The following is a 144,179-nucleotide window of genomic DNA, read 5'->3' as shown; positions in this document are numbered from 1 at the left end:
TTTTTTAACTGGAAATTTATACCTCTTATTTCTTTCACCTTTTTTTCCAATTGCCCCACCCGCTTTCGTCTAGTAATCACCAGTTTGTTCTCTATGTATCTGTTTCTGTTTTGTTTTATTTGTTTTGTTGTTTAGATTTCCCATACATGTGAAATCATATCTATTAATCTTTCTCTGTTGACTGATTACTTAGCATAATACCATCTAGGTCCATGTATGTTGTTGCAAATGACCAGATTTCATTATTTGTTACTGCTGACTACACATATATGTATGTATGCATATGTATATATGTATGTATGTATGTATACATGTATATAAACACCTTCTTTATCCATTTATTTATTGATGGACACTTAGATTGCTTCCATGTCTTGGCTGTTGTAAATAATGTTGCAATGAACACAGAGGTACATATATCTTTTTGAATTAGTTTTGGTGTTTTTTTTGGATAGATACACAGAGGTGAAATTTGTGGGTTACATGGTAGTTCTGTTAGTTTTTTAAAGAAACTCCATACTCTTTTACACCAGCTGCATCAATTTGCAGTCCCACAAAGGAATCTCTTTTCTCCATGTCCTCACCAACACTCATTATTTGTTATACTTTTGATGATAGCCAGTCTACCCGGTGTAAGGTGGCACCTCATTGGAGTTCTGATTTGCATTTCTGGGCTCTGATGAATAGTGATGTTGAGCATCTTTTTAAGTGCCTGTTGTAAAGTTTATTCTAGGCCAAAAGTTAGTATGGAAAGGGAGCAACAGTAGTTGCTCAGTATTACAGTAGTAATACATTGTTGAATCTGTAAGAGGAACCACCATATCCAAAACTTAGCTTTTTTAAAGAAAACAAATGGTTTCATTACATTTTGAAAGTAAGGAACTTTGTTAAGAATAAATTGAAGCTACTAAAAAGTTTTTGAAAGGTTGTGATCAAGATGGTTTCATGTAGAGAAAAATATGAGATGATTATGTAGCTCTGGGAAAGAAATGTAAAAGGGTTCATTCACTCATTCATTCATTCTTTCAATAAATGCCTACAGTGATTCGGGAATTGTTCTAATTATTGGTGATGTAGTACAGCCGTCCTCAACCTTTTTGGCACCAGGGGACTCCTGATGTAGCATAATTAGAACAAAGTCTCAATCCTTGGGAGCTTATATTATTCTACCAGTCTTCTAGTAATAGTCTCTGCATGAACATGTGAACAGATAAGTGGGTGTAAGAGACAGGATTTAATCAGGAATAAGTTGAAACTAAGTATAAGCATCTGTGTAGATCACATGTTTAAGCAGAAGGTTTTGGAAGAGAGAGGCTATTTAAAGCTCTTAAGCATAGATACAGAATTTAGAACTATAAAACCAAAAGTTTACTTTCAAAGCAAATAAATGAAAGACTAGAAACTTTCTTCGCAACCACCCACCCAGAAAGGCAAAGTTCAGATAAACCAGAACCAATATCCTGCAAGCTAAGTGAGCCCAGGTTTTTTTTTAATCAGGCAACCTTTAGCCATGAGATTTTCTCTGCTGAAAAGTATGGTCTCAAGTAGTGCACAGAAAATGTATTTGAAACGTACGTGGAATCAGAAAAATGCGTAGCTACCACTACGTGATATGTGTCCACAGGCAGAGGGGCCAGACTTGGGAACCGCTTTTCTGGAGGTGGGCCCCAGCTCTTCCTCAGGAGGAAGCTCAAGTTTGAGGAGGCTGTGATGGTTAAAACGGGAGTCTCAACCAAAACTAATGAGATGACTTTCATGTTTTATGGCCAAGGTGAGTTTGGCTAAGAAACAAAGGATACTATAAAGATAACTTAAGTCATTGAGAGATTTTATGTCATGCTAAGATCATGCAAAATTATATGTCTCCATGAGTGGGAATCATTGAACTATCACAGGGATTTAAGCAAAAAAGTAATTTGTAACCAACTGTGCACATTTGTGCAAGCACGGGAGGTGACTGTTTCAGAGAGTTCCTAGGCTTCTGACTTAATTGTCAAAAAATTATGATATAATATATTTAGCTGTGATTTTGTGTTTAATTGTCTGTTGAACAACATACACAACTGGTTGTTGTTGGAAAGGAAGCTCACAAGACTGAGAGACTGGAAACGTGATGAAGACGATGGTGAGCGCCATAAGCCTGAGGTCCAAAGTGAGACTGAAGGAAGCGAGGAGCCCTGTGGCACATCGACAGGTGAGAAACAAAGGCAAGTGGAAAGAGAAAACATCCCGAACCATAAAGAAGGTGTGAGCACAGAGTGGGAGTAAACAAGAAGCAATATGAAAAACGATTCACATGTTTTATGTATGTTTTTGAGGGGCCTCCCCGCAAAACAAAAAGACCAATATTTGGTGCAGTTGATGGCTGAAGGTTTTTAAAGCATAAATGTCAGCTTAATTAGCAAAACAAACAAACAAACATCAAAACTAAAGGAAAACATACTTTTGCTCAATAAAAGCCTCCAAACAAAGTGAATTTGATTTGATAGAAATGATCTTGTTTGAACAAGAGAAAAAACAAATACAAAAAAAATATCAGCCACGCCTCTTTTCCAACCCCGCTTCGATGAACCAGCGACGCTTTGGATGGCAGCGGAAGAGCAGCGAACCCCAGCTCTCCGAAGACTCCTCCGATCTTCTGCTCTTTCTCACAGGGCAGGGCGCCGGGTCTTGATCCTTTTTGTATTTTGTAGAATAGCTCATTGCTACCCTCTGTCACTGAAAAGATGGCACCTGCTAACTGCACCTTTTAATCAGAAAGTGATGATTTACCGGAATAACCTCACTGCGAGATAAACCACAGGGGCTTCAGAGACCTGCCCCCTCGGTGGGGCTTGGGGGGGTCTCATCATGGGTGCCCCTTGGAGCCGCCCCTCTGGCGAGAGGATGCGTGGTTTCACCCGGTGCTCCCCAGTGGGAGAAAGAAGCTCTGGGTCTTTGCCGCTCCTCTTTCAATTGTGGGGACAGTATTTACCATCCTTGGAAGTAATTGTTCAGACGCACTTATCAAGTGAATCAGAATGTAGCCAGTTGTTGGTTGTAAGTCATGTAAGAGAGGGCTCTGAAGCAGGTCACTGTCGCGTGGGCCATGGGAACCAGCCCATCCAATAACATGAAAGGTTTGCTGGGCATTTGGTCATTGCATCAGTTCCTTGTACAGCAACATGAGAGATTCGTAGTGTGGACCGTTGACACTCTTTTCCTTTCCGGCTTCCTGGCAGAGCCCCGTTCCCCTGTTATTATATATACAATAATTCCACTCATCTTTATCATGGTAATAGGGTCGAGGATAAAACTTTACTTTTCAGAAACTGTAGGTGACATTATAACTGCCTAAACCTAAGTTACCTAATGATGAAATAGGCAGCCATCATTATAGCTCAATGTTTATTCAGTGAAGCATTCTCAGAGCTTTCCTGTTGACCATCGTGTTATTAGAAGTCTATAAGCATGGACTTCATTCGGTAACTGGGTTCACAAGATGGCATATTCCATTTAGACTTTAATTCTTTGCCCGTCCTGACGCTTTATTTCAAAGTACCAGATTCCCCGGTATCAGCACAGCAATGAGGTAGCAGGGACCCTCTTTACAAATTCCCCGATCCTGTTACCACTGAGCGCGCAGGTAAGTCAGGTACCAGACGTGCCACTGCTCGGCTTCGTCACTGAGTCATTGCTTGCATCTGGGTGACCGAGGTTAACGTGGAGGGGTGTTGTCTGACACAGACACCGATATCAACAAAGGGTAGGTACGTACCAACAGTGAGGCCAAGCCTACTTCACAGAATGCACATTGACCAAAAGTACTTAATGTACTAATGCTTCTCTCAAATGTCAGCAAATAGACTTTGGATTACAGGTGTAATAGATAAATCTCGTAATGAATACATGACTATAAATAAAGCATAATAATTGTTTTGGAAATTTTAATCCATCATGTATTTTTACTGGTGTATACCAAGTTTCTATTATGGGCTAGACTCAGTATGAAGAGGTCATGGTTAAGAAAATGGTGCCTCTTCTTAAGTACTTTATAGGTAAGTTAAACCCATGTCCTGTTTTCAAAAAAAACCCCCACATATTTATGTCTGTTATAGAATCTAATTTATTAAGAAGACTCCTTTCATTTTCAAACGTACCACCATGTATGATGAATTATATGATTATCCTGTTTCTAAACTATTGATAAACTCATGCACAGAAACACTGGATGAAATTTAAGTCACTAAAATAGATCATTTTAAAACTTAAGTTAGATCCTCAGTTCCTTTTCTACCTGACCTGCATCAATTGAGGCAACTTCTTTTAAACCACAATGAAAGCTGAATAAATAACCGATTATCAACAGAATCAATCCAACACCACAGAACCCAGCAAATTAATTTCATTCAGGGGTTTTACATAGTGTTTGAAAAAAGCTGTGTAAAGAGGATTATGGCAACATATTATAAATTGACTGTAAATAAACTTGGAGTCTTCTCAAGGGGAAGATGTGATATTTACTCCTACAAATGAATATTTCATGATGTCCTGTTTCCTTGTTTTTAGATAAGACCTGGATATAGAATATTTTCCATTAGCATTTTGTGGATGTAAAATATTTTTTTAATTTAAAATTTACTAAAGGCAGAAACTGTACTTGAACAACAATAAAAAAATAAAATTTACTAAAGAATTGTGCTTTTGAAAACAGCAAAAACTGACTCCTAAGATGCAACTCAGAATGGAAATTGAATTCTGTGATGAAATACACCTGGAGTGGATTTGGAGTAATTAAAGAAAGTTTGCTCAGAACTCCAAATAAATAATTAACTATTTTGCCACTGGCCAAAGACATGGTTCCTTAATTGTGCTTAGGTTGGACTGGATGTACATGTTAGAAAAATAAAAGTTGTTTTTGATAATGCAGTTTTAAAATTCTCAAGTCACCACATGAAGTTCTGAGGCAGACAGAGGTATTAAAAACACACTGTTTCTAATTTAATGAAGCTCTCTCTATATTAACAAATACATAGGAGAAATACAGATAAATAGCACTAGAGTCTATTATGTCTATTTAGAGAACCATCCTCTCTGACCTTACAGTTACCAACATGAGTGATCGCAGCATAAGAAAAAAAAAATTAGTCACAACGCTATGGAATGAAATTTCTAGATATATTAATCAAAATGTATTTGTCATCACATGGATGCCATCATTAAAAAACGTGACCCTTAGAAAGCAGGTCTCGTCACTTTTATATCATAAAGAACTTTGGGACCCACAGCTTGTTTTCATTTGTTTTGAATTTGATTTTAAGACCGTTCAGTTATCCCATGTATTGTTCTGGATAAAATTTACTGTATTGTGCTAATAAGCAATTCTAAAGCTTAATAGTTTATGAGAATAAAATGTATTTCTACCTCCTTCTAAGCATCCCTTGCGGCATGAATACATCTTTGCTCCTAGTTATCTTCCCTCTAGGTCCAGACCTAACGAGGAGAATCTCTCTGGGACTTGCCAGCTGCTTCCCAGAGGGGGAAAAATAAAGAGAAGATTCTCTGTGAATTGGCTTTGAAAGCTTTAGGAGTGACACCTGTCACCTCCGCCCAAATGTCATTTGGCCAAAATCGTTTATATGACCTCTCCTGATTTCACCTTCCAAAGATGTATAATTCGCATTCTGGCTGAATTATCACAAATCACAGTGGCTAATTTTGAGATCACTTGGCGGGGAGGGAAGCAGCATCCTTCTGGAGAGGGAGCCTGAAACTCACAGTGCCAGCAGCGACCATGACAGGGGCAGAGGCGCAGCCGTCCTCAGGAGGAGCGGCCGATGTTAGAACAATAATACAACATAACGCGTGTTTGCTGTCAATCTAGTAGACAGAGCTGCCAGGCTGTCAGCAGAGAGAGGTAACAGGAAGCAATACTTTGGTTCTCCGGGAAAACATTTTTAAACAAGAGCTGTGGCATCAAAAAACTGCCCAATAAAAGCATGAATTTTAGGGGCTAATAAATAATAGACTGTCTCCCAAATATGTAAACATGAACCCAAGTATCATATCTCAAACCCTGCTGCATTAAAGTGTGCCAGAATCAATACACTTTGATTTCTATTATATGGCAATTTTATATATTTCTCTTTTGAAATACCTCTGTATTTTAAGGGGTTTGAGAAGAAGAAGGTAATGAAGAAGGTCTTGAAATGGTGAATAAGTAGCAGAAAAAATAAGAGGAAAAGGAAATCAAAAGAGAAGTCCAAATTTAGAAATACAACTTTTCTCATAATAATTTTATTTCTGAAAAAAGTGATGTAAATTTAGAGAATCTACATTTTATGTAAAATAATAAAATTTCTATAGTATTATAGTAGAAACTTTTAATTTAAAAATGCAAATTACAAATGAGTGCTGGAGAAGATGGGAGAGAAGGGAACCCTAGTGCACTGCTGGTGGGAACGGAGGCTGACATGGCCACTGTGCGAAACAGTATAGAGTGTCCTCAGAAAACTAAAAATGGAGCTGCCTTTTGACCTGGCAATTTCACTGCTGGGATTATACCCTAAGAGCCCTGAAACACCAATTCAAAAGAACCTATGCACCCCAATGTTCATAGCAGCACAATTTACAATAGTCAAATGCTGGAAGCAACCTAAGTGCCCATCAGTAAATGAGTGGATTAAAAAACGATGGTACATTTACACGATGGAATGCTACACAGTAGAAAGAAAGAAGGAGCTCCTACCCTTTGCAACAGCATGGATGGAACTGGAGAGCATTATGCTAAGTGAAATAAGGCAGGCGGTGAGGGACAAATACCATATGATCTCACCTATAAGTGGAACCTAATCAACAAAACAAGCAAGTAAAATGTATTCAGAGAGTCTGAAAAGGAACAAACTGACAGTAACGAGAAGGGAGGTGGGAAGGGATAATGGGCATGGGGAGGGTTGTCAGGAACAGGTATAAAGGACACATGGACAAAGCCAAAAGGGGGTAGGATTAAGGGTGGGAGGTGGGGATGGCAGGGGTTGGGGGAGTGGTGCGGGAAGAATAGGGACAACTATACTTGAACAACAATTAAAAAAGAGAAAAAAATAAAATGTTATAAGCTTTCACATTAAACACAACTGATAAATCAAACAGGGTGGAAGATTCCAATGATAATAAATTTAATTGTGATTATAAAAAAATTAAAAATGAAATTAAAAAAACACAAAAGAGAATCAATTGACACTCTTAAGGTAAAGTTTTATTTTATAGTGATGCATCGTGATTTCCATTTCTAAAGAGAGAGCTAATGAAATTTTCTGAAATATACCACTTTTGTTCTAGAAATGAAGACATTTTTGTATGGGAGAGGGTGTTTTTCTAAAAGTTTTGATTAAATTTCTAATCTTATGGATGCATCATAGTCGAAAGGAGTTTACCTGAGACAATGGGACATCTGGGAAGTACACGTACTTGATAATGTGGCAGATTTGAACGGAAATCCAGACTCAGTATAGTACCTGATGATCACTGACCAGCAGATACACTCTGTGAATCTCAATTTCATGTATGAAATAGAAGTAACAACATTTCAATAAATTATGTATAGATTTTTAATGCTTATTTTAAAACTTCTTTCATCACTTAAGTTTTTCACCATTGTAAACATTTAAAACTATTAGGTAAAATAATTCCACAAGAAACAAAATGCATGGTTTCTTCTATATTATTTTAACTAAAAATTTATTTTTTTTTGCTTTAAATACATGCATACAAATTAAAATTCTATAGATTTGCTAATTAAAATAGTGAAGTAAATTAAGGAAATATGCTTGCAAACACTAGGCATATTTATAAGGTTCTTTTGCTTATCATTTACCATATAATTTGTTTCTAATTTGATATAAATTGAAGCTGAGGTGCCATCTTTCTCATATCATTTACTTGGTTAGTAGTGATAGATGAAGCATTTACTTGTATTGAATAGCATGCTATACATCTATTTTAATAAATTTCAGCTTTCAACTTAATTGATAGTTTTAAACAGAGGGATAGATTTATTCCCACAATGAATAAAACTGCTTAACACTTGCAGCCTGTATAAATTATGTTAACACTTCTATTGGCTTTCCATTTTCAGTCTAATATACTGCTAATTTTAAAAGAAATCAATCAAACAATGTATAATATATCACTACAGGACAGTTTCTATATAAGGAGAATAAAATATTTTTCTATAATACTTTAAAGCTATGTGTTAAATGATTTTGCCAAGGGCCTTCACTGAACCAAGAAGCTTTGGCTTGTCTGATATATATCTCAGCGAGCTCCCTTTATCATTTTTTTTTATTTGGGACTATTTGTCTCTCCTTGGCATTCTACCTTTACAAGTAACATGTCTCTATTGTAAGAATTCATTCTATAGTTTCAGAGAACTTGTCTCCTAATTAGAAACGTATAGTTTCTGATGATTCTAATCCACATGGTTTCTTATAGATAGTGAAATACAATGAAACTGATGATCAAACACTGATTTCTGAGAAATAGATTATATAGGTAGATATAGATATAGATGGTATAGATATAGATGATATAGATATAGATAGATATAGATACAGATATAGATACATAGACATAGATATAGACATAGACATAGATATAAATATAGATATAGATATAGATGATATAGAGATAGATAGATAGAGAGAGAGAGAGAGAGAGATCTCCATTCTGGTACAAGAATGACCTACCAAGCTAAATGCCATTGAACATTCAGACAATGTGAAGGGAGATAATTGAATCCTGCATTTGCCAAGATTGAGATTTTGAGGAGTCTAAGGAGAATAATTTTTGTGGAGCAGGAGAATAAATGCCTGATTGGAATAAATGGAAGAAGAAATAGAAGAGATTTCAAGTGTCAAATACTTTTTAAGGGGAAGAATTACTATAAAAAAAAAAACAGAGAAAATGATAGATAGAAGGAAGGGATGCTGGAATTCGATTTCTTTGAAGTAAAATGAGTGAAATCCACATGCTAAGGGAAATGGCCCAGAAAGGGCAGACATCGACAGTAAAGAGGAAGTGGAATGATTGTAACAGTAATGTTCTGGAACATGCCAAATGGTACAGGATCCACAGCTCAAGATGAGGACTGATCGTTGACAGTGGTGTGAATAATTCTTAGACAGTGAGAGAAGAATAGATATAATGATAACTAATGGATTTAATACACATGTAATGAGTGCCCCAGACTCTGGAAATATAGCAATGTAGTCATCAAATCCCCAGCTCTCTCTCCTTTAAGGAAAGACCAGATTTGCAATGTTTATATATGAAAATATGAGTGGTGGACAGAACTGGTGGATAGGACAAAATGAGTCATAGGATGATATTTTCAATAAATCGGTTTGGCATGTAAGATAAGCAAGAGAGACAAAAGTTGGCACACTGAGATACCTAAGAAAGTACTCAGTTCAAAATAGCAGCTGTGGAGAATGGTCTTCCGTTGGTGTGGGAGCTAAGGCCTTGAAGGTGGAAGCTAAGCAGGGTTTCATCTTGCTCTTGCTGAGACACAGGGTTGTGTCTCAGCTGGACACAAGAGTCTGTCCATCCTATTGGGGCTTCAGGACACACTAGCAAGTAGGTGGAGTTAAGTTCCTTTTCTTCCCCGAAGAATGTTACATAGAAACTCAATGATATTGCTCCCCTCAGTGAGAAGATAAAATACAGAATCTGAGATAGTAACCCTACTTCACCGTCTCAGGGAACTGAACTGGTTCCAAATGATAAGAGAGTCTTAGGATATGATGAAGGCTTCCAGCCCAGGCAGTACAGAGACAAGTCCAGGTGTACAGCAATCAGCATAGGCTGAGACCCATGTACTCAGCTGCTTTTCTCACTACATCTTCTCGCCAGTCCCATGGAGTTCCATTATGACAACCTCCTCACTTTACCATTGAGGAAAGAGGCTGAATGAAGGAAGGCAGCTTGCTAAGGTCATCCAATGTGGACAGGGCACAGCCACATTTGAAAGCGTATTGGCCTCCAGAGCCTGTCTGGTGCACACACATCTTACCACTGTCCAGATCATCGTAGTGATGAGGGGAGCTCACCAGATACATTAAGTCTTTTGATTGAGCTGCTATGGACCTGCAAATTATATTTCACTCTTTCTTTTTTTTTTTCAATTATTTATTTATTTATTTATTTATTTATTTATTTATTTATTTTTAGAGAGGGAAGGGAGGGAGAAAGAGAGAGAGAGAGAAACATCAATGTGAGGTTGCTGGGGGCTGTGGCCTGCAACCCAGGCATGTGCCCTGGCTGGGAATCAAACCTGCGACACTTTGGTTCGCAGCCCATGCTCAATCCACTGAGCTATGCCAGCCAGGGCTCACTCTTTCAATATAAAACTGTATATTTGTCAGGAAGACAGTCATTGACATGACTAATTGTATTAATGACTATGAAAGTGTTTTCTTTGTCTGCATAAAAAATACTGCTATGTTTATATGGGGAGGAGAAAAAGGAAAATTCTAACATAAGAAAAATAGGCCTGCTCAGGGAACAGCAGCTTTATTTTTGTGGCGGTAAAATTCTGGTTAAATTGTGAAATTAATATTAAACCATGTACTTTATTGTTTCTCAGATAACAATGACTATGTGTCTAATCCATCACTGTACTTTACAAATATATATTATGTGTTACATAAGCATATCAGGTATAGGTGTTAAAATAAATGTTATTTAATAGAATTTAGTGTGCCTTTTTGATATGTTTCTTAATGGAACCTAGTGTGCCTTTTTTTCTTTTGAAATGCTTTATTATGTCACTAACACTTGGGGTTTTAAAGCTATTTTAAACATGGATAACACCATTAGTTATTCTATACCAATTCAAGCCATTCGCATGATTTTCAGTTGTTTTGTAAGTACTATATAAAGAAATGAGTGGCCCATTCAAACACTTAAACAGGTAATGTGAAAGAAATATAGACAGTGTGGTATTTATACAACTGCTTCAACTGCTATCCTCACTGAAAGAAAATATTGTTTTGACTTGTAAACTGAGAAAAAAATAACTAGGAGTGTCAGTACTGGAGAGTAAATATAGACTATAGATGTCAAGTTCTCACATTGCTGCTGTTCTGGCTACAATCGTACTTAAAAATGAAACCTGTGGATAAAAGGGAATGAAGATAAAATAAACTATAATGACTATAGCACATTATAGGCTACATGGCCATATGTTTTTTCTGTGGATTGATCATGATTACTGAACTTGTTATCCCTTAAATTATGGATCTAAGGAAGTAACAAAAACCATAGTTCTGAGAAGAAAAGATAATTTGGGACTCATGCATTTATATAGCATGCCAGAAACCTCACTGAATAATTTATATGTCTAAAATTGTTTATCTAAGATTAATTTTCAAAAGGAGCAATGAATTATTGTTTAAAGTATTTTCTGTCCTAGGAGAAAAAAGGGAAATATAAATGTATATATTCCCTTTTCTTTTTTATTGACATTATAGTCTCATAAGCACCATGTGTATGAAGACCATTGCTGTTGAAATCTGTTCAAAATGTAGTAAAAACCCCCCAAATCTCATCACATCTCATTTTAATTATTTCTTCAAAAACATGTTCAGATGTATTTATTATTACATCTTTATGAAAAATAAAGTCACACTATACATCTCAGATCTAGGCCATTTAATGACTTTTACTTTTTATATTTATCATGCAAAAATATTACCTGATGGAAGCTAAGAACTTTTGGTTTTGTGTCTACCCTAATGAAGTTAAAAGTAACTAGCCACCTACTTTGACCTAACGCTCCTTAAAAGACAGGGGTGAGAGTTATAAGGTATTTATTGTATTATATGAAAATAGGCAAAATATCCTTCCAATTGCCAAATACTCATAGCAATGCAATGTGCACTCATCAAGGTTTCTCCTGAACACCACAGAATAATTAAGGTTGGGAGAGAAAGGAATAGGAGAAAGAATAACTTGTCACTTCTAAAATTTTACTGGATGAACTACATGACCTGAAATATTATATTGTAAGACTGAGACGGATAATTATAAATGGAAACAGTTCTATGTAGTCCTAATAAAATTTAAGGGAGAGTGGATATAAAATAATATATATTTGCAGACAGGAGCAATACTCTATATAGCATTCTTCTTACCAAATTAAGGCAATTTATGTCTAGAAATACTGACAGCAATTGGCCCAGAAAAACAAGCCTGAACTGAAAGAATTATCTAACTCAGAACTTTCTGAAAACTACAAAGAAGACCATTTGACAACCATTATATTAACAATTGAAAATGAGAATTACGAATTTTTCAACCAGCATAGTTACACACACCAAAATATAATTTGGGGTATAATGAGAACCCTAATCTTAGTAATGGTAGGTAATTGCCTCTGCTCTTGTCCCACAGCTATCTTCCCCTTTTTAGTTTAATTCAGGAGAATTGTGCTCATCTGATCATTTCTGCATGTAGCATGCTGCTCTTTCATGTTCCCTGCTGCCTGGAGAGACCAGTTAAATCTTTCTGCTAATATTATCAGAACAGTGTTGTGTGTCCACACAAACACACTGCAAATTTACTTTTAACTCTTAGTCTTTAACAACCACATGCTCAGGAGGATTGCTTTGCTTCCATTGGCTTTGAATACATTTTAACGACAAGTTGCTCAATAATAAGGAAGTCTCATCCTTCTATTGAAGTTATCTTAATATTTGATAATGTCTCTAATAGAAATTGTGCTTCTTGAATGGGTTGCTGCAATATTCTGCTTAATTAAAATTCTGTTCGGTTGCAGCAGTGGGTGGGATGTTGCAAATTTGGTTTCCGTTGAATGCAGAAGAATAATGCCTGGTCTGTGCTGCACTGGGATACCTTCCACATTGCACAGAATCATTTTTACTGCAGGGTTTTGTTTTCTTTTGTTTTCAACAAAAGGGTAAACATTCCTCTCACATTGGGGTAGCCTTTAAAGTTTCTTTTTGCATTCTAACTTAATGATATCAGTAACAGTTGGTAACAAAGAATTCTTCCCATGAACACACAAACCAGTAAACACAACAAGAAGGAATCGAAATTTTTCTCCTCAATACATTTTAATAAATCTATCAACCTAAGTTTAAACGGCATGATTAAATTTACATGGAATTTTTGTCTCCCGGCTCGGCCATCTTTTCTGGAGCTTCTTACAAAGAGACGCACAGAGGCACACGGCCATGGCCAAGTGATGCTCTGTGCATGGAGCATAGGGCACGTGACCAAGTACCCAGTGACAGGACAATGTTTGTCCAGTAGACCAGTAGAGCTGGAAATTACTTTATTTCATGATAACATGTTTTCTCAGTCAGCTATCTTTCTTGTATGAGATTCTAGATCTAAAATAAAAGATGCCAGAAAATGATGCACATCTATTGTCACGGATGGACAAACCGGACGTGGATGGCGGTTCAGACCCTGGGGCAAGCCTGGACCGGGGGGCAGAGCTCTGGATGACGGCCACGTTCACGGAGCGGTGCTGAGCCCCGCACTGTGACAGGGGAGGTGGGGAGGTTGTTCACACAGCTTACACTTAGGTAAGTGTACTTCATGGTAAGCAGGCGTATAATGGAATCATTTCCCTTTTGTTTAATCAGTTTTAATGTGTGTTATATCGGGGTTAAAAATCCCTACTTCCACTATTGAAGGTCTATAAATGAAATTAAACGAAGTGTAAAAGTGCCCAGTTTACTCATCCGTCATGGTTACTTTTCTTAATTGAAGTCCAATGACCATTGAGAAATGAATTGCCGGGTTTTAGGAATGAAATTTTTCCACTCGAATTTTTCCATATTAATTAAGTTTCATGAGAAAGGGTACAATGATATTGCCTTGGTCGTCATCTGACTGTCCATGTGTACCTGTGATCTAAATGTGTATGATAATAGATTTGCAAATGTCTCAAATAAAACTGCATAAACTATACCATGTGGAAATCTTAATGACAATTTCACATGAATATAAGTAATGGTAGAATTATTCTATTTAAAATGACTTTGCATATGATTAAAATAACTATTTCAGAGCCATAAAGTTTAGAACTGAATCTGTTTTGCTCACCATCAGAAGGCAATCACAGTTCACTCATACTTTATGAAAGCTCTCTTTGCACATAAGAGAATTTCTTTCATTTTCCCAACAACAGAACCATGATGAAGAAAAAAAAACAACAACTCTAGATGTGAAATCTTAGCACCCTCGCTCCTCTGAAAGGTAAGCCTACTCATTTTTGGCCATTCCATGCCTTGTAAGGCTTTTCAGTCAGCATTACTCTTCATCAGTCTCTGGAAATTTTCCCACGCTGTGTTGGTATTCTTGACTTCATCGTATAGGTCATGACCATTTAACTTTTGTTCTATTTTTTCCTCATGTTACATGATATAATGAACTTTTCCAAAAATTAAAATAGGAAGAGAATGAATGAAAAGACGAAATAACTGGTTTTGAACAAGCAAAGTAAGAGAACAGTTAGGCTCTCACTGAATTGAGAATGATAATGTTTACATCATAGTATTATTATTATAATTTTTAAACAAATGGGATCTCATCAAATTAAAGAGCTTCTGCATGGCTGAAGAAAACAACATTAAAATCAAGAGAGAATCCACTGTATGGGAAAACATATTTGCAGATGATACCTCGGACAAGGGTCTGATCTCCAAAATATATAAAGAACTCACACGACTCCACTCCAGGAAGACAAACAGCTCAATTAAAAAATGGTCAAAGGACTTGAACAGACACTTCTCCAAGGAGGACATAAGAGGGCCCAGAGACATATGAAAAGATGTTCAATATCACTAGTCGTCATAGAGATGCATATTAAAACTACAATGAGACACCACTGCACACCAGCCAGAATGACCATCATTAACAAATCAACAAACAACAAATGTTGGAAAGGATGTGGAGAAAAGGGAACCCTAGTGCACTGTTGGCGGGAATGCAGACTGAGGCAGCCACTGTAGAAAACAATATGGAATTTCTTCAGAAAATGAAAATGGAACTGCCTTTTGACCCAGCAATTCTATTGCTGGGATTACACTCTAAGAATCCTGAAACACCAATTCAAAAGAACCTATTGCACCCCTGGGTTCATAGCAGCACAATTTATAATAGCCAAGTGCTGGAAACAACCTAGGTGCCCATCAGTAAATGAGTGGATCGAAAAACTGTGGTACATTTACACAATCGAATACTACTTAGCAGAAAGGAAGAAAGAATCCCTACCCTTTGCAACAGCATGAATGGAACTGGAGAGCATGATGCTAAGTGAAATAAGCCAGGCGGTAAAAGACAGATACCATATGATCTCACCTATAAGTGGGACCTAATCAACAAAACTGACAAGCAAGCAAAATATAACCAGAGTCATGGAAATAATCAGAGAGGAGGAGGGAGAGGGATAATAGAGGGTAATGGGAGGGGGCCATCAAGGAACATGTATGAAGGACACATGGACAAAATCAAAACAAAGGGGGTGGGTTCAAGGTTGGGAGGGAGAATGGGTGGGGTTGGGGCGACAATGGAGACAAATGTGCTTGAATAACAATAAAAAGAGGTGAATAAAATAATATCATTATTATAATTCTTGATAATCATTTCTTTTTTACATTTAATGATTTTATAATACAGTCACATGATTGAATCATCCTGTGCGTTCTAACATGTCTCCCGTTGCTCCAGCAACCCCACAGTTTTTCCCAGATGCTTGCATTTGTGTGTCTTCTGTTTTTCCAGAGTGTCTTAGTGAAAAATCTTCTACATGTGAGTATGTACTTATCCTCCACTCTTTATAGACAGAACATATATACTCCTTTTCCCCTTTGCTTTCTCATTTAATATATTTTGGAATCTATTTCCATATAAGTGCACAGAGAGCTTTCTCATTGATGACAGCAACACATTATAATATTGTTACATTGTATTTCAACATGCTCTTGCTGAAAGACGTTAAGATTATTTTGCTTAATTATTGTTTTTGCTATTACAAACAATACGGCCATTAATGACCTTGATGAGAAAAATATGTACAAAGGATATTTCTTTTTTTTTTAAAGATTTTATTTATTTATTTTTAGAGAGGGAAGGGAGTGAGAGAGAGAGAGAGAGAGAGAGAGAACATCAATGTGCGGTTGCTGGGGGTTATGGCCTGCAACCCAGGAATGTACCCTGGCTGGGAATCGAACCTGCGACACTTTGGTTCGTAGTCCGCACTCAGTCCACTGAGCTATGCCAGCCAGGCAAAGGATATTTCTTAACTGAGTCAAAAAGGGAATCTATTTGTAATTTTTAATTTTGAAAATGTAATTTTAATGACATGCGTTCATTCTTCTCGCAGATGCAATGGCTGTGTTCCCACAAGCATTGTAAACGGAGGCCTGTTCCCAGCAGCCTCCTTAAGAGAGCACATGGTCACGTCTGTATCAGGTCAAGATGGAGTAGCAGGGGCCAGATACACGATCAGAAGCAAAAGTGCTGTGCTGGCTTTCCTTTGATTAGCGTTAGCACGACCTATGATTTTCAACATTTTCCTTTCAATCTAAGAATATTTATATTTACATCTATATTTGAAGTAAGTTTCTTGGTAGTAGAATACAGTGCATCCCCCCCACAGATCTCCAGTTTCTAACTATCAACAAAAGCTGAGGTGTCTGAAGTAGAGAAGGATTAGTGGTGATAGATTTATTGGTGAGATGCTGTTTATGTCGTAGTATTTGTTCTATTATGTCTCGAAGAATAATGTGTGATATGTCTACTGTCACAGAGTAAATAGAACTGTGATTTATGGTTCACCATTTCTATAACAATTTTAATATGCTCTCTTCTATCCTGCTTTAGCACATTTCAAAGCAAATTAATTCTATTCTCCTTTACATTTCATTCCCTTTTCTATTTATTCTCTTTACAATGTGACCTATGGAGTTGTTGTTACACAGAAGGCGTCGGGCTCTGAGATAGATTCCCGACTCTGAGTGCTCCCTCTCCCTCCCTAATAACTGGTCCCAGCACAGCGCCAGCTTGAAGATGATTGGTAGATGGCCGACTTTCCAATATTGTCCATATTTATACTTGTGGTGTCTTCGGTAAAGCTGTCAGGAGGGTACGAAATTTAATGTGACCCTGTTTATTGCAAAAAACACTTTGTTTTTCACGAGTTTGTCCATTTTTGATTGCTCGGTTCAGATTCATTGTGGTGGTGAGAAAATTTTCCAGCACCATTCATAAAAATTTTGCAACTCTGTAACCTTCTCTTTGTTTACTTTTGTAAATTTAATCAAGCAAAGCTCTTAGTTGGAAGATGAATGTTCTTGTTATAAAAAACACATCTTAGGAATATAGGCTGCTCTTTGAAGAATTTTAGTGTTTGGGCAAGATAATAAAAATATAAAGAAGTTCGGTGTTTGGCCAAGTATTGATAGAATGGCATGTTTCTATCTTTCTTGGGACTGTGTTTTTAAGACATGTATAACCTTGAATCTTTCGATGTGAAAGGTAACTTCCCGTAGAGAAGGACGCTCAGTTAACCTCGCAGCAAACATCGGACTGACCGACAATTCATTCCAGTGGACGGCAGGACTTCAGCTTCCTCTCAAGTGTTACAGATCGACAGGGATTTTTCACCAGTTTTCAAAACTGACAATTTATAATTATTTCACAAGTGTTTTCACTTTCATCACTTATATATATTCCGTATTATATAATATGTGTTTACAAATTAATATAGTATACAATAGATATGTTACCTGTGATTAACTTTTTAACTTAAGAAATGTTATGGTGCTCCTTCTTCATGAGGAAGAAACACAGGACTTAAATTATATTGAGAAGTAGCATCTAGCCATTTGCTTGGAAAATATATGTCTTGGTAGCTTTGATTTTATAAGCTTAATTTTGATATCCACTTTAGTTTCTTTAATTCACTAAAACTTCCAAACCATACACATGACAAATAATGATACTCTTTACTCACTGGCTTACTAGAAAATAAGAGTTTAAAATTGATAACTACAAGAATGGCCAGCCTGTTGCGAAATATCCAGTTTTGAGAAACTACTGGGGGTGAAGAAGCCCATCCATTTGTACAGTCCGTTAGCAACCCCACCCCACTGCCACACAGGCACTCGGAGGAAACCAGTCCTATTCTCTGCAGCCAGAACCCACAGCCCTACGAGCTCATTCCTAAGGATGAGAAGGAAAATCAGCATTGAGCACATTTCCCCACGGAAGCCATTTTTCCCTTTGACTTTACCATTGTGCATTGTGCACAGATGCGTTCATTTCCTCTGAACTTCCTCAATCCAGTGACTACAAAGGTTTGCATGGTATCTCAGTTGTGACATGTTTCAAACAGGTTATTCTAAATATATTTATGTTAGATGATAGTTGATTAGACTATAAAGTCTACAGCAAGCCATGTAAGTTTTCTTTTGCCATATTTTCATTAATATTTGAGAAAAAGAATATCAACAATTTACCTGTACTATTAGCTAACTCCCTAAACTTTAAAGTTTGTGCTAAAAATATTCATTTTATTTTACTTTTCATTGTCAGATAAGTCTCTCAGTAGAAGTATGAAATAAATCAAAAAGCACAGAAAAGAAAAAAACCTTAAGTGAGTTAAATACATCATAGTTAATAAAATTAATCTTCTAATTTAAATTATAATCCTTTACAATATAAAAACCACATGAATTTATTTAGACATTCATTAAAGACATGAAATAACCTAAAAACATATGTAATCTTACATATATTATGAGTCAATCTAATTATGTAGGCATTGTAATTATAACCTTGTTTGATCACACTATTAAAATCTAATTCACTTTTTTCAGTCTCCGAAGTAAAACATGTATGCTATCCTGACAGCGATGAGGAGTGGCTACAGTATTCTCTGTGTGCAGTAACACGGCACAGCGGATGAGGGTGCACCAACAAACTGGTCAGTTGTAAAGTGTGAGCGCTTCTTCCATTGCATTTACTATTCTCATCCACTTACTATGAATGTTACGGTTGTTATTATTTAGTGAACCCTTGCTTAATCTTCCATTAGAATACAATACCAGGGATAATGCAGAATGCACCAGCCAGGAACAGTTCCATCTATAGAGAGACTGGTGTCTTAATCGTTAGAGATGAAGGTCAGGATCCTCGTTCATTTGCTTGGAGAAGGGCTGGGTTGTTCATGCAAATGCATGAAAGAGATGAGGTCCGTGACAGACTGGAAAGCACATTTACCTTTTGAATAAGGTGACTGATGATTAGCTGTATCTCCTCATTTCTGCTAAAAACTTGGGACAACTATGGCCAGAGCTTATGATCTTTTAAGGGATGTCAGAATCTTAATATTTTAACTTTCTAGGCCCTCATTTTATTGTCATGAAATTAATAATAGTAAGCAAGCAAACACTATATGAGGCAAATAAAAAAATCTGAAGTAGTTTACTTTGCCATTTTCCATGATTCCGAACTTCCCAGATGTGCAATTCAAACCTATGCGTGGGTCATCACCAAACATGAGCTCAGCAGAGCTGCAAATAAGCAGTTCCCATGAGCATGTGATCACGCCCACTGGCCGTGGACTTTCTACTTTGGCTTTGAAGAGATTTCTGCTCATTCACAAGCATCAAGAAGTCTATTCAAGGGGGCCTCTAGATACCTTTGTAAATAACTGTAACTTCCTCTTTACTGGCTCCTACGTCCTTGGTCTTATGACATATCTTCTAATTCATTTGTGTTTCTTGTCTTTCTGTACGTTGCACTCCACTCCTTCCTGCCTCCTCCAAATTTTGCACTTATGATGACTAATGTATGTTTGTTTCTCTAGAACACGTTGACCCAGCACACAGTTTCCTGTGTTTGGTTCACTTAGCCTTCCACCACCATATTTAAGGCAGTCTCGTGTCTCTTCCAGTCCCAACTCTGTCCCAGAGTCTCCCGGACTCTGCTCAGCAGAGGACGTAAAAAAGATATAGTTTTCCACTGAAAAATGGTGTCAATGTTACCAGGCTGGAATAAGTACCATAAGAAAGTTGCACACAAACTATTGTAAACATGCAAAAAGTGGGCATCTAAACTATGTGAAAGGTGATCCGTAAAGGAGGGAGAAGACACTCGAGGAAGAAACGAGGTCAGCATCTTCAAGGGAAGAGAACCAACATCAGTCCACATGACGATGAATCATTCATGCAGCCACCCTCACCATTTACAGCAGAAACTGTATTCCATCAAAACTCCCAGTTTCATTATGGAGGACATCCACGCACACACACACATGCACATGAGAGAAAGAGAGAGAGAGATGTTTAACTTGAGCTTGGCCTTCAGCTCTGAAACAATGAAACCTCTAATGAGGTGGGAGTATTCAGAAACAGCTGCCATGTAAAGAGCTGGGCAAGCTCTCATGTTGCATAAGGACCCTCTGCAAGAGGAAGGAACACCCACCGCTTGTGCTGGAGTGGGATTGGAGGGTCGGGTAAAGGGAATCTTAAAACCACAAGGCAAGAAAGAAGGGAATGAAGAAAAACTCTCATAACACATGAGCACAACCGCCCAATATTAGTTGTGAGTATATTTTTTAAAGTAACTGACATGTGTTTATGGATCAATGATCTTTATTGTAACTCTGATATTTTCAGTGATGGAATTTATCTGAGTGACTCGCAAGACAAGAATAAATAAGTGGTATTGTCATTGTTCATTCAGTTCCTCCATGATCTCAGTCAAAGGCCACCAGAACCTTAACCTGAGGTTGAAGAGTTGGGTGTACTTCTCAACTCGGCAAAGCTATTATCACTATGGGGATCTCTGGGTGTCTAATGAGAAGGTATGAGAAGCAACTTTCATTTAACTCGGGTCTCTGTTAGGAGATCTGGGGGAGGGTTCAAAGACACTGGGATTTGTTCTGTATGGAAGGCTATGACAAACCAGAGGCACATCTACGATTTGATGCCTTAAGCGTTCTGTAGGAGAGAGGAAAGATTAGCATGAGTGTGAAAATGTAGTTGCAGAGAAGCTGCAGCCACTCATGTCAGCCAGGATATATATTCGGTGTCTTTGTGATGTGCACAGTGTGCTCATTGCTTTTTTCTGTGTGTAGACAAATTGTCTCACTTCACCACGGTCACAGTGAGTCCTTAATGGATGTTGGTGTTCTCTGAAATTATTCATGTTTAAAAGGAGACCATCCGGCTTAGCTCTGAGTACCAAGCCAGCAAATGATTGTCCATTGTTGCCTTTCTCACTTGAAATAAAATGTGGAAGCTGAAAGAGAAGTGCACGTACCAGCTTGTATTTATTGTAGTCCTTCCCTGTCTTTTCATTTCAGCTCCTGTTGTTTTGCAAATTCTATGCCCCGGTGCACTATCACCGCTATAGTTATGTGCTTCCAATCTTGCTGATTTCAATTAATTGCCAATAACCTTGATTTTTGCTCTCTTCTCTCTGATGTTTGATAAAATAAAAACTTTGCTTTCAAGTTTAATGATTAAACCCAAGCTAGTTAATTTATATGTTGACTTTGGGTGGCAGGTTAGCTATAAAGTGACAATTGTTTTTATTTGAAATTACTGTAATTTGAGAGACACCATAGATCTATCTTGGGGACTTTGATTTGGCTGTATAATGAATATCTTAGCAGATGGTAAGAAATTTTGACTTAATTAGACATATTAAGAATAATTAAATGACTTTGACTTTCAAAATGATATTGCTCTTGTCTTCAGCAACTCTCATAAAGCATAGAAACTAATTGATTAACAGGGAAGGGGGTAGGCCAACTGCACATAATTCAGCAGTCTATAAATGTCCACGTCTGTGCTGTGGATTTCACACATGCACACACACTTTTTTTTTCCAATTGGAGGACACTGTTGAATATACTGAATCATTGAAAATAGCAAAGGAAACAGAGACCCGGCATGGTCTAATGTAGAGCTAATTCTCACTGCTGATTTTGTTTGCTATCTTTCTACACCATTCAGTTCCTAGGAGCACACAATGTCAAGTCATGAATTAGACCTGTACGGTGCACACCGCTGTGATTTACTAACACTGACATCATGAAAGTTACTAATAAGGCATTTTGTTTTTGAACTTCAAATACAATGATGTTCTCCTTTATCTGCTCTAAGTGTCAGTTCTGGCGGTAGATGAGTGTTTGCTACAGAGGGAGCGCAGAAGGAAAGCAAAGTAACACACAACTTCAGAATAAAAAAAAAACTCATGGAGAAGTGTCTGTTCGGTTATTTTCCATTTTTTAAATCAGATTGTTTTCCTAATTTTGAGTTTTAAGCATTCTTTGTATATTTTGGGTAACAGTAACTTATCAGATATGTTGGCCAATATTATTTCCCAGTCTGTGACTTATATTGTCACATTCTTGACAATATTTTTCATGGAGCAGAAGTTTTTAATTTTAATGAAAGGTCTGCTTTTTAAAATAATTTCCAACACTTTCGTGGGGGAGGCAGGGGAACCCCTTGCGCAGTCGCACCAGAGGTCACTCTCTGAGGCGATCCCCCCGTCTCATGAAGCTACAGAGTATGGAAAGAGTGGACAGCAACCTATTCTACAGCAGAAGAAAATTTTTAGTTGCACATGCATGGCTATTTTAATGCATATCCACATATTTCAATGTTTTTATGCTTTAAAAGCATCTACAGAAAACCCAAGATCACATGCTTCTCGACTCCAAATCCAATTGTGTACCTAAGAAAAGCAGTGAGAGACTTAAATAGAGAACACCGAAGGTTGTTTAGGCATACAAAATTAATAAGTCAATCACTAAAATATCGGGGCTGTCTTCTGCACACTGCTCCTCATTGTGAACCAAGGACATAAAGAACAGGTCAGTAGGAGTAATATCAGATGCTCTAATCCATACGAGTTTCATATATTTTCTTTTGAATGACAAAATGACTTAGCATCTATCTCTTTGTACTCTTTCTCTTCAAAACATATTTAGAAACTCCTTTAAGTAAAATGTCTTTGTTAAACGTTTGGAATGCACCTGGCCGGTAGTTGTTCCTAAGCGCGGATTCACAGGGAGTGCGCCTTCCGCCCGCGAGGAGGATTGTCCAAGGACGCTTCTTGAATGGTGGACACTCGAGCGGTTATTAGGTGAAGGCAAAGATTTAAAAAGCAAATCATTCTACTTCCTTTTCTCCCCATATACAAACCTCATTTTCCATATAAAACAGAATGACATTAAAATGACTAATTTACTTGAAAATGATTTTGCTCTTTAATTTTACTTACTGTGATATTGTATCTAATATATTCTAATGGTTTCCTCTATAAATTTACTTTCAACAGTAGGTGAAATGTATCCACCTTAAAATTTTCATTTGTTCTACTTTTCTTTTTGTAGGATAAATTTTATATTCAATGATTTTCTTATTGGCCTATGTCATTGAGTACTATGTATACATATATACATAATTTTAATTGACTATATTCTTAATACTATGATTTAATATTTTATAACTTCAGTGTTTGATATTGAATTTTACATGCTTTAAAAATGCCCAGATTGTATTAAATTACATTTATTCAAATTATCCCATGTTACTGATCAATTGGAAAAATTTCAATGTATTGTTATTACAAACACTATTGCAATAGCATTCTTGTGGCTCTTTTTATTCACATAATTCTTTCCTTAGGATATATTTCTAAAGTGCTATTTCTTATTCATCTTTAACGTATGTGATGGGATACTCATGTCCAAATCATCTTCCAGAAAGGTCACACCCATGTTTACTCTCATATTAATGCAATTTGAAGAAGGCATGTTTATGTTTTTAATTGGGGGATTAATTGCTAAATTCTCTTTCTAGTCTAAAGAAAAGAAAGTAGCTTGCATTATAAATTGAGGAAAATACTGAATAGATGTCATAGCTTATATATAATTTCTATAAAATTATCTTCCTATAAATCAAGATGAGAAGATTAGAAATAAGTCCTAGATTTGGGTGGTGTCTCTCCTTTATTTTTTCTTATGAGAATGATAAAATAATGAAATGATTCATTTCAAAAACTTAGTTTTTATAATGTTCTGTAGTCTAAGTTGTTAGTCAGTGTGCATAAAGTTTCAGTTATACAAGATGAATGCATTCTAGAGATCTGTTTTACAACATGGTACCTAAAGTAAATAATATTGTATTGCACACTTAAAAATTTGTTTAAAATGTATTTTTCATGTTAAACACTGCCACCAAGTTTTAAAAAATCCCAAAGGAGCAGTTGGAAAGTTCTGGATTGGTAGTGATGAATATTACTCTGATTGTGCTGATGGTCTCATGGGTTTATACCTATATCCAAACTAATCAACTAATCAACTAATTAATTTTAATAATGAGTGCAGGGTTGTTTGTTTATATCCTAGGAATTTACTTTTATAAAACCATTTAAAAACTAAAGTCTAGGTATCATTGACAAATATAATTTCCCATACCAGTATGGAATTTCCTCAAAACACTAAGAATGGAACTGGCTTTTGACCTGGTAATTCCACTGCTGGGATTATACCCTAAGAACCCTGAAACACCAATTCAAAAGAACCTATGCACCCCATGTTCATAGCAGCACAATTTATAATAGCCAAGTGCTGGAAGCAACCTGAGTCCTCATCAGTAAATGAGTGGATTAAAAACTGTGGTACATGTACACAATGCAATACTACTTAGAAGAAAGAAAGAAGGAGCTCCTGCCCTTTGTGGCAACCTGGATGGAACGGGAGAGCATTATGGCAAGTGAATGAAGTAAGCCAGGTAGTGAAAGAAAAATACCATATGATCTCACCTACAAAGTGGAATCGACAAAACAAACAAGTGAGCAATAAAAGAACCAGAGACATGGAAAAAACCAACAAATTGACAGTGACCAAAGGGGAGGGAGGAGGGGGATAATGGGGAAAGAAGGGGAAGGGTCAAGTCAAGGAACATGTATAAAGGGGCCATGGACAAGGACAACAGCGGAAAGGATTGAATGTGGAAGGTGGGGGGGGGTAGGTAGGGCAGGGGGAAAATAGGGACAACTGTAATTGAAAAACAATAAAAAATGCTAAAGTCTATGAGTAGGAAACTTCAAAGTTTGTACCTCTATATCTAATCTGATGGACCACAGCTACATAATCCAACTCCCCTTCCTGTTGAAGAACACACACGGGAATACCATTGTACTCTCAGGGAAGCTTGTGTAGAGCTACCACTGACTTCATTGAAATATATATACATACATATATGCACAGGTGTGTCTGTGAGTCTCAACAGACTTTGTGATGTGATCTTTGGCAAACTACTGGATTACTTATGTCAGTTTAGACAGATTCATCAGCATAAAAAGCCATTAATGTGTTTTATCACTACTGGTAACACCAAAATATTTCTTCAAGACTGAGTTCGTTTTTGGGAATTATCACATAGCTGGATCTGGTTCTAACTGATCTATTTGAATTTGGTCTCATACTCAATTTAGTAATTGCATTTCTTCAGTTTAATTTTACACATATATTAGCATTCTAATGAAAAACTAACATATAAAACACAAAATCAATATATCAGAAATATAACAGCCAGCTTTATTTAATAAATGTTATTTTATGTTCAGAACGCTAAGTTAAAAGCAACACACTTCACTATATTATAGAGGTCAGGAGCTGAACTCTGGAAATCTATTCTTGTGACTTAGAGAAAGTGTTCAGTTCAGCTTTTGGTAAATTGGGCTATGTATGCATGTATGGATTTATATATACATATACATTCTTTATATGTACACATGTAATTTATATATGTATATATAAATATATATACATATAATTTATATATAAAATATATAAAAATTCTTTATATATAAAGAATATATAAAGAATATGTATATACATATTTAATAATGCCCTGGATGATGTGGCTCAGCGGACTGAGCAGCAGACTGAGAAACAAAGGGTCACTGGTTCAATGCCCAGTCACACCTGGGTTGCAGGCCAGGTATAATGTGAGAGGCAACCACACATTGATGTTTCTCTCTCTCTCTTTCTCCCTTCATTCCCCTCTCTCTAAAAATAAATAAAAATAAAGTCTTTAAAAGAAGAGATTTAATGAGATAATGTTCATGATTATTTAGCACAATATCTGGTACAAACAAGGATTCAATAAATTCTAGTCATTATTTTCATGGATATTTTCTTCATATTCTTTATCATAAAATAATGTATCATTTATTATAAAATATTATATAAATGTGCTTTATAATTTAACTATTATGTCCATTATCACTGTGGTGAGTAATACTGGAGACATCAATTCATTTTATTTGTTATCATGAATATTAAGTAAAACAAACAAGAGATTGGTTTAAGCATACACATTTGAACCTCTTTTTCTAAGTGTAAAGGAAAACCTTTTGTAAAATGTCACATTTCTATAACAAGTTGAAAACATTTTTTTTCCCAACATTTAACTCCAATAAAGGGAGTTAGAGCGATTCAATATATTTGAGAAAAAGAAAAGAGCCGAGACAATGCGGGCACAGAACGGCGGCTCTGACGTGCAGATTGTCTTACCTGGAACCGTTTTGTTATGAGGCCTAAAACATAGCTGTTCTTTGGGACTGAATAAATATAGCTCTAATTTCAGCTTCTAATTTCAGGTTCCTGTATGTAATTACTCTCTCTGTGAGTGTAGAGTGGAGGGCTTTCTGTTATGTTGGGTATGAGCTTTAATTTAAATCTGAGGATTTAAATTAAATTCTAATTTAAACTGCAGAGCAGCACAGCTATGATCAGATTGTTCTCTTGCAAATGGGGTTTATAATTTACAAATCCCAAGTGAAACAAATCATTTAGCACAACTCAGAGAAACCCCATTTTCGTCTATGCTTTCATTTTTTTTTCTTTTACAAAGTGAAAGAAGAGAAAGGCTTAAATACTATTCTGAGAACCTAATCAAGAAGAACTACAGAGTTACTCTTGAATTATATGCCCAGTGGCAATTTAAATCCACTCCTCTGGAGAAATACTAATAAGTTAAGTTAAAGAAATGCCCAAATGAGACAGTCTGAAGCTTTAGCACCATGTAGCTGATTTTTCATGGTTTACATTGAAGAGAAAGGATCTTTCCTCTATTGATTATATCACATGAATTAGATGCTGTTTCTGTGGCAGCAGGGAAGAACCCTCTATCTCCTACATCCAATTCTCAGGGTATCTAAACTGTCAGATAACAAAAACTATGAGGTCTGTGCAATTGTCTTTTCTTCCTCTGTCTTCTACTCTGCATCTCTTGAGGAGCCACTGGCTCTAAAATTGATGAGAAGATCAATCTAACCAGATGTAAAAAGCCTGGAAGATATTCTTCCTTTATAGAAAAAATAACTGATATCCATCTGAGAGGAAAAACGCAAAAACAAAACTTCACAGGCAGAAAGTGAGCCCAAGAGGACTAAGGAAGAAAGTGATTTGGGAATATTTTATTTTCTTATATCAAAAAATAGAGGATTATGTATTTTTTTCTTAAATTTGGTAGAATTCAGTAAATAATTATAATCTTAATGTTCACATTTGTTTTTGGTATTTTAAGTTATAAATTCAAATGGACAGAGAACAAGTCCAATATTCCATTTTATTTAGTGTCAATTTTGCAAATGGTGTTTTGTGTTAAGAATTTTTCCCAATTCAGATATGTATTTAATTTATCATCCTGTAGTTATGTATAACATGTTCTTATTTCCTTCTTAATGTCTACATTTCTTAAAGTGCATAGTCAGTTTTAATTTGTTCCTTCTGCATCATACACACGGGCTCTTACCCTGTAGTCACTCCAACCACTTACCAACATTTTTCTAATAGCTTGGCACTTGGTTTTCATAGAATAATGTTATCTACCTGAACAAAACATCTCCACTCATGCTCTAAAAATCATGGATATTAGAAGGAAGTACATAAATGTGTATATCATCATCCACTGCATCCTAAAAAAATAGACATAGAATAATTTTAAAACATAAATTGCACATATTAAAGGGAATAAACAGCACAATGCAGTGGATCCTAGAGCCCGGCGTGCAGAAGGAGCAGGACAGAAACATGAAGCACGTGCAGAGAAGACAAGTCCGGGGAACATGGGGATGAGACCGCAGGGATGCAAGCTCCCCAGGGAGGAACAGAGTTACACGTAGACCTGGTAATATTGAGAATACATTTGAGACCTAAAAGGTTTGTTCTTTTTTATGATTTCTTCCCCTGCTCCAATTCTTCAATTTATCATTTGATTCCTAGAACTCGTTAATCAGAGCTTCTTTTAGTGACTAACCTGAACATTGCACAATAAACATTTATTGTAGAAGACGATGGTTTTTAAGCCCTTCAGTGACTCAGAGGATGACTGCTACAGCTCCTAATTACCACCCATTTCCCTTGCCGTCCATTTCTGAGAGTAGCCGAGTTGATGCTCCTTCCTGAAGATCCTCCACGAGTCCCCACTCACCAGAGTAACAACCACTTGTCTTTTATTGATCTACGAAACTCCGCAGTATCTGGGCTTTTATTAACTCGCTGACTTCATCTCTGACTATGTTTTCTCTGACACCCCTGATGTAGTCATCTAGAATCCTCCTGTTCCTCAAGCTGAACCCCAAGGAATAGTCACTGACTGTTCCCATTGTCTGGACCTCTTCCCCTAAATAATCCACTTCTCTGCATTCCTCGACTCTTTGCTTAAATGGCCCATTCTCAGTGAATTCTACCTCAAAAACCTTAACAAAAAATGCAGTTCTGCCACATGCCCTGATGCTCTTGAACTTTCAATTTAATGACCTAATTATGCATTATGTTCATTGTCTGTCTCAATAATAAATAACACCCAGTAGGAATTTGGTGTAACTTTTGCCCATACTTATTTATTAAACCACAAAATCAACCTCACTTTGTTACAGAACAGAATTGGGGGACCAAGGCAATATACTATTACTGAAAGGAACCCCCCAGGTTTGTTATGTCTGCCGCCTTATAGGAAAAACATCTCTCAATGCCAGAGATTCATGAAAAGGAAAGGAAATGTTTATTTAATTCTATACAAACTTAAAGCAGTGACCTAATGTCTTAGTCAAAATCCCAAAGTCCTTTAAAACACTCACAAATACACACGGTCCTTCCTTCCCCCATTTGCCCAGTCTGGGGTACCATATCTCAGGAAAGGAAATAGAAGTCCATGGCTCAGGCAAACCCCGGTTCTTCTCAGTAATCTGTCTCAGCTGGTAGGCCTCCCTCGGTTCCCGGTACCATCAGCTGTGTTGCCGGGATCTCTGCTAAAGCTGGGTGGTGGTTCCCCCTTCTAAAGCTGCTAGGGTCCCCACTCTGGCAAAGCCACATGGTTCTCTCTCCCAGGACTGCGGGGAGGGGGTCGTCACTCTGCCAAAACCAAGTGGCAGTTCTCTGCTAAAGCCACATGGTGATTCTCTCTCATAGGGCTGCAGGAGTCTCCACTCTGCCAAACCCACGTGGTTCTCTCCACAATGGCTGCCACGTCTGGGTTTAAATCCCCACACCAATCCTCCTCTGCAGGCCCATTGCCGACTCCTCCCATAATTGGCTACACTTGCCAGCACTCTCATATCCTTCCAGCTTTACTGGGCTGCCAGCATGGGTCTGGGCAGGTGTGGCCCCATGTCATGGAGCCAATCATCTCCAAGCTCCCACTCAGGCACTGTAACTTGAGGGACCTGCCCCTCAGTTATATCTTGCGGGGGGAGTTACTTCCATTCCCCTGGCTCAGAGCGTGGCCACAGCTATTTAACATATCTATGTAAATAGTTAAAGGCTATAGATATGTTAAATGACCATGCCAGAGGTTAGCTGCAAAGCTGTTGCTATGCAAAACAGCTCTCCATGGCCCTGCTCCATGTGGCCCTTCCCCCAACCCACATCTGTGGGGGAAGGGGGTGAGGACATCCTAATATTTCCTGGACACCTTGAGTTCTGGACCCCATTCCAAATCCCTATTTGGGGTCCCCCTCTTAGCTGTACCGTTACAACTTTATTTGTGGCAACCCAAGTTGCAGGGAATGTAGTAACTTTTCTACAGTCACTCAGCTATGAGTTTCAGAGGCAGAAATCAGATACACACAACTCCTATTATTGCAGATTGCCTCTTGATTGCAAGGTTTGCATGTAATGTAAGCATGACAGGGCGAGGGACTGTGACTTGTTATTTACTGGCTCATCCCCAACACTCACACAGTGGCTGACACAACACGGAGAATGAGTGTTGTTAATTATACTAAAGACAGTTCGGTTAAAAAATTTAGCAATGACTTTTTTTAAATAGTATTTAATAGAAAATATCTAGAGAAAAGTAAAGAAATAATTTTAGAATTCACTAGAAAAATTAAAAAATTCTTTAAAACCATTGAATGATCAGCCTTGAGGGAAAGCTGCATAATCCAGGATACAAATAAGGTCCGAGCATTATTATAATTACTATTTTGAGCAATTTTCCTTGCTCTTTACATTAAAATGATCAATATATAAGGTTTTAATAATTTTCTCATAAACCCTAAATAAAAAATTAGAGCATACTACTAAGAAAGCAGTAGATGAATCACATTATCAATTATTCGACACCTCTCAAAACCATTAGACCATTGTGGAATTTTAATAGTCTTTTGCACAGCCTCTGTCACTGTTTACCTATGTCAAATGTCTACTTTAAATAGTGTAAAATCTATATAGATTTTGAGAACTTTGCCTTGGTTAGTTTTTCTTCTTATCTTTACATATCATTAACCTATAATCAGTATAAACATATGACAAATATATTTATACAATAAAGAATCATATTCAAAATGGAGACTTTATTCTTTTGAACTGCTATCTATTTTAGGGAGAACAAAATTCAAGCTAGATTATACAATACTTTGTACAAGGAATTCTATTTCAATGCATTTCAACTTCACCCACTGAATGGAAATAACTTGTAGTAATATATTCTAAATTATATATTTCAAAATAACATGTTACATATTAACAGCTATGGAAAAGTGGAAATAAAGGTGGATGAGACAGAACAGAACAAAGGAAGTTCCAAACCTATTATACACAAAAGCTTTGTTGTAATCTCGGTATGCACTTAAAAGACATCCAATCACAAGCAGGAAAACACAAAGATTATGCGCTAAAGAAAACTGTAATAGTGAAGAAGGGTGGGAAGAGAAAGATAGAAAAGTTTCTATTAGTTTTCACTGCATAACTAGCAACCACAAGCTTTCAGTGGCATGGAACCTACACATCCATTTCAGAGGTGGGGAGCCATTTGCTGGCCCTGGGTCCTAGGCTGAAGGGGCTGCAGCTGCCAGGGGGAGCTTTTCTCATGGCAACAGCACAAACACAGGAGCCACATGTGCGCACTCCACTGTGCTAACAAATTTTAAACCCCTGCTTTAAAGGATTATTTTTATCATAAGTAAGTGTCTAACTACAGCAATTCATTGTTCTGTAAAATTAGTTTTGCTAAATAATTTTTCTGCTGATTTATTATCTACCATTTAACTACTTTCAGTCTTGGTAAAAACCCAAATTCAATAAACTATGGGATCTGTTTTTATATATTGCTTGATTTCATTTGCAAATATTTTGCTTATAATTTTTTGTATCTTATCTCAGAAGTGAGATTGGCTTACAGATTTTGTTTTTTCTACAATCCTTTGTGGAGCTTGCTGTCAAGGTTATACAATCTTCCTATAATGCTTTAGGAGTAGTGGAGGAGTATTAGTACTTTATCAGTACTAGCCTTCTGAGCTCACAAAAAAGAAGACTGTGATACCGAATGACCGTGTCGAGTTGCCGATTTAAAGATACTTTTGTTTCTAAAAGTTATTTTTTCCAGTCCCACCCATAGGATTTGTATAAAATGTACTAGGATTATACTAAGGAACATTTATGTTATCTGTAAGAATGGCTCTCATTTAGCAGCAGCAAACACAATTATAATGTGGCAAAAGCTGCAAACAAAGGTGGCTGATCACCTGACGACCTCCTCTCTCCCAACCACAGTCCCTGATTCGGACTCTGCCTGCCAGCACTTTCAGCTCTTACTTTCACAGTGGGGTCACTGGATTCCACTAACAGTGCTCTATCATCTGTCTTCTTGTTTCTTGATCTTCTTGTGTTTTATTCATGGAATTTGGGATGTGCACGATATATAATATATATTTTTGCATGATATATGTTATTATGTACTACATATGTAGATGTGAAGTTTCAGTAAGTCACGTACACAAGGGAATCTTAGTAAAACTTGTTCCACAAATGAAGTGGCACTAGTCATAGTTTTTTATGTCAGGCATAGAGAAATGGACTGCAAAGGAGCAGAAGTGCATTTTGGGGTAAATTAAAATGTTCTGTATCTCACTTGGGGTTGTCATTGCATGGGCGTGGACACTTGTCAAAACTCATCTATGCCCTGGCTGGTGTGACTCCAGTGGTTGGCATCATCCTGCAAACTGAAAGGTCTCAGGTTCAATTCCTGGTCAGAGCACTTGCCTGGTTTGCAGGTTGATGTTTCTCTCCCTCTCTTCCTCCCTCCCTCCCCTCTCTCTAGAATCAATAAAAGAAAAAAACACATATCTAACTTGATAGACATTTGCGCTATTTCTACTTTTAGGCTAAAATGAATACTACTACTCTGAACATTCATGTACAATTTTATGCACTCTTCACCAAGATGATTTATTATGTAGGAGAAAATCTGAATTGATAAGACACAGCTGAACCAGAGAATAACAATGAGTCCACTGCCCCTGAAGGGGCGGAATGCCTACCTTAGTAGAAAAGATGAAGAGATCCCCAAACTAATGGCTTTTCTGAGCTGAAAGAGATCATGTCTGCCCATACTTCTCACTCTTTAGCACACGTATCCCAAACCAGAACGATTAGATTATCAAGGCTCTGTCTGGACCTAGAAGACATGAGGACTCTCTATGCTGTTGCTCTGAAAATTATGTTGTCTATCCTCTATTACTCTTCAAAGCAAAACAGACTCGTTGCTGGGAGAAGCTTACTGTTTTTCAAGAGTGCGCGAATCTGACCCCATGTCTACTGCTGTGGGGGAGCAGAGCAGGCATTGTGAAGGCCATTTATGTGACCCATTCAAGTGAAGGAACATGAGTTTTGGGAGACTTGTTGAGAAGTCGGAGTATTCTGCTAGTAGCTGGGAATAAATAGGACAAAAGATGGATACAACACGAAATGAAATAAAGGCAGTGAGGGTGAAGGGGACAAGACACATTCCAGAGAGGTTTAGAACAGAGTCTGTATAGTAAGTCTAGAGGATTAATGTCATTTTAGGGATGAGTGATCAGAAAATGTGATATAACTTCTAAGTTTATGCCTTCAACCACTGAGAAGGAAACACAGAATGAGGCATAAATATTAGGAAAGAAGATGATGAATTCTTTTATATGCTTCTGGAGACAGACCAAGAAGGGATATGAAGAAATTAATAGCAATTAGCTGTTTGGTTTGAAGAGTTTAAACACAAATCAAACCACTTTTTATCTTCCTAATATTAGAGGAGTATATTTAACATTGTTCCAGCTCATATTTTATTTTCCACTATCCCTTCTCTTGACTGGATACAGTGCATGATTGACTGCTTTACCTTGTGTTACTGTCATAGTTAAAACTTTAATATACTGCTGGATACCGTCTTAGGTATCTAGTTCAAATCAGCCCAATTTAATCTGATCTGTTACATACCTACAAATACAGTTCCATGTTTTGAATTTTTAATTTGTAACATAAGTATCGATAGTGAGTTGATTTGGAATTTTCCTTGTGCCTTATTTGCATATTCTTTTCTTACAGCACTGCACTCTTCCTACCTTCAGTTGTGTGTGTGTGTGTGTGTGCACGCGCGTGTGTGTGTACGGGGTGTGTTGATGTATCTCAACCCATGTAGAAGGTTATAAGACTTCCCTGGGATAGTTTTATATCTGATTAATATTCATACCCATTATTCATTAATATTTCTCATGCCAAGAAATGCGTTCTCAGTGGTTTTCAATACGTTTTTGGCTGAATGAATAGATGTGTGAATGAATGCTGAACTTCTCTGTAAGTGAAACATAGAGAAAAAGGAAGACTCTTTTATGTTGCACTCAACAAATATTTGAATGGGAGCTGGTGAAGACAATGGCATTGGGAGAGGTGTGTTCCTGGCCCCATAGACATTCTGTAACAGCTATAAGTCATCCTCAGGGAAATTATCTAACACAATCCCTTAATTATTAATAAACGTAAAACTATTTTCTCTGTTTAAGCAATTACATCCTGCTTCTCAAATGGTAAATACGGAAACCTTTCTAAGATGATAAATGTTCTAGAATATATGTACGTGTACCTGAAAAATGTATTCTCTTGAAAATTTTAAACTTGAAAAATGTTAACATAAGGAAGCCAGTTTCCCATTCTGAACCAGTAATTTTACAACAAATAGGATGTTTTTCAGAAGATAAATTAGCACCACTTATGTGTGTTGTTCATATTGAATTTTTTGAGATTTATAAATATATCCTTAACAATCTAAAAAATCATCAGCTAAACAGAGAGAAAGAGCAGGCTGATTATATTTCATATAATGCTGTCATGCAAAGCCATGATACGCAAAAGATTCCCATATACAAGGGGGGAGAATCGGAATTCTCTTCTGGAGGGTGGGTCCCTTGTAGTACCGTCTTTTCCCTGCTAGGTGGACGTTGTAGGAACCCATCTGTATCAGTAGACCAGCTGGCAGTTTTGTGAGGGGCTGTGTTTGGCTTCAGGGAATTGTTTTGAAGACTCTTTTAACACGTTTGTCCTTTTCAGTTTGGGTGACCTAGGAGTGCACCTGGCCCCGCCACGCCGAGTGTTCAGCAGCATTCGGCTGAAGACAGCATGACCTCGGTGCCCCACCCTCTCTATCCATCCAACCTTTCCCTGGGCTACTTTTTCGCTTGTTTCCCCAGATGAAAAAAATCCCCAAAGGGAAGTGTTTTACCAGTGGGGAAGAGGTGAAACAAAAATGACAGAAGCACTAAAAGGTATCAAAATTGATGAGTTCACAAACTGTTTTGGGCAGTGGAAAAAAAATGTCTCAATGGCATCAAATGGGGAGCACTTTCAAGGCAACTGAAGTTTAAACATGTAAGAATAAATACACAATTTTTTATGAATAAATTCTGTTCTTGACCCCATCCCCAAAAATCATTTAAAGTAATGTGCTGCTATTCAATAGGGCTTTCTCTGATGATACAAATGTCCCATATGTGTGTTGTCCTTTGTAAGTGCAGCTGGCCTCAATCCATTACTGAGCACTTGAAATGTAGCTAGTAACAGAGAAGAACGAAATTTTAATTTACTTCCTTTAAATTAATTTTAATTTTGGTATCCACATGTGGCTAATGGCTATAATACAGGAGAGCAAAGCAAGGATTGATAAATTTTACTTAGTCAGGGTTTTATATGTAAGCTTGCATCTTCTAAAATATAGTACACCTAACTTCTGTGAAAACAAATCATCACTTTTAGGCTTTTATAATAAGGAATTGCCACAAGGATCCACAGGAGCCTAATTTTAGAAAGAACAAACAACTATAGATTTACTGCCATATTAACTAGTGTCTAAGGGTGTTAAAAAACAAACAGAAAGATAGTGAAGATATGAAAAGCTGCATGTTGGAACTACTCAGGGAACAAGAAAACATTAACTTTGATGACCAAATTTGACAACATTTCTATGAATCTTCCAGGAAGAATAGTTTTCATAAAGATAAAGTGGTTCAACTAAATATAGTATATAACATTTACTAATATATTTAATTTTAAAAAGAGATATTCTAAATTTGATTGAGTCTAATTGATAGGAAAATACATAAATCACATTTATTATATTTCTTATTTTTTTAGCTACTTGTATGTTTTCTTTAATTCATTTAAAAGAAGCAAATAAAAACTTAAATAATTTCTCCCCTGGTTAATTAATTTGTAAAGTACTCTAAATGACTCTAAATTGAAATACCCTCATTTGAATTAAAAATGAGTATTTCTATTTAAAATTTGTACAGTATAATACACTTTTCTTCCTGTTAACCATCTGGGTAAACTTATTTAGTATAATTTTCAAGAGACTGTAGAATACACATTTTTCTAGTTCCATGTAGCCAATGCCAATGTTGTTTTAAGATGCTCTCGTACAAGGCCACCGTGTAAATTAAAATACAGTCACACTGATTATAATATCAAGGATGTGGCAAAACCTTGAAAATTAAGACTAAATGGCAAAGCATGAATAATAAGGGAATTTACAGCTAAGTGTACTAAAAATTATTAGGTGACCTAAATATAAACTCTGGAATCTAAAAGTTATCTAAGAGCCTTCTACCAGTCTGTGAAAAAAAAAATAGAATCCAGTGAATTATACAGATCTTACTTTCTAATAAGATGACTCCTGATACCTTCAGAAATAGAACTAGGTTGGTGTGTTATGTCCTCAATGAGAGATGTATAAATGTCTTCCATATGGTCATTTGTTATTTTGACCCTGTACAAAGATACAAAACCTAAGAACATACTAGTCAAAATATTAACTTAAAATTCTGCTTCTGAAGCTAGTCAGATCACAAGAAAAATGTCTGCCAAAGTATACATTATTCTAACTAGTTTAGGACTTGATGCTTATTAATAAAAAACTGCAGCAAAATAACATCATAAGGTAGAAAATAAAAGCAGGCATTGTCCAGAGGCAAAAATTAAATAAAGACGGTGCCTGCATTTGCATATGCACACACATCCTCCACGTAATGATGGGGAGTCTTTCTGAGAATGCATAGTTCCGTGGTTCCGTCATTGTGCGAACATCGTGCAGCGGACTTACAGACCTAGATGGTGTAGCCTGCTAACAGCTAGCTATGTGGTCTAGCCTATCGCTCCCAGGCTAGAAGACCTCACAGCACATTGCTCCACAGAACAGCACGAGATTAAAGCAAGCACGAGAGAAAATGATTGATCTAGAGATGTGGTAAACAGGAGATGTGTGAGTCAGCTGCCACGTAACACAGCATACAGTTTTATGACAATAAAATACCTAAACTAGTAATTTAATTGTTTACTATCAATACATATTATTGTTACACATCTTTGCCATACAATTATTTAATGTTTTGTCTGTTTGAAGACGTTAGATATCCAGGGAAGACCCCAGCATTGGAAAGGCTGGATCACAGGGCAGGGGCCAGCAGGGAAAGGCATTCTCGCCCGCCCTAGGGTACCTGCATTTCCCTGAGACATCTGCCGACTGTGTCTGCTGCATGAGGCTGAGGATATGAGTTTCCCTAGTCACGGGCCAAAATGAAGATGTGGAGGAAAAGCAAAGATCTGAGAAGGTCTGGGAAACAGTACTGGAAATCTTAAAAATGAGGAGCCTCGGAAGAAAAGCACAACAGGGAACTCCATCTGTCACTCATCTGTTTGCCCCCAAGACATGAGCCGCAATCAGAAGCTATACAAGACGAAGAATTAAACAGAAAGCTTTGTAAAAGCAGAACAGAAATTCTGGGACTCTTTTAACCCTCAGGATAGAAGGCATACAGCTGAGGAGGGACCCCAGCAAATGTCCAGCTGACAAGTAAGTTCCTGGAGGCTATTTCTTAATAGCAGAGCTAAACCAGAGGTGGGTGGACTAAACCTTATCATCTTCGGCTCATTCCCTAAAGTGTTAGGTGATGATCCTTTATTCTACCTGCTTAGGGAGATGACAATGTAAACTATTAAAGGAGAAATATAATGCCATTCTAAAGGGAAAAACTAAGAAATAATGCATAGAAACTTCATCATTGCAGAGGCAAAACCGGTCACAGGTCCTACAGATATTCAGAGACAGAGAATATTGCATAAACCTTTACGTCTACAAATGTGAAAACTTGGCTGAGATGGACAGATTGCTTAATCACCACGTTTTTAAAAATTAGGTAAATCTTTACACAGTTGTGTATTTCACAGGACTGGAGTCGGAGAGGAGCAGTCGCTCCACTGGCCAGAAAAGGCTTTCGGTGCTTTCCTTTTCCTTTTCCCTCAGTGTAGGGACCCTTCTACGCCCGCTGCTCAGTCATTTGCATCAACGTGTTCGAGAAAATTCTTTTTGGCTCCAGTGAATTTGTATCGACTATCAGTTGGAAGTTGAATGATTTAACACGTGATCAAGAGTGCATGTGGTCTTTTATTAATTGACTTTTAGGACTTTGTAGTATGCACTTTATTAGTCTTTGGGAAACTTATGGACTACAATGATTTCTGTTTACAAAAACAATAACAAATGTGGATTCTTTACTGTGTTTTGCTTTATTTCAATGTTTAATTTAATAATATATAAACTTTAATTTTTTAAAAAACAATGACTATTACAGTTTTGCTGTTTTAGACAAAAAATCATTTTTATTTTGCTCCACAATAATGTTGATTAAGAAATTTTTCACTGTTCTCTTCCCTTTGGACCTTATTGTTGATAAAATTTGTCTATCAATGTCTTCTAACCCTCCTCTTTTCTCATATATGATTTGAACATTATTTTCTTTTCCCTCAACATATCACTTTTAACTTTTTGTGTCCCAAGTTGTAATAAAGGGTTGATCTCAGACCCTTTTTAAAGCATTACATTCAAAGTACAAAGTAAATACATCAATACTTTAAATAGTGATGATGAATCAATTACTCAAGTTAGTATCTTGAGGACCTTAAGAAAATGACTTATGAGACATTACACATTTCTCTAATACTTTTTATGAGTATCATTTCCTACAAATATAACATCTCCTGTAAAACTATCATAAAGTATTGTAACTGTGATATTTTCAGGCAATTCTGTCTTTTTTCATGTATGTTTTATATACATATTATTTTAAAATATAAATATTTTAAAACCCTTCAACCTGAGTAATATTCTGAAAACTTAATCATTTCTGAAAATATTAGTATATTATGACAAGAAACAACCCTTGAAAATAAATTCTTTGAAATTTCAAAAGAATACCTTTAATTGTTCAATCCATTTAAATAAACTTCCACATATGTAGATCCTATATACATGATTATTAGAATATTGTAATGCTATTCCACTAGGGCAATTAACATAAATTGGAGAGCATAGGGAACAATCATTGTAATCACTGTACTTTTTTTTTTTTTTTGCAATTGCTAAGTTCCTTAACCTTTCTGTGGTTTGGTTTCCTCCTTCATAACCCAAGGACAAGATGCACCCCCAAGCCCACGGGGTAGTGGTGAAGACTAAGAAAGTTGATATAGGCAAACTGCTTAGAACATAGCCAGGTATGTAAGCCATAAATGCTACTCATTTGTTTATTACTTTGAAGATTAATTCTATAAAGCACTGAGAACCTAGAATTTTTAACACTTGTATGCCTTTATGTCATTTAATAAAATGCCCTTCTCTGGAGAAGTATATTGCACAATTCTGGCTTAATTCATTTTTTAATGTTTATTTTTGTATCATTAATGGTTTTATAATTAAAAATTATTCAAGTAGAGAATGTTTCTAGACTATATACTTGAATTTGAAATAAAGAGACTAGTAGGAATATAATTCTCCAACTTGGCTATGCAAAGTTATCATTGAAACATGAGTATTTCTAATCCCCCATAATCTCTGCACTTACACTCTGGGGAAATGCACATAGTAACCAAGGACTGTGGAGACTTTGAGGCAGGAAAACACAGAAAGACACAACACAGTGAAGAAGATTTCTCAAAGACTGTCCCGAAATTTCTTATCCATGGTGAGTGAGGTGCATGCTTTTGTTTGATTTCATATGTGAACTCAGTACACATTCTAAAGTGAAATCCTCCAATATTAAAACTATGATTAAGAAATTAAATCTTCAAGAAACTTTTAGATCAGATAAAATATTATTTTCTGCCAATAGATGCTTCCAATCACAAGATAAAAGAAACAAAAATAATAAAGAGAAGAGTATGAGTAGAATTATTGCCTTACTAAAAATGATAACTACCTACATGTTTTCAGTTGTATAAATACAAAAAAAAAATGGAAAAGGTTAAGATTAATGTAGCGGAATGGAACAAGCAGGATACAGGTGGATTATCAAGATAATTTCAACATATTTCTTTCTAGTGAAATCTTGAGGTGAGGAATAATCTGTATTAAAATCTTAACTGAGATTCAATTAATTAACATTTATAATGCTGAAAGTTGACTGTCTTTTCACAGGTTGCAGAAACATGCCTAACATCACATTTTTCATGGGAATTGCAGATGTGTTAACAAAGAAATGAGGCAGCCTATATAAACAGCGTGTTGTTAAATGTTGAGGACAAAAAAAGTCCCGAAACTGAGAAATGAGCAAACCCTATGTTTTGCCTCATTGTTTGCAGCTTAAAAACATACCGTGGATGGTGGCCTCTTTCACATGAGAATTTATTGCACGGTGCTCTGCTTATGATCTCTGCATGATGCCATTTCCTACCTTCACGCGTGTCGGCCCTATTGGATCATACAGACAGGGGATGAGATCCTGTTATTACAATTTGAGACACAGATGAGGCCTTCTCATTTGCTTCTCCTGGGCATTCATTTTGCCTTCAGAGCGGTAGTGCACACACCTGGCATCTCTCTCCGCCCAGCCCCAGACCACCTAGGTAAAATCCAATACGGACATGAGATTTGTAAGAACTTGCAAATTGAAAATGAAAAGGTTTCATTTTCTTAAAATTGCCCTCTTATATAAGTATCCTGGAAACTGTTTCTTCCCCCTCGCCTTTCTACTTTACTTGCTAAGAAGTTTGAAAGTTCCTAGTATATGGTTGATAGTAATAAAAATTTGAATTTAACAGAATATATTTTTAACAAAATGATATTATATATACAAGGAAGAAGAAAAGGGAGGAAAGAAGGGAAGCATGGGTAAGATTTACAGAATGGCTAAAATGGACAATTGCCAGAGTAACAGTGAAGAAAATATATATTAAAAAATACATGTGTGAGTATCAGAGTGTAACCGAGCAAACCTGGGCTCAGCCAGGTGGTGCCTTGACAAATGACCCAGCTACTAGTGTTGAAGGAAACAGGTTTTTATTAACAGGGTTCCAACCAGGAGGTGGGGGAGGGCTGTCAAGAGCACTCTGCTCAGGGCCTTCCTCTCCCATGAGACCCAATACTTCCCTTGCTCCCCAAATGGCTACAAGCCAAAACCATGCCCAGAAGTCCCCCATTTCCTTATCTGTCCTTTCTTGGAGCTTAAATCTGCCACACAAACAGATGTCCGTCCTCTCTGGAAGGTGCACTGTGGGTCTCAGAGTCTCCGTCTTCTCACAGCACGCTCCCTTTCAGGATCTGGGGTACATTGTTCTCAGCCTCAACACAGTGGTTCAGCCAAACATGTGCCATGTTACACTGGATCATGGTGGGGTGCAGGGAGCCACAGGTCCCCAGAGAGCGGCTTCTCCATTCATTCTTCAGAGAAGCAGAAGTGGCTCCTCTACCACTCTAAACCATATGGCTTCTCTTCGTGGTGGACCTTCCCTCCTATACCCTTCCAGACCCTGTGGCTTCTCCTTCTTCCTCTCTTAGTCTTCTATTATTTTAAATGCTCAGCCTGGAACTTCCGATGTGACTTCATATCCAGCCCCTCTTATGATCTGTCACTTTTGCCAGCTCCCTCCCACCCCTGTATCTTTTACCTCCTTTTGGCGGCCATGTTTAGTCAGGGCAAGAGTCCCCAGCAACTTCCGGGGTGAGCATCAACCCCCCACCTCTCGCACAGGTGCTGTGTGAGCTCCCCCCACAGTTCTGTCAGGAGTCCCTGCAAGTTCTCAGAGTTAGTACACATTTCACCCTAGGCAGCAGACCACTTCCTTCAAGAAAGGTAGGGTTATTAACTTGCCATTATTATGCAAAGTATTGTTAACATTATATCATCCACTACCTCCTTCCCCCAATCAAGGTTTGTGGGGAAAATGCTGTGCTATTTTCAGGGGAACTCCCATGCTGACCCATGTTACCATAGCATTGTAATCCATGAATTATGACTCTGTTTTGCTTGTCTCTTATTCAGAAAGCACTATAAACTAGTTTTCCCTTTTATATATATATTTTTTATTTTGACACATAAAAACAGAAATATTGTGCTGTGCAGTATCCAGAAATAATCAGTAGTAAAGAAAGCAAAATCATGCATTTTGGTTTTCCCTGAGAAGGAAAGGTAGGTGGTTATGACCCACCAACTGAGGCATTTTCAAGTGCGACCGTGTCAATGACAAAATGACATGAAAGAATAAAGTTCCAGACTCAATGGTGAGAGACAGGACAAAAGTTACCTTCATTTTCAAATTAGGAACAAGTTGGACTGAATTGTGATGATAGCTACTGTCCATTGACACAGTAATATGAATGTTGATTTGTTGTAAATTTGCCATATATTATATTTTATGTGTTACATTCTTAATTATAAAACAACTAATTTTATGTTATATTTATGATGTTTGATTTTTGCAGGGGAGATCATTTAATGAACCACATACTAAAAATACTTTATCTGGTTATGCCATGGAAAGGTTTCCTTTAACTTATAGCTGGATACACTGAATTGCCAGTTGGTGGCTAGTGCACTATTTACAATTATATACATAACTTAGGAAGAATAATTTATCTTTATAAACAGGGATATATGTACATTATAGTAAGAAATACCCATGAGCACAGATTCTGCCAATATCCTGCCAATTTTCAAGAAAAAATTCATCTCTTCACCCTCTCTTTCCACTTCATTCATTATATGATTATTTCTCTTACTTTATTCTTTGCACTCTTCTAGGTATTGGAGACACCTCAATAAGACTTGATGCCTGCTATCATAAAGTTTGATTATTATAAAAGGTACATGAACAACTGAAAACAAGGCTAAAATATAAAACTAATGCTACCAAACACCTATAAAAACATAATATAGAGAGATCATAGGTGATGTAATTTTCAAAGTAAAAATAAATAAGTGAATGGTAAGGAAATAAAGTGATTGCATGAAGTTACTGCTTTCAGGTAAGATAAGTTATGAAGGCCAAAAATACGTGGGGATGCTAGGTTGAGAAAGATGTCATTCAGTTTTATTTTATTTTTTCGTAAGGAGCAAATCTGTAAGCATATCAATTCGATAATGTTTACTAATTGATCATCTGAAAAGCAGAGTCCTAGGTATTACAAAGGTAATATGGTGTCACTATTTTAATCAGAAAATTACCCATCTAGAAAATATGGTTCAAGACGAAAATTATTCAAGTAAATTACACTAGAGATGGAGAATAATGTAGAAGAAACTGGGGCAGCTTTATTCAATGTATATCCAATGAGTGAACACTTAGGACACACACACACACACACACACACACACACACACAAGGTCTGTCCAGAAAATATAACGAGAACGGTTTGCATGACATCGATGTAACCTGGCAGCCAAGGAGAGTGGACTGGAATGTGCATAAATGAACAATGATGACTTCACTGTACTAGTCAGTGGTGGTGATAGACACCGGTGAGTGAGCATGTGTACTGTGTGGCTGTCAGTGACTGAGAGAGCACAGCAATGAATCCACATCTCACTTTGTGTTAATCTTGAACGTTCCACTGTGGAAACTACCTGGATGAGTCAGAAGGCTGCAGCTATGGTCAACTGGTGATTGGCACCTTCATCATAATGCACCCACTCATGCATCACATCTCATGCAGAGGTTTTTGGTAAAACATCAATCACCCAGGTGACTCTGCCCTCCTACAGCCCAGATTTGGTGCCCTGTGACCTCTGGCTTTTCCCAAAACTAAAAATCACCTTTGAAAAGGAAGAGATTTCAGACTGTTGATGAGATTCAGGAAAACACAATGGGGCAGCTGATGGCGATTGGGAGAACTGTGTGAGGTCCCAATGTTCCTACTTTGAAGGGGACTGAGGCATCATTATCCTATGTACAATGTTTCTTGTATCTAGTGTCTTCTTCAGTAAATGTCTCTATTTTTCATAGTGCATGGCTGGATAGATACTTCCTGGGCAGACTATTATGTGTATATATATATATATATATATATATATATATATATATACATGTGAATATATATATTTTTTAATTAAATTTATTAGGGAGACATTGGTTGATAAGATTATATAGGTTTCAAGTGTACATATGTTTTTTTAAAGAATCAATCACCATGAATACAATTAACACCATTACATTATGAATTATTTTTGTTCGAAAGGGTGAGATTATATTTGAATATTGGAATTATAATGAAAAATCTACTTTGTTTCACATTGCATATTAAAACACAAGGGAACACATATTGAACAAACAGAATGCATATCTGTCAGTGCAATTAAAATTTAAGCTGGCATCTTAGAGACAACAAAATGAAATCATTTTTAAGAAATCAAATTAACTAACACAGTCTCCATACAAACATTGAAGATGGAGAATTTTCTTAGCTAAGCTGTTTGGAAAGCATTAAACACACTTTTCTAACATGTATACAAATGTTAAAATTTTCCTATTGTTTAGGGTAAGCCACTCTGTCTGCTGTGACCCCAGATTCTGGCTTTATTGGTGTATATTTAAGTGACTTTGATCCATATCCTTTGAACATATTAAATGTTGGCAAACCAAGGACTTTATCAGTCAAGGGCCAGCCAGGAGGCAGAGGCTGTGTTAGTATTCTGTACAGAAGTTATTTAGGATAAATAATTGTTAACGAAGTTTGAATGTGTTAACTAAGTAACAGAATGGGTGAAAGTTCTCCTAGGCCTTATGAATGTAATGACGTTAATTAACTGCTACCACCCAGAGGTGAGGGAACGAGAGAAGAGTTGGCATATTAAAATCTAACATTTAGAGCAGGGCCCTGCGAGACTGCAACCAGGATGTCTGAGGAGAGGATGCTGCCCAGCGGGTGTGCTGTCCCTCAGAGGAGGGGCTCCATGGAGCTGGGTCCCCTCCTCCAAGAAGGGGACAGTCATTCACTGGTTGGCACTGGTGTCTCGAAAAAGCATAGTGAGGCTGTATTTTTAAATGTTAAAAAGAACCCGCAAAAGATCCCGCTGCTGCTCCAAAAAGGAAGCGCATCTGCAAGACTGGGGAGATGCTCCTGTGACTCCGGCAGACAAGAGCTCACAGGTAGGAGGAGCCAGTCTCCTCTGCCCAGCCTGGTCTCCAGTGGAGCCCCGGGGGAGGGCCCGTCTGGAAGGAGCTGGCCAAGGAGAATGTGGAGGGTGGATGGGTGCTGAGAGAGAGAATAACTGAACAATAGCCAGCTTACCCCTCAAGCTTGTGTCAGAGGCTAAAAAAAAGTCAGTGAGGAAGATGTAAATAAATTTAGTTTCAACATAAAGCAGGAAATTGATTTCTTCATTGGAATCAAGTCCAGAGTTAAACTAGTGCAGTAGCAGGTTGACCTGTAAGTATAAATAGCAGTATGACTAAAAGATATAATCATAATATCATGTACCTTAAATATGGAAAAATCTTAGGGGATACTTTTAAAGGTGAACATATTTCAAAACATCATTATGTAACTTGCCCAAAATCGTAACAAAGATTAATGTGAGATAAAATTAAAACTGGGTTTCTTGTTTTAAAAATTGTATTATTGTTCTATTAAGTTGTCCCCATTTTTCCCCCTTTGCCCTCCTCTGCCCACCTCAGCCCTGACTCCCACAGTCAGTGCTCACACTGTGGTCCATGCCCGTGGGTCATTCATACCTGTTCTTTGTCTACCGCCCTCCCCTTGCTCCCACTACTATTCCCACCCCCCACCCCCAGTCACCATCAGTCTGTTCCATGTATCCACGCTTCTGGTTCTATTTTGTTCATTAGTTTGTTCATTAGAGTCCTCTTACAGGTGAGATCATATGGCATGTATCTGTCACCGACTGGCTTATTTCACCTAACGTAATATTCTCTAGCTCTATCCATGCTGTCACAAAAGGTAGGTGCTCCTTCTTTCTGCTGCGTATTATTCCGTTGTGTAATGTCTATACTACCTAAAGCAATCTATAGATTCAGCACAATTCCTACTAAAATACCAATGACAGCCTTGGCGGGTGTAGCTCAGAGGGCTGAGTGCCTGCTGGCCTGCGAACCAAAGAGTTGCTGGTTTGACCAGTTGGGGGCGTGTGAGAGACAACCACACATTGATGTTTCTCTCCCTCTTTCTCCCTCCCAGTCTCTCTAAAAATAAATAAATAAAATCTTAAAAAAGAAATACCAGTGACATATTTCACAAATATATAACAACCTTGTCAAAAATGTATATGGAACCAAAAAAGACCCTGAAGAGCCTCAGCGATCTTGAGAAAGAAGAACAAAATAAGAGGGATCACAATACCTGATATCAAACTATACCACAAGGCCGATGGGATCAAAACAGTCTGGTAGTGACATTAGAACATACATTTAGACCAATGGAACAGAACAGAGAGCCCAGACATAGACCCATATGTCTGCAGGCAATTAGAATTTAATGAAGGGGGTATGAGCATACAATGGAGTAAAAATAGCCTCTTCAATAAACAGTGTTGAGAGAACTGGACTGGTACATGCGGAAAATGAAACTAGATACCAGCTTATGCCACACACCAAACTAAACTCAAAATGGATAAAAGACTTAAATGTTAAGTCATGATACCACAAAAGTCCTAGAGGAAAATATAGGCAGTAAAATTTCAGATATCCCAAGCAACAATATTTTTGCCGATATATCTTCTAAAACTAAGTTTCTTGACTGTGGTTTTCTCTTCGTTACAATGCAAGGCTCCTTCTCTCATTTACAGACAGATAACATTTGTAGCAGAAAATATTTTTTAAAGATTTATTTATTTATTATTAGAGAGGGAAGGGAGGGAGAAAGAGAGAGGGAGAGAGAAACATCAATGTGCGGTTGCTGGGGGCCGTGGCCTGCAACCCAGGCATGTGCCCTGGCTGGGAATCAAACCTGCAATACTTTGGTTCGCAGCCCGTGCTCAATCCACTGAGCTATGCCAGCCAGGGCTGCAGAAAACATTTTAATATCTTTGTTTTTGATATAAGAAAACCTAATGAGGCCGTAAGAAGTGAAACGACTGTAAAATCATGGAGCAGGCCCCTCATGAGTATCCTTCCAGCCTCGACCACTGCCTCTCTGTCTACTTCACACTGTCTCTTCCCACGCTGCTGTCATCTGATTCAATGATGGAAAAATCCAGAGTTTCTCTTGACTATTGTTTTATTAATATCTACTGACTGAATATTTAACATAATATTTAGACATTAAATGTATTAATGTGATTATAAATGCACCATATGCCATCAGAATATATCACTGAGATATATTCTGTAAAACCTAATGAACTTGTCCCCAAGTCTGGATTAAAAGATATTCTTGAAGAAACTGACAAGACAGACACTAATCGACCAACATGTCTGTATCAGTTATCTATTGCTACATCACAAATTACCTCCAAACTAAATGTCTGCAAGCAACCAATATTTACGATCTTAGTTTCCAAGTTTCAAAATCAAACTTGTCTGTCTTAGATCCTCTAATTCGGAGTCTATACGAGGCTGTAATCTAGCTGTTGACAAACACCTCAAGGCCTGACTGTAGGGACGCCATCCCCCAGCTCCTGTAGCTCGTGGGAGGCTGAAATCCTCCATAGCTATTGACTGGATTGAGAAGACCCACTTTCAACTCACTTGCATGACTGTCAGCAAGCCTCAGGCCCTTGCTGTCTGTTGGCCAGATATGTGAGCATCTCCACAGGGATATTCCCAGTAGGCAGCTTGCCTATGCCCCAAGGAGGACGCCATCAAAGAGACAGTGAGAGATGACAAGAAGACAGAGGTCACATTGTTTTTGTAACCTAACCTGGGATGTAACTCCCAACCACTTTTGCTGCGACCCCATTCTTTAAGAGCAAGTCACTAGATAGAGCCAGTTACTAGGTCTAGCCAGACTCAAGGTAGCAGGGGTAGGGGCTGGAGGAGGGTGTCACAAAGGCAGGAGTACCAGGAGGTAGGGATCACTGGGACTCTTCTAGAGACTGCCTACCACAAAGTCTGTCTCCAGTCCCCCAAAGAAAACAAAAGGCCAATGTAGTCATTTTTACCTCTTTCAATCTCTGGTCATTCCCCGGTCCTCCTTATCAAGCCCTAGTTAAACATCCTAATGAAATTTTACAACAGAGCAAATGAAGGAAAGTGTTCTGAAATGTGACAGAACTGTCAAAAGCACATGGGATGGATAACATAATTTGTAAAATTAGAGTGGGTAAAAAAAACATTATGTAACAGTTCCACCAGGTGTCTCATTAAAACAAATATGTTATCTGTCAAACTGGGATTTTTTAAATCTCTGTTTTTCATATGTGGTTTTCTTTCCTTAAGTCCAATAGCTTCAGACTTTCAGTTAAAAAAAATCAAGCTTGCACTGAAGACTTAGACTCTGTAAACCTAACTTCTGAATTCCTGTATCACTATTATTTAAAATTAGAATGATTTCATTGCTCACTCCATGGCAAATTAACCAGTGATTCAAAATTATTGTAACTAGTACAGTGTCAGTGGCATTTATATTTGGACTTTCCAGCCCTGAATGTCTCTTTTTCAGGTGCGACATTCAGAGTCACAGGAGACCCTTGCTCTCCACCATCATTCCTGTACATCGTGAATGTGCCTCCCTGCTCACAGTGGTTGCCCTTGAGATAGGTACAGATACTTGTCCAAATTTAGAGTTATAAGGCCCTAGTGTGGACTTTCCTTGTAATCTGTGGAGATACAAAAAGTCCTCTCCTTTGGCCAGTTTTACTAAGAAGAGGAGTCTGCACTGCAAATTCTGACAACGTCACCCTAAGTCCAGAGACCATCTGAAAATGACACCCATTTAGAGCTTAGAGAAGTGGAGATAATCAGTGAGCTCATACTTGAGCTGCTTCATTTAGCCATGCCTGGTTAAGGCTCAGCTTGGTTAGTGATCTGCTACAGGATGTGAAGCATCTTAGGGGTGCTTGTTTGCCGTCTCCACATGTTTTCTTGCAAGGTGTCTTTCAGGGTGCTGGATCATTTTTTAAATTAAGTTGTTTAGTTTTTTACTGATGGGTTTATGAGTACATTGTATATTCTAGATAAGTCTTTGCATTTTTTTTTTGCACTCCATTTCTTGTCTTCTCATTCCCTTGACGGTGTTTTCCACAGAGGAGAGGACATCAGCTTTAATGGAGCCCAGTTTATCAACTTTTCTTTCATGGATTATGCCTTTGATGTTCTTTAAAAATTGTCATTCAAATACAGTTGTCTCCATTTTGCTCAAAATGGAGCAAACTCCATTTTGCTCACTTCCCCGGGTCCCACCTGTCCCCACCTTTTTTTTAATTAAATATCAACATCTCTATCTAGCAATCATAGTCAATTCTGCATTTAATTTTATATATTACAATTCTGCAATATAAATATTTTACCTGTCGGTTATGATTTTTAAATTTTTATAAGACTTTATGATTCCCACAGAAATATCAGGCTCACTCCAAAATTCACACTACTGGCATTCCACCATGCACACACTACCCACCGCATGCAGTTGCTCACACCGCCACCCTCCTCTGTTTGCATCTTCCCATTTTCTAAAAATGTAAAAATACTAGGTTATAGTGTACTTCAGCACACCTGTTCATTTCTGCTCTCTCCTGTTGTTTTCGGAATGTACATCTGAAGATAAACCAAGCACATAAAGGCAGCATTAACTTTTATGCTGAATCAGACTCATAAACCTTCGTCAATTGGTTTTTCTCTTTAAAATGGTTACTGGCAGCAGAGTCTGTATCAGCTTTCAATACAATTTTCAACTCACTCATTCAACATAGCCAGTTAATGCTATTAGTGGGTAGTTCCCAAGAAGCTCTCTAGTTAAAATCACTTCAGCAACAAGATGAAAACTAGCAGTCGATTAAAAGCAAGTTTTCGCTTTATGAAACAACTGGAATACATTATTGTAAAGTACAATCAGTATGTAAAAATGTGGTCCAACTAGACAAGTCCTTAAGAATTACATTGGCCCTGGCTGGCATAGCTCAGTGGATTGAGCATGGGCTGTGAACCAAAGCTTCGCAGGTTCGATTCCCAGCCAGGGCACATGCCTGGGGTGCAGGCCACAGCCCATTGTGCGGTTGCAGCAACCGCACATTGAGGTTTCTCTCTCTCTTTCTCCCTCCCTTCCCTCTCTAAAAATAAATAAATAAAACCTTAAAAAAAAGAAAATGTGATTCTAAAAAAAATAGAATTACATTGGACACTCTAATCTATCTGGTCGCTCTCATGTGGATTAATGAAATTAAAGTGAAGGTTCCTTTCCAAGACCATCAACATGATGAGAAGGAAAATTGTTATTCCAAAGTTTTATTTTATTCAAAAAGAAAAGAAAGGAAAAAGCTATATAGCTTCTGTGAAATCAGCCAAAGAATCTTTATTTTGATTATGGTTGAGAAAGTATGGGAGTTTAAAATATGTGATTTAATTTTTTTCTCTTTTGGCTGTTAACCTCATTACTTCCATGCTTATATTTTTAAATTTAAGTTGATTTAATCACTTTCTTAACAACTGTGTTATGCTAATTGATAATTAAAATACTCTCTAAGTATTAAAATAATCTAAGTATTACTTTAATCTTCACAAAGTTGCTGTATCAGAAATTTTAATCAAATAGATTGCTAATAACTAAATTATTTAACTATATTAATGTCACTCACTGATAAACCAAACAATGGCCCTAGCTTCTGGTTGATTATACATGTAAAACACATGCATGCACATTTGCATTTGAAGGTGTGTACATGTATGTGTGTGCGTTCATGCATAGTTACTATTAGTCTACTTGTATAATTATGATCTGTCTTTATCCTCATCATTCTTTTTCCTTTTTTAAATGGTTTGTGCATCTTTATTCTTGGTTAGTTACCTTTCTCTGTTTTGATTCCTTGATAATAATTCATATTATAGTGTCATATTAAAACTTCTTGAACAAACTGTAATTATTTTTCTTTTTCTTCACTTACTTTCATTCTATTTATTTTCAATTTAGAAACATTTATGCAATTGTATCTTCCAACTTTCCTACTCTTTTTACCCTCATTATGATACTTTTCATTCTAGGAGATTATTACTGATTTATAATTGTTCCTTTTCATTGATTTGTTTTTTATGATTAATTTATCTGGTCTCTCTGAGGATTTCGATCACACTACTTAAATATTTTCTTTCCAATCCCTCCCCAATATTGTTTTTCACAGGTAAATATATTAATGTGGAGTGTTTTCTTGTCTTACTTTTAGGTGAGGTCTGAAAAAGTAAAGGCACACTCCAAAAGAGAAGAGAGAGTACCAATTAAAAATATCAGGATAAGTAGCCAAAAATGGTTTAGAAAGTTCATCAATATCCAGAATGAAACAGAAATTTTAAAGAAGATTTATTGGAAGCACATTTGGCCATGAATGTTTCTCCCTAAAGATGGAGGTGGGTGGTGAGAAGAGTCCACACCCAGTCCAGAGACCGGGTGGATGCACTCTGGACTGGTACCTGACCGTGGGAAGGCGGCTGCGAAAGGGGTTGTGGGGTCGTCTCTAGGAGTCAGCCCCCGCCTGACTCCATGCCTGAATGAAGCGACAGGTATCTCCTGCATATTTATAATGCGCCTCATGCATGACTACAATTTTGTTAATTTCTCATTTGATCTTCACCATGCACACAGTTTAGTCTTTTCCACACTCAACTATCTAAAACTCAGAGGGAAATAAAAGAACACAGCAACAAAACAACAAACCTGAGAACTAAGAAGCTGACAAATCCTGCAAAGAATTTTCATCGACTGCAACTCAGGACTGTGAAAGCGACATTTGTTGGCTGATTTATTTGTACTCATCCCCCACTTGGGTGGGTGGAAGTGCCTTGCTGGCCACATACCATCAGGGCTATGTCCTTTGTCCTGCATTTTGAAACCTTCAGAGTTTACGGTATTGCCCAAGTGGATGTTCTCTTATTACTGTTTTTATGACATGAAAGATTGTACCTGTCTGAAACAAAGTGGGCGATGACTGAGGGAGGTGTAGGGGGGACTCCGTACTGTAAATCCCACTGTAAACACAGGACTCTGTACTGTAGATCCCTAAGTGTAAACACAGGAAGGGAGAAGATACCACAGTAGAGTGCAGATTGCAGTATTTCTGAATCAGGCACAGAGCTCCAGTGTGACAGAGGGTCAAGAACGGGAGGAGAGAGAGGATCTCTGACCAGGAGAGCAACCCCTGGATGTGGGGCTATGATGCTGCAGACACTTTACCATAGAGTTCACTGTGGTTTGTTGAGTGGCTACCACTAGAACCTATCTTAATGCAATGATATGAAATCATCTAGGACTCTTTCCCTCAATGGTACTACTAAAAGAATAATCGATAAGCAGGCAAAATGTATTGAGAACAGATAACCAAGACTTAAACTTTTGAAATGTTTATATATCAAGAGAAAATTCAAAAAAAAAAAAAAACATGAGTGATGCAGAGAGGACATTGCAGAGAGGTAGGGAGAACCCTGTGACGTGCTGTGAGCCTAAGCACGCAATGTGAAGACTGGGGGATGATGCGTGCGAGCACACACAGGTAGCAGCAGTCTGCTAAAATCATGGAGCATGCACAGTCTCTGCAAACAGTGCTGCAGCGAGGAACGGCCTGCCCAGGCAGCCACCCCACTCCACGTCAGGACCTTCACGACATGTTGACAAGCAGAAAAGCATCCCTACGAGCCCCACTTATTCCCGGCATTATCTGGCCACAGAAAATATCCTGCTCCTGACACTGAAAACCCTTCCTCATTCGAAATGACCCTAAGCTGTTAACTTACCCCTTGTAGCCAATCAAGAGCTGCCAAATGTAGCAGAAGGCCAACTAAAATGTTTCTCTGCTTCCAAAACTCCCACCTAATCGAACACTTGCCAATCACAGACCACATGTTGGATTTTCCTCTTTCTGCCATTTACACTGTGCTCTCCTTCCCAACTGTTTTGAACCCCTGCTGAAATGTAAGTAATGACAGATGGGTTCCCTCGTGGCAAGTTTATGAATAGACAGCCTTTGTATATATAACAGCAGACTTAGTTTTGTCTTTGACACAGTAAAGGGACCCATAAATTTAAAACAGGAATAAATTTAAATATGAAATAAACAAACACACAAATGCCAAGACAACATAGTTGTAATCTTTTAACATTTTATAGCCTGCTATGATTAACAAACTGTCTCCGCCCAGATTATTTAAACTACAGCACAACCCAGAGATATTCATTCATTGTAACAGAGATGGATACTCTCTTTTATATTTTAAGTTCTATTTTTCCAAATTCAGTTAATGTGGGCTAGAACTTGAACTCGGATTATGGGTTACAATGCCTTCCCTTAACTATTCAAAACACTGCTTATATTGTATAAATAAAATTGCAAATTTAGGCTACCACTGTTTAAAACAGAAATCTTTGGAGAAATATGACATGGTTTGGCTTCTTGAAGGAATTCAGCCTTGGCTACAGATAATTAAAAATGTAATATTCACAAATTAGGAAGGAACATAAAAATAGTGTCATTAGAATAGCACAAGTGAAAAAACACTAAGCTTTAATGTTTTACACACTAGCTTCTTTTTTAGTTTTAAATATGGAAAATGATATTAAAATGTACCATATTTGGTCTATAAATTAAGAATCATTAAAAGGTCAATCTTACATTTAAATTTTGAGAGAGCTTGAGAGACAATAGCAAACATATACATGATATTTATATGATTCTTACATAACATTTATGTGATTCTCTTAGGAAGAAAATCTGTCTTTTAGTCTCTGCAGGGCAACCTCTTATGTCGACATGTTTACTCTTCACTGGATAAAACTTTTCCCCAAACTTTGACTCTCTTAGCTTCTGGCCAATAAACTATAAGACTAAGAAATCTAAATACATAAATATTTAATAATTTCAGGAAAAAATTTTGAACTTTTACAAAACCTACATTAATGAGAATGAGGAAATTATTTTTAAAATTTCATCAAAATCTGATGTTTTTATTTCTATTGGTTTAAATAAGAAAAGAAGCAAATTTCCTCTTTATCCTTATTTATGGTAATATCCTTACCTTACATTTTTAGTATTATAAAAAATTGCTGTTCTGTTACTTTCTTATTCCACACTAAAACCTCTCTTTTTTAAGTTGATCATATCTTATTCCAAGTTATTTTATATTTTGCTATTTTGGTTACATATGTATATTATTAGAATGCTACTAAGGATGCAATGCATGAAATTCTAAGGTTTTCTGAATAAATGATACGCAAATGTGACGATCAATTAATCAGCTTAACAAACTACAATAGTATACATCTTTTAAAGCAGTTCCTAATCATAGTTCCATTTTCTCTATCGGGTCTTAATGATGAACCATTTTAATGTAAGCATCACATCTGAAATTTTCTGAAAAGAAAGACAAAATAATTTTGTAAGCAAAAATACCTCCTGTCTTATCAGTAGGGTGGATCATCTCTGGCAAATGGCCCTGTCTGGTGTCATATACAGAAAGCATCTCCTTTTAGAAATGGGGCTGCATTAGCTGCACTTGGCACAATAATTTATAATCATGGTCACTTACGCCTTAAATGTGGCCTATTGACAGTGATGTTATGTCCTAAGAGGTATACCTTTATAGGCTAAATTCTGGCCAGCCTAGCACCCAAGAAGATTGCTTTCTTCTTCGTAGGAACTATAAATCTTTCAGTAATTATTTTCTCCTTCCCCCGGGTCTTTATATTTCTTCTACTTTACTATATTTCATCTGTGTAAACCCACAAATCTGATCACATCATTACAATGCTTAAAATCTTCCTCTGACTTTAGGGTGAAATGCAAAGCTCATTACCACATAAAGGTTATATGTGCCATGGCGGAAAGATTGTGATGTGGGGAGTCAGTGAGAATGAAGAATAAATCTGGATCTGCCCCTTCAAGGAAATCAATTTCTTCATCTTTAAAATAGAGAATTTATAGCTCAGGCATGGAGATTGGGTAAGGGTGTGTGTGCAGCACACAGTCGAGTAGGTACCCCTTTTAGATGGCATGGTGTTCACCAGCATTATTCATGGGCAGTTTCTCCAGCTTCACACCACTACCACCTCTTGCCCATGAAAATATATTGTCTTGTCCTTCAAGCTCTTCTGTCTGCTTTTATGCAGATTTTTGTCCCTTGTGACCCAAGTCTCGATTGTGATACAGTAGGGAGCAAGGGTGTGGAGAAGGGGCGGCAGATGAGTTAGGGGAAACTGGGAATTTGTTGATTGATGGTTTTATCACTGGGCTCTTTTTCACTGCGCTGAATTGGAATAATGGAAGTATCCAAGAAGTGCATTAAGAAAAACTCTAGAGCCTAAATTTATCTTCATAGTAAGGAAATGAGGGAAGAAATATTCTGGATTCCTGAAACTCTTCCAAATTCGTTTTTAATAAAGTAGTCTAGTTTTAACATTCCCTTTATTTCTCTAAAATATTTGACACCGGAAAACACTTAATTTTTTTGTCTTATATATTTATATGTTCAGCCAAGAGAATTTTCCTGATTTCAACAGCTTTTTTTTAATGTACCCTGGCTGGGAATTCAACAGCTTTTTTTCAAGGCCCACTTTAATTTCACAAGTTGAATCCCTTTTGATACCTTTAGCACATCAGTTTTTACCACCAAGCCAAGGAAACAGAATGTATCCCAGTTTTAAGGATGTGTATTTACATTAGACATTTGGGGGTTTCAAACAAGCACGTAAAAAAAACAGGCAAAACTGATCAATGGTTGGAGAATGCTGAAAGGGTTGAGTTCAAAGGAGGGCAGGTGAACTGAGCAGAAAAAAAACATGGGCAAATGGGGTGTGTACAGTTGTCAGACTCTGTCAGACTGTCCACTTGAGATTAGGGGTGCAGTTATACCCCAAATTTAAAATACACTTCATAACAAAAATCGTGTGCATTTTTATGTGGAGAATACCACAAATGTTGATAAAATATCTGAAATAATAAAATAGATATGCAATGAGGACAACACCAGTGCATGAGACACCGTCTTCACTAATGTGTGAAATTGGAGCCCTGAGGCTGCCATTGATGTGGTGAAGTCAGAGGTTACATTTCACGCGTAATTGTAATATTTAAAGTAAATATTCCTAATGCACCCTCTATGGGATGGACCATTTTCATGATATCCTATAACTATATCAGAGATTCTTTTAATTCTCCGCTTGGAACTTCTTACAGCAAATGTTTACTACCTATGCTGAAATGCAGTAACATCTGAAGGTAATTATGTTATAAATAAGCATGTTTGTGTATGTGTGAGAAATGTTTGCTGTCAATAAAGAAATTGACATCTGTCTCTAGTTTGAGACTATTTAATCATATTAACAAAGTATATTAATTATTGAGAGAAAACTACCAACTGAATTGGGGTTGCTGTGAATGCCTTTCACAAAGAATCATCTCAAATGCAGACCCGTGAACTGTGAAGCACCGCGTAGAAAGGGGAAAGAAATGATGTGGTGCATTAGCACGAACCTTCTACACCACACCCTTGAAGCAGTGAAAGCGAGTACAATAATAAGGTAAGCAAAATTATTTTTTAAAAAATGTCATGGACTCAGTCTAATTCATAGAAAAAATGATTGCAATGTTGAATAAGTAGCATGGAGATTAACCGGAGTAGATTTTTTTTAGCAGTGATTTTTTTTAAGATTTATTTATTTATTTTTAGAGGGGGAAGGGAGGGAGATAGAGAGAGAGAGAGAGAGAGAGAGAGAAACATTAATGTGTGGTTGCTGGGGGTCATGGCCTGCAACCCAGGCATGTACCCTGACTGGGAATCGAACCTGCGACACTTTGGTTCACAGCCCGCGCTCAATCCACTGAGGTATGCCAGCCAGGGCTCAGAATATATTTTTTTATTAAATAAAAAATACTCCTCAACAAAATAATAAAGAGGAACTTCATAAAATACATAAGATAAAGGCAAAAGAAAAAAATAAGGACTCTAAAGTAATAGAAGTGCACAAGAGCATCGTTTGCTTGTACTGGTACATTCCGTACTCCTTTCCTGCCCTCTTTCTTATTTGTTGTCACTGAATTAATATTCCTTCTCCTTCAAGGAACAACATAATGTGGAAAAAATGAGACATTTCCTTAACTGTTCATATCTGCAATATATAGTTTAATCAGCATATGTGTATCATAAACATATAATTATGTGAACAAAAATATAATTTAAATCTTATTGAAATATGAAGAACATAAACACAGTGATGTCACACATGATCTTATGTTTTGCTCCTTAATAAATACGTGGTCTTCCTTTGACTTACACTCAGAAATGTACAGAAGCCAGTGCCAGTACGTTTATCACGGATGCTTTCAGACCAACTACTGTGCAGAAGCTTATCCCTTCTTTTCTTCTTGGAGCCTACCAGTGAGTGGACAAGCCCTCGCGGACTCCCCTCCAGCGCCAGCGACAAATTGAACCCCTTCAGCTGTCCTGTCCACCATGGGCACTTGCCTTCGGCACAGCATCTAACCCAGGCAAAGACCCGTCTCTCTCCCTCTGCTCGCTCCGGCCAGCCCTGCTCTTCCAGGGGTCTGCTGTGTGTGGAATCGACATGCTCTCACATGGCCTTAGTGCGTGAGGTGTTGTCAGCTTTGACATCTGCCCTGAAATGAACAGATGTCCCTCTCACTTTCACACCGTGCCCCGGAACCCTGAGGATGCACACAATTGGTTGTTCTAGAATGTGCACTTCTGCTCTTGAGGGAATATAAGAAAATTTCAAATGAAACTAACACCACCCCCCAAAAATATGCAATAATTATAACTGTACAATTATGTGGTGTTAAATGAACAAAATATATAGAAAGACAGTGGGAATTAAGTACAAACAAATGGAAGATTCAACACACTCTGACCTAGGAAAGCAAAGAAAAACTCATAAAAGTTATGCTGAGACACAGGGTATAAAGCAAAACTATCCAGAAGACACGAAGTATGAGACGACTTAGGCAAATTACAGTATAGAATATATAGTCAATACTACTGTAACAACTCTGTATAGTGCTGAGGGGGTACTGCAGACATTGGGGGGACACTCTGTAAGGCATATGATTATCTAGCAACTATGCTGTACACCTGAAACTAATACAAAATTATGTAGTGAAGGTAAACTGTAATTGAAAAAATAAAAAAGAAAGATTTGAACTTACCTACAATATATGTAATTATACCTAGTTTTTCACATAGTCTTTATGTCTTTCTGCTAGGTATCAATATCCAAGGCTCCAATTTCTTCATTTAAAATGTGAAGATGCATTAATTTCTCTCATTTACCTCTGTCAATAAATAATATTGTGTGTCTAGATTACCAGGTTAAGTGAGTATTTTATCTCCTATCTTAAATCACTACTTTCTGTCAACCCTGTGCACCACTATCAAATTTAATCTTCTTAAATTATGCTTTGTATCTCTTTTCTCAAGAATAATTTTCCGCCATTACTTTCCAGCCCCTCCATTAATCAAACTAAATTGCCCTCCCCATCCTGGTCTACCAATTTGAAGTCCATTTATAATTTACACTGCTATTCAAATTTCAGCTTCTCTGTAAGACCATTTCTCTGCATTTTCTCTTTTTTAATTTTTAAAAAAATACTTTCGAATTTTATTGTTGTTCAAGTACAGTTTTCTGCCTTTTCCCCTCACCCCTCCCCCAACCCCAGCCATCCCCACTCCCCTCCCCTGCTCCACCCACCCTTGTTTTTGTCCGTGTGTATTTTCTATTGTGATTTTCCAATATTTGTATTTCCAATGAATATAAGTCATCTACTGTACACAATACCATTTTGGTACATAGTACTCACTCTCTTTCTCTCTCTATCTCTTCCCCCTACCACCGCCTTCCGCACCTTCCTCATATATGTGAATCTCATCTCCCCAACCTCACCTCCCCTGTCTCAATCTCAATTTGTTATATATATATATACAAAATATATATAAACAATATGTAAATATATAAACAAAATATATTATCAAGAAAAAATTACCACTGGAATTAGTGTTGTGTGTATATATATATATAACCCTATATGTTGTGTTTGCATATATAGATGTATGTGTGTATACACTATATATACACACACACACACACGCACATGCACACCATGGCTCAAACTACACTCAGCAACTTAACACTGAAGTGAGATTTCACGTTACAGGACTGTTGTGGTACAAAATCACCATTATATTATCCACTCTTGTTTATCATATTTTGAAGGTATAATCTTAAAACAATTAAGGTAGGAATATTGGAGACACCAGTGTCTTATAGATTCTAAATGTATAGGCTATGTCAATGGTCACTATAGAAGATTAAATAACCCTAATACCATAAGCATAGGGTTAACCACAACACAAACAGAACCACAACAAGAAAAAAAAAATCACAATGTTTTCTGAACTCATACAATCAAGGTGACTTCAGAAGCTCTGTCTCTTTGGCTATTAACTGCTTATTTTCACTTTTATTTTTTTTGGATCTCCCATTTCGTGAAAATCCTTTTTTCAAACATTTGGTAAGAAATCGGTTGTGGTTTCACATTTGAGAGATTACTCTTCCAGAAAGAACGCACCTTTCTTTAAATATTTAGGCCAACCATTCAATCATCTGGGTAATCTAACTTTCAAAAGTGGAAAATTATTTGTCTGTAGTTGAATTTAAAAGATCACTTATTTTTTGCATCGTTAAGAATTTTAATGCATATTTATTATTACAATCTGCAGTCCCTCATGCATTATTTAATTTCATTAGAGATAATAGGTAAATTGATACTCAGGACACTTTCTTTTATTCCACTTCTGTCTCTATGCTGGCATGGAGGAAAGATAATCAGATAAGTATTATGGAATACATTGTCCTTTGCTTTAGACTTAGAGGTCCCTTTGCAGCTTCTTTTCTGTCCTGAAACTCGGTGGCATTACTGACACATTTTTCTCAAGAACGTTTCAAATAACATCTTAATGAGGAAAAGACAATATTATATGTTTTCAGAAAAATCATTAAAATGTGCATATATTTTGAATTTTTCTCTGGGGTTTCATATATTACATATAATTAGCATTTGGAATTCTTTGCTAAAATTCAGCCAATATATAATTTTGTGGTTTTATTGATCAGGTCTTTCTTAAGGGAGAAATATTTTAGCTTTAAAATCATACTACCTTTTGGATAATGGAGCTTAATGCTGAGTCAAAAGACAAATAGCAATGACAAAAACAAAACCAAACAAAACCTCAGGTGTAAAGCTATAGTCTATTCTACCAGTTTTCAAGGAAAGTAAAATTAATCAGGAAACAGAAAATTGTTATACAAGGACAGAAATTTTTTAAATGGACAGTCACTATATCCATAATTCATATTAAGCTTCATTAAGATGATGGAGAAAAAAACACACTATCTTTCAATGTTTAGATATAATTAAGATGATTTAGAAAGTATGTTGCAAAATAATTAAATGATATGATTCTTACAAGAAAATTTTGGAGGGTGTCTGAACAACCAATCAGAAAGTAGGAGAATAGTACTTAACACATTAAAAATATATGTTCATGTGTATACACAAACAAATATAGCTTATGTAATTCCAGTAATATTAATATAATTTTGATTAACTTATGAAGTATATGATGAAGTCTTAAACATAATATAGAATCAACACTGATAAAAGTTATTTAATCATTTGAAAAATGAAGTAGACAGTAGACAATGGTTGACACTGCACATCAGGTAAACTCAACTGGACAGCAGACATATTAGAAGATTCATATTTTCATTTTGCTCTTGAAACACTAATTTCACAGGTGTTTCTAAAATTATGAACACCTATGAAATTGTTAAGAATTTCCATGTATCTTTCAACCAAGCAAACTGGACCACACAAAAATAAATAAGACCACTTTCACATATACATGTATGTATATATACCTATATGTACATATATGTGTGTATTTATGCCTTTTGTTACTAAATTATTCGGAGTAGCATATAAGGGGTGGATTACCAAATGACCTAGTCAATCCACACCCTGAATAGTATGTAGCCTTTACATATCACTGTATATGGTGATAACTGGTCACTATATTTCTAGACAGGTGTATTTCTAGATGGTATTGGAGAGTGTAAAAATACAACATGCAAAGTATTATTTACATATAATCCTTTTTGCCAATAAATGTGTTTGTGTGTTTGTAATTTTAGGAGCATGGAGAAAAATACAGCTGTCCTCATAGAAGGATATTAACATAAATTTCCTAAATGTGTTTGGTATGTTAGAAAATAGAGCAGAGAAAAATAAAAGGATTAATAAAAGTCTGTCATGGAAATAGTATTATTATATGAATGTGTTTATGACTCACTATAAATGTGTGTGCATTTATTCGTATGCCTAAAAAATGTCAAATACAAAATAAAATCGATGAATTGCAAACAAAAAGTCAACATTGTACTTGATTGCAATTCATGAAAAGCATTTCTCTAAATTTGGGAAATAAAGATGCCGTCCACCACCACGATTATTTAGCGTTGCCTGAATAGTCTATTCCAGAGATTTTTAAACTAATTACTAAAATTCTGTGCACATCAGAAAATATCTTCTGCCAATATAACAAAAAATTGGGTATAATTTTGATTCATTCATTCTGGACAGCTATTGTTGTGTTGGATGTTGTCATTTTATACTTTACAGTCTAAGGGAAAAGAGGTCAGTACTCCTTACTAAATAGTCAGATATTGCATGCTTCACAATTTCTTCCAGCACGACAGTATGCCTGCTGCAACACACTGGTTGAAAATCGTTACTCTATTCCATGGTTTTTATTTTTTATTGTTGTCAGTTACAGTTGTCCTGTCCTTTTGTTTCAGTGTCAGCACTACTGAATTTTACATCAGATAATTCTGTGTTGTCGGACAGTCCCATGCATCCGAGGATGTTCAGCAGCACCTCTAGTCTTTTTCTGGTCACATCTCCCAGCTGTGACAACCAAACCGGGGTCCCAACATTGCCAAATGTCCCTGGGGGCAAATTTTTTAGAAATCACTGGTATAAAGTGAAGGGCAGTATAAAGTAAAAAACAGGAGTCAGTGGTGTATAAGAAGAGGGGAAAAAAGTTCCTTTGCAGATTATCAGTGTGATATGTGGAGAAAACTTCATCAACTCATGAAATAGAAAGCTGTTACTATAGTGCAGATACAGAATAGATCATCAAAAACTGTATTTTCATAGTACATTCAAAAACAGGGAGGAAAGTATAATGGAGAAACTATCCCTTCACTAGTAAGCTAAAATAAATAAATAAGTAAACAAACAAACAAACAACTACAAGTGTTGAAAGCTATCAAAGATGATGTGGTTAGGGGCGGCATACACAGATAGAGAAAGCTCCTCGCAGGAAGACCCGGGAATGCTGCCCTGGCCCCACCCCCATTGACTCCGAGCTCCTGGCCTGTCTCATGTGGGAGCAGGCCAGCAGGACCCTGGCCCAACTCCACGGGAGAGTGTGGACACAAGAGGATAAGAATTCACTTCTCTTATTTTTAAGAGTTTACTGAATATAAATAACATATCATAAAACCCACCCTATAGAGTGTATGATTCAGTGGTTTACAATGTATTTGCATCTACACACCCACCCCTCTAATCTAATTTCACCAAACTTAATTACACCAGAAAGAAATCTTGTACCTTGTATCAGACATTCCCAATAATGCATACCCTAGTCCTGCTTCCCTATGGCTAGGCCTAGGCAAACATTAATCTCCTTTCTTTATAGAGTTTCTCATCCTTATTATTTTACATAAATGGTATGTAGTGTGAGGCCAGCTTCTACCAGTTACCATAATGATTTTAGGGTTATCCATGTGGTAGCCGGTGTCAGTGCTCCATTGCTTTCCATTGCCAACCAACCGGCCGCTGTGTGGACACATCATGCAATGCTTATCCATTCGTTTGTTGATAGACACTTGGCTTTTTCCCACTTTTTTGGTGACTGTGTATAATGCTGTTTTGCACACTCATGTAAAAGTTTTTGTGTGAATGCATGTTTTCATTTCTCTTGGGCAGAGACCTAGGTAGGTGCAGAATTGCCAGGTAGTACAGCATCGCTGTGTCACGTTTTGAGGAACCGCCGATCTGTTTCCAAACCGGCCGCATAATTTTACATCCACACCAGTAATGTAAAGCGTTCCGATTTCCCCATGTCCTTGACAGTTCTAGTTATTGTCTGTCTTCGTGTGGAGAAACCAGTTAAATTTGCCCAGATTTCTGATCCACACAACTGTGAGATGAGAAACGTGCATTGTTTTAATCTCCTAAATTTGTGACACATTTTAACACAGTGATTACCAATAATGAAGTATCAATACAACACTGTAAGTAGTTAAGGGGAAGCAAGCTGCCACTCTACCACTTTGCTTAAAAATATCATCAGGTAAGCATCCAATTTCAGGACTCATGAATTTTTCCTTTCAGAACAAACGAGCCCAGAATTCAGCCAAGTTCTTTTCCACCTAAAACAAGCATCATCTTTCCTCCAGTTTTTAATAACATGCTCCTCTCCTATGTCTTAGGCTTCATCAGAATCACCCTTAATGCCCTTATCTCCAGAATGTTCCTCAAAACTCTCCCAGCCTCTACACTGTCTGGTTCCAAAGTCACTTCAATGTGATCACATATATGTTATGGCTGACCTCCACACTCAGTACCAAAATACGTCCAAGTCTGCCCAGACCACCGTGACAAATTCCACAGACAGATCCAGGAGCCAGCATGACTGAGTTCTGACGACATCTCCCTTCCTGCCTTGCAGAGGCTGGCTTCTCACTGTGTCCTCACATGAGAGGGAGAGAGAAAGAGGGGGGGGGAGAGAGAGAGACAGAGAGAGAGACAGAGAGAGAGAGAGAGAGAGAAAGGAAGAGGGAGAGATACAAACGCTTCAGTGTTTCTCATTCTAATGACACTAATCCCATCCTCAGGGCTCCAACCTCCTACCTTCATGCAAACCCTAAACCCTACTATCTCCCAAAGGCTTCCTCTCCAGCTGCACCGCCTGGGAGGGCAGGGCTTGTGGAGGGAGGTACAACTGAGCCCACGGCATGTGCCATGACAATATTTTCCCCTACATGGCTTAACTCTTTATCAGTCTGATTCAGATTTCCCTTTTCTTTCCATCTTATATTTTATTTTTCTTTCTATTCTCTGGATTTTTTTTACCCCTGATTACAAGCTTTTTTTTCTTAAGTTGGTTCCCTAAGGTTTGCACGTTGGGAAAAAGACGCAGAATTTAGACACGTGCCATCCCTAATCAGAAGACCTCAGTTCAAATCAACGAACAGCGTCCTAGATTATTTGGACTTGACAATGCAGAAACATATCCATACTATTAGGCAGTTATAATTGAGTGAGAGAACAGATAACACACACATACGATGATAAGTAAATCAAGGGAGCTTATTCTTAATGCAACAGAAAAGATATGAAGAAACTGCTATGGAGGCATAGAAGCAGGAAAAACTAATTACGACTGAAGAAACAGAAAAAAAATAATGAGCTGAGTCTTAAATATTCTGATAAAAATTCTGCTTCCTTTTTTTTTCAATCTGTACTTATCTTTTTCTCTGCATGAGCTCTTAGTTTTTTTTTTTTAAAGCTTCCTTCTCTGCCCCTTTCCCTCATCATTATTCAGGCACAGTCCTCGCTTGCCCTGACAAGCAGGACCTCGGACGTCTCGGAAAGAGCACTGGAACCTGACACAGGGACCTATAGGAATCTTCCTCGGGACAGGAGGGAGTTCACGCTGGGACAAGCTAGACAAGAGGCCAGAAGAGGAATGAGTCCCCAGCCTGGGCTAGAGGAAGTACACTTCAGTTTTTATGCAAAAATGGAGATGATCGCTCCTCCTGGTGGAATGTGCCCCAGGAGTGTGGCCGGGGCTCAGCAAAGTGTGTTATTCAAAAATCCTCGGGAGTCACACATTAAAATTAAAGAGCAGGAAACACATTAACCAGCCCTCCCTGGAAATCATTTTCGGCATTGCCTTTTTATTTTTCTCATTAGGCGTATTATATAACTGACCTTTTCTCACTTTAAGACTTCAATGAAAAAAAAGAAAATGACAGTGAAATTATGTAAGACAGATAGTTTGAAAACATTTTTAGAATTAGAATGTAATACGGATTTTTTTTTTCTCAGACAATGTATTGTGCTCTAACACACTTCAATGAGCAGGCCAAAACATTACAGGCTATTCGGAGCTCAAAGGAGCTTCATGAGATGGAAGCAGAGTGAAAAGGGGAATGTGTGGCTGTGAAGGGGAGTGGTGACAGCGTAATCGGGCTGTCCTGGAGGCCAGTGCGCGCTTGCTCTAGGAACACCCACAAGAGAGTACGTGAAGGGCAGAAGTTTAGGGGAAAGAATACACCCAGCACACGGTAGGAATCATGAACATGTCAACTTCACATAACACAGAACAATTAAAATTTGACACAATAGTTTCTGTTTTTTTAAAGCTAGATTCATTAAGCTAAAAAATATACCTATCCATAATTAGATGAATTAACATCTAATTGTTAACATCACAAAGCATCTAATTTTATTTAAAAAATATACTAGATACATATAAGATTGAGAATATTAACATCTTTAGAGCCGACCTATCCCATATAAGCAATTTAAAGATGAAATAAATGAAATGCTAGCCACCAAAGAGTACCCTTCTTTCTAGTGTCAGGATTTTCATCCTTTCAAGGAGTTGCTTGGTTCACTGTTACATGATTCATCTCTTGCAATTAGATTGCTGCTAATGAACTCATTCCTGTATCAAGAATCCTTTTTATGCTTATTTGTGAAAAATGGATGCTGCATCTCCTTTTTGTTTCCCTGTAATCAGGGAAATGCTAAATTGATGTCTACTAATAGCAATATAATAAATTACCATGATAAGATTATATACATATTAATTTTAGAGAACCAAAATCAAGGGTATCTTGTGTAGGTCAAAAGTATGAGCAAGTATACATTAAACACTACTAAATTATATTGTAGTAATTATTACATTATGTAAGAATTTTAAGCACATAAAACATGTTTCCCTTTCTCAGGGGCATTTAAACAAAAATTACACTTTAAACATAATTGAAGTCTAATTATGATTCTAAACATTTTAGAAAATGTATGTCATTGCATATTAAATGGATAGTACCCCTAACACTCACATTTTAAGAAACAAAAATATACCATAAAATTTATTGTCGGTTTTAACATTTCAGTGAGCCCATCTGAACTAAAAATAACTTTAATTCTCAGGGAGAAAGTCTTCCACTTTCTGCAATCACGTAGGCAATTAAAATATCTTGCCTGTCCTTAAGTAGTCAAAAGTTGATGGTTTCCAAGATGAATAAAAATGGATCAGTATACGTATTATGCCACAATCCTTTTCCATTTGGCTGAGACTTTTAGCAATATATAGAAAAAACCTTCCTGCGTGGACAATATATTACATTAGAAACAAATTTAGAAACATGCTCACATTTTCATCTTTCTCAGGGAAATAATTTAGTTTTATCTTGTCCTTTTTTTTCTAAGAGAACTTGGTCCATTTGTTTGTTAAATAATTGCTCTGCCTTTCAGACATCTGTACTTGAAACAATAACTTAATGTATAAGAAGTATGAATAAGTGAGTAAATAAAGTTTGAGCATGCCATACAAAGGGGTACTTCTAATTTGTTATTCATGAAGTTAGATTTGCCAAGGAATTGCCAATAATTCTAATTAGGGAGTTGATACTGATCTTGATCTTCTAATTGTTAACATTCCCCTAATAATTCCAACCAGTCCGTATACCAGTTCTGCACTGATGCTGAAGGTAATCTTGTACTGACATCCTTATTTCTAATATTAATTCAATTGTTCATGTGGTCAACAATTACTTAGTGATCACCACATATTAGGAATATCCCAAGCACTGGAAATGCAGCAGTGAGCAGAACAAATATCCTGTTCCCACTGAATTTCCATCTGGACACAACCAATGGGAAGTGATAAGACCATAAAGAAAATAAATGAGGGCTCAACAACCAAAATGGTGGCATAGGAGACCCCAGTTCCTCTGATCCCCCCAGCACACAAAGACCCACAAGTAGGTAGCTATCCATGAACAAAAGCAAGTGCTGAGGGAATTCTGGGATGCACTTAAGTTTTAGCAACAAAGTAGAACAAAAAGATGAGAGAATAAAAGCACAAGAAGAAAGACAGATGACTTCATGGTGCCTCCATCATGCCCTCCCTAAGCTGGCATTGCTCAGTGCCAACAGGGAACTTCCTGCCTAGAAAACAAAACTAAAGGAAGGTGAGCAACCAGATTCCCCAGCCTTTTGAGACATTGCACAAAGGTCCCTTAGTGTTTCACCCCAGTCAGACTGGCCAGGATGAGGTATATAGAGATGAAACAAGGAAGAAAAAACAGGGGCTATTGACACTAGAGATGCAGCAAGAGCAATTGTGGTCCACGGAGACCTGCTAGACAGACAAGTTCAGCAGATTTCACCTCTGAGCAAGGAGCCAATAGCCAGCACAGCTGCTCGGGATCACCTGCAGATTTCGCTGGCTCTTGCGTCCAGGAATTCCTGTTAACAGACCTATAGTACAACATCATGATCGTGTACATGCCATAGGACTCACACAAGAAGCAAGTGCCTGACACATCCCAAACATGGGGAGAGATCTGGACATCCAAGTTCATGAAACTAATGTGTGAGCCCAAATTGCAATCTACAATAATCTTATCTAAGACACATAATGAGAAAACTATCTGAAAACAAAGACAAGAAGAAAAACTTAAAGGCAGCAAGGAAATAAATACTTCTTTCATAAAATAGTAAATCTCTAGAAACATACAACCCATCCAAAATGAATCATGAAAACAGAAAATCTGAACAGATCAGTAATGATAAGAAAATTGAATCAGGAATCAAAAGCCTCCCAAGAAAGAAAAGCCCAGGACCAGATGACTTCGCCAGTGAATTCTACCAAACACTTAGAGAATATTAGCACGATCCTTCTCAGACCGCTGTGTTGGAAAGAAAGTTTGCAGTATCACGTGGAACTACAAAGATTAAAAAGCAGTAAATGAAAGTATACTGCTGTAGTGTTCTTACTTTGTACATGAACTAATATAAAATTCTGTCATGAAAGATGGCATTGAGTTAAAGAAGGGTATGTAAACCCTAAATCCATGCTTGTGCAATTGTACATGCACACACACACACACACAATCTTTGGCTAAAAAAGAGAGATAAAATATAATACTAAGAATACTTGATTAATTCAAAATATGAAAGAAAATAAAAATATAATTAAAAACAGAGATCAAATAGAAAAAAGAGTAAAGTAATTAAAGCTAACACAAACCCAAACCGTGTAAATAACTACATTAAATGTAAATAAGATCATCACACAATTAAAAGGAACAGCTTGTCAGACTACAATAAAAATATAAGAGTAAATGCGTTGATTATAAGAGGTGCTCTAGAAACATTAAAAAAAACAGAATAACATAATAGGATGGAAAAATATATACCATGCAAATACTCTTCATGGCAAAACCTAAAATATGTAATATGTTAAAATAGAAAGGCAGAAATCAAAACAAGGAGTCCACAGCTATTGAGGGCCATTTTTAAATAATAAAATAGTTGTTTGCACATGAAGACCTACCAATCAAATTAATTTTCCTTAACACAGAGATTCTAAACATTTGAAGCAAAACTTGAAAGAACTAAAAAGACAAATAAAGAAATCCACAATTACAGTTGAAAATGTGAACATCATCCTTTCCATACTGGAGAGGACTAGCAAAGAAAAAAGTGTAGAATGATGTAAAATATTTGAACAATTATCAACCAACTTGACCAAATTGACTCATAAAAAACAATAAAACCAAAGACTGCAGAATATATATTATTCTCAATCACACATGCAAAATTCACCATTAAGATGAAATGCACATGGAATTCGAAATTTGACCAATGTAACAAAATGTGTTAAATATCCAAAAAAAGTCCCCCACAGAGTAGCTCTTAGGGTGACAGAAGCTTTCTGTTTCTTGCCAGGTGTGTTGGCTTCACAGGTCTATGCATTCTTAAACTAATTGACTAACACAGTTGAAATGTCTTTAGTTCACTGTATGTAAATTTACCTCAGTTAAATTGCATGTGTGTGAAATTTTGTCATATTAGACTTTTCAACAATAAATGTCTCTACACTGTTTTTGGATAGAAGTACAGTTTAGTAAAGATTGCGTTATGACGGACCGACACGTGATTTGTACTAGACTACTATCGCTGTAGTATGAATTTGCTTACATATGCTATATTTATGTATACTTCAAAAATGGACACTGTGGCTATTTAAAAATGGCAAATAATACACTAGTATAAAATATTTAGAGTATTTTCAAATTATATATTAGTACTTTCTAAGCTATCATAAATTCAGTTAAATAATGGAGAAAAGTTATCCTAACTTTAAAGGTAAAACCCAAGATAATTTTCTACAACCATTCTACAGAGTATTTTTGGCCATTCTTTATAATGGAACCATTCATTTGCTTTAATTGGGATTCTAAAATTAATTTTTAAATTTTTAATTGCTGAACTATGGCATCCCCAGAAATAATAATCACCTGTCCAACTGCAGAAGCGAAGTGCGCTATTACATTCACGGGGCTCTCTGTAGCCTGGCTTCGCATATTCCTAGTCACTGGAACAATATCATTAACTTCTGAAGCTGATTATATGGGTTGCTTTGTGAATAGGCACAAGCAGCCTTTGAGACAGTTAAAAATAATCTTCTATTTGGTCTTAAGTGAAATACTTATACCTATCAGCCCCTTTGAAGAATAGGCACCAAATGTTACAATTAAAATGTTCACTACTTGAATCTGCTCTGGAGAACTATGAATTAGCTTTGTGATAGTTAACATTTTAGATATTATCTTTGAAATAGCATTCTTAATATTCTGCCTTTCCACTCATAATATTAAAGTCCTTCAAAGCATTCTTAATAGGTAATTATAAACAGACTAACAATACCATCTCTCTTTTTCTTTTGTAGTTTTAAGTAAAACAATGTTACAAGGTTACAAATAATATTTCCAACTTATCATGCAATCTAAAAAATGGTTGACATACATAAACTAATTGTCATATGTAATTTGATTCAGGCAAAGTTAGTGAAAATATACATTTAAAATTATTGATTTCATCATTGATTGCAATTTTGACATATATAACTTGAATATTTTAATTAAAAAATCCAGTAAATTAATCTAACACATTCAATAAAATTTACATAACATTAAGGCACTGTGGATTATGAATCCACATGTAAGTGAATCATATGAATAATGGAAAATATTTTATAAAAGTGGAAACTCTATAAGGTTTTCCACTTATAGTTAGCTCTCAGAAAAATCATCGTTTTTCTTTATATACTCTCACATTAAAAATAGTAGTCCTTGCATTTTTTTTATTTTATTTTTTGCATAGAAGTAGTCTGATTTAGGTTAGGATTGCCCAGCCTCCACTACAAGTTCTATTGTATGTCTAAGGTTCTCTAATAGTAATGCTATGTGAACACTTTTAATGGCAACAAGCAAAACCTCAAGTGCTTTGCGACCCATTCTTTGGTCCTGTCCAGCAGGGTAGGTACTCTCATCCCATCCCTTCTAATTACCTCCTCCAATAGCATCACAAAATGATTAGTCTTCCCCACATATAAGTCTTCTTCTTCCACCCATCTTTTGGCATCACTGTTTTAAGTACATGACTTCCTAATTCTCAGCCAGAAAGTACCGTGTCGAAAGGTACCGATATTTGCTTCCGAGCCTTGAAGTACATTGAGTGCACAGTGGTAGGGCATGCTGTAATACCCAGCGATATTTACATTCCCCAGTTTCCATTCCTTGCCCGCCAGCTTGATCCAGCCCAAATACCCTTCTATCGCCCTTCCAGTGCCCCCAAACTCTACACCTGTCATTTATTCTTTTATTAACTCCCTGGTCTCCAGTCCCCAAAATAATAGGAAGTATACAGTCTCAGATCTCAAAGTGGTGGATGGCTTGTCCATTAAGATGTGGTGAAAATGCATCTTCCAGGAGAGAGAAAAGAGGGCATTCCTTGCAGAGTGTTCGCCAGGCAAGGTGAAAGTGAGTGCCAGAATTCCCAGTCTTAAGGAAAGACAAAGAGAATGAAACAGGATACTATGGAACAAAGGCAGGCATGCATGTCCGGTCCCTTTCTGACCCATCTTGGGGGAAAAAAAAAGGATTTCTGGGAAAGCACAAGAAAAAAATTATGTCATCTACCAGGCTTAATTATTCAAAAAACTCATCACCAACTGTGAATTACAGTAATTTACAAGGTATCATATACTTTTATCTCAAAATTTGAAAGGTTTAAATATATAAACATATAGGTAGATAAATGAAGTAGTGTAAACTGTGTGAAGTATGAACAAATAAAACAGATAAACTAGATTACCTATCGAGAGAGATTACAAAGAATGGGAACCTTGATATAACAAAGACAAACTCTTATTTCTTCTTATTATTACCCAGGGCCTCTCTCGATTACTCTTGTCTGTAAGCAAAATTAAGAGGAGCTCCATTCAGAGGAATTTAGCCTCCTGAATTGTTGCCCACAGGTGTGCCTTATTAAAAAGTAGAGCAGTAAATTCAGGAAATATTACCATTTTTCCTTCTTAAGAAATGGAAAAATCTCATTATATGGAACAGTGTGTTCTTTACTTTTATCTTTCCCCTGACAGGCATGTTAAACATTTTTCTTCATTAAATGAGAATGTAGTCCATACTTTTTTAGAAAATCACCACCCTGTTTCAAAACTTGCTTAGCTATTTTTACTTAGCTAGAACTAGGGATTAAAATCAGGACTTCTAGGAACTGTCACCTCCATGAAACTTGTGGGTAAGGAGTTTCATTGGTGTCAGGAAGACCCAAGGACATGTGACTCCCACATGGACAAGGAGTCATACGCAGCTGAGATAGAATAAGATGCCCTGAACATAGATCTCTATGCCCCTAAGCATAAAATTGTTGGTAACAAAAAGCTACTGAGAAGCTCTATATAAGGAGGTTGTGCTGACAAAAAGATGCGCACCACGATAAAACCCATGGTGGATGCAGAGCACATTGTACAAAGAGCGAGGTAGGACAATGGTGGTGGCGTTGACTTGGGAGGTTCCTGCGAATCCAATAGCTCGAGGCTCAAAGAGGAAGCATCAAACCAATCATCATGGACAAGTGTGGTGATTGCCGGGGGAAGGAGGAAATGAGGGGACAGAATGGTAATGGAAAAAAATACAATAAAGATTCAATACAAAATAAATAATAGCCAGAGTTTAGAAACCTACTACTGAAACTATTGTAGTTGCTTCAGAAAACCTTTACATGTTATTTCATGCTGGATGTCATACACTCTAACTTTCCGTGTCTATACCTATAGAAGCACATTTCACTGTGATGTCCCTCCAAAAATGCTTTTTAATATGTGGAAGGAAGCTACAAATAGGTTTTTGAGACAAGTAGCACATGAATAGAAAATAGAAAATTACGTTTTAAAATCAGCCCGTAATTTGTTCTTGGGAGATGGACGCTGCATGAGCCAGTGGTCTTTCAACTGTTTTCATCTCATGGCACATAAACCAATGATTAAAATTCTGCAGCACACCAAAAAATACCATTTTCTTGCCAATCTGACCAAAAAACAGGTGTAATTTTGACTCATCCACTTCAGATGGCTATTGTTGTGTTGGCTGTTGTCATTTTTTAGTCTGACCATCTAAGGGAAATGAAGTCAGGTATTGCATGTTCTAGAAATTCTGCAGCACAGATGTGTACCTGCCCGTGGTCAGCCATGGTCTGAAAACACAAAATAAAAAATTCCACCCCCAGCAACCACACATTGATGTTTCTCTCTCTCTCTCTTTCTCCTTCCCTTCCCTCTCTAAAAATAAATAAATAAAATCTAAAAAAATAAGGTTCCTTAAAAAATTCCACAAAAAAGTTCTTAAATGTTAAATCGGGCCCTGTTTTGAGTAACGTGATGAAATCTCTTACCTTGGCTCCTTCCCACCAAGAGTCGAAATCACCCCTTTCCCCAGCGTCTTCACGCTGTAAATGCTCCTGCCAGTTAGTCACCAGGCAGCTGCACTGGTTATCAGATTGACTGTCACCGTGTCACAGTGCTTGTATTCAAGTGACCCTTATTTTAATTAACAGTGGCCCCAAAGTGCAAGAATAGTGATGCTGGCAATTCAGATATGCAAGGAGAAGGTAGGTATGTGTAGGAAAAAAGCATAGCGCACGTAGGGTTTGGTCATATCCACAGTTTCTCCCCTGGGGGGTCTCAGAACACATTCCCCACAGCTAAGGGGGGACTGTTGCACAGCGTGACACTCCCAACAGCTGGAGAGATCTGGGTAGATTGAAGACCTAGGTAAGCACAGCTGATCTTCCAGTGTCGATGGATGGAGAGGGAATGTGAACATGACAGAAAGCTGGAATGATCGACTGAAACTCAACTGATGAAAATTTAAAACGAGAGGAGCTACGTGAACCTCCCTATGTGAACCTCCCTGGATTCCTACGCAGGAAATCAGACTGTATACCAGTAAATAACTTACTGTTTGTTTTTGAAAATTCGGGTAAATGAAATGTGCGGACAAATAATGTGTTCACTCGGCCAACGAGCTTTCTGTTCTTGCCAACGGTTTGCTCAGCTGGACAAACTGCTTGCTTTTCAGAACCCAAATTTGCTCTTCCCCATCCTCTACAAGTTTTTCATCCGACTGGGTTCACTAACCCCCCACACTGTGTCAGGAGATTTGCTCAGTCCGAATCAGCTGCCTGACTTTATAAACATCTGTTTTAACACCTTCAAGCCAAGACCCCCAAATGCTGTACATATGTTTTATCAGATCCCTTCTTGTGAGACATTATTCAGGTAATGCCATGGTGGTAATTTTTCCACAGTAGAGTAAGTGCAGTGAATTCGACTTTGATGAAATTGATTTTAGTGGTCTTTGCTCAGATGTGGTGGTAGAAAATGGGTTGCAATGCCCTTTGGCATGCTACCCATTAGAAGGCTTTGTCAGAGAGTAAACTTTAGGGCACAGGAAGAAAGCAAAGAAGTCTCTTTTCAATTTAAATATTATCACAGCTTCCCAGGGCCCCTATATTTACTTACTTATGAATTAATTGATTGATTTTCAGAGTCTAGAACTTATTTTTATCATTCGGATTCAAGGTAATACACATTCCTTACCCTCCCATTTATCAAAGTGCTGTAGCCAAATGAAAATTTCAAAACTTAATTATAGATGATTTCAGTTGTCTATGTTTATTCTATAATAACAGTACTAATGTTAACATTTTTCAACAAAATAAATTTTGAAAGAGTTTGTAATACAATGTCTTATAAGTTGTATACAGATGGATAGAGAAGAAAATAGATAATAGAGATTAATACATTATAAATGTATAGATGTACAGATATATTGATATACAGCTAATGGCACTTTTCATTTTTATCAAGGCTTGACACTAGCATTTATGTCTGTTAGGCTGAACAGATATTAGTATTGTTACCTTTCTAAAATGTCAAATAAAATTTTAAAATAATTTTAAAAATTTGTTTTGCATTACATTCAAAAGTATTAAAGTGTTTTTAAAAAGCATGTTTTATTGTAAATACACATCTCAGAATCTGTATCATAGACAATTTAACCAGGAAACAGAAGCCGAGGCCCCTTGCCTGTGGTCACACGGAAGAGAACAGCTGAATTATAGTCAACTAGAAAAAATAGGGTTTTTTTAAAGATTTTATTTATTTATTTTTACAGAGGGAATGGAGGGAGAAAGAGAGAGAGAGAGAAACATCAATGTGCAGTTGCTGGGGGTCATGGCCTACAACCCAGGCATGTACCCTGACTGGGAATCAAACCTGCGACACTTTGGTTCGCATCCTGCACCCAATCCACTGAGCTACGCCAGCCAGGGCAAAAAAAAAATAGTTTTAAATGTATTAGTTTTAGGAGAAATGTCCTGCTTTGTTTGTTTTAAAAACCAGAAAGTCTACTTTTTGACATTAACTGATTTAAAGTGTTAATAAAACTTCAGTGATTTGTTTAACAAATAAATTACTGTTTTTTTGAAACTCTTTTTGAATCTGACATTTACAGGAAAATGAAGTTCAAGATTATAAGTTTTTGTGTTCTTCAAAACAAATTAGCACTTACATCAGTGAGTATCTTTCATTGTTAACACATAGAAATTTCATTAATTTATTACCACAGTACAGGAGATGAGTATCTATACACATTTGTGGAAAGAGATGCATGAATACAATGTATGTTAACATACATACGTCACAGTGTTTGAAGAATTTAGTGATTTATTTATCCAAACCTAGCAATTTATATTTTAAATATCTCTAGTTTTTCTTTGCTATCAAAAATCTAGTTGTATCATAGATTAAAAAAATGCATCACTTGATCCTTTTGCAATAAATGTGTTGGGAAATAGTTAATTGTAATGATCATGATGAATGCTCACTTTTAGTTCTTATTCTTGGTGGACCTCAGTTCCAATTACTAGCTTACATTATCAAACTTATTTTTCATCATCATGGTAGACAAAATAGTGGCCTTAATATATTCAACATAAAAAAGGCTATGCACTAATGAATAAAGTAGGATAAAATTTGAAGAACATGAAATGAATTCATTATCGATGCTGAGAGGGAATTCTGCATATTTCAAAAAGCATCAGCAATTAAGGAAGTATTCAGTTGACAGAGGTAGGTAGCAAAGAACCTAAACCTTGCATTAATTTTTTATGAAAATAAACTTACATTATAATTACCTGAGATGGATGGAGTATGAGCTATTCCACAGTAGAACACAAGGTATTCATTGAAAAGCAGTCATAAATTTACCGTCATCTAAATGTGTTGGTACAACATAAAGCTGAAAACCTAGGGTTGTTACATAAGTAAATTGGTGCAAGAGTGAAGCTTTGTAAATTTTACAACAACCATAAAGTTTAATGACAAATTAAATGAATTGCAATTATTTAGCCCCTAATAATTAGAACTTTTTGTACAAGGGAACAATATATAAACTATGAAACCTATAAAAATAAAACAAAGTATTTTAAAGAAAATCATATTAATTGATAAAACATACTTTTGACACTTCAATACATTTGAATATAATGTAAAACAAAGTAATACACCATCTGCATTTTAAACATTTTAAATAAACAAGTTACTGCTTTTTGAAAAATATAAAACTATATGTAAATGTATATTTATATATATTCTCTTAGCATATATATACATTTAATATATAGCCATGCATGATATTTCCTGTTAATTCACATCCTTATCAATACGTTGTACCTTGAATATTTTTAATTTTACACTCTGCTCTGGAATTCCCATTTGCAATGGGTCCACTCAGACTCAAAAACCAACAACAGGGGATGGACGCAGACACCTCGCTTGCACATATAAGTGATAAACTCAAAAAGCATAACCCGGTTGACCCCAGCCATATCTCGGCTTTACGTGGTGACAAAGCGCAGCCATGCCATGAGGGAAAACTGAACACCCCCCGACCCCAAGCCCTCTCTAAAAAATGCTGCTGGGTGAAGTGGACCTTCAATTTATTAACATTCTCCAAATGCCTATGGCTATTTGCTTGACGATTTTCCTCAGCTCAAAACCAAAATCCACTGCTTTTGCTTTTCCTGCAAGTATGGACCATTTGGCTCAAGGAAAAGTATCTCAGATTTTGAAACTACCTTCAAAGATCTAGCTTTTTGGATTCCTACTTGCAAAACCACATACGTTATGACTAAATATACCCTCCTTTGAGGCTCAAAACTAGAGAAACAGATTACAGCTGCTGATGGGGTTCTCTGGGCCACTCGTGCAGAAGATATTCATGGCAAGGAGCAGCTCTCTGATGAACTGACTAGACTCACTGCACACACACACACACACACACACACACAGGTGTGCACCCGGTGACGAAGCACCACCCACAGTCCTGCACAGGATGATGAGATCGGAAGACAAACTTTGGTTTCAGTCTAGTGCTTATCAGGAAAATCATGACAAATGACAAAAAGCCACAGACTTTATAAAAACCTCTAAATGCTGAGTCCTGGGGAAGGAAGGAAAGAAAGAAACAAAGTGTGTTCAAGCTGTAACAGTTATTCTTTCTTTGGTTTGTTTTAACATGCTGAATAAAATTTCTAACTCTAATACACAGCCATAATTTAACAATACATTGGAAAATTGAATGTAATTTCAATCTTAATGTTTTTATTACTAGTTCTAAGTTTTAAATTAAAGGCTTCTGAACATGATACAGAAATGTGAATTCACATATATTCAAGTCAATAAGTATAAGAAATAAAGTTATCTTCTTATTTGGGTGGTATATTTTTGTGGTTACACATAATAACCTTGATTAATGCTTATGTTTGGACCATGTTCAATATGTATATTATAAAGTAACATGGCTCAAGCATATAATTCCAACATTACATATGTATGCTGCACAGAAATAAATCATCATACCCTTGTTTCCAAATAACAGAATGAAAACAAAATCTTTCTGTGTTTTTTCAGATATTTTTGTATTACAACTTACTTAAATTGTTTAATATATACATATACATATCGAATGTTAGCATTTAATTTCTCGAAATTTAGATTCTTCATTATGCTTTGCAGAAACGCAAATATATTCTTTGATATAAAAATCTATTGTCCTTTCTTTACAAATATGTATTTAAGGCTGATGAGTTATAATAATTTCAGTTCTATGTGTTCAATTCCTGATTGCATTACACAGAAAAGACCAAGGAGTTATTAAAAATAACCTATTCTTCTGTATTTCCTGTAAGACCACTTTTTGGTTTCAAAAACTAGTTCTGCACCTGCCATTTGAGACAGAGGCCAAAAGAGGCTTTCCCCTCAAGTCGCCCTGATCACAGGGAACCGTATATTATTACACAGAGTGTGGTGCCACCTATTGGGTGATATTATTCGCAAGTTGGGCTCCTGTGTTTTTGTTGTTGTTTTGGAGGTTGTTATTTTATTTCACTTTTCGGCATTTTAACTATATTTTCACAAAACAATAACATGCAAAAAAAACAAAGAAAGAATGGCTCATCATTCACCCACGTATTCATTAAGATTTTCCACATACACAAAATATACCACGCTTGGTGCTGTTTGGCAATTCCGTCACGTTGCTGAGTTGGCTACCCTTAAAATGAGGAGTAGATAAATGAAATCAGGTTTTGTATGCAACCACTAAGTTTCAGAAGGAGAAACACACATCTATTTTGAGGAATAATTTTCAGGAATCAGCATACTTACGACATTATATCTAGAGGGATATAATCTTCAGAATATGAATGTTACTACATTGTTTCAGAACACACATATGGAAAAGGCAGACAACTATACCTGAACAACAGTAAAATTAAAAAGTAAAAAAATATGTTAAAAAAGAACACAAATATGAATTTTGTATGATAATTATGGAAATATTTTAATGTGTAAATGTGTTACATTCAATTATGTAACTACTAAGTTTAGGGCACAATAAAGAAAAACTTTTCTGTTCTCACTTAAAGTCAAGGATCAATTGTAAAATATTTCAATTATTTCCAACTTCAAACTACTCCTACATTACGAAGATTTAGGGATATGGGGAATCTTCTAAATTACCAAATAAAAATATTAGAAGGGGAGTTATAAGTCATTTATTTTTAAACTTACATTTATTTACATTTATATTAAATTATAAATATATACAACTAAAATATGTTCAATATAAAAAATGTACTTGTCAAAAGCTTCACAGATGACAAAAAAAAAGAGATGCCAAAAATTGTTTTGTAGTTTCCCACTTGGTATATACTCACAGGTGACTTGTAAATTAAAAAACAAACAAACAAAATATATACATATGCATATATATATAACTGTTGTAAAGATAGTCCTAATGCTTTAACTCAAAAATGTTGTTTCTGTTTTCATCTAAATATGTATTTAATAAATATTTGGATAATGTGGTTTTACATTAGTTGGGAAAAGAATATCATTTTATTCTAAATATAAATATAAATAAAATGGGTAATCGTATCAGACACATTTGAGGGGCCGAGACTTAGAACTTCATGTAAATTTTGGAGGAGACACAGTTCATCCCATAACAATGGATTTGGTTAAAGCAGAGAGTATATTTATTCTAATTTCACCTCTATTTTCACTTTTCTCTGCATGTTAAAATTCAAGAGTAATAATAGAATAAATTTTAGTTTTGAAATTACATTTGTATGATATCTTCTTCCTAAGCAACCTCGCCGGAGTTGGGATGATTTTCCTGATTCATGCTTGTGGCCGCCACAGCTTCCTCCTTCACACGCCTGGTGTCAGTGTGTGTCTCTGACTGATATCTGGAGGGGGTGGAACCTCCTGCTTGTTCAGGACAAACCATAGCGCTACTTACTACAATGGTGTCAACCTGCAGCCGAGCACAGATTAGTGAGTGCCTATAATAGGTCGCGTGTTAGCAATGCTCATGATACTCTTCATGCAGCCGTCTCTGAAACTGCAGACCAGAACTCTCCCTGTAACCACCTCCTAAACCCCTTCTCATTAGTGTGCAATAAAGAACCACTTGCTGCCTGATGGGCCCTATACTGTGTTCCCCATGTTGCTACCTACACTGTGTTCCCCGTGTTGCTACCTACACTGTGTTCCCCGTGTTGCTACCAATGCCCATGGAGTCCTCTCAGATCTCCCTGTTAGCCCAGAGGGCCTCATCCTTTCCTCCTGGAAAGCCATGTTCTTTCAGCACTCCATCCACACATCCTGTGGGTCACGTAGGCTGTGTCCTGCCCAAAGCCACCACACAAGCTGCACATCCTTGAGGCTGCATCATCCGGGAGGAGGGCATGCCTATTTATAATTGGTCTTCCCAGTGGGGCACATTTTTCCCCAAATTCATTCCATCACAGTGTGTAATAAAGGGCGTCCATTTTTATGTTGTCCTGGTGACATACTTCAGTCATGCCTGTCCCCTTTCTCCTCTCCCCTCACATCCGCTATGTCCATAAGAAATCGTGGGTGCTCCTCTTCGTACCAGTGAGAAAGGCAAACCACACAAGGACTTGCCCACACGAAACCTCACCCCAGTCCCTCGCTCTAATCACTGAAGGCAGTCACATTTCCTGGCTGGCTCATCCATTTTCACCCCTGATTGGGAGCCGCTATGTTCTTAACTATGTGAGTTATAAATACATTCATTTCCTCTCGGTCAGTGTTAGTCGCGTGAAAAATGATATGAACAAAACCGATTGAAATGCAGTCGGAGCTGCCATGCCAGAGGAACTGCCATGCAGGTCTCACTCCTCCAACGCGAACAGTCTTAAAACTGGGCAAAACACACTTTGAGCTGGACAAAAAGCAGCACTGTACACCAAATCACTGTGCAAAGATCACACAGAAGCAGGTATTATGAATGCCGGACTGGAAATTAAAGATATGCTTTAACATGTGCCTCACCACGTTAGTCTCTCTGCACCTGCAAGATTCCATTCTGTGCGTGCAGGTCTCCCCCTTCCCTTTGTCAGGAACGCCCTTGACTTCGGCTCCGTGTTGGGAGACTACGTGGATTCCCTCCAGGAGCAGTGCGTTCACAATAGCTGTTATTTGGATCTCAAATAAATGCTTGTTGCATCTCTCTTTGGCCTTTTAGTTTTAGGTTAACAGTTGTCATCAGTCTGAATACTGAATCCAAGTTTGGGGAATGAGTCTCTGATGTTTCTGCAGAGTGACTACAACAAAGGGAATTTCTCAGTCTCCACCAGGGCCCAGTATATGCTGCAAATGCTTGACGTGGTGGTGCTGGGGACAATGGCTGTAAGATGCAGAGGGGAAATGTTACAGAAATACACAGAAGAGGAAAGAGTAGAATAAGATAAAAGCAAGTGCCACTTGGAGGCAGGTTACATGTGTCTAGCAAAGATCAGAACCTGCCAACGCTTACAGAACTCTTATTTGCCAATGATATCTCAGACAAGGGTTTAATCTCCAAAATATATAAAGAACTTACATGACTGCACTTTAAGAAGACAAGGAATCCAATTAAAAAGTGGGCAAAGGACTTGAACAGACACTTCTCCAAGGAGGACATACAGAAAATCCAGAGACACATGAAACGATGTTCAATATCGCTAGCTATCAGAGAGATGCAAATTAAAACCACAATGAGATACCACTTCACACCAGTCAGAATGGCCATGATAAACAAAGCAACACACAAGTGTTGGAGAGGCTGTGGAGAAAAGGGGTCCCTAGTGCACTGTTTGTGGGAATGCAGACTGGTACAACCACTATGGAAAGCAGTATGGAACTTCCTCAGAAAACTAAAAATGGATCTGCCTTTTCACCCTGTGATTCCACCGCTGGGACTATATCCTAAGAACACTAAAACACCAATACAAAAGAACCTATGCATCCCAATTTAGCAGCACAATTTACAATAGCCTAGTGCTGGAAGCAACCTAGATGCCCATCAGTAAATGAATGGATCAAAAACTATGGTTCATTTACACAATGGAATTCTATGCAGCAGAAAGAAAGAAGGAGCTCCTACCCTTTGCAACAGCTTGGATGGAGCTGGAGAGCATTATGCTAAGCGAAACAAGCCAGGAAGTGAAAGACAAATACCACATGATATCACCTTTAACAGGAACCTAAACAACAAAACAAAGAAACAAGCAAAATATAACCAAAGACACTGAAATAGAGAACAGGCTGACAGTGACCACAGGGGAGAGTAGAGGGAATTTCAGGGGACATTGGGAAGGCTTCACGGGAACAAACTTAAAGGACACATGGACATAAACTAGGGGGAGGGTGGTAATGGGATGGAAGTGGGGAGGGGTGGGAGGGGGGCTGGACTGGGAGTAAAAAGGAGAAAACTGTATTTGAACAATGATTAAAATAAAATTTTAAAAAATTACAGAACTCAAGGGACACTCAGGGTAACTGTGCTGATCCCTCTGCCCCCTGTGTCCCTAGAGAGAAGTGAAGAAGACATTAAATGCAGAGGGTCGTAGACCTAAGACCACTGATTCTGTTGGCGCCATGAAGCATCCCATGTTTTTCCTCCTCTTTGTCAGAGTGTGGCCAGGTGAATGCTGTTACATTATTATGAAACTTTTTAGATGTTCTAGGCATTAGGCCTTAATAAGCTTTTTTTCCCCTTCAATTTTCAGTCTGTGGCCTGAAGCAATGTAATGAGAACTTTTTCTGTCTTTTATTAGATTTGTTTCCTTATTGTATATCTATCTATTAAAGAATAAATCTTGTTAAAAGACTGACATAGAAGCCTGTGGGTTTTCATTGTTGAAGCAAATTTATTTTCTGGTTCAGTTAATGATAATCAAATTATAAACACATAAAAAGTGAGAGGCAAGTTGTTCCAACTAGCAAGACAGAGGCTGCAGAGTTGTAACCTGAGGATACGAATTACTTCTGTTGAAATGACTTAGGAGGTATGTATTCCCTTTTTTAGGGTCGAAACTTTATTTTTACAAATGGTTTTTTCACTGCTCTTAATCTCTGCATATATGAAATAATTAGAAAATTTAGACAAATAAGTAAACAAGTTAAATGTGATGGTTAGGACTCTCCAAACAAAATAACTGAGTGTTCATTTTCCAGCTCACAGAGTATTATACATGTAATCAATATTCTACTCTAACTGTGGCTAACTGTTAATCCTTCATTTACTTGGATAAAAATTAGAAATTTACTGCACATGTAATGAAGTGACATAAAAACTTTGAAAAACAAAAATCCTCCAAAGCTATGCCATTTGTGCCTTTTTATTAAGACAGGAAAACTATTACTTTAATAAACTCTGGTTGTTTTATTCATATTTCTAATGAAATTTATTTATGCTTTGTTAATTCCCATCTGTGTTTCAATTTAACTTAGTTATCTATTATGCTTATTATTTATTATTGTATGGTATAGTATGGTTTAGGGTGGGGCAAAAGTAGGTTTATCATTGTGAGTATATAAAATACAGAGTTTATTCTTGCATTATTTATTAACTATTACATTATTTTACATATGGGCAATGGTAAACCTACTTTTGACCCACCCTATATTTTACCAATTTTCTATTCCTTTGCTTTTAAATCAGCAGCAGCATCTACCAAATCAGAAATGTTTTAAGTAGAAAACATGGTTTGCTTAAGATCCTTGACAAGGCATCAAAAGACTTGACTCCTAGTCTAGCACAAATCCCTGAGCAGTATACACTGGAGGTAAAGAGTAAAAATTTCTAATACAAACTATAAAAATTAGAGTGGTAACCATCTGTACTACTTTGTGCCTTATGTACTAATTGTATCTAATAATAACACCTGCTACTCCTCTTTACAATGCCTTTCCATCTAGTGATTGGTTTATTTTGTAAGACAAACCTAACATTAAAAGAGATGATTTACATGCATACTATTTTAATGTTTGCATCAGAAAATTCATGCTTTGTTCTACTTTAGCTATTTGCTGTTCAACAATAAATCCTGATATCTATTGATAAGATTTTTTAAAGAATTGGCAAAGATAATAATAAATGGAATGTTATATAAGACAAGTGGACACTCTCTGAATGATTTTAATCAATAATAACAATCAAGAGAGAAAATTTGCAATAAGAAGCTCTTAAGATTTCAAAACTTGGCCCAAAATAATACTTATATGTGAACAAGAACAAATAACTGATAATGAAAATCCTCTTCATATAAAATTTGTAAATGTATATTGGAATTTATAGGACATTAAATTTTATTGTATTGGATTTCTTCCTCGTAGGTTTGTGATTTATTAAAAATCCTTCAGCTTAAAAGTTAAACCATTATAGGTATATAGGAGGGAAAGTTCTATGAACCCAAACTTTTCAATTATTGGGTGAAAGCTAGAGAATGATGTCTTAAATTGCTTTTTGTAGTTGGGTTGTTGTTGTTGTTGTTATTATTATTAATTTTCACTTACCTTCCCTGGATTGGGGTGGGAGGGTGGAGAAGTCAACGTTATTTGAGCTGGTTGACCAGATGTTCAAGTCTAGTGTGTGGCTGTGCACACCGGTTACCAACAACAGAACATTACATCACCCTTTCTCCTCTTCCATTCACCCGCTTCCCTCACAGGCCCTACAGAGCAAGTTGAAGTCTTTCCACACAGTGTAGAACCAAATGCTACTTTTACAGATTTGCCTTAAAAACAATGAAATCAGGCTTACAGACAGTGAAGAAGAACTTACCTTTTAGATGCTTGCATTCTATTTTCAATATAAGAATGATCACTTTAGTCATGTGCAATTTTGACATATTTATTCACTTGTTTTTAGTTTTTCTATTTTTCCTTCTAATTACCCCAAGTTCTCCACAAGCTTTTTAGTCCATTTATACAGCTGTGCTCTGCTGCGACGCCTCTCCACTTCTGTTCATTTCCAAGCATGTTCTCCTCCATAAAGTTGTCACTTTGCAATCTGTCTTCAGAGCAGTTATATTGCAAAAAAATAATAATGATTCTTTATCGACTGCAATAATATGCTTGTGACAATTCCTTTGAGGCACAGTAAAGAGGGTTAACTGCATCATTATAACTTAAAAAATGACAAATGGTAAATCTTTTTATTTCAGATGTTGTACCAGAGAGTTTTCAGGGGAACTATGTCCTTTCATTCATCAAATATTTGTTTTGGTTGACACCCAGATAGCACTGATCACATAATGAATTTCTGGCCTGAAAACACAGTTTATATGCTCCAATGTATCGGCACTCGGTGAGCGGTGAAAACGTGAACTTCCTGAGAAGCTCAGTTTGCTGGAGCTATTCATCTACAATTACTTTTGCTTTCTACGTGAATAAATTCAGGGTATATGATTTATGAATAAACTAGTGAGTTCAAGAATTATATTTATTTATTGTGAGTGTACGTACTTCAGGTGGACTTTTTTGGCCAACATACACACATTTTACCACTTTATATAATTGTCAAAATGCAACCCAGCAGAACTGGGTTTCTCCCATGTGCTGTACAAGCATAACAATAATTTTAACAACTCACATAATTGTGAACTAGGCACCAGGTTAAGCAACCTGTATGCATTATTATCTCTTATTTTTCACGTCCCTATTATATCCATGGTTACCGTTCCCAATTTACCTAAGAGGAAACTGAAACCAGAACTGATGTAAATTGTCTCAAGTTACACAGCTGGAAAGGTAAAGGACCTATATATTTGAAAGCATTAATATCTGATTCCGATATTTCAGTGTCGATCCAATTAAAAGAGGTAAACTAAGGTAGCTCAAATGACCAAAACTGAGTTGATTTGAGAATAGCAAGGAACTGCTGCTATTCAGGACATGCAAATACAGATGAGTCTGAGCATTCTGGTCAGACTGTATTCATGCACAAGGGGCTCGGAGAGGGAGCTGTCCAGCCAGAGCCCTCGCGGTAAGTCCATTGCTTCAGGCTGGGGAGAGATTCTTGGCGAATGTTCCTTGGTCAGGAGATCATTTTTGGTCTTCTGTAAATCAGGCATTTATAGGAAATCAATCCCTCAGTCCTTACGTTTCCTGAGGGTGCATGTGTGAGATTCTCCAAATCATATCCTCCAGTTCAATTTTAAGTTGAAATACTCTCACCATGCACCTGATAACTACTTCACACTGAGGTTTCTACTTAATGATTTTGAGAACTGATTATATATCAAGGCATCTCTTTAAGTATGCATACATGCATATATTGTTTTATTTGAATGTTACTTATACTTTTTAAGAAAACATTTAAAAGTTAAACATTTAAATTAATTAATCTTTTATGTTTTATTTATTTTTGTGTGTGCCTGGAACATTCCTTTCTACCAACAAACTATATAAATATTCAACAACATTACATTCATATGTTTTGTTTTCTCAATTGTTTAATCTATTTTAAAGTGTTTTTCTCACAATAACCATGAGATGGGATATAATAGTATAGAGATATTAAAGCATTGGAGAGATATTATAATAATAGCTCCTCCTCACTTAGCCATAAGCCAAAATTTGGACACAATCTAATGTTGACATTAAAGATATTTTGAGAAACTAATTACTCATGACCTATTCTGGCATTAGATAAAGCAAAGATCATAAGTAGAGTAAACATCATTTGGTTTCCCTGAAATGACTAATTATATAAAAAATGACAATATCACAATGCATATCCCAGGACTTATCATTCCATTACATCCTTTATTTTATTCATTTGAAATAGCTAATATCTATTACATTGTGTAAGTTTTCCAGGAACGCTGACCTAAATGTCCCGTACAAATAAAACTTCAGATTTCATTTCAGTATGCATCGGTACGTACGTGGTACGGATGAAGTCAAACACTACTAATGTTTTACCCTCCCTGCAGCACCAATAACTACACTATTTTTATTTCACTGTAAATCATCTTCTGCATTCTCACATCATTCTGACCGTCTCTTGAGAATAAACTGTACCTTGTCGAGCTCTTATCTTGCATTCCTCTCTCTGACCCTGCCACACTCCTCATTCATCATATGCCCATTTATTCTCTTGGTGTTTTATGAGTGCAATGTAAGTGCCAAACACAGTACTTGGCACTGGTAACACAGAGATAAATAAGACACAAGCACTGCCTTAATATCTACCAGTCTCTGAAGAAGAAAACCTGCAAAAAAAAAATCAGTAAAGAGAATTTAAGCAAAATCCTATTAGATCAAAAAGAAAAGAATTCAAAATCTGAAGAAATCAGGAAATGTTTCCAAAAGAGGTGATATTTTAGTGAGATCTTAAGAATTCTCCAGGTGAACCAGGGGAAAGTCATTCCAAACAAAGTCACCGGTAGGTGCCTATGCAGAGACAAAATACTGCGAGTTGCTGGGGCCGTGCAATGAGGTCTAAGGAGGAGAGTGGCGGAGACAAGAGAGGAAATCTATACAGAGGTCTGCATGGTAAACACTGTGTATCAGACACTAAATTATTTAATAGATTTAACTTACTGCTTATAATAAAAATAGTTGAATTTAAGAGGTACATCATTTGCATGGCTTGCGGAAAGCAGTAAAATTGTTATTTAGCTTTTCTAATAATAGTCCAGGTGGGAAAGGTGAGGTCAAACTGAATGCTGCAACAGAGGGATTAAATACAGCAGACAGAACCAAATGACACTGGGATGGCAGATTTTATAATATGTTTGATCAGTTTACAATAACAAGACGATGAGATAGAAAGAAAGATGCAATCCATACCCTGAGGAAACACACAAGCAGAGACAGAAAATGTAGACAAACTGTCTGTGTATGTATGAGCTGCTTTGGCTTTTATTAAACTACTTAAGGCAATTAAAAATTCATTCAAAATTTGCATTCTTTGTTTGATGGAGCCTCTCTTTTCCTCGGCTTGATTACTTTCTCAGTAGTCAACTTCGGCTTTCTATGGTTATAACATACATAAACTCAACAAGAGATAATGGCTTCTACATGTAAATGTTTATCTACAATTTCCCTAGCCAATGCATAATTTTATTGGTATAGGATAAGTAGTAAGTTCAATATAGACTTACTAGACTTACAATAGTCTAGCCAACTAACTCAATAGAGTTACATCAGAATATTGTGATTTCTATTTAGAAGCTGCAGAGTTTATGTATAATGGGTGATATGAACTCATTTTAGTATGGCATTTTTATTTGGTCATTTTTTAGTGGAATCTCTATTTTTTCTTGCAATATAGCATACTAAAGTACTGTAGCATGGATTATTACAAACATAAAAGTTGATTTAAAAGAGCCTATGCAGATGATAGAAACTGCATTCATCTAGTTTGGCTCTTATAACCTTGAGTGAGCTATTAATATTGACTGAACATTCAACTGTTAATCCTACTGATCACTTCTAGGATTTAAAAACAATGTAGATTTTATGATCTATAACATAAATGCTACCTGATTATAAAAGTTTCTCTAACATCAGGTATTATAAATTAGTGCAAGACTGCATGGAAGAGTGACAGAAAGACCATTACAAAACTCTATTTTGGGTATTATAATAGAGATAATTTGCTGCAATTTGGTTTAATGAGTTGCAATTAAGAAAGTGTTTCAAGAGTTGCATGTGATTTCTTTTAATTATTACTTATTAGTTGTTCCTGCCTAAGTGTATTTAAAATCACATTATTTGAACTACAGCAAATGATAAAACTCTTCAATATATTACTATGTCTTATGGACTATAGATCGGTACAATTTCAAAAGAAATACAGCACTTTTAGTTCTCAGCACTTGTCAGAAGAATCATTGTTAGGAAACCTATTACTTATAAAATGGAAAATACACACACCTATCTATACATTCAATTTGGGTCTATTCTGATGTAACACTGAACATCCATCCAGAAGGTACTGAAATTTAACAACCATCTCTGATCAAATATTTAAGATAGCTAACTAACTGACTAAAGTGTTATATTATTTGACAAGGTCTGCCCTAGCAGAATGCTACAGACTAGGTGGCTAAAACAATAGGGGTTTATTCTCCCCTAGTTCCCAAAGCTCGAAGCCCAAGGTCAAGGTGCGTAGTGTTGTCATCTGGTGAGGCCCCTCTTTCGGGCTGGTAGATGGCCATGTTTTTGTTATGTCCTCACATGACCCGTCTATTATGTGGGGAGAGGGGGATCTCCCATGTCTCTTCTTTTAATAAGGACACAAGTCCTACTGCATTAGGGCTCCACCCTTATGGCCTCGTTTAATCTTAATGACCTGTTTAAAGGCCTATCTCCAAAGAGTCACCTTGGGGGTTAGGCCTTCAGAATATGATTTTTTTTTAATTTTTAATTGTTGTTCAATTATAGTTGTTCCCAATTTCCCCCATTACTCTCCCCTGCCCTGCTCACCCCCCACCTTCAACCTTCAACCCTCCCCCTCTCTGTTGTCCTTGTCCACGGGTCTTTTGTACATGTTCCTTGACTTGACCCTTCCCCTTCTTTCCGCTGATACCACCCTCCCCTCTCCCCTCCGGCCACTGTCAGTTTGCTCTTTGTTTCCATGCCGTGCACAAAAACAAACTCAAGATGGATAAACACTTAAATGTAAATCGTGGCACCATAAAAGTCCTAGAGGAGAACATAGGCAGGAAAATCTCAGATATTCCATGCAGCAATATTTTCACTGATATGTCGCCTAGAGCAAGGGGTATAAAGGAAAGAATAAACAAATGGAACCACATCAAACTGAAAAGCTTCTGCACAGCTAAAGAAAACATCAGAAAAATGAAAAGGGAACCAAACATATGGCAAATATATTTGCTAATGATACCTCAGACAAAGGTTTGATCTCCAAAATAGATAAAGAACTAACATGGCTACACACCAAAAAGACAAACAACCCAATTAAAAAATGGGCAGAGGGCTTGAACAGAGATTTCTCCAAGGAGGACATACAGAAGGCTGAGAGACATATGAAAGGATGCTCAGCACCACTACCCATCAGAGATACACAAATTAAAATATGAATTTTGAGGGAACACAATTCAATCTACAATATGACATATTGCTTTGAAAAATTTAGAAATGTATAAAATAAAAAATAGTTGTACTATTATAGTTCATATTCAGCTTGCATATATAATAAATCATAAACTAATTGCCAAATCTAATATACAGTTTTGCTAAATGGGGGAAGTATCTTAATCTTTGAATGACTAAAAGCAGAATTTTGATAGATTTTTTTGTGATAAACTATGTCGAATTTAATATCAAATTAGGAGAGTTTGATTATAGATATTGCTAGAAAATATAAAATGCTATAAGAAAGTATTCAATATTCTTTATCTATACAGGTATGACAATCACACCACATTTTAATATGAAAAAATAAAAGGTATATAGAGATACTTTAATATTCATATAAAAGTGAAATTATTATACAAAATTTATCCTTCCCTTAATATGCAATGGCTATGTTAAAAATTGTGTAAATAGTTGCATAAATTCCTCCCCCACAATTTAATTGTTTATTGCAGCATCACCAGGACTTAACAACACAGCACTGTATACATTTCAGGAACTCAATAGTCCTGTATTGAAAGGACAGATGAACACACTCCATTAAAATTAAGTTCAATTAAAGGGTCATACCATGGGCACTCACGTGTTCTAGAACTTTTTGGGGAAATTATTTATTGCTCCATGATCATCCTTGAATTTCTCTACTACTATTTAGCACATTTAATAACATTTACATGGGAATACTTCTCTTTTCCTCATCTGCGTTAAATTTTCTTTTGTAATAGTATCTCTAAATAACCTCACCCAATTAGGGTAACTCCTCTAATTTCATACGGTATATTTGAATATTATTAGTGTGCACAGAATACTATGTTGTTAACAGTATAAGTGCTACTAGTTAGTATTAGTGGTACTAACTAGTAGTGTGGACCTATGTGTGCATGTGTATGTATGTATATGTATGCCCTCCGAGGTGGAAGCCGTCATGTCAGCTGTTTAGTTTTAATACCACTGAATTTTAGGTCCCACAGAGGCTGCACATGCTAACAGCTGCCGCAGCACAGTTCCAGTGCAGTTCTGTGACGTTGAACATGAGAGGGACAGTGTCATAGGACATGCTCAAGAGACTGCGGAAGGGCCTCCCCATGGTAACACCGCAACAAGCCTATTGCACACAGCTCCCTGTTTGATGCTTCGTCTTTCAAAGGCAGGTTTTGTTTTGCTCGTGTTGCTTTTGTCCACATGTTATTGCTAGTTTCTAATCACTATTAACTTTTGCCCATAGTTGCCTTTTGAGTCAAATAGTGTATTTGGAAGAATGTTACTCTCAGATGTGAAACAACACCATGTCATACCCTTGAATGCATTACTATATTAAAGAGGCTGAGAAATCTTACATAAAATGACTTATTTAACTTTGTTTAAAGTAACCTGCACCAAACTAATTTTTCTCCTATAACCCCTTATGATTTCTCAGAATGCTTGTTATAACTAACACATTTCGGCGTACCACTCAAGACAGCTTCCTAAGTTATGGTGCATGGAGGGAGAGCATTTTGTTGAACATAATAGAATGATATGACAAATAGGCCTTCCCAGGATCCTACAATATTTGACTTATGCAAAAGCAACCCAGGGCAAACTGTTCCATAGAATAAATAAAAATTCGACATGATCCAGCTCTTAAACAAACACCAGGAAGCAGGATCCTGAAGTAGACAAAAGCTTTCTTGGTGATAAAGTACCGTGATGTTTCTAACAGCATGTGTATCATTTCCCGAGCCGCTCCATTCTCAAAACATAGACAATATTTCAATGGGCAAGGGTACTGAATTAGAGAAGAAAATGCAAATACAAAGTAAGGCTACACATCTTATCTGAATGAAGCCGTCATTTCTGCTCCGTCAAGAAAAATGCACACCATTTTCATGACTCATCTCTCCTGATAAATTTTCTGCAAACTAAAAAGTAACACTAACACAACACCAGTGTGTTCTTACACATTATGTGTAAGAACATCCATACATGAATAAGCTGAGTATGTAAGTGATTCCCATCACTCTGCAGTGATGGGAATTTGAGTAAAGGAGTCACAATCAATTTAGGTTTTAATAGATTTCTCTGGCTGCTGTGAGCTAACCTACTGCCAGGGGCTGGTGGTGCACGAGTCTGAAGCTCAGGGAGAGTAAGGAAGTTAGCAGCTCTCTACAGGACACTGGAGGCTTGCTTGGCCTTCCTGTTAGCGGTAGAGGTAAAAGCAACAAAGTGCATATGTGTGCTAAGTTTTAAGAGCAAGCCACCGGTATTTCCTGATGGATTTGAGGGAAAGCATGAGTCAAACATGGTAACACTTTTCACATGGATAACTGAGTGAAAAAAAAAATCTATTACTTAGAAGGGGGATTCTAGGAAAGAAGTAGAGTTTGAAGACAGTTAAATCAAGAAGACTTCTTTTTGATAAAATGGTAGATCTTAAAAGTTTTCATCACAAAAAATTTTATAACTATATGTGCTGAAAGATGTTAACTAGATTTATTGTGGTAATAAAATGTTTCTGCTAAAATATAAAAGATAAGTAAAATGCCATCGAACCAACACAGAATAGTTTTAAGATATTATCTTGGCAATGTCTTTTAGGAATGTCGGTCACTTAAACAGTGGATTTATAACAGTTCAGCAACCTGAAAGGGTCTACCATTATGATTTTTCAAAGAAATTATCATGAATGTGAAATTCTGGAAACAGTTCCAAACACGGCTCTTATGGAAAAGCTGACATTTAGTTATTAAACGAAGATGTCAGTTAACAACTCATTTGGATGTGCAGTAAGAACTTATGTAATTTACTCATTCACTCTATAGATATGGCTGGGACAGGCTGTGCACTCCAGTAACCCCTGGTAATTCCAGTAGGAGCAAAACTGACCAAGAATGTCCTTAGATCTTAGAACCTAGTGACAAAGGTGAGCACAGGTTGTCTGATGACAACTTGTGGGGCTCTGTAAGGAAGCAACGACAGTGACGACCGTGCCTCCCTGAGTGGAAGGGGAGAGGCTTCCTTGAAGGAAATGGAGAAGAATTGCAATCGGGTACAAGGAACTCAGGTCAAATCAGATAGAAACAAGGAGGAGAAGGTAAAGATCCTAGGAGCAGAACTTCATGAAAAGAAAACAAACAAGCCCTGGCTGGCATAGCTCAGTGGATTGAGCTCGGGCTGCAAACCAAAGTGTCTCAGGTTCTATTCCCAGTCAGGGCACATGCCTGGGTTGCAGGCCATGGCCCCCAGCAACCGCACATTGATGTTTCTCTCTCTCTCTCTTTCTCCCTCTCTTCCCTCTCTAAAAATAAATAAAATCTTAAAAAAAGAAAACAAACAAACAAACAAAAACAGGATTTTATTACTCAGAATTAGAAAAGTTTGAGTATAAAGTAGGATTTCTTGAGACTGAATAAGTGAGGGGTACTTGAGTGGCTTGTGTTTAGTTTTGCTAACACAGTCTGCATGGAAGCTGGACGCTAAAATGTTTGAGGACAGAGTCACAGCAGAAGAAAATTAGGAGAATGTTTGCTAAATGTGGGAAGAGGATGCCAGTGCACAGGCTCTTGCTGCAGTTCTGCCTAAAGCACAATGCATTCTTTACTTCCTTACCGGTGGAAACGGAATGTTCATTTTAGTAGTTTTTGCAGCATTAAAAGCCAAAATATAATGACAGGGACCCCTTAATATTTCTTTTTAAAAGTATATTCCCTTGGCCCTTGCAACCCTGCTATAAAATTACTAATTAATATTTGGCAAGGAATTTGGAAAGGTGTGCATTCCCAGACATGCCATAAACCATGTTGGTTAGACTGTAAAATCAAGGCTACAGCACACCCATTAAAAGGATTTATAACCGTGCTTTAACTTAGAGTGGAGACAGAAAGAACACCAGACAGCTGTTAAGGGGTTGAGAGCAGAAAATATGCTCTACTATTCATCAAAATAAAAAAAAGCACTGGGGATATTGAATTTGTTTTAAGTTGCTGGAAGATCTTGAAGAATTAAACAAGTCTGGAACTGATATTTTGAAATTGGGACATACTTGGTGAATCAACACATAACTGATGTGATGAAACCCTCATGAGTATTTACAATGGAGGTGTCTACTTAAGAAACAATGTTGCCATTATAGTTGATATTGTAATACCTTACACTTAAGTGGGACTGAGGGAGGTTACCAAAAAATTTTTTGAAAAAGAGAGGTACTCATTGATATCAGGATACATAGAGGCAGCTTGGAGCCTTTTATGTAATCAAAGTATCATTTTCAACTCTAGTGGTTGCTTATCAAATGGATGATAAATAAAGATATGTCAGAAAACAGAGTCTCAGACACTCAACAAAAACTCACTCAGAAAGTTGTCATCCATAGATACAAGAATGTTACCACAAATGTTTATGCAGAATATATATATGCAATATATAGAGATATACACGCACATATATGTATATATACACACACATAAGCACAAAAAATAAAAATATACATTTTAGTTGAATTTCATATTTCATACAGGCCCTTTTCTCGTGTCATTGAAAATGTGATAGTCATTTAAAATTTAAGTTGTCATATTTTAAAGATTAGCATTCACTGGGAAAATTGGATACCTTTTAAAACAGTTTTTAATATTTAAAATTCTAGAATTTGGCAGAAAAATACTACTTGGCAAGAAGCTTTACAGTTCTTGAGCATGAGCTTCTAACTGTGAAGGGATTCTTATACTGCTACTACTAGAAACAAAAATACCACCACTGGTAACTATTATTGCTGCTACTGCCAGTCATCACAAAGGCAAATGTCTGTGGTCCTCACTGAGCATTAGACAGTATGCTAATACCATTTCAAGTGGGGATTATTATTTTTCTCTTTATATAGCTAAAAAACATGCACCCAAGGTCACGTGACTGGTAAAAAACAATGACAGTATCTGAACCCCAAGCTATATGGTGCCAGAGTGTGCAGTCTTCGCTATACGTCTGAACTCTCCTCCATAGGCTACTGTGGAGAAGATGCACATTATCATAATGCAAATTAAACCTCAAGCAAGAAAACAGAAGAGGCGACATCAAAGTATTGATGAGGCAATTAGACGATTCTGCTTTTTAGTAAATTTGGCGGAAAGATTTTTTTTTTAATAATCAAAGTTAGTGTTTATCAAAAAACAAAAAAAAAATTTACTCTTCCATATTAAAAATGTCAAGAAGTGCTGCTGTATATGCTCATCGATATGCTAAGACCCAACTGCATAACTTTATAAAGTTTGTTTCAATAGCTCGGCTAATTACACAAATGTGGAAGGTATCAAAAACACGCTGCCGAGCTATCCCGCCGAGTGGGAGAGCGGTCCATAATGAAGCAGCACGAAGGGATTATGAGAGGCATGGCGTTCTGAGACTTCTGACAAATCCTCGGGAGGATTTGGTTAAGACCTAATAATCAAACATACAGAATACTCTGGGAAATCAAAGGTGACGGGTATTTCCATGCCCGTCATAGCTCTGCAGAGCTTTGTCACATGTACTTTGAAAGGACTCCAGAGTCACACATGTTAATTGGTTACTATAAAGGCAGGGGAGGTTTGCTTTTTCTACAGAACCGATCCTTGGAACTCAGGCCTTCAGAGAGCCACTGTAAATTATCTGCCACCAATTATCTGCTGCAGTGTTCCTTTTACTCATGTCAAATCCCCGAACGTTACACTTTCTTCCTTAAGTGATACAGTTATGTGCAGTGAACACTTGTTTATGAAAAATGGGACATGCACTTGAACAGAATTCTAGCTCATCAAGTATCTCTCACAAAAATAAGGAACAACGACGTTTAAAAGTGGGTAAACTTTTTAAAACGATTCTCTTTATGGATAGTCAGTTAAAGTCATAATTATAATAATAAAGAAATATAGATAGGAGGAGGGAGGAAGGGAGGGACTGGGGGATGGGGAGAGAAAGAAGAAGAAGGAAGAGAGGAGGAGAGAAGAGAGGGAGGGAGGCAGGAGAGAAAAGAGACCAGAAGAGATGACTTTAGAGGACCCCTACTCCCTATGCTCTTCCCTTGGTTGAAAACAGATCAAGGATAACTTTGATGAATAACTTATAATTAAATACTTGTAAAAAATTTAAATCTACTTTTTACTAAATTCGGTGTAAAATTCAATAAAATAAAAAGACATGAAATATTTATTTATGGGAATGTGCCTCCTTGACTGACTGAAACTATTTTTACTTATGGCTCATTTTCTCCCATGTTCCTTTGAACTAATTGAAGTTAATATGGACATTTCCAGGCATTTACCTTTAGATCCCCCACAGTATTAAGATGTCTCATTTTTTAAAAAAAAAATGCTCATTGCACTTATTAATATGACTTCAAAACTAAATGAAAAGATTAACTTTCCTTATTGATTTCAGCTCTTTGACTAAGCAATCCAATGTAGAATGTTCTACAGCTGTTTAGTTATGCTAGACTTTAAAGACATTCTAAATCTAATTGCTCGTAGCTAGACCCATCTGTCAATGGGTCTCAGGCTTAAGTTTGGACTTGTCTTAACAGGTAAATCATCACAGAATACAGTCCCACAGTGGGCTCTTAAATGTTGAAAGATCATTTCTCCATTTAGTAGAGAATACTAAATTACCTTTAACCTGTTTCCCAATCGTCAATAGTAATCAAATTTTCAGAGGGCCATATGACTCCATTATTAGTAAAGAATACTTTTCCCAGCCACCTGTGCAGCAAATAGGATCACATCACTAGGGCCAAGTGTTCGGTAGAAGCTCCGGAATATCTGTTGAGAAACTGCTGAGTCCATTCAACTGATGAGTCCTTTTCACCTTCCCCTACCCACTGCTTGTTGTCTGGGTGTTGCTAGATTGGATTATGAGATTTAGCAAGTACATAATGAAATACTGGAATAGAAAGATTGTGAGTCCAACCAACATTCTTCTAGAACATTCATACACATTTACCTGAAAAGAAATCAATACTTATGGAGGGCCCACCTATTCATTGTTTTACTTGTTACTACTTGTTTTCCTTAATTTAAAAAAAATACTTTATCAAGTGTACTACTCAGTCCATTTCATATCTCCTCTAATGTCCATGATTTATGTTTAAAACTTTTTATTCACATGATTCTAACAGAGCCCCCTAAACAATAGGGTTTACAATTGAATCCCACTATTCAATTATATCCATATTTTCCTTTTTACCTTTGTGCCTCTATCCCAAAATATCTTAATGTCAATCATCATAATTTCTATTAGAAACATAACTAAACAATTAATAATGGCTAATGTTTGTGAGTATTTCCCATGTAGACCTATCTAAACTAACGTTATCCAGTTAAATCCTCACAATAACCCAATAAATCACATTTTTACATCCATGACAAAATAGATTCTAAAAACCATTAAGTGACTGCGAAAGATCACACACTTATGGAAATAATCAGAAAGATTAATGAAATCACAATTTTTCTTTCCAAAAATTTAGAATCAACAGAAGATACGACAGCTCCTGAATGTGACTGTCAGCTATGTCGGTGGCGACAGAGTGAGACGGGAGGACGTTTCATGGCTCAGAGGTGGTTTACTGAGTGACCTAGCTGCTTCAGATGTCTGATGATTACGATGTGTTTCGTATGCACAAGGCAGAAAACGACGAACTGTGAGGGCCCTAAGGAAGAGCCTGCAGCAGGTGATATGTTATTATGCAAGGGGACTGATCATGACATATTTCTGAACCATCTACGTTAAGGCCTGAGCACGCAACACCCCGATACTAGAGCCTCCATCCATGCCGTAGCTAGGTTCTTTTCTTTCTTTCGTTAATGTGGTGAAAACGATGATTAAATAGAGAATGCAGTGCAGCTAAAAACAGTACTAACTGATGTGTTCTAATGTTGTTCATGTCTTAAGAATGAAAACCGAAGCTTGATTTGGATGTTTTCTCGTTAGCAGGAAAGAGGATGGCCATTGTTACTTGGCATTCCATAGTGATCAGCTCACTGTTTTGTTTTGTTTGCTTTGTTTTGTTTTGTTTTGTTTTGCTTGTACATCCATTTTTCAGACTGAGGTAAGTTTTGCTCAATTTATCTTTCCTCTTTTTATCCTGACATGTGTGACATGAACCTGTACATTTTTAGGCAGGGAGGTGGAGCAAAGTTTTGAAGGGACCAACTAATATAATCATGGTGTGTGCAGAGTAAAATCTTTAAGAAAAACAGTGTACTTGATGGAACAGTTTATAATTTCATACGTCTTTCAGTATTTCTACTTAAATTTATAAACTGGGTAATGCTTAAAGAGATATTCACCTTCTTAGTGTGTGAATATAGGTTGATGTTTCATTCATTAATTTTATAAACTACTTTTACATTTCATAACTAGAGTGGTTATTTACCAGTGGTTGAATTAGTGTTGTAATTTTATTTATCTTTAAACACATATTCAGTTATTTAAATAATTATATTATGTTTAGATATATATTACATATAAATATGCACATACACTTAGACACTTGTTTCATATTCCACGAATCATTATATCAATTAATAAACCTCTTTCCTAATGCATATTACCATCATACAATTAATTTAACATCATATAGCAAGTCGCCATGAAACAAACACGCACACATACACACATGTTGTTCTATTTTTCCCCAAAATGCGACTCTTTCAGTTGTAGGCTCTTTTCATTCTCTTATGAATAGAGAAGAAGAAATTGAGAATTTGGGAGCTTAGATGTTTATACAACGGGAATAAATTACATCAGTAAAAGGAGTCCAGGATGAAAATGCAGCTGCCAGCCTACCCAACAAGTTTACAGGGTGGTGGTATAATGTACTGTGTTTTTCATCAACCCAAACTCTATTAAGAGGATTGATTTCAAGAAGTAATATACCCCCACACGAGAGAGTTGTCTATGAAAGTGTGAATAATGGATTCCTTGACAGGTAATATCAAATCTGAGATTGAAGCTTGTCACTTGCCTAGAGAAGTATCCATTCTTTCCTTTGGAATCAGATAATGGCCACTGTTTTTAGGAAAGCATGAATTTCAAGTAATCATTTTTCATTTCCTGGAATTCATATCCTATGCGTGCTCACTGATATTCAGGTAACTAGGTCAGGTCCACTGGGCCTGGGAGTGCCAGTGCTCACGAATTCATAACTCCGAGTGGAACTTAGAATGCACAGGTCAAGTTCTGGTACAAAATCCTACTGAAATGTTGATTAAAATTGCATTGCATGAAATGATTAAATTTGAAAGAAGTAAAGTATTTATAATATATTTCTTTCCACTTACTTTGATTTGCTTTTATGATCTTCACTGAACTGAAGTTATATTCTTCATCTAGGTCTATCCTTACATTTCTCATAAAATTTTCTAAAATTGAATAGTTTGCTATATTAATAAAACATTGTTCTGACATGTTTTTCTACATAGGAAAGCTTATGATTTGTACATATAATACATATAAAATATATGTTAGCACTTATACATACAAAATATATACATATATATACACATTTGCACACATTTACAGATAGTATTCTATGGCCTCAATAATTAGAGATATGGACACATGCACTGGGATTAGTAGCAAGTGCTCTCTCCCAAGTGGGCTGGTTAAAAGTAAGGGTCTCCCAGTATACAATCTGTCGATAAGGCTGACCAATGAGAGGTAGCATTGAAACTAACCCACGAATGGTGATTGGCTGTTGCTTATCTCCTCCAGTGGTAGAAGGAGGGGTGCTGTGTTGACAGTGGGACAGCAAGTCCCATCGCTGCAGCTAGAAGCAATGTTTCTGTGACCATGGGCTCCCAGAACTGAAATAAAGGGTTTCAGCGATAAGGACCTTGCTACTCAATACAGAGCTTTGGGTGAGCAAAACTGTTGGAGGTTTGTTTGGCTAAGCAGGAAAAAAGAGTGGACCCAAACGCAAAAGTGAATGCAAAGCCTTGTGCAGACACATGGGGGCGCTCTCCAGTGCTGGCTAACCTGCAGAGGGGTATGAGGACATGCCCTGGGGCACAAAGAAAGGGGCCTCTGTGTCTAGGTGCTTGCCAGATGCTGGGTACCACACTGCAGGATAGTAGCACTCTCTTGTCTGCATTGGCTTTGGCACTAAAGGCCAAGGGAGAAAAAAAAAAATCCTCCGCCCTCCTGATCCTCCCTAACCCCAATCCAGCCTCCCTCTTCTCCCTGCACTCCAAGCATTCCAGGTTCTGTGGCTGGAGGAAGCTCCCGAGTGCAGCTAATCAGACTGGGGCAGGGTTTTCAGTGCAGAACAGAAACTAACCCGACCTTGGACAAGAGGGCCTCTGAGCCAATTCACTGTACTCTTTGTGTGCCTTCTGCTTCTGAGTGCGTAGTTGCTATCAATGCTTGGCGTGCTTGTACTGTGAATAAATACCCAGCAGTGTCAGACGGAATTCATTCATTCAGGGACAGCCACACACAGAGAAGGAATCCTGTGTTCTATTGTGCTATGGGGTCCAACAGAAGCAAATGAGGAACTGGGGAGAAGGGGAATCTCAGTATTAGTCAAATACCCGATGGCTGCGAAGTACTCAGAGATTTCATTTCCCAGTTCAACAGTACTGCCTGTCTCACACAGCCACTACATAGAAGCCTTTAGAAATCATGACAACTGTTCAGTTGGCTACTGAGCTCTACTGGCAACTGAATGCCTCACCATGGAGGCTTCATAATTCAACGAGCCTGACACCCTTATTTTGGATTATTTGCAACCTGGACTCAATGACTGACAAGGGAAGGGCCTAAAAGCCCTCTCACTCATTACTCAAAAAAATGTTATACCCGAGACTGTGGCAGGCCTGGTGTTATTTGAAAAAAGTGGCAGCTACACAGTAACGGCAACTTTACTTCCTGATCCATCACTTGAAGCAAAGTCTCTTGCTCCATGGAGCCCCCAACTTACAGAAATCCCCCCACATTCCTAAACTGGCTAAATGAGAACCTGAGGGCATATACTAGGAAGCAGCTGTCATCCAGACTGAGGGCAGCATTGGAAGACCAACAGGAAGGTTCTAGACGCCTCTTGTTGGAGTCTGGCTGCAAACTATGAAACCAAACACAGCTGCTGACAGAGTGACCAGCACCACGCACAGAGACAGTCACAGGGAGGGACCATTGTCTGTCAAAACAGACCAGAATCGAGTTGCTACTTAAGCCTGTGCCATCCGGGTTCTTGACACTGGCACCGAGATTCCCCATCACACAGGTGATGACACCACACCCAGCACTATGACTGGACAGCAAGCAAAGAATAACGTTTCTGATGGAGAAACTACAGTTGCATGCTGGGCTTGTCACCTCTGCCAAAACTTGGCCCATTCGACTCATGGGCGAAGGAGACCCCATTGCATCTTGACAATTTCTCGAGACTACCAGAGGCACCTCTGTGCTGTGAAGACTGTGGTTTACAGTGTTAACTCTGGTCACAGCTTTTGACTCTTAAAGGTAAACTGGGCATATATTTTCCTGCTCTCACAAATATTGATAGCCTAACAATGCTGTCTTTGCCACAAAGGATGCCTAAGAGTAAGGTATAGTTATGGTTATTTTATGATCACTTTATGCATCTTATTAAAACCAGGATGTCGGCACTACCGACTGATAGAAAGGGTTTTAAACATTCCACTCTGTACCTAGACTAAACTGGAAACTGTTCTGGGAGGTAGAAGTTAAAACTTGGTGTCGCTGGGCTGAAATCGAGGTGTTCATAGGGCCAGGCTGCCTCTGGAGGATTGAGGCAGCTCCTTCCAGCTTCTGGCATTCCTTGCTTATGGCTGCATCACCCCAACCTGCAAGAGCAGCATTTTCAAACCTCTCTGTGTCATCTTCACATTCCCTTCTTTTCCGTCTTTGTGTCAAGTCTCCTTCCCAGGTCCATCTTCTGGCCCAGGTCATACGCAACATTAGGGCTCTCCTGGGTAACTCAACACACTCTCCCTATCTCGAGATCCTTAACTGAATCACAACTGGGAAGATCCTTTTTCTAAACAGATACCAGCTACAGGTTTTGGGGATTAGAACCTGTTATCATTGGGGGCCACTATTTAGCCCACTACAACTGCTGACTAGTTTTGCTGCTCTACGTTGGTTTCTTAAGGGCCAAACAGAGAGCTTTCTATCAAAGAATAAAATAAATGTTCCATGGAGCTGTAAACTACTTGTGTGTTTTATAATCAGCATGCCTTCATAAAGAGCAAGCAGAAGCAGTCACTCTGTAGGCTGTGATGATTAGGACTCATCGTTGTTGCTGCAGAAGCCGGAACAAGGGGGTTATGAAGGAGGATCTCTGTTATGTAAGGACGGGGACGACCTCCGCTAGTCTGATGCGCTCAGCTAACCAACCATCCCAAGTAACTCCCCACTCACCCCTGGGCCTTCCTGGAGCCATGGCACTGACCGTGGTCCAAACCTAAATGACATGTGCTCAGGAGTGTTTAGTGTCCTTCTGTGCTGGGGGGTAGTCAATGTAGTGCTGTGCAGTGGTTTTGGGCAGAGCAGGTGACAAGCAGCTCCAGAGGCTCCGTGATTTTTATAGGACACACACAAACTACATAGAGATTACAGAATATGCACCAGCTTTCTCCTGGTTTGTTGCTGGTGCTGGTGCCCAGCCTGATTCTGGCCATGCGAGCAAGTGCACTCGGTTTTCCCCGAGGTCACCAGAGGACTTGCTGTTGATGCGCTGACCTAAGGCTGTCTCTTCCACTGGGTTCAGCCTCCCGCCCTCGCCCATCCTCTTCCACAAAGAAGGAGGATTCTCTCTCAAGGCAAATCGGGTGTTATTATTTATATCTAAAAATCAAATGGCAAAAAAACAATAAAAATATCTTTACCTTTTCCTTTGAACTCCTGCCCCTCTTCTTTGCTCCTCTTTATAGAGAAACTCTTAGAGCTGTCTGCGCTCTAATCTTCCTCTTCTCTCGCCTGCACTCACTCCCAGCTGACTTCTGTATCTCTGCTTCCTCCTCCCCCTTGTCTCTCTGGTCGCTCCCTCTCTGTTCTCCAGGCCACACTCAGCCTCTTTGTTGTTCTTGGGGCACGAGGGACATGGCTGCCTCATTTGCGCTGGCTAATCTCTCTACCTAAACAAAACTTTCTCACACGGCTTACCCTCTCACCTTTCTTAAGTCATTGCTCCAATATCACTTTTCATTGAGATCTACCTACTGACTCATTCAGTGGTCAAATATTTTCCATCCTTTATAATAACTTGTTTTGCTTGAATTTTCTAGAAGCATTTTATTAGGTATATGGAAACCACCCACTCTGTGATGTTGTTACTTTCTTCTTTAATACTGTCCGTTTCTGTACTGTATGTTAATGGTTCATGGTCAGGTTCATACATTTTTATGTTTATTATATTTTCTTTGTGCTTTCTTCACTTCTGATTCAGTATCCTTCCTTTATCCTATAATGGGTTTTCATTAAATGGTGTGTGTTTTAGTTATTATTTGCCTAGTCTCTCCTAGTGATTCATTTTTCCCCAACTGTCTGTATGGACATATTTATGTATATGTTGTCATGTTTCATGTAAGCAGTACAATGAAGGATTTTTAAATTCACTAGATAATATTTATACATTAATCACAGCTTACATTCAACCTACTTACATTTATTGTGATTACTATATATTACAAATTATTTCTTTTTGTTTACTTACTATTTTTCTTAACTTCTCTTTCCTTTTTCTCCCTTCTGTCTCTTCACTTTTTTCCCCATTAACTATAATTTTTAAATGCTTTCTCTTATTCCTACATTTACCCAAAGATTACAGCCATTCAGAAAGCATAGTGAATGTCTTCTGGTGCCAAAATTTCAATATTGTTTTTTATGTTAAAAACTGCAATAACTACCTTATATGTTCATCAATTCATTAAATGCGCCAGTGGGAAGTAATTATTTTGTTTATCTATTTGGAATTTATTAATAAGAGTTTTAGTATATTGTGTTTATTCAATTTCATCCAGATTTCATAGTTTAATTGTTAGCTGACTGTCTCTTTTAGGGTTTCATTTCATTTTACAACATGGGTGACAAGTCCGTTTGCTGCGTTCTCTCCCTATGCCCATCCCCCCAGCCTGTTCAGCTATTGCTAATTTTGCCTATTTCCAACCTGCCTTCGGGGACCTCCTTCCAAACGTAGGCTCCTCTAGATTGGTTAGGGCTGCTGCCACATTAGGATAATGGATGCATTTCCTAGCAAGTATGCAGGCCAGGGCTATCTCAGCACAGGCCCCACTCCCACGCTGTGTGTGTTGTGCCCCTTGTCCCTAGGCATGCATTGGCATAAGTTGTAGCCTCAGGTTCGCTGCAACTTTCCAAACCCATTATCTGGGAGCCAAGTAGGGAGAGTAAACCTGATTGATACCCAAACCTGTGTTCGAAGTGTTCCGTTCCACTTCCAAGAGCAAACTCCAAGCCATCTCTGCTTCTGCCACTCAGACTCCTCAAGCCTGTGGCTGGACACTGCCTTCTAGTCTGTGAAAATTTTGCCCTGTTTTTCAGTTTGAGCATCTGTTTTCTTTCATGATTTGAATAAATATTTTCCTTACTAGCTTCCTAATATATTAACATACAGTAATCACTATCCTGAAGGAGCATGAATGAGTTTTTAAAGTTCATGTCTCCTTACATAATTGGTCTCAGTGTATGTAAAAGAGCACACATCCTGTGTTCAGATTAGAAAACATCCCTAACTAACTGTGGTCCCTAACTGTGGTCTCCACATCTCCCTGATTTACAGTATATAGAAGAAAATGACCAGTCAGATATGGGACTGCTATTCAAAACAACAGTAATCCAATGTTTTGTCTTAAATAAAAGCAAATTACCATAATGCAAGAATGAGTTGCATGATAGTTGCAAAAACAAAACTTAACAGTTAAGACTGTACTAGATTTTGTGTGTTGGTGTGGATAGCATCAGTGATTTTTTTGGTGAGGAACAATAATTCACACAGATAAAGAGGGAAAGTAATGAATTTCAGAGAAATGAAACAACACGTGAAAAAGCAAAAACTTGGCCTAGCATTGTTACGCTTGAGCAATAATGGGTCCTCATTTTGAATGGCAGGCCACACACGTTGGAGGTACTGAACATTTGTTTGGTGAATTCACTGTTAGACTGAGAAATTGATCTTCAATATTGCTGACAACAGGTGTTGCCTGGTTGTATGTGAGATAATAAGAATAATCTCGAGGAGAATAGAAACTCAACTGACATTAAAAGAATTGGGATTTTCCAGGCGGGAAATGTGCACTGCCATTACAAACAGTAACAGTCAGACTCTAGAACTGTATCATTTATTGTTTGGGATTTTGCTCCAGAATCTCTGTTAAATCTACGATGTGAAATGGGAACCAGCTCAGTATTTTACATAAACTTTACGGTAGTCCTAAAAAGTAAACTTTACTGTTGTCTGAAAAGTATATACAAGGCACGTGAGGTTTGAAAAAGTTTATATGGCTAAAAAGTTTATATGGCTATACTGGCAGGGCAAGAGTAGTAGAGGAGGGTTTTGCATCCAAAGTCGCCACACCTACACATTTCTCCCAAGTGCATCCCTGGAGCATTTGGGGATATTAAAAGCTTATGGTACATGTCTCTCATTTACTCATTTTATTATTATTTTTTTAATGTCTAGCTTCTCATCTGGGGGCAATAACAATTCCATTCTTAGAAATTGTATTTAAATACAATGATAAATGTGAATTTTGGATAACCACACTTAACAAGAGAGCTCTTAATGGAGAAATTTCTAGCAGTGAATTATGAGTCAAAGCTATTCTTGAGACTTATTAACACAGATAGAAGTAGAATGGAATAATAATGGAATGATAATGGAAATCACATTTCTATAATTGAGATAATCCATATTCTATGGTACCCCAGGTTCATTTGCAAAATTAGTATGAACTGATAAATGAAGAGGCGGTTGCTGTGCAGCTGGACAAAGTTTAATTTGCTGAGGCGGTGCTCAGCTTAGCGATTCTACTTGGCATTTACTTTCCTTCAGATTAATTTGTTCTTTTCTGATATTCAGATTGCCAAATGAAATGGTGTTAAAGAGATAAGAAAACCCAAAATTCTTAGTGTTGTGTGCTATTCTATGTGGTTGGATTCATATCATTTTATTTCACATTATTTTACTCTGAGTGTACCTCTCACTCTTTGGGTTCTAATTTTGATGATTCTTATAATAGAGATTACATTAATGGAATTCTCTGCTCTACTAGTTTCCACTTTTTAAATTTAAATATAAAGTTAAATATAAAAGTTTATTTAATCTAAATAAAATAGATAAGTTTAAGATCATTTGATGTTAATTAAAAGCATTCTTTATGCATGGCTAAATACCTGTCATACTGTCAGCAGACAAAAATATGCATTGAATTAATAGGCAAAAAGAATAAACAGGTTTAAATATGGGCACCAAAGCACGCTGTGAAAATATTACTATTGATATTATTACAGCATGAATTAATTAATACTATTAGTAAGAAAAACAAACAAACAAACAAAAACCCCTCAAGGAAGCCAGTTGAGCATATCTTTTCCAAACACCACATTGAATAGATTGAAATTGTCCCCGATAGTTTGAAATGGGTACTGGCAGGAGTACATATTTATACCATAAAAATGGGAAAATATTTCTGTTGTCCTCCAGAAAGCTGGTTGTCAAAGATTTACCAGCCCAGCACTGAGTGGAAATCAGCTGGGAATGCATTTCAAAGATGTGGGGAGAAGAGGCAGTGAATAAACAATGAGAAGTGTTCCCAAAAGGTTTTGCTCTAAAGACAAGCAAAAAAGGGGGGAGGGGTTGATGCAGAAGCTCGAAGAAAACGTGTGGTGGTTCAGAGAACTGAGTGTTTGTCGGTGTCATTCGATGTGGTTGTTTTTTTATGATATAGCAGTAATAAATTTTAACAGATGTGTAAGTGAAACGAATGTTTCATTCAGAAAGAGTATCACTTGATGACACAGAAGAGAAAAGGAAGATTGCCAAGAGTCGCTGCCTTGGGTCTACAGGAAGGAGACCGGACCCAGTGCCTGGCGTGTCTCCAGAGTTATACCCATCATGAGGGAGGGAGGGCAGAGCACCTAGGTACACCTACGGCCAGTCAGATACATTACAAAGATGGGGGATCCCTTCTAATTCATTATTTTCCCAAGAGACATTACATTTTAAACAGATATGGCTTGTGTTCATTTCATTTTTTCATATAAGACCTACGGAGAAAAAAAAATTCAAGTTTACAGTGTAATGACCCTAACATATGCATTCAAATAGGCCACATAAAAACCCTAACCCAGTCTGTTTATATATTTAACTAGGCCCACAGATTTTGCCACCTCTTTAAGCAGTCCATAAAATGATTTGTCTGGAGGGCCACGTGATGCAACTTTTTAACAGAGTTCAGAGTTCTCCCTCTGCTATTTAACGTACATTAAGAAAACAAAATCAAAACCAAAAAAACCCCACAGCACCAGTAATGCATTTTATGACTCAGGCTATATAAAAGGTCATTTCAATGAATATCTGCATTAGCTGGCTGTTAAATGGCTGCTTACACAACCGTTACATTTGCTAATGAATGGGTGCAGAAAAGGCTGAAGGAGAATGTGCTACTTTGGGTGTGTGGATTATTTTGAGCTCAAAGCAGTTGAGACCCTCCAGGCTCAAAAGACACGTCCCCCTCTCCCTCAAGGCATTTAAACCGGGTCCTGGCCCATAATGAGTTGTCACTGGGAAGGAGGTGGGGGAAACTCCTAATCATTGAAGCCACAAGGGCCCCAGCTCACTCCTTGGTTCAGGATGTCTCACCTGGTTTTTCCTGTCTGTCTCTGAGCCTCTTGTTTATGTGGGATCTTGGACAATCTCAGGCATGTGAGGTTCCCATACATACGCATGCAATTAAATTTGGTTATTTTCTCTTGCTAATCTGTCTCATGTTGATTTAATATTAACCAGCTGTAAAAACCTAAAAGGTAGAGGAAAATTTCCTCCTCCTCCATAATACTAATGTACTCTATAGACAAATAACTGAGGTTTACTTTAATGTTAGTTAAGAACAGGAAAAAAATTCAATTTTCAGTTCTATTGCATGCCATTTTCTAAGAAAATATATATATGTAATACATAAAAAGTATGTACATATATAAAATACACACATATGTATATTCACTTATATAAATGTAGACTCTCATTTTACTAACTAAACTGTACATAATTAATATAGTCGCTCAAATTTGAAGTTATTTCTCCCTCTTAGATATGTAATACTTATATAAAGATTGAATATTTTAGACATTATCTGAATTACATATCAAGTGATGCTTTCAAAACTATATTCACATTATTTAAAATTATACCCGATGCTGAATATACCCAACTTGTTTTGTTTCTAACAAAAGAAATCAAAACGCAAACATAAATTCTCCTTACATCTTCATTCAGTCCATCCAGTCAACCCAACAAATCAAAAAGGGGAAGATTTAAACAGCTATTATTGTCACCACTTATCCATGGGCTTCAATGATATCCCGTCCAAGTGACAGAGTGACAAGCCCAGCATCTTTATCTTATCCTCGTAATTTAATTTGCAAGCAGCTAGCTCGACTCCCTTACCCTCCGGGCCCAGTGTCAGCCTTATTGAATGAAAATTCAATTCTCACCAAAGGCCCTCAAGGGTAATTACTGGTCTATGGTGAACAGTTTTACAGAAAGAACTGTAGGTGAAATCTAAACAATGTCCTTTATGGTGATAAAAATCCCATCTCCCTGGATTTACATTTCACTTCTCTGGCAAACACCTTAATGACTTGTTTACTATCTCTGTTTTATCACAGGCACAGGGCATCAGCATCCCCCTCCCCCCCAGTTATTCTTTGTTCTCTCCCACCATCAGTTTCCGAAGTGTATTATAATTTTAGGATTTTCACTTTATTTAGGCATTTGCACTTGCAGTTATGTTGATATTTATTTAGATTTTACTGTAACACATTTCCTGAAGTTCTTAAATAGAGCTACATGAATTGATTTGAGAAAACATGTACTCAAAAAAGCAACTGGCTAATAACTGCAAGGAAAAAGACATGCAAAAAACTGTTTGATCGACACCATGCTTTGAGAAAATGGGGAAGTCATAGGGTGAGGTTTTGTGAACAAAAGTGAAAAAGACTTCCTTGTTTGTTTCTTATTACTCCCATGTCTCTGAACCTGCAAGTCAATCCAAGATTGGCACAAAAGAGAGAGAGAGAGAAATAGAGTGTATTATCTGAATTAAATAATAAAGAAGATTCTGTCCAGACTTTGTGTGACAAATACTTGACTCATTTTCCCAGTTATCCAGTGATTGTCTACCTAAGAACTAAGCTAAGAAAACTACAAAATCATTTTGAACTCACAAAAATAAAAATGTACTAATACTAAGAAAAGACCAAAACTACTAGAACCCTCTTCTCTGTCATCCGAAGTTACATTTCTTCTGTATCTACCCTAAAGTGACGAGAATATGGTATCACGTTTTCTGAATTAATCAGTCCTGGGTATTGTTTATTGGTATTATTCCTACAACAGCCTGATAACATAAAAGAATCTTTATGTTATTCTAACAAAAGAGGTGGAAAGAACATTTATTGCAAAGATTTGAAGAGAGAACAAGGAAGTATGATGGTTCTTACATATTTTTTTTCTATATTAGGACATGAAATGAAAAATCTTCCTTGACAAGTCTTTGAAAGCGATAACATTAATAAATCTTCAGCAGGGGGTAAAGAGAATGGATGGGAGAAAGGAGATGAATCGTGAGTTTATTTAGTCAAAGAGGACAAAAAACAGCAATATTTTCTGAAAAGTGTGCAATGCTGTAAAGATAAAAATCCCATTCAATCACTCGATTGTTCAGCCAACCAATTTTTATTTGGCACTTATTTTTTGCCAGGAATCCTGCTGGGTGTTTGGGACAAAGGAATGAATGAGCGAATATGCAAGGTCTACATTAAGGGGAAGTAGAGTTAATATAAATAAGGAATATATAAGTTCCTAATTAAGTTTCAGTAAGTATTACAGCTCTGGCTGCTGTGGCTCAGTGGACTGAGCACCGGCCTGTGAACCAAAGGCTTGCTGGTTCGATTCCCAGTCAGGGCACATGCCTAGGCTGTGGGCCAGGTCCCTAGTAGGAGGTGTGCAAGAGGCAACCACACATTCATGTGTCTCTCCCTGTCTTTCTCCCTCCTTTCCCCTCTCTCTAAAAATTAATTAATTAATTAATTAATTTTAAAAATATTACAAAATGTGAAAGATAAGTCCCCATGTTTCAACCGGGGCCAGTGAACAGATTATTTTCCTAGGTTCTTAGACACTCCATCTGCCCCAGAGGTGTCCACAGGGCTCCTGTGCCCTTCGGGAGCCCAGAGCCTTCTCTTTAGCACCTAGTACACCGGCACACACAGCACTGGGTGCCTGCATTTGGTCTATTTACCCCGTGACTGCAGAATAGCTCCAACCTGACCCCACACAGAACATTCTGCTATCTTCTGGACGGGACCCTGCCTTCTCCAAGGAGGCCTTCGCCTCTTCATGGTTTGTCCTCTAGTGGGCACTCTCTCTCAGACCTAGGGTACCACAAAGAGTGTCCTTATACCTTGCCCTTATGCTACCCTTGCATGCTCACATCTTACACTCTTTTATCATGGTTTAATCATTCTTTATACTAAAAATCCCATACAACTACTGTGTGATTATCTCCAGATTAGACCCACACTGATGCTGTTGGTTATTACTGTTTTATTTTCCCATTAAAAAAACTGAGGCTCAGAACACTTGATAGCCCCCTAAAAGTCCACACGTCTGAGAAATAATAGAGCTTGGTTTTAAACAGAAATATGATTTCTAAATCCATTAAGGGAATGAGTTGAGAAAAGAAGAGAAATAAAGACATTTCAGTATAACAAAACTAATATAATTCAACAGGAAATGGGCCAGAGAATTAATAATAATTCATTCCATTCAAAAGCAGGAGGGGGGTGGTGCTGAGGAAGGAGAGCGGCGGGGAAGGTGGTGCCTGCAGAGGGCAGGCACCTGTGCGGTGCATCGGCGCCACCTGAGGTTTCAAGGCCCTTTAGGAGGCCAGCTGCACAGTTTAACATCTGTGTTTCTTTTAGTACTTTTGAAATACTTTTTCTCTTAAATTAGCTTAACTGTGAGTCTATTTTGCTTTTGAAAACAGCAAGACGTTCGTATGGCATCATTTGTCTCTTTTCTTGCTGTACTTTCCCTGGCTGAAATAACCATGTGTGTTAGGATGACAGCCCAGTACTCTTAGGGAGCACCTAAAAGAGCTACTGTTAAAGCTATGTGCATGCATCGACCAGGAGGAGGGGCAAATAGACTTATTCTGATAGGCTGATCCCTTATGAGGAAGTGTCGAAGCTGTTGTATTTCTCCCCAAATGAGGGGAAGCTGGAATATTCAGAAATTAGATCTACTATGTTTGTATTCAGAGAAAAAAAATCCTTCTTTAGTAAGAAAACCAATCTATGATTTGCCATTAAAAACTTTCTGTTCATAAATATACTGAAATTGATTTTAATCAAGGTTTAAAAGCTGACTGCCCAATTTCCTAACAGCCTATAGTGTTTATTTACTCTGGCCAGTGCCTTTGTTCAGAGGCCTTCAGATAAAGCCTCAAGGGCATTGGCATTCCGATGACATTGTGATCGCTAGACTTGAGAAGACTCTCCACCACTATCTTATTTTTCACCCTTGTCTCATTTCCCAGCCACATTAGGGCTAAGTGTATAATAGCCTAGGCTCCGGTGAATTGTTCAGAGAATCTGTCAGGGATCAGCCTGTGTTACCTCCAGAAAAAGAAGCCCTTTCTTATCAATGCCGTAATTGCCATCCCAGTCAATATTAGCTAATTGGAATACCAGTGATTAATGATCTATCCCTTCAAAGGCTTTTCTTATCTCGGTGAGCCTTGGAAACCATGCCTAGGAGGTCTATATCATTTCCCAGTAATCTTTTTTTTTTCCCTTTCTCTTCTGGTTTTAATTTTCCTGTCTTTCATCTTCATTGAAACTGTCCCCACTCAGGTGTCTAAGCTACATGTGTCATTTATTTCTTTTGTCACAGTCTCCTTCCTCATCCTTATTGCCATACGTCTTTCTGTCCTGTGGTGTCTACCCCTTTAATAGTACATATTTATCATAGCATTTTATCCCTTCCCTCTGACTAAATATAGTCATAGAACGGGCACAGAGAAAAGCGAGTCCAATTAGGCAGTGACAGTTCTAATTGCTAAGATGTTCGCTATATATAGTATTACGGAAGTTGGTTTTATCAAGCCATCAAAACCTCACTTTCTTAAAGACAGACAAAAAGTTCAAGGACTTTAACACACAAAGTGCCATAGTTTTATAAGCGAAAGCGTCAGTTCAATGTAATATGCATGGGGCATCATTTTGTTGCTGTGACATTATTCTCATCAATAGTATGCCGGCATGTTTTCATGTGCTAGATAGCTCAATGAAAAGGCTTGTGCTCAGCTAATTTATACCTTCCTCTAGGTCAAGACCCAAAAATAAACAACAGTTTCAGCACCTAACACAGTATCCATGTTTTCTATAACCTCCATGGACCTGTTGAAATAACGGCAAGAAATATATATAGCTGTTGAAAACTGCCTTCCCTAAGAAAAACCACGGGGCTGCCTTTTGTCTCTGTGCATGTGGAGGTACAACTAAGGAGACACTGGCAAAAAGGGACGGCTCCGGAATGCTCCTTCTTCCGGCGGACTGTTTGACAGGCTGTCACATTCAAAAGACTATAAGGTTACACATATTCCTCTAACGTTACTTGAGTGTACTTTTGCTATACGCACAGTAATTTTGGACTCATTGAGCATGGTAAACACGCACTGGGGGATTTCCATGCTGAGAATCAGTTTACGTAGCCTTTGCTCTTTACCTTCTGAGTGTAACAAGCTTTTAGAATTGAACACTTAGGATAATGTATATACTCAAAATATGTTGTAATACAGACCCCTTAGTGGGACTTGAAAAAAGTCATGCGTGTAACCAGTTTGAGGATTCTTCAAAAGTTCGCGTGCACTGAAGGAATGAAAAGAGTCAGGTCTTTAAGATCAACCTTTTATTTAGAGAATGATTGCATCCGGGAGCTGCTTGACTATAATCCATCCCATCACCTTTCCCAATGAAGGGGTCAAGCTCCTAGTCACACCAATGGTTTCTACAGAAGGAAAAAGTAGGAAGAATGAGCATGGGGGTGGAGACAGAAAGCTGAGCAGAGGGCTGATATTTAGAATGTAGCTACGCTCTCAGGTTCTCTCCGGAAAGTGAATGCACCTGTTTTTCGTGCCCATGCAGATGCCAGGTGCAAGAGGTATACTCCTCAGAGATGCAGAAGGATGAGTAAGACACAAGACCTTCTGAGACCACCTCGAGAGCTGAGCCATTGAGAAATGGGGGAAAGGAGAAGGCACACAGTGAGATGTCAGCTCGGGACATTAACAGCCAAGAAAGGACATTGTTGCACATCCTTCTTCTCTTCTTGCTCTAGCTGTTCAGAGTTAGGAACAGGGGGAGAAGTTGAAACACTAAATGGAAAATGAAAGTAGTATTGGCTTGTAGCTGACCCCACATCCCGGTAGCAGTGAAGTCTCCATTTTGAACCAAGTTCCAAATTTTGACGCTTGCATATGATTGAACTTGGTAGTTACTAAGCTTGCACTTGGTGCCTAAAGGAATGAAGTAGCATAAATTAGTAAAGCACAGTCTCAGAGACGTGAAGTACAGCATAGGGAATGTCGTCGATAACACCATGACAACTATGCATGGGGCTTGGTGGGTACGTGAAATACTGGGAGAGCACTCTGTAAAGGACATGGTTTTCTAAGCACTTTGCTACACATCTGAAACTAATACAGAATCATAGTGAATGTAAACGGCAACTCAAAAATAAAGAAAGAAGAAGAAAAGGGAAAGAGTCACCAGAAATATCGCGGAAGAGCCGACATTTCATTCCCAAGGCCGACTAATCCATGGAGCACTCTGAGCTACAGAACGGTGTACTGGGCAGGCAGCTGAATGAAGATTGGGCCCCACAAGTTGTTTCTTGTTAAGAATTCCAGTCACACAAGTGGCATGACTTTGGGCAGGCAACACGATTATTTTGGTCCTATTTTTTTTTACTGGCAAATGATGACATGTGGTGACAAGATATGGTGACAGAGAGAAAAAAGCCTGACAACATTAACAAACAGAGACAAGGTAAACACCTCTAATCCTTTAAAAACATTATGCTTGTATTCTACGACCTAGAATAATCTCAGAGGGGTACAAACAGACATTTCAAGCAAAGAGCTAATACTGTTATTACATTTATATTTTAAATAAGTCATAAAAACAATTTTTGTGAAGCAAAACGAAATGCAGCAAGAATCTTGTAGTTGAAACAATCCTGCTCGAACTCCAATCTTATGCAAGAAAAATAATTTTTTAAACAAAATGCAAACGTATATTAATATTTTAGTATGGTGAGAAAAGTTCAGGGAAAGTACTAGTAGAATTTAGTTTATATCTTATTCACCAACTCCCAAATAGTTTAAAAGTAATATTACTTTTAATAAACCAAAGGGCATAGCACAATATGCAGCTCTACAAAGAATTACATCCTACACACCTGGCACAAACAGTGTTACCGGTGCACACACACTACATTCTGAGATGCTTACAGCTCATGGAGTCCAAGGGCAAAGTGATTTGGCTTCAGTATTTGGAAGTAAAGACACAGTTCCCACAGAAAGGCCCCTCTGTTGTCAGGCTGTCCCTTACAATAAGGGACACAATAGAAGCTATGCAACTGACTTGTTAGAAGGGCAAACTTGGTTGTTTGATAGTGACAAATGCAAATGACTTTTTTCCTCTCTCTCTCTCTCTCTCTCTCTCTCTCTCTCTCTCTCTTTTTTAAAGTGAGTTAGGTATATGGAGATAAAGTTCATCATATTTGTTGGTCCAGATTACTAATAATTCATCAATAGGGAGAGGAGTTTAGTTATTTTTGACGCCATAGGACAGAATTAACAGTATATACTACCAAATAAGATCGTTGTTAAGTCTAGGATTCTAAATATAAAATTCTACAATGGAAAGTAAATTTTCTCTGTTGGGAAGTGTTGAATGGGAAAGAGGTATTCGATAGGTTGGTGGAAAATGTATCCATTTCAAAAATATTTTTTGAAGAAATACCTGAAAAGAAAATTGTGATAATATATAGTAGTACGGGGGCTAAAATATAAATAATAAGTATAAGGAACTCTCAGTTGATTCCATCACCTAAAATAGGATCTAACATGTAGTATGTGCATGCGGCATGTGTTATATCTCATGATGTAAAATGCTTATTTATTAAAGTATAACAGTGATGTATACATTTGGAATACAACATGTGGGCTCTTAACATTTTATTGCTTAAAAATAAGTGGTAAATCTCAATTTTGCTGTGCACCTGCAACTGCTCTAAAAAAAAATAAGGCCTTACAATACATGGATGAATTTAAATAGTCCCGAACTGCAGGCTCTGTCTATATCGTTTAAAAATTATTTTATAAAAAGTCAGAATATTTTTTTCAAAATATTTTACGGGAAAAAAAGATTAATATATTTCCCACCGGGGTAATTTTAGAAAAGGCTGGGAATGGCGTAAGGGCCTGATTTTTTTTTTTTGCCTTTTTTTTTTTTAATTTTATTTTAATCATTGTTCAAGTACAGTTTTCTCCCCCCTACTCCCATTCCAGCTCACCCACCCAACCCTCCCCCCTTCCCCCCATTACCCCCCACCCCTAGTTTTTGTCCATGTGTCCTCCAAATTTGTTCCTGTAAACCCTACCCATTCCCCCCTGAAATTCCCTCTTCTCTCCTCTCTGGCCACTGTCAGACAAATACCACATGATATCACCTTTAACAGGAATCTAAACAACAAAACAAAAAAACAAGCAAAATATAACCAAAGACACTGAAATAGGGGATAGTCTGACAGTGACCAGAGGGCCTAATTTTTGTCTTAAATTTCTTTGAGGCCCCACTGCACCTCCACTCTGTTTATAGAAGGAACACGTATGGAGAGGGAACTGTTTCATGAATCAATAAGAAGTCAGTGGCAGCTCCTAAAAATGAGAGCAATGGTGCACGGCTTAGAGAAAAATGGGTCACATGCCCACCTTTGATCCAGTCATTGCAACCACAGAACTTTGGGGTGCTCACCAGGTGGCCTTAGGGACACATGTTTTACGCTAGACTTGGGACCTAACCCACTGTGCGTGACCTGGGAGGGAGGAAGACATGATTCCGTAAGAGAAAAAGCACGATGCCATCCACAACACCCTCAAGTAAAAGCCACAGGGTAAAAAACACTAAAGCAACAACTTACTGCCACCACATTTTGGAAGTGACCACATCATTGCTGTGCATCAGTCCAAATATTTTATGTTGATTTATGCATGTTTTCTCATTTGCTCCTAGAGAAAAATAAATGAGGTTGATCTAGGTCATAATATTGGCATTCCTACGGAATGGGAAATTAAGGTAAGGGTGTTTATGGGGCTTTTACAAAGTCAGAGAGCTAGTTAGGAAGCAGAGGCAGGATTTTAGTGGAGTTCCATCTGGACTCTAAAGTATAAGCACTTTGTGTGGCTCTGCACTATCCCCAGTAGTCACTGAATAAATTTTGAATAAAGTAATGAATAAATGAATAAGGAACTGCTGGCCATAAAAGCTGCAGTGTCCCTGAGGCAGACAGAAAGGCGACGGCTGTGACCTGACCTCGGCACTCGTGTGATCGTGAACCTCAGACCCCCGCAAAGAGCTCACTGATCATCACTCACGTTGCGTTCCGTGTAATCACACTCGCGGGAGGGGAAGGGTAACTAACACTCAGAAGGGTTGAATGAACCGTCAGAACTGACCCAAAACACAAAATCGAGGTCAGAATCATAACAGCTCTTCATTAGGAAAGCTTAGGCAAATAACTTTTCTGAACACAAATAATAATACTGTGATTATAACATATATTCCTTTTTATCAGCAACTTAAAGTAGATGATATGTATTTCCTCTGCCAACATTTATGGAAATCAAGTAAATGGCAAAGTGCACATAGTTTGTTTTGTTTTTTAATCCAAGGACGTGGTGGAATTTTTTGCCTTTCTTTTTACCTCCTTGTCTTTATGGTCAAACACCATCTCACTTCTGTGTGTGCCTCTAGTTTTCAACCTGTGTGAGTGAAGTACAATACTTATTCAGTAATTCCTGGAGTATGTAGAAAGTAACTGAATAAAACCCCATTTAATGAGTTTCTAGGACTTGGCAGAACTACTTATGGTAAGAGAATTTTTATAAAATGAAATTTCTGGACACCTTCCCATTAGTGGAAAATAAAAGAAATAATAATTAAAATGTATTCACTGATTATAAAGAAGGTGGTTACATAAACAGCTAATTACAGCAAGAGGTGGGACCATCTAGCCATAAATTTATCACTTTGGTAAACCTTGAAAGCTGATCAAGTTTTTAGTATCATCTATACTCATGATCCACTATAAATTTAATGCATTTCATAAAGGGTTACAATTCTAAGAAATCTCACCTGTGATGTCATTGAATAGGATTTCAATTTCATCCATCCAAAGTGAATCATGTTTTACAGGATATCAATCGGATGTGTTTCTACAGCTTGATACTCTCAACTACTAAGGGTTTTGAGATGGTCTTTTAGGTTATTTGTCTCAACAGGCTGTTAGTGACAATGAACTATCACAAGACCTTATCTCCCCCTATTAAATGTAGCCTGTGCGGTAATTTAAATTTTGAGAGTTCTGTTACAAGGCTAAGTACTATGAATAAATATTTTTTTTGAGAATTAAACAAAAAGCCCTCCTTAGCCCTTGTATTTTACTACAAAGAAATTTAGACCATCACAAAGCTTGCAAATTAAAAACATATGAGATTCATAAAAGGTATCTGCTGGTATAAGACTGTGGTCTTAACCATCAAGTAAATGCATGCATAAGTGTATAATCCGAAAAAAATCCGATAACATGCATACCTATTTACAACATTTTGCATAACAATATTTTGTAGCTATTCCTCATGAAAAATACATATCTGAAGACTTATAACAGCATTAAAATAATTTATTACTGTAATTTATTTAACTAAAACTTTGCACTTTTTCAACTGTAAAATTATGTTTTCAGTGAGTTTATCAATACTCTTAGCCCTATTTCAACATTTAAAACTGAAATAAGAACAAAGAGTAGAAAGGATTCAACTTTAAAAATATAATTTTAAATAAACTCTAGAGTGTAAACAATTGAAGGTATTGTGTTTTTAAATTTGTATGTTTTTTTTTACAATTACCCAAAATTACTTGCACATTCATTATATGCATATTTTAATGATTTTATTGGTGTTCAATTACAATTGTCTGCATTTCCCCCCTACCACTATGGTTTTAAATGGGTGTATCTATAAATTTCCCAATATCTACATATGAGGTAAATTTTTAATGTTTTTGTCACTTATTTCCATATTTAGAATCAGGAATGTGTAAAATTTACTTATATTAATATTGTCTTCTCCTCAGTGAATTAAGGAATGATACCCTCGATTTTGCATGCTGGAAAGGTGATGTGTAAGTAACCTCACAATTCATTCCAAATCTCTGTATTATTTAAAAGAAAATTGACAGAGATCAATGCCTTTACACATAGTTTTTTAAGTAAGTACTGAGATTATATCATTTACTCTTTTAATCTACTCACCTAATAGAGGCTTAGGAAAATCAACTCTCAGAGAATTATTTTCTGGCTATGTAAAATAAGGTGTGCATATTATTTTGGCATGTATAAAGGCTTTGCAAAGTCAGTAATGTAAATATAACATGTACAAAGAAAATTTCACAAAGTAATGCTATTAAAATTGTTTGTTCAATATTAAGTAGTAAAAGAACATTTGGCCATTATAACTGAAGGAAAGGAGTGGGCGACATATTATAATTTAATAAACACAAATTTCAAAATAAGATGTGTCCATCCTCATTCATGCAACACAGTGTTTTATTAAACTATCTGCTCTAAATATTAAAATAAGCCTAAAACCATAATTCTAAACCTAGAAAACAGACAGAATCCAATTCAACAAATTTAGTAAAAAATTATGTATCCAAAAAATGTATTTGTGTTGGATCTTTAAGGCTGTATTAGATCTGCAAAATTTATTCATATTAAATCCTCAAATATGTGTGTTTTTTTAATTTGTATTCATGGAATAGTTTTCAGTGTGAGAGATCATGGTTTCAGCAGCCAAAGCGTTTCAGATCATCTATCATTTTCATTTAAGATAAACAAGGTAGAAGTTCAAGTTTTGAGGGATAAGCAAGTCTTTTGCCATTTGTAATTGGTTGGACAGAGATACAAAGCAAAGAAGGTTAAGAAGATAAAAATAAAAGATGTGCAACCAAAAATAAAGGAAGTTTAGAGTAAATAATATGATGGATTTTTAAAGAAAGTTTTCCTGTCTCATCAATTATTCTTGCCTTTGTGACTTTATTAAATAATCCATATTGCTACACTATAAAATGTTAACATTTATATTATAACATGGTACTTCAAATTTACTGTTAAGAATCAATATTTAATAATTTTTGAATATTTACTAGAAATTACTGTGGCATTCACAGAGAGACAAAGCAATGGTGTTTCTCTTTGAAATATAATTTTTGTTTTCCCTAAAGCAAATCATATATTTTGAAATTTCACTTACAGAAACATGGCCTGGATACCAGGAACTTGCTTGAATATCCCCAGTTCTCTACTATTTTATCCTTAATCTCCATATTTGTAACACAAACATCTTCTAAATTCCCTAAGTATGCAAATACCTCTCTGATTAACATTATCACACCCTGGAGGTAATGGGATGATTAGCCTTACACAATGTGCAGAAGTGGTAGTCCTCTCATATTCCTATCTATTTTTGCTAATCTGGTCCCTATAGAAATTAAATTCTGATAGATTAAGTGATTACATGTAGCACCCCTCTTCCCCTATCAATATGCTATATCTGGTAGGCTTCTTCAGGTTCATAAGTAAACTCACGTCACACTGGGAAATATCAACATGGAGTTGAGTTGGTGCATTCCTAGGTAGGAGAAAAATAACACAGACACCTTGGGTTATGGAGCAACACCAAGCCATCTGCAAGAGAATAAGCATCATTCCAAAAGGTTGCTCCTAGAGTATTTCAGAGCCCGGGTGGAAACTGAGCACCTGACCATGGAACAGCATGGGACTATACAGCCAGAACTGAGTATCATAACTTGAATCATTTTGGACCCACCAATCCATAATGTCAGGTAGATCCATCAGCACTCTATAGTACTTAGGACTCAGCATGAAGGCTCAGAGGGCACAGGTTGCGTGATCAGATGGGCCATATCCATATAGTATTCAACACTGCACTTCTCTCCATCCATTAGGTCACACCCATGATCACATGAGGGTTTCCTTCTGACAAGGTGACAGACAGGAAAGAAGGCAAATTTCAGTTCATGGGAGGCTTGACTCAGTATGTCAGTGCAAGCAAAATGCAAATTACTGCTGCATGTAGCCCAAGCAGGGGTGTTCCTGAAAATAGCAGGATGAAAAACTGTTTGCAATGAGCAGAGCCTTGGGGAGGGTACCTGGCCATCCTCTTTGTGTGGCAAAAAAAAAATGACTTAAGATAAAAATATACATGGACTTTTACGCAGCAGAAGATGGCTTGGATATTTTGTCTAGGGGAGAAGAGGAAGAAGAAGAGGAAGAAGAAGAGGAAGGAGGAGGAGGGGAAGAAGGAGAAGAAGGAGAAGGAGGAAGAGGGGGAGGAGAAGGAAGACGAAGAGAAGGAGAATTATTAATGGCTTGGAGTGTGAGACAGTGCCATGTGGAATGGCATAATGACCTAGAGGAGGGTCCAGAAGTGTGATGATCTTTGTATGACACGTTAGTGCCCGGGGGAAACATCTACTATGGATGATCCGCAAAGAAATCAAGTCGACAGATTTTGCCAAGTACCGTCACCCAGTCCCTGTCCCTAGCCACTCTATGACTGGCACAATGGGTACAAGAACAGAGTAGCAATGATGGAGGTAAGGAGGTGAGAGATGGACACAAAATGGTTCTCACTCAGGATGGCTGATCTGGCTTTCTGGTGTACCTGAAAGTCCAGCTTGTCGGTAAGAGAGACCAAGGTTGAACTTCAGTTCAGGCTTATTCCTCAAAGTGACGGACTTCTAACTAGCTGACAAATTGAGTACAACAATTTGTACTTCTCATGCTGGAAGGAGCAAGATAAACTTCGTTTAATATTGGCATAAACCTGAGACAGGTTTTCTTATCCTGTCCTGAGGGCCTCAGCAGGAACCACTATGTGAGACTTCGAGGGTATGATCTACCAATATGGAATGTCACATACAATTGCCTGGACCCAAGTATCCAACCTACGACAAAGGAAGTGCAGTAGTGAAGACATGGCCGTGTGATCCACTGAGCCTATCCTTCTGTGCCCAGTGTGGACCAGTCTCACAGAGGACCATCTCGCTGTCCCCGACTCTGCAAGAATACGTTACAACCTCCCAAGATGTGTTGTACACCTTGAACCAACGATTGTTAAGTGATGTTATTTTTTCCCATACGTAGGATAGATTGGTCCAGAAACCAAGCACTGAAACCAATTAGGCTAAGAAATCTGTGCTTGCTTTCCCCCCAAATTAAAGCTTTACACATCTGGAGAGCCAGATGCCCAGAGGGGAGCTCTTCCGGCAGAACATGCAAATTGAATTTTAAGCTATAGTTGCCACCTAGTCACTCTGGGCTCCTCACGTCAAAAGACTACCAGGTCAGGAAAGAAGTTGCCGCCCTGGTGAAGGTAACTGTGATATGTTCCTGTGGAGAGACAGGGCTGGGGTAACACAAAAAGGCGGGGACATAATGCTTGGATTCCAGGTGGCCCCTGGGTATCTTTTAGCACTCTCCTGCCCACTCTTGAGATTAAGTAGTCAGCAAGTACCATTATACATAGAGCTGAGGTTTGGGGACACTTATTTTCTGTTTGAAGTGTTTTCCCACAGAGAAGTACTAACTGGAGTCTGACCTGTCCTGACGTAACACGCCCATCAGCACATTTCAGCTCGAGACAGGCCTCTTCCCGACAACAGCCCTCTGACCGCCCTTTCTTTCGAGTGTTTACTGTAGAAAACTCAAAATTGCAAATCAGAAACTGAAAATTATTTTTCTGCCTCTCTGAGATGTAAATCTTCCAGCCTGCTGTCAGATTTACAACCCAAGAATATCTTTCTCAAAGACCTGAGAGCAATCCTCTTGCAAAATAGTAATCGAGAGCGGGGGCTCCGGCCTCACAGTTCTTGCGGGTGGTGGTGAGGAGCCCAGCTTTGATGAGGGACGATTGCAAATGCAGACGGCAGAATCACACTGACCAGCCTCCCCTAGCATCTCCCCTACTTTTCCCTTAGCTCACTCCAGCATTTAAAAAGTGTCCCTGCCTTTCCTTCTGTGGAGTTGAGTTGATTCTCTCTCCCCTGTTACAGGAGTCTCAAAGAAAGGCTTCTGTGTCATCTTTAACAACTGTTTGGTACAATTTATTCTGATAAGTCCTAGGAAAGCATATCCACATGGGTTGAACTTATGCTAATAAGAGGTGACACAGACACACAAGAGGCTGACAGTAGTGCATACTGCCGTGTGCCGTGTATATGTCCCCTCCAAGAGGCGTTCGTTCCCCCGGTTAATGAAACTGTGGACCGCAGACTGCTCACAGCTGCATTTTTCTTTCTGGAAAATACTTTCATCTCAATGTAGCTGCTTCTTTTTAAATTTTTTGAGGTATCTCCATACTGCTTTCCACCGTGGCTGCACCAGTCCACATTCCCACCAACAGTGCATGAGGGTTCCCTTCTCGCCACACCCTCACCTACACTTGTTTGTTGATTTATTGATGACTGCCTTTTAACGCAGTGATCGCATTTCTGGGAATATAACTCAAGAAACCCAAAATGCTAATTTGAAGGAATATATGCACCCCTATGTTCACTGCAGCATTATTTATGAACGCCAACATCTGGAAGAAAACCAAAGTCCCATCAATAGCTGAATAAATACAAAAAGATTTGGTATGTTTACACAATGCAACACTAAGCAGCCATAAAAAAGGGAAATCATGCCTTTTGCAACAGCACCAATGGACCTGGAGGGTATTATGCTAAGTGAAGTAAGCCAGCTAGAGAAAGACACATACCATATAATCTCACATGTGGAATCTAATGAACAAAATAAACTAACAAACAAAATACAGAAGCATAGATACGTAGAACAGACTGGCACTGTCAGAGAGGAAGGAGGTTGAGGGACTGGTTGAAAAACTAAGGTGAAGGGATTAAGCAGAAATACATTATATACTATATACCTCATATATATGTATATACAGCCATACCTTGGTACTCATTAACTTCAGAACTTGTCAAACCCTGTACTCATTGCATTTTGACAAGAAAAGAATGTTTCAGCACTTAGCACTTGCTTGGGACTTGTTGCACTTGCTAGACCTTGTATAAGTCACAACGTTCCCACAAGAGAAAATGCTTCATTGTTTGGTACTTACTGGCTTCAGCACTCATCACAAGTTCTTAAATGAATTCACAATGAGTACAGAGGTACCCCTGTATCCATGTAACACACAGACATACATAACTGCATGTGGATAGCCAGAGGGAAGGGGGCCAGGGGGAAAAGCAGGAGGGGGCAAAGCGAAGATAAATGGGGATGGAAAGAGACTTGACTGTTACACTGCATGATGCCGTGTGCAGGTGATGTTTAGTTGCCTTGTACACCGGAAACCTAAATGTTTTTGTTAATCAGGGTCACCCCAATAAACTCAATAAATACGAAAATAAATAACTAAATACAGCTGCTTCCCGCATCTGATGATCATCCAATGAAAGGCTCCATGTACCTAGCACGCTCGCTGTAACTCGGGACAACTGTGAAGTGCTTTTCTAGCCCCAGGGGTCCCTGTGAGCTCTACTAAAGCCTCTGCTGCCTCCCTGGGCATGATTCTGCTTTCCTTCCCTCTTCTCCAGGTATCGCTGCTAAAGCATGCACCAGCCCATCTCTCACACACTAATTCCGGTGTGCGTCTGCTTACGGGGACCGTAATTTAAGAAATTCCACTAATGCAGCCTTTCCTCAGACCGCATCCATTACCACTGTTTTGACAGTGTTGAACTTTAATGACGCCCCGTAATCCTGGATTACACCACTAATTTTCTTAATAGGGAGAACAACATCACCTATTAATTAAGAACGTCGAGATAACTACTCAAACAGAAGTTTTATTTACCAGATCATATTCCTTACCTTAATTTCACATTGTCAACAGCTTTAACCCAACAGCCTTTTTACTACATTAGAAAGAAGTCATGCTCATTGTTGTCCTGCATGTTTTCACTTCCCAGCTCTCTTGTGTTGGTGTGCATTTCTGAACATTTTTCCAAACTACTGATTTTACTGATTCTAATGTTTTGTTCATTTTTATCAAGTTCTTGTATGTTTCCTGTGCCCTCAAACACATCTTGTTTATTATATAATGATCAGAAGGTGTACATTTCTCTATGTTGATGTCTGTATTCTTACTTCATAACCAGAACAAATGGGTACATTTATGAACTCGTTAGTATAATTTTCACCATCCGAACCAATGGTGCTACCAGTAATGGTCTCACTGAGCTCGTTTTGCAGGAGGCATTTTGCACGAGGATGGTCAACAATCTCTCAAGTGCTATCACGTTGCTTCAGTATTCATAACTTTTCTATCATTAGATTGCGCACAAAACTTAATAGTCCTTTGTCTCCTATTTCTATTGTTCTTACCTTGATGTTCAGTTTTCCTCGAATGGCAATTTTGATTGGGTAATTTGGTGTTTCGAAGTGCCCTAGATGGGAAGTCTGTGTTTATTTTACCTCCCTGGTTGTCATGTGACCAACCTGATACAAAGGCCTTATCTCTCAACAATCCCTTAAATCTATACAGACACTCAGTGGATACTCCAAGTCTTTAACAAATGACGGCATTGGCAGGTATTACGGGCTCTGTAAACAGTAAAGCATTATTTCAGTATATCTTAATTTCTTAATGGTCATAGTTAGAACTGTGCTTTTGATTTGGCAAGAACCAATTTGGTGATTTCAATGCTGCTTAGGGATTAGAGTTTATGAAGGCTTGGAAACCCAAAGCATGGTTATGACACCAAAAGTTATTTCGAGAGCTCTAACAGCCCTGCAAAACAATATAATTTTAAATCTAGTTTCCGATAAGCCCCATTTCCAACAAGCCCTCCTGCTTTGCTAGAATATATGATTCTTGGCTTACACAAACCTCCCAAAGAGAGAGATATTGTGCACACATTTCAGCGTCTGATTTTCTTTTCCAGAATCTTACATGAAGCTCAAACACATCATCCCAATATTTGGCACCAATACTACTCAAGTGACTGATAACAAACTCCTTTAATGTCAACATTCATTCAATTTTTTTCCATCAGGAAGAATAAGGCCATACCTACATATTAAAATATTACTCACTTTGACAGTAGAACTAGTTCCAAGACATGAACTATGGCTACATTATAAAGGAGAAGCAATCAGTATTTTTCATCACCTAAGAATCTCTATACTACAAAAAAAAAAAATCACTTCTAATGAAATTGGTAAGTACCTAGGAGGCAAATGTCTTGTCTTATTTTCACTGTGAAATCCGGTTTGAAGTGAACAGTTGCAGTTAACTCACATTCCCATTAACCAGACGATTTTAGCCAATAGAGAGAAAATTTATTAAAGCCTTTGAACATGACATAAAATTTTCATTAAGATTGCCTGGATGTTTATTGCTCTATTTTAACTCAATCTGTAGCCTGTTTTCAAACTTCAAATCAGAATGGTTGTATATCCACTTTTATTAACATTATACTGATTAATTAACAAAAATATTGCTTAGATCCATTTATCTAAAAGATACACATATAGTTGAGTTTATATGTGTTTGTTACACCAATATCTTTCATTTCTGCTTATGAAATAATGTAGTACAACTTGTGCTACCTGTACTGTGTAATTGGTTTACCGTTAACTGTGGTGTCAACAGCACATCATATTTTCTGGTATATTAATCTTATATGTTTTCTTTCTTGAAAGAAATGAAGCTATGTGAACACTTGAAGCAGATTAAAATGAAATAAAACATTCTCAGTAGAGTTGGAATGTATTGTTACTGTAAACTACTACTAAAGACCAACATGGAAAGATTTCGTATGTATGCTTACAAATCTTTTATTTTATTAATATATATTTATTAGAAATCACCTGTAACTATCACTTAATGGTAATGTAGGCATAATTTGAAATTACATGGGCACTTTGAGGGTGATGATGCTGTTAAGGAGTAATTTACTAAAAATAAAACAGTAGTCTTCAAGTATTGTTTTAAATAGTGAAGTTGGTGAAGAGTAAACTCAATCATCAAGGCAAACTGCATTTGAAATAAATCAAAATGAAATTCTATATTTTTTCAGAGAAATGAATGGATATATATACACACACACATATATATATACATATATATATTACTTTGCATGACTAGATTTTGGTAGTTTTAATTTCCTTCATAACAATTCCATTTTAAAGAATACATTTACCTGCATGATTACTTAGTTAATGTTAGTTTGTCTCATTAGAAAGAAGGCTATGTGAAGGGTGAAAACATATATTTTGTTCTCTGCCCCCCAAATTGTACTCTGCCTGGTACATGGAATTAATATATTTGATGAATAAATTAAAAATAAGTGGATAATATAGTTTGAAAAACTACCTGTCGTTAAATGATTTGTATATGACCAAGAACTGTACCAATAGAAACAAAATAAAATATATCAAATCACCATATGAGTTTAAAGAAAAATATTATGCACAATTTTGTGATCAATATTATGTAAGGATATTCTGATGTATACAATTTCAAAAAAGGTGGATGATAGATATGGTACATGATTGATTGGTCGATCTTGACATTTCTGGCCCTCATTTTTCCAATTCCATTTTCATTTCTTAATTCCATTCTAATTTCCTTAATATGATATTAAATCATAATTTTCTGGCTTTATGGTCCTTTCTAACTACTACTGATCTATAATGGGAATTGTTCTTACACTGATAAGATTTTACTTTATAATCTGCCTCTTATAAAAGACATAATTGTCTCTTAAAAAACTTCAAGATGCATTTTGACAATAAAGAATGAGAAAAATAATTTCATGACATCTTTTACTTCTTTGTATTTTTGATAAAGCTTAAAACATGGTATTTGGGCTTTGATATCTCCAACTATAAAGTGTCTTTATCTGTTTTTCCCATTAGTTTTATCAGTTTTTTCCTTTATGTATTTTGCTGCTCTGTTGTTAGGTCTATACGTATTTAGGATTGTTTTGTATTCTTGAAGAATTGACCATTCTATCATCATGTTTTGTCTTTCTTCATCCCTGACAATCATTATTGCTTTGAACTGTGTTTTGTTTTAAGTTAATATAGCTTTTCTAGCTTCCTTTTTATTAGTGTTCACAGGGTTTCATTTGTTTATTTTTAACCTATTGTTTATCTATTTAGAGGTCATTTATTGAGTGCCTAATTGAGGCATTCAATCAAGGCTAAGTGTTCACGTTTATTTACATTTTATTTCTGTATGTTTACCAATCAATTCATTTTCTTATGAGCAGTCAGGAAGCACAACTTCTCCAGTCCCTTTGCAACTACATGGATCCATGTGGCTTGTTCTGACGCTTGAAACCTTGATAAAAGTAATGTACACAACTTCCAGGCCAATTCTTTAAATGTCACAAAATGTCACGTATTATCCCCTCAATAGTCTCTCTGAGGTCGGCGGATAATTAGACAAGAGGATCTAGCAGATGACTTCAAGATTCTAGGAAATACAGAGCAATGGTTGCCAGAGGGGGAGTGAGTGTGGGTGAAAAAAGGTAAAGAGGTTGAGAAGTGCAGATTGGTAGTTAAAGAATAGTCACAAGGATGTAAAGGTACAACAGAGGCGATGTAGCCAATAACATTCTAGTAACGATGTATGGTGTCGGGTTTGTACTGGAAATACCCTGGGGGAAACACTTCGTAAAACATATGATTGTCTGATCTGACCACTACATTGTACACCTGAAACTAACACAAAATAATATTGCATGGAAACTGTAATTGAAAAAAAAATTAAAGATTCTAGGAAATAGCATAGTCATGTAGTCTCAATATATTAAAATATCTAAATACAGATACCTAGATGATTCTTTTGATATTGTCATTGCCTGCCATAAGGAAGCTTTATCAAGAAGCCATCTAAAATCTGTGCCTAAAGCTGAGGCCCAGGGGGCTATTGGGTAGTAGAAGGCCACCCTATTGATTTTAGCCAAGGCTTATATGTTCCCTGACCACTTGTTCTGCTCTGTCAAATGTTATAACTAGACCACAAGTATTAGGAATTATATTTTTAATTATCTTTCTTAATAATTTGTTGCCACCCTGTCCCTAAATATATCCTTCCTAGTATGCCAAATTATTGTCTGTGATCTTTGCTTGTTTTCTATATTTCCCAGCTAAGCTATATAGAGCAGGAAACATAACAGGACTCTTTGGCAGACATTTTATCATTTTTATATTCAGTGGTTTTCAAGGAAACATCAAAGATTGCTTCTGGGGAAAAAAAGAGGTCTGTCCACTCTACTGGCTGACTGCTTCTATTCAACATAGTAATCCTGTTCTACAGGAGATTTAATTTTTAAATAGTTTTACTAATAAATGAGAAAAAGGAAAAGTAGAGAAATGAAAGGAAGGGGAAAATGCCAAATAAAGTGAAAAGGTGGGAAAAGAAAGAGAAGATATATGAAAAACAGTGTGCGCTGTACCTTGCCTTGCTGCTGCCACAGTTTATGTTCCTGTCGTAATGTCTAAATTGCATCTTCTTGGGTCCAAAGGAAGACACAGTGGAGAAACACCAAGATATCCTTGAGTCGAAATGGTTTTCATCAAGTACTGACAAGTTATTTAGGTTCTCAAATTGCGTTTTCTAATTTACTAAGGTAGATTTCCCACAGAATTGATACATGATAAAAAAAATTCTGAGCCAAAACTGATGTGCTATAGATATCCAATAAATAGCATCTTCAAAGTAGTAAAAAGAATGCTGGGCATATGTCATGTCTGGCTTAGATTCATTGCTCTCACATATTATAGTCTAATTTAAATACTTTATTTAACTTTCTTAACTGACATTGGTGATTTGTCAAACTCCAATAACCTTACCAAATATATGTTTCCTTGATATTTTGAGGTATTACCAAATGACCATCAAAATAATGTATGTGAATATACTTTATTCACTGTAATATGCCATCTAAATGCAAGACATTATTATAATAAAGCCTTCATCTCAACTATGTATATGAACTTATCATGCCTTAACATTTTTGGCCATAAACCTGATTTATTTTTCAACCTAACTTATAGCTCACAAACAATAGTTTATTCACAGAATTTTTGGTTATTCCAAATCTTCATCTTATAAGAATGAACTCTTGCCACCCACTAACATGCCTCATCAAGTATGTGTCTACTGAAATTTATTTCCTACGTTGAGGTTGGTAGTAATTGCCATCTCAGAATCAAAATTGAAAAACTTGGCCACTAAAATGCACATAAAACTTTACTGCTCTTCACTGTTACAGCACTATGTTCAGTTAAGCTCATTGTTTTTGTTATTCATTCATGTAACATGACTTTTATTCAATTGTGTAATTCTGTTCTACAGGAGATTTAATTTTTTTAAATGGATCTTTTCTCTTTTAATTTTTAAAAAATTTTTTTAGAGAGGGAAGGGAGGGAGAAAGAGAGAAAGAGAGAAACATCAATGTGCAGTTGCTGGGGGCCGTGGCCTGCAACCCAGGCATGTGCCCTGACTGGGAATCGAACCTATGATGCTTCGGTTCTCAGCCTGCGCTCAATCCACTGAGCTATGCCAGCCAGGGCTTAGGAGATTTAATTTTTAAATGGTTTTACTAATAAATTAGAAAAAGGAAAAGGAAAGAATTGAACTAAAGGAAAAACAAAAATGCCAAGTAAAGTGAAAAAATGAAAAAAAGAGAAGATAAAAGAAAAAATTGTTTGCATTGTACCTTGCCTTACTGCTTCCATAGTTGACTCCTCTTATAGCCTTGAAAGTTAGATCAGTTGTAACAATTGGCAATAAGCTCTTTGCTGACCACTTTGAACTATTTTAACTTTTATTTATATCTGAATTAAAAATCTCTTAGAGGTATTGGAAATTAGAATGTAACTAGTTTTTATTTATCGTTTTCTTCAATAGGTCTAAACAGAGAAAGATGAAGAGTTGAAACTGATGGAAGTCTTTTTTGAGTGATAGTTATTTTTTAAAAGTCAAAAAGAACATCTAACTAAATGCTTCAATTTTCATACTCTAGCTTATTTAAGAATTCAGCTCTCAGTCTTTTTATTTGTTGTGCAATTGGTATAACAATGTGTTTTTATGATGATCCTTTAAGACAATGTTGATAGGGGTGTAGCACTGTGGAAGATTAACTTCTGACATATAATTTTAAAAAAAAAATTGTTCCTGCCCTGGCTGGTGTGGCTCATGGATTGAGTGCCAGCTGCAAATCCAAGGGTTACTGGATCTGTTCCCAGTCAGGGCACATGCCTGGGGTGCAGGCCAGGTCCCCTGTAGGGGGTGCTTGAGAGGCAACCACAGATTGATGTTTCTCTCCCTCTCTTTCTTCCTCCCTTACCCTCTCTCTAAAAATAAATAAATAAAATCTTTAAAAAATTGTCCCTAAGGACTTTTATGGTAATTTCTGTGTTTTTAATATTTATTACAGAAATATGCCTACTATTCCTCACTTTAGTAAAATATAACAAAAAGCTCTTTTTATATATACTTTTCTATATTAAGATATTAAGGGACTGTTCAAAAATTTGGGAACTATTAAGAACAATAATATATAGATAACTAAAATATAATCATCTTTTCAATAGGAACTATAAAATATATGCTTATGAGGACACATTCCTTGAAATAATATTACATTTACTTCACAGCAATATTTGCATTTTCAGTCTTCACTACTACACCAAAACGTATATAAAACACATATTTTTACCCAGCAATTTAAATGACAATATAAAGCATGAAACATAAAAGCTTATTCAAGATCACATATTCACTTAAGACAATGAATCAAAATATTCTCCCATTCAGTGAATATTAGATAGTAAGTTAAATTTAGCCAATTCTATGGTAAATAAAAAGAGCTTTGATAGAGATATAGAAAGCTACTTGCAAGATAAGATTATTCCCGCATTGCTTTGTCTAGATGCTTCAAGTACACCACGTCGTTAGTATGTGCAAGAGCACCGTGCTAGGTAGCAGCGTTTATTCCAAAGGCTCCTGATTCCTGGCTTTGTCTGTCTTCCTTGTCAATGAAGGAAGGACACCTGTTTGCCTCACGGACCACCGTTTTGGTCATGAGGGTTGTTTGTCCAATGGAACAGAAGTGACAGAAAGCTCAACATTTCTGAGCTTAAGCCTGAAAACACATGGCAAGTTTGGCCTTCCTCCCTTCTGCCACACACCACAACAAGCCAATGCTATAAGGAACAGGCCACTGACCCCTCAGCAGGAGCGCCACAGGAAGGTGTACGTGGAGAAGCACTGGACCTACCTGTGGCCCGCAGTCTGGAGAAAAGCCCAGGTGACCACAGGGCGCTCCGAAGCCACAGGTGCCTCACAGATCACTGAGCAGGAAAGCAAAAAGCCGTGTGCTAATAGCTCCACATTATCATTGCAAAATATTTTTCTACAAGTGTTATTTTTTAAATTGAAAATGTGATTTAAAAATACAATAAAAAAATAAAATATGACGAAAGAGATGATTGTTAGAAAGTCTGGCCGCACACTTGAATGGAATTCACCGGCAGCACTGGACTAACAGAATCGGAGTTGATAAGGGCAGTGGTGCACAGGCATGACGACACATAAATTAACCAGGAAGCTTCAAAAACAAAATCATGCTGGAGACCCATACCCAGAAGTTCTGCATCGATTAGTCCACGTGGGACCCTGACAGAGTTGTTGATGATAATTCCCCAGATGCCATTTGGAGGCAAGCCACATTGGGAATCACAGGCCTGTGCTGTGTGTTTTAAGTATAAATTCATCAATACGTTCTGCATTTATTGGAAATGGTGTTTCCCATGTAAACTCATGAGAAATATATATATCCACCAAAATACCAATTTATTAAATTTCATTACGATGTGTGTGCCCATCAGAGACTTGGCTTTGTATCAGCATCATAGCCGGTTCCTTTAATTCCTGGCTCACTGGCTCACTGGTCACCCCTCTGCTGGGTCCAAGTCTCTGACCTCTCCATTTATGTAAGTGAACAATAACTCCTTAATTAAATGTATTACTAGAGTAAAATTGTCTTGAGGGGCTGCCTTTGATTGTCTTGTGAAAGATGTTGCACGTCTGGGTGTCAGTGAACTACTTTTCAAACTTGGTTGAGAAAAAAGACACTGTAGTATTTTTATAATTAGCTTACTTTTCATCTTCTGACCAACTAAGTTAAAACTTTAAACTTGCCTCTGTTCCCATTTCCGTTCCCACCCCCAGATGCCGTGGCTCACCACAGCGACAGCTGCTCGTGACTGCTGGTGCTTCTCCGTGTGGACATGGGGCCGTTCTGCCTGGTGGTGCCCACCAGCTGCAGACCCCAGGAGGCTCTGCGAGTTGGGGCATTAAAGATGATTCCCCTACAGAACTGGCGGTGGTTATTCACTGTCAGTGTGGAGCTTGGCGGGGCCCTCCCACTGGGCTGTCTTATGGTCTCTCCCTCAACCTCTCTGCTTGGAGAAGGTTCCCCCCTCCAAAAGCAGCTGGGTTCCAAGGAGGGTCATACTTAAGAGCAAGGATGGAAACTACAGATGCCTTATGGTCCAGCATCGGAAATCACACAATGATGCTTCCCCTGTATTTCCTTGGGCAAAAGAATCCAGATTCAAAGCAAGAAATGGGTTTTATCTCTCTCTGGGGAGGAGAAACAGAATTGGCAAGAAGATTTAATCCACTATAGTCACAGCTTATATTTCAATTTTACTAAACTGTAAGCTCCAATAACTTTGGAGCAAAATAAATCTGTTTAATTGACTACTGTCGTAGAAGGATGACATTGCATAAGAGATTCTTAATGAATATTTGTTGAGTTTTTAATATAGGAAACTAATGTATGGGAATTGTTTAAGCTTTAGTTATGGAGGTTCAGTCTCACATCTATGTACCACATCATGTTACAATTTATGTAATATAATATCTAGACAATAAAATTCACATACGCAGGGTATGAGATATTTCAGACAGCCACAAACTCAACTGAAGTTCTGTCTTTGCACTATCAATTGAAATAGGTGTGTTAAGCAAGTTAATTGAGTACACAAGCCTAGAAAAACACTGGTTAATTTAATCAAGAAATGAAACTGTCCATGAGATATTAAAAAGTTTTGGACCTTTTCAGAACATTGTTAATACGCAAGTGTATAATGCAACTAACTGTATTTTGGCTTCAACAAGTACATGTGAATTTATAAAAGAGTTTTAAAATCATGCATGTTCAAAGATTCAAAATAAACTAAAATGATAACTATTTTTATATTCATAAATTGTTCTACACTTTTGCAATTTGCATATCAGCAGTAAAGAAATGGCTCTTTGGTTTGGGCAGTTATGAAAGTCATCTTCTATAATTGTATAATGCCTAACTTTTGATGTATGTGTTAGTAAATAGCCCAGGGTTTAAATAAACATTTGCTGTTCATCATCTTAAGAAATAGAACCATTGACTTATAAATGTATTCATAAAGCAGAGCTGCAAAAGTCAAGGGTATGTAATTTAAAAAGGTATTTGTTCTCTCTTTATTGAATACCACATGCCATACATACACAATTCTCTTGATTGCATATTTCAATTTTCATGAGAATGTAAATAAAGAGGGATAATAAAATATAACTGATTGTTAAAATATATATATATCTTATTACTACTGTTTACAATAAACCATGCTTTATAAAAAGTGGCAGACTCCTCCAAAAAAGGAATCAACATGTATAATTTATTTATAAAAACAAAGGTGACAACTCTAATTTATACTATTTCATGCTTACAAACACGTAAACACTACTCCATATTCTTCAACTTGTTGCTTTTAAAACTGCAAATAATAGTAATAAGTAATTTTTGATGAAAAGTACTTACATTTGTTTTATTTTTGTTTTTTCCTTTGGTGTACTGTAATATATATGTACGTATGTATGTATACATGTACATACATATACACATGTATATACATTTATTAATGTAGTCAATATTTATGTGTATACTTTATATTCACATACACAATGAGTGAGAAGAGATTCATTACTATAGATATGCACCTATTCAAAGAATTCACTTGTATAAAAAGAATCTTTTCAATTAACAATGATTCCTAATGTATGAATCATTAAATCAATGAAATTGACCAATATTTGACCAAGAGACAATGTTAGCATTAGGCAATGAAAAGAATGGAATTAGGACTTGGAAAACTTAAATTTCTTCACATGTAAAACAGAAATATCTATTTTCATCCCTATTATTTAATAGGAGTTGTATTAATAGGAATTTTAACAGGGTTATATTAAGAATCTAATTATCGATGTGTGATATGTGGTAAAGAATATTTTAAATTTAGTAGTAAACACTCCTCAGACAACTAAAAATTAAAAGACATCTCCAAGTGACTCCTAAATTAGACATATGTGTATGGGAAGATGTTTTGATTTACACATAAAACTATTCACCACATTCTCTTTTTATATCCAGCAATGCCTAAGCAAAGATTCACCCGCCACAGAAAATGTAAGTAGCATATGGAACTAAGACATTAAGGAGCATATTTTAATTTTAATTAAAAGTCTTGCTTATTGGGCTTATTTTAGTACATTTATAAGTGCCACATATTACCACTCTTTATTTTTATATTGGTATTTCTACGTAATGTTATATTTTGTTGTTTCCTTCTAGAAACTTTGCTGTGCCGACATCATAGAAACACATAACTGTTATTTTCATATGATTTACCATGTAATTAGACTTATTTTTCATTTTGAGACTATTTTTCATTTGTGAATTCCAGTTAAGATTGTGTACAAACCTCAGGACATGTTTCATATTCCCTAACATGCCACGATATGCTAACATCTAGAATTTAAGTTCTGCCAGAATTTAATTGTAAGTACAATTAAATAAAGAATTTAGATGTTCACCCAGATACTTCAGGTAGCAATCTGAGCTCTTTTGAGTTCCCCTGCAAGGTGAAATGCTCTGTAAGTCATTCCATTTCTGTTTAAATTCAGGAATCACTGCAAGTGAATGTAGTGCTTTTATATGTTTGAGCTATTCAGGCCAAATAATGTTTTGTCCGAAAAATCTTCAAAATATAATTTATTCTTTCTGATTATATTTGTATAAATGTTTACACAAGAAGTGATGAAGTCACTTGATACACTGTAAAAACACCATAGGAAATGACACTATTTAGGTGAATGATATCCATAACCAAAAAGAATAACAAGCTTCCTCAGTAAGTTCCTAATAAAGTATTAACTTGTCCTTGAACTTCATACTCTTCTTCTCATCAATCACTCTACTCAAAGTATGAGCTCCACTATACTAAAAGCCAAAGTTACGCTATATTAGTTCATGCATTTTTATAAATGCTCCCTATTTTTTAATTTCTATAGGATTGCTTGGAGTTTTGTTATTAATTCTTGGTTATTATAAAAATGCTGTGTGTTCCATAAACTATTTCTGTATCTTACCAAATTCGTGGGTAGCAGAGAATAACAATTCTAAGTACCCTGGCATATAAAAAAGAAGTATACTGAACAACAATAAAATCCTCAAAAAGTATAATGAAGTAAGTACTTTCAGGGTGAGGACAGATCAGATATATATGCATATATATGCACATATATATGTATATATATGAATATATGCATATATAAATATAACATTATTTTACATTTAATTCGGTCAAAAGTTGAGTACTAATTCCTGTTCAGGATTGGAATGGTAACTATTTAAGGCACCAGAGAAATTTATTAAATGGCATTCATATGCCAGAAACTTAAGATCTAAATTTGTAAGTGAAAAAAAAAAAGCCATTTGAAGATATAGATAAATTGAACATTTCAGAATGTAATCTCATTAAATAGAAAAAAAAGCAACACTTGTATTTTCTAAAAGTGATTTCAATAACTGTCTCCAGTTCCGGAATCTTCACCGGGCTTCCACAGCATGAGAGCAGTTTGCTAAAGTTTGCCAGTCACCTGCCAGCCACAGCCCCACCCCAGGCCCCGAGGGTCTCACACTTCAGCAAAAAGACTTGTCTATACAAGTCTATAAACTGTTAAGGTGCTAAGGCAGCGAGGAGGAAGGATGCCAATACGGACTGATGAGAGGGCTCACAGAGGCATCATAGAAGGACAGTGTCCAAATCGAGGCCTCAAGAATTGAGGAGAACTGGGCTAGATGCAGCCTCCAAAGCAGCAGGTAGTAGCAGTGGTATGCTGAACACACCAACAGGGGCAGGTGTTCCTGAAACTGGACCATCCAGAGGGAAGGGTAGAGGAAAAGGAAGACGCCTGGAGAGACAACCAAGTATTGGACCATGAAGAACCGCAACCCATGCTAAAAAGGGTTTATACACTTCATCCGGAAAGCTGATAGGAAGTCGGTAAATGTTTTAAAGCAAGAGACAAGGGACTGAGGTCACTGCACCTCGATTTTAGGAGACATGCTCTGTGGTATGGAATTTACTGCTAGAAACTCTCACAATGTTCCAGAGCAGAAATGATGATGGCCTGGATGAGGCGAGTAACCATGGGGATGGAGAGATGTAAATTTACCCAAGACTATTAAGTGCATACGATTATTAGATTTACAATAGTCAAATATTTATACACTCAAGTATCTTTGACAAGTATCTTCTGCATATGCTACTCACAGTCACAGAGAGTGGAACACGAGGCCATATAATTCCAGTCCATTTCAGTTTTACTATTTTTTCCATAATATAAGAATGAATCAAAAACTATTTTTATATTTTTACCACTTAGAAGATCCTTAGAGATTATAATTAGTCAGCTTTTCACAGCTGCTAAAAGATAAATAATCTGAAAAATTAGAGAGGTTACACCTAAGCATAAACATGCAATAATGATGGTAGGAGCTGTTATTTTCTGTTAATGCGCACATATTTGTTACCAAATGAGAAAGCCTCCTTCCTCAGCTTTACTGGGAGAAGTTAGTGGAATTTCTGCTTTAAGATAAAAATTAGGGTTGAAAACTCCCACAGCTTAATATCTTTGATCTAGCAATTTAAAGTAAAACCAGCCACAGGGGAAAATGAAAAGCTTTGAAAGCTTAAAACATAAACGAATATATTATGTCTCGTCCTCCTCCACACACCTCTTACTTTACGTATTTCACTCCTTAAGTGGTTTTATTTTAGCACCATGAAGAGGAAATCAAAAATGTCTTTTATTTTTCTTAAAAGAAAGAGGTGAGCCATTTTGACTCAAAAAATGCAAGGATGTTTTATCAATACACTATATGAAACTCTGCAGTGTTTGAATCAGATTCCTGGGAACTGTTTTATTGACATATCTGAAAGCGGGCACTTTCTTTCACGTCCCCTATCCCTTTGTGCCCATACCCCCCCCATCCAACCTTTCTATACCCACAACAGTGGGGGGAGGGGAGAAAACATAATTCTTCTCTCAAGTGGTTTCCTCTCTCAAGCAGAAAGTGGGTGCTTAAGTAAAGAATTGCCCCTTCCTCCAAGTCGTCTGCAGGTGCATATGTATCCTTTCTAGTATATTTCCTCAATGCAGTGGTTTGGCTGAGATCCTGACAAATTGCTCTTACTACTTTTATATTTGTTAATCCTATCAGGATGTTTTTTTCCTTGGGGTTACAGAGAGCATCGTTTGTTGTTGTTGTTTCCTTTTCCAAGGAACCCTCATACACATTCCCCTCCAGGTGGCCGCACGCAGAGCGAGTGGTACTGAGTCACACAGCACCATCGACGGGCTCCGAGTGACGGGAGTGTGCACAGGACAGGAAGCATTTTTGCGCTCCTGGGCCAGTCTGCAATCACAGGAGGGAGGGTCTTTTGCAACAAAGCAAAGATACCCTAGCATGGGACTGAGTCAACTTTATGAATAAGGAAATCAGACATGAGTCTATTTATATGGATATAGTATGCTTTCTCCCTTATGACCAACAAGTAAGAGGGTGATTTTTTTAACAGCTTCCCGTGGGCACTTGTAGGCACCGGCCTCTTTACCATAGACATAGGAAAGAACGATACTTAAAAAAAAAAGACTGTGGATTTACAATGCAGGAACTAGTTTAACAAACGTAATTGACTGCATTGTAAGGGTGGATCATATTTAAAACACTGTGTTGTGGCTATTTTTATCTCTGTTTGAAACTTTATACTTATATGAATGTTTGTCTCTAAACTGACCTTTCTTCTCTAAAATTAAATATTCCAAAATAGAAATTCTTTACTATTAAATCCCTTTAAAATCTCTGAATATGTCATAAATGCATACTTTAATACTGCTATTGAAAAATATTCCTCTTCCTTACCTACATGCATCTGATGTGTAGAAAGATAATTTGGGAAAACGACATCACCCAGTGTTCAGTTTATATTTTTAAAAGATGAAATTTTTCTAAAGATTATAGATTAAAGATTATAGATTAAAGATTAAAGATTATAATTTAGCAGTGGAAAGGACAGGATGATTTCTGGTTCCTTGAACCAAAAAAAATAACTTCTAATTCCATATCTTGGACTTGAACCACGGTAATACCCAGCAAAACACAAAAGAAATAATGTGTGGGCACTGAATGACCTCATGCGTATCAGAGTGCGGTGGGACAAGTGCGGCTGCAGCACGCACAGCTCTGAGTTTGACTTCTCATCCAGCACTCACTGGCTCTGGGACCCGGGGTACGTCCCTCGAGCTCTCTGTGCATAGGGTGTTTTCTCGTTTTTGAAAATGAGGGGAATAATACATGGGATACGTCTTCGAGTGAAAGTCACACTTGTAAGTGAAGTCTCTGGCCTGGTTTCTGGCACCGAAATATGTTAGTTCATCTCTTTCTTGATTGGGAAGACTATTACAAATTATTTATTTATGAACCCCCTGGAATAAAAACAACTCCAGTCTTTTGAATTATCAGGCAATTAAATGATATGTGCATGCTCAATTATAATTTTATCCCTTTGAATTGAGTACTTATTTTTTTCTGAAAAGAGATAGAAGCTATAACATATTATTCTCTTCAAAAATTTTCTTTTTAGCCATAAGGTATATTTTAATTATTTTATACATTATTCAAATCCCAGGTATGATAACACCAAGAGAGACATACTACAAAGACTTACAAAATTATCATGTTTCCTATAACTAAATTAATTTTTGACAAATCAAATTTTTATTTCCTAAAAGAGAAATGATATCACTTATCCTGGCATTCAGGAATATTGGTCCTTTGCCCAATGTATCTTTATTGTTTTATCATTCAGCGTTCTAACGCTAATGCCTGTTCTTTCATCAGATGTGACTACAACTAATTGATACAACTTGTGAAATTGGTCTGGCTTCGCCTGCGCACCTTGGACCTTGGCTCGCATGCTCCCTCTCAGACATGCTCCCAATAGCTTTAAAACTCTGGCAGCTCTAAAACACGGCCCTGATTCTTTGGCACTCACTGCGCTGGCAAGTGAGGTTTATGTCCTTTCGACAGTATATTGGTCAGCCATGTGATTGCCTCAACCAACTGAGTTCGGTTCAGCTGAAGTGGTTCAACATGATTTCCAAGGTGGGTCATGAAAAGTCACGCAGCTTCCATCTGGTTCTCTTGAAACCTTTGCTAGTAGTGGCCAGCTATGTACCGAGACGCTCCCTCTTAGACCTGGCCAGATATTGAGGTGCTTCCTCTGAGACCCGTGAGCCTGCACGTGAGAAGTCCAATACGCACGAAGATGTCCTGTGCGGGTGCTCCTGTTGGCAATCCAAGGTGAGCAGAACCTTGAGCCGTGGCATTCCATCTACCACACAGGTGCAAGAAGAAATCTGCAGATCACTGACACCCAAACGGCCTCTGAGCTCATCCCAAACCTTTTGTATCTTCCTAACCAAGGCCTTAAATACCGTGGGACAGAGAGAGGCTGCTTCTACTCAGCCCCTTCTCAAGAGGAGGCCTCTATCCTCTTGCAAGACAACTCCCACGGCATATTTTCATGCTTTTGCATGGTCCAGGTTTTGTGAGCCAAGGCTGTTTGTTATGCAAACACCCTTGCAAGCTATAAGGGATTTTGAAAAATAAAAACCTCCCAAGAGATTTAAAAACATAATACCCTTTCTTTTTCCTTCCTGGAGACACTTGCTTACATTCCAAAGAAATGAACCTCTCCTCCTACCCCCCACAAAAAGATATGCTGAATAAGTAATCTCTCCCTTGCTAGGGGGAGATGGGTAGGTGTACCAACAACCCCTACATAATCTCAGAATCTTAACATTGGGGCTCCTCCCTTGTGACACAAATCTACTTCACGTGCAGGCAACACTGGTTTCTCCTATTGCTCTGTGGCTGCTGCCAGCACGTGTGCACGCTTGCACACACACACACACACACACACACACACAGAGTGGTAGGCTTGTTTGCAAATAACTGTAGTGAGTTTGAGGGACCTGGGAGCTGAAAATACGTATTTGACTACCAGGTGGCAATAACACACATAAGGCTTTCTTTGGGTGGGGTAGGAGAGGCTTGGACTGGTGGAAGCAACATAGCATGGGGCCACTGCCCAGAAAGTGAGGAAGGCAGGGGAGCTCCCCGAAGAGGAGGCAATCAGAGAAGGAGCTCCCCTGCCCACAGGATGACTCTTAACAGCATAAAGGGGAGTCTCGGAGTCAGAGAGCTCTGAGGGCAGTACTGGCATGTGCTCCCTTAGAGCCCCAGGGTTTAACTTTTCTCTGGCTAGCAGATTTGGGGCACAGTTTTCTGGGGTACGCAAAAACAGTCAGTTTCAAAATGGCTAAAATATTTGCTTACCCAAGCTAAATTTAAAACAACTGGATTGTAAAAATTTGAGTTTGACACTGGCCAGCTATCGAACTGTGGGCCCCGGCCTGCTAGAGGTAAACATAGGGCCAATACACAGGGATCATCTTCCACTCATTTTTGTAACAGGTGGATCACATCTCCGACCCTCCACTGTTCTGACCTAACGTGCCCTCGGTCTGAACCTGGGTGGGCTTGTGTCTGCTGGGACACGGAGAGCAGAAGTTGATGCCACAGGACTTCTGATAGGAGGTTCCCAAGGGCCGTGCAGCTCCGCCCTCGCACTACGGGCAAGCCTGCTCTGTGGACACGCCCACTGGGGATCCTCCACTCAGCAACCAGGCACCTGGCAGTGAGAAGCTCAAGTCCAATTTTGGAGAAGCCGTGTGCAGGTAGTCTAGACAGCGGGTCCGGCTGAGCCCTGATTTTGGTCCAGCTCACTCTGTGCACCTGTCACACGAGTGTACAAGCCCCCGACGGCCTGTCCCCGACCACGTGAGTGCGCCAACCTGCATGCTCACATACCACACACCGAGGACCTGAGATACAGCATCTCCACGGTGCTTGTCAGAATTTTTGCTTCATCAAATCTGTACCACAGAATGGTGGTTGTTTAACCCACCAGCCTTGAGGTGGTGCGTAATACAGCAAGTAGATAACTAGAAAAAAATAACTAGGAAAAAAGCACACTGAATTGTATCTCTTTTTGTGACCCTCTGCATAAGATTTCTCTTCAAATGAGTTTTTAATGGTTTTCAAACTTCTAAAGCACGTAAGTGTGGTTTCAACAGCCACTGCCCACTATTATAGATGCTGTTTTCCATGTGCAAATGCCAAATATCCCCACTTATATTGCATGGTCTTAGAGGGAAGACTACATCAAATAGTTTCTTTCACTGAGTTATATCAACAGTAAATTATAAGTGGGTAGGCTGGGATGGGAGTAAAGGACAGAAAATCGTACTTGAACAATGATTAAAATAAAATTTAAAAAATAGTAAATTATAAGGATGGTAGGTTAAGTAGAGTAAGAAGAAAGGATTAGAAAATGCACAGAAGACACTGCAGGAAGAAATGGAGCTACAGAAATTAAAAATGTACATAAAAATAAGACCTAAGTTCATCTTTAGTCATAGATCAATTCCATGCACGGAATAATACTATGGATTTTGATAGCATCGATGCAGCTCTTTGAAACCCATTAATAGTATACAAAGAATACCAAAGAATGAATCAAGACCTGAGATAATTTGCAACATTGATTCCTTTTTCATGGCACAGTATAAGGCTTAAAATGATATCCAGTTAGCTTTGGAAAACGTAGTGCTTTAAAAGGTTGCTATGCATCAGGGAGAGTGAATGGCGGAAATGGACCTGAACTCCCAATGCATCCTTTGAATTTTACCAGCTTACCTGAAAGAAATATGTCAATGATCAAATTATTTTGATTACTTGATTAGCGCTTCAACACGAGTGTTATTTTCACTCTTTATCAGAAGTTTTGGAATTCAGAGAATTAATGATACAAAATAAATTTTAGCATCACTGAATGTTAGAAAGAAAGTTAAGTCATAAAAGGCTTCAGAATACTATGAATATTTAGGGAATAGGCTGATTTGATTTAGTTCTCCCTTACTCTGGAATATCCTCTTTCTGCTTCTGCTTCAACATGTTTTGTTTTGATTTGCTATTTTGCCCCGTGTCTATTTGCACTCTGAAATTATCTTTCTTTCTATCTGACAGTTCATTTAAAAGATATTCATTGGTCCATTTAAATAAATTTCCTTTGAATTCATGTTACACTAAACGATGACTCTTAAGTAGGCCATCCCTTTGTATTCAAATGGTGGTAAAGATGGATTAAGCCTTTCATTTAGGCTCTCTTGGCCTGATTCTACTATAATGTTTTTTTTGTAAACAAACATCTGTTGTTTATCATGAAAGACAAAAAGGGTATTATAATTACAAATCTGCCAGCAATTTATTTGCTCCTTAACCACCTGCTATATACAGGACCATATTATCTTGTGATAAAACATTTTTATTATACAAATAAAATCTATATATGTGAACATCATCCCATGTTTTGAAAATTATCTTGGTTTCAGCATGACACTTATTTGTAATAATAAGTGCTTTGTATCATATTGGTAGTTACCTTGCAAGCAGAGACTATTATTTTTTTGAAAATGTTGTATTGTATTAACGGTCTCGACAATATAACAAAACAGCTATTTTTGCCAATCAGAAACTGCACTTACTATCCTTATCATTTCATAAGTGTACACAGAATATCTGTCAAAACACTGTTTTCTCAACTTTTCTTCACTTACAAAACAATCTCATTTAATATCAAAACCAATGAGCAGGAGTCTATCATTTCTGCTCTGAGGAGGAAGAAAATGGGTATGAACAGAGCCGTTTCGAGACGGGCTTGGAGCTGCCACCCCAGCAGTGCAAGGGCCTTATAGGTCTCGCTCCTGGACCCTTTGGAACATTGGAACTGGGCAGAAGCACCTGTGGCCTGGGCCACACCACGGCTACCTCACAAGCAACCGTTTGTAAAGCTAACAGGAAAGCGAAAATCCTGACAACAAGGACTTAACATTAACCACAAGGTTTAGAATTAGAATCATCAGGTACAGCTAATGAATGACTTAGCCTAGTA

The sequence above is a fragment of the Phyllostomus discolor genome, chromosome 8 (genome assembly GCF_004126475.2).
Source record: "Phyllostomus discolor isolate MPI-MPIP mPhyDis1 chromosome 8, mPhyDis1.pri.v3, whole genome shotgun sequence".
Taxonomy (NCBI): Eukaryota; Metazoa; Chordata; class Mammalia; order Chiroptera; family Phyllostomidae; genus Phyllostomus; species Phyllostomus discolor.
The sequence above is the reverse complement of the archived record's forward strand: the minus strand, read 5'-3'. Positions refer to the sequence as shown.